General features: G+C 41.0%; 3 protein-coding genes across 3 annotated transcripts; 2 read left to right on the forward strand and 1 right to left on the reverse strand.

Moving 5' to 3' along the window:
- Positions 1–41555: 41555 nt before the first annotated feature.
- FAM180A (family with sequence similarity 180 member A) lies at positions 41556–67899 on the forward strand. Its single transcript, XM_083860139.1, has 3 exons — positions 41556–41849; positions 66350–66450; positions 66753–67899. Exons 1-3 carry the CDS (start codon positions 41774–41776, stop codon positions 67092–67094), a joined length of 519 nt encoding a protein of 172 aa, XP_083716265.1. The 5' UTR covers positions 41556–41773; the 3' UTR covers positions 67095–67899.
- A 3791-nt stretch (positions 67900–71690) lies between these two features.
- SLC13A4 (solute carrier family 13 member 4) lies at positions 71691–102636 on the forward strand (the record flags this gene model as incomplete). Its single annotated transcript, XM_083860290.1, has 16 exons — positions 71691–71855; positions 77646–77774; positions 80322–80458; positions 80661–80842; positions 81561–81615; positions 83239–83278; positions 83999–84076; positions 85368–85558; positions 86700–86819; positions 96028–96129; positions 97257–97358; positions 98399–98496; positions 99623–99753; positions 100100–100261; positions 101687–101824; positions 102499–102636. The coding sequence occupies 16 exons, from the start codon at positions 71691–71693 to the stop codon at positions 102634–102636; spliced, it is 1968 nt and encodes a 655-aa protein (XP_083716416.1).
- A 6910-nt stretch (positions 102637–109546) lies between these two features.
- Positions 109547–115867, reverse strand: STMP1 (short transmembrane mitochondrial protein 1). Its single transcript, XM_083858843.1, has 3 exons — positions 115603–115867; positions 112532–112585; positions 109547–110009 (listed from the first exon to the last, which is right to left on the reverse strand). Exons 1-3 carry the CDS (start codon positions 115615–115617, stop codon positions 109929–109931), a joined length of 150 nt encoding a protein of 49 aa, XP_083714969.1. The 5' UTR covers positions 115618–115867; the 3' UTR covers positions 109547–109928.
- Between the last annotated feature and the right edge of the window lie 10962 nt (positions 115868–126829).

The raw sequence follows: 126829 nt of genomic DNA on the forward strand, positions 1-126829 counted from the left end.
AACCAGCCAAACCAACAACAGTGGGGAAAGCTCTCTGCCTGCAACCTGCCTGTTGCCCAGGAGAATCAATCAGTCTCTAAATTGATTTCCAAAACAAGAGAAGAGGCTGAGAAGGGCCAGTGTCTTCAGTGTCTGAGCCATTCCTCAGTTCAGCTGTGCCTATGTTATTGTACATAACAATATATTATGATTTGCACTAAGGGAGAGCTAATTTATTATCCCAAAAAAAGTGTTGGAGAGCTTCATCACACAGACAAGAGATTCAGGCCTACTTTTTGTGAGGCAAGTTTTAAGAAAATCCTATTACTTCCTGTACTTTTGATGAAAATACATTTAGGCTGTTTTATCCCAACTTGGGTCTTATTTGATAGGTTCTATGTCCTAATGGTAGCATTTCAGTGCCCATAAAATTGTGCTCATGGAAGAGCTGCCACAAACATTGCATTGGAACAATCCCTGGCTCGCTCAGCGATTGGTTCAGTGCAGTCGCTTTCCTGATTGAGGCCTCCAAGCTCTATTACCATACAAATTATGTTAGAATGAGAACAGGAAATGGGAAAAGTGTTTCTTATTGATTATGAAGTTGAAGTTGTTTTATAAGCAATGTGGGATAGTTTACCTTGTGACTCATGCAGCTATACAATTCAATAACCCCTATCTTATCCATAATGCTATAATCGAGTCAGGCTGTTTTCCTTGAGGCTGCTGCATCTTTGTGTGCATCCACATTGCAGTGGAGACACTCATTTGCTAAAATAACCCTAGGTGTGTCATCCAGAGCTATGTCCTTGGCAGTCTCATGTTACTGTTGAAAGCTCTGAGTCCCTTCTGGCTGTCTTTGATTTCACTCTGTGTGTCCCTCAACTTCCAGGGAGGTTTCTGGCACAGCAGCTCCACCTGCACTGCCCCGACACCCCAGGCTGCACACACAGGGCTCTTCAGCTCTGCACACTGGGCCTTTGCCTGCCCACGTGAAAGCCACACAGGCCCCACTTGCTGGGAATTCTGCGATGTCCCCTTTTTCTCTTCTACACTTCTTAAAAGCAGCAAGACAGTGCAGAGATGGAGATTTTCTTCTGACCTCCTTTGGATATCAAGGCCAAGCCTCATTTCCTCAGGGAATAGACAAGTATGTGGGCTGAACATGCTGCTTGACACAATTTGTCTTAACAAAAACACTTGGCTCGTGAAAGTAAACACTTGCAAGAAACTGTGCCAGCTATAATTCCATCACTCTTCTGGCCCTATTAAGGACTTTACTAAAAAAAATTGTCTCCTGTCACTGCACACAGCCTCATTTTTATAACTTATGCTACTGTCCCAGAGCAGTCACAAACCCTGCAGTATTAGGACACCCAGCTCTCACTGTCTTGGGATAGGCCAGGCCAAGTAGGACTAGGCTGGGAGGGAACCACAAAGCCACTTGGATTGAGTTTGTAGTTTCTTTTGACTTGGAGCTTTGAGGGTTTCTATTTTCAGTATATTGGTAACTTGACACCTTTTTCTGTATTTAGAATGGTTTTTGGAAATGAAGATGAGATGCAAAGCTGAAATTGGAGGTTTGGTTCCTCTGACTAAGCATCAGATTTGTTTATTTGCTTGTGATTGCAGAGTCTCTTATTGTGGATGAGGTTGTCTATGTCAAAAAGATTGTGATTTAAATTTTATATCCCAGGGTAAATAGCAATTACTTTGGAGACAATAACCTCACAAAGCTGTGTTTTCATCACTCTGCAAGTGTAATTATGCCAGACTGATATGAGAAACAGGCACAAGAATTGGATCATTCAGAATTTAAGGTGATTGTTCCTCACCAAAATGGTGAAAAACACCACTGATTATGATAAAAAATGTTCAGTATTCGTGCTTTCAGAGTAGGGAAAATATTTACCAAGGAGATATTTCTGGGGCAATGATAATTTTTCCATCGATAATGCTTTGAATAATGCTTCTATACAGTTAATTGTGTCAAAGTTGTTTAAACATCTTACCTTATATTTCCATATGAAAATTTGTTAACTTGTAAAATACGGCTTACACACTAAATCTCCTGGGTCTAAGGAGAATGACAACAATAATACAATGATATATTTCTCAGCACAGGTACCAGCCCACACATTCAGTTCTAAATGAAGTGTTCTTCCTTTATTTTTTAAATATAAATTGTTCATATTTGAGCACCCAGAAAAACTCCATTAAGTAAGACTTAACTGTGTAAAGGATGTCAAAAGAGCCTATATACCAGACAACTTAGTGCTTTAAAAGCTTCAGTGCTCCTACTGTAGTTCTACCTTATGCAACCAAATACCAGTTACATGAAAAATTGTGATAACGTTGTAAAAGCTGCCAGAGCTCTGAGATGAACTTTTGTGCCAGTAACAATGAACAACACTGACAATGAGCAACACTTTTTTCCTGTTAGAGAAAAAAGAGCAACTCAGCACAGCTAACTTTGGAAAGAACAAGCTACCACTGTGCTCATCTTGGACCAATTTAAAGGTGCTTATGAGTTCGCTCTGCCCTGCTCTAGGACAAACTTGTAGGAAAGAAATTTAGGATCCTCATTTCTTAGGGTCTCCCTGGTTTTGTTCCACCTAGAAGACAGAGGGGAGACATGGTCTGAAAGGTCACCAATAGCAGAGTAGTGACCTAGAGAGGGATGGTGAAGTTTTGTTATGGAGAAATCTCAGCATAACTGGTTTATTAATAAATTGTTGTAGTCTTGCCTTCAGCCTCTGCAAGAGCTGAGAACAGGGCAGGATGAATCTGGAGATAGTCATCAGCATGAATCTGGAGATGGTAAGTCATCAGCATGCCTAACCCCTGGAGTGGTTGACTGTCACCTGGAAATTTTTCTGTTCAAATCTAGGGACTTTGAGTGAAAACTTTCAAGTTACTCCCAAGACTCTCCCTCCAGATTTCCCTCCATCAATGTCCATAGGACAAGTTTTTTCCTAATTTTCTGCTGTCTCACTCATCTGACATGCATTTTGTTGGACACTGAGTCCTGCTACAAACTTGGGAGGATAATTAAAAAAAAAAAAAAAGAAGCATTAAATAACAGAGTTTTATACTCCTTTTTAAACACTGTTTGACATGCAGAGGCCTCTGGTATATCTAAATCACAGAATAAATTCTGCAGAAATCCAGAGGCTTCACCCTGGAGCAGTCCAGCACAGACTGTCGCACCCAGAGCAGTCCAGCATAGACAGAGGCTCTGTCGCACAGAGCCTCACTGCATGCACACAGCTGTCTGGGTTTGTCTGCAGCTTCTCACCTCAGCAGACTCTGGGCTTGTTCACTGCAGAGCAGGATGGACAAATTGCTGGACTGAAATGTGGGACTGAAACATGAAGTAGCATCTCCTGACTACTCGTCTGCAAGGAGCAGGTATTGTAGCTAACAGTGAAATATCTCCTTGGTCTTCATGTTCTTCACCCTTTGTACTAGAAGAAGTTTATTTATCCAGACTTGGAAATGGCAAGTGCAATAAGGCAGTGCTCTTTCACCTCCCAAAAGTAAGAAAGAGAGAAGGAAAGGGTTGTGGTTGTATCTAGTGAGGGCTACCTAGATAAAAAAGAGACTGGCCAAAGAAACGCAGGTCCGATCAATGTGATTAACACTGCGCAACTCCTTTATTTTGAGAGAAATGGCGACTTTTATACACTTCTATATAGTTTACAGTTCAGATAGCTCAGTCATTGGCACACAGCAAGGGAAAGAATGAAAACACACACTATGTAACTTACAGTTAAGGTGGCTACACATGTGCCTACTAACTACTTTACTCAGTGACCTTCAAATCCCCATTATCTTTCCCAAACGCCTTAATATCTATTTCTAGCTGCACCACACGCCTGAAGGAATTGTAGCTGCGCAACAGGCTTCAAGGCCTCACCAAGGCCTCAGGTCAGAACTCAGTCACAGTAGTTCAAATTCCTGATATAAATCATGACCTCCTGATTTAAGAAAATCAGCAACAGTTGTGTATCCTTCTCTTCTAATTTAAGCCCATTTTGTGAAATTACCACAATGCCTTGGGTATGCTGGGCTGCATCTGCTAATCATTCTCAATTCTACTGCCTTTAACTGATGATGCCTTGGTCTGTGGCTTATCTGTTGTACCTTTATTAGGTGCCTTACTGGAATCTGTGGCACAATTCATACCTACATCAGCCTATTCACAATTTTCTCTGTGTTTCTCAGGGCTGCTAGTTTCATCTTTTGTTATATTAATACAGTAATGATTGCTGCAGTTCAAAGTCCTGTGGACTTTTTCTCTTCTGTCAGTCAGTCTAGTTTTTAGGTAGGACAGTAGCAGAGATGAAAATCAAATTATTTTTAAAGCTCACTGACAGAGCCAGGCTGTATCCTATGTCTTTTTGGAAGCAGAAGCATAGAGGTTATACAATGAAATACTCAAAAAACACATAGAAAAACTATTCCTTTGCTTTTTTAGTCCCTTTGTGTGATTTCTTCTCTCTTTCCAGTAGATTAATAACCTAAGCGGACACCCATAAAATCTCAGCTCCATGTCATGGGATGCTCTTTGTCTACAGCAACTGAGACCTCAATGAAGCTATTAATTCTCCCTTGTGGCTCTGTAGAGAGACATCACTCTCGGAGTCAGAAACCCTCATCTCTGTGAATAGCACCAGGTCAGATAACTCACATTTGATGTCCCCATTGTTACTTTGCTGCAGGCCCTTAGCCCAGCTGCTCCTCTGCTTGTACTTCCTTGGCAGTTCACCAGTTTGAGTTCATCAGCACAGAACTGGACATTACTGTCAGGCCAGGATGGACAGCTCTGAGTAATCATTCCACAGCACTCCTAAACGACTTCAAATCATGTGAAATGATGAAAAATAATTTCAAACCATGCCAGACTTTTTTTGGTTCTCCAAAAGTAGACTACCTAAAAAATTTACTTGTAGGCATGTTCCTAGTCTCAACAGAGGATGTCTCCAGCATCTGAGAGCATCGAGAGCACCTGCCTGTTCTCAGTGTCTGGATTTGTAAAAAGCTTTCTGGGAAGCAGGTCAGAAACTGCCAAAATAATCCATGCTTTCCAAAACCATACAGGAAGTTGCATATGTTAGAGAGCAATCAGGTCATTGGCTGGTGGCAGATGGGCTCCCAGATTCCTGGACCCACTGTGGGTGCTGTTTTATATGGTGCTCCCAGACACTGTGCTTGCTTCCCGTTCTCTTCCCTTTGTTTTTCCTTCCCTGGAGACTGCTGCTGACTGCAAAAGAGAAAATGTCTTGTGTGCAGAAACAAGAGGTTTGTTTCATGGAAACAGTGTCCATACTCAAGATAAGACTCCACTTAATGCTTTTGCCAGATCAAGACCAAAATATTGACCATCTTTAAGATTGTTATTGTCCTTGTAAAATCCATATGATTGCTGATTAAATCAAGGATATATTGCAATTAGAATAGAGATTAAAATCTCTGATTTGGCACAAGGAAAGGTGAGAGCTGAACAAACATATAATAAGCAATGAGGAGTCAGGAATTTCCCTTGGGACTAAGCATGAAGTTCTAAGAATATACTTGAAAATTCTGACTTTCCGTTCCAGGCTATACACCTCAAAGAAAGTGCAAGTGGTGCCTGTCAACACTACAGAGCCAGGAGAAATCCTGTTTTCCCTCCTATCCTGTTACTCAGAGTTAGTCATAACTGCCCAAAATAAATGTAACTTTGTAACAGAAGGCCTTCACCATGCCTTGCTATCCATCCCTCTGGATTATTTATTTCCTTCTCTACCTTACTTGTCCATTTTCCAGCTTATTGATTTAAAGGAGTGTCTAGGGCTACATATTCATGTAAATTAAAAGAAAATAAAACCCTTCAGGCTCTTCTGTTTTCAAGTAAAACAGGAAATGCACAATTATCTAATTTAAAATAATTATTGAAAGCAAAAATCCTCACCAAGACAAGAAAACCCCACCCAAACTCAAACACTGCATATTATCTCTTGCTAACATCAACATTAATAATATTTAACTGTATTGGCAGACGAAAGTAATTATAAAACCCTCCTCAAAGGACCAGAAAACAAAAAATAAAATCCTGGAAGTTAAACCTTGACTTTTCAAGAAGGATGACAAAGGTAAAGTGCAGTAGCTGGTCTCTTTGCTCTATTGAGTGCTCTCCAAGAAAGCGCAATGCCTGACTTTAATTCCATTAAAAAACAAACAAAAAAATATTGCTATTTCTCTGGAATTTAAATTATATTTCCTTTACCATAGGAAATACAAGAATGTATTTCTTTTTATATGGAGTTTTGTATGCTCAAAATTACCATTAAAGAAATATGGGGTTTTATCATTTATCATTTATATTAATGAAACTTAAAGGTTTTCATTGAACACAGAACTGACATGGGTTTCAAGAATGACAGATTTGCAGGCAGGACATTGATAGATTTTCATATCCCACTTTACAGCAGCAGAGAGAAAGAAATTTCTGCATTGTCCTGGATATTTCTAATATTACAAAGCAGAAGGAGCAAAAATTTCAAAGCCCAGAGCAATTTTGCCTTTTTCAGCACATGAGATATTCTCCCTTCCATAAGATTTTCACCACAGTTTCTGCAATATTGCTAAAGTTCCCCACTGGGACAGTACAAGCCTGGATTAGCATTTGGGCTGAGGTCTGGATTATTATATTAGGGATATTTCAATGCAAAGGATTTGCTACTACATCAACTCCTTTTTTTTTATTTTCTTTCTTTTCGACTGACTTGGTTCTGAAAAGTTAACTTGAAAATAACTTGACCAAACAAAACCCAACAGCTGGAATATATTCTCAAATACATAAATTTATCTTAGTTCCACTACAATCCTAGTTAGAGCAGCTCTGAGAGTGAGCATCTGATGGGAACAATAAGAGCTGTATGTTAATGAATATTCCTCAGTCTATAGAGGGACAGAGAAATCAGAAATGTGTACTCTTTAAAGGTAAAATCCACAGAGAGAAGCATTACCATTTACATTACTGAGGTGCCCTTTAGTTGAGATCCAAATTTATCATACTGAATTACAATCTTTAGGCAATCTATTCTCTCTACAGGTCGAAAAGTGCTGTTTTGTATGCCCAATATAATGTTGTTTAGTTATTAATATTCACAAATATGTCAGAAAGGGATGGCACTGTTATTATTACACGCAGTTTTAGTCTTCTTCCTGGCAAAGCTGGAGTCACACTGGAAAAACTGAGATGGCACCTGGGTGTGGTTTGTTTTACTCAGTATCCGAATGCCAAATAATAAACTTTGTATGATATCAGCTTTAGGCAGCTCAACTGAGCACAACTGGCTTTTGCAAAAAGGTTATTGAAGCTTCATATCAGCACATTTTCCTTCAAGATAAACACAGCATTAATAATAGCTAGCAACTATCAGTGATACAACACAGTGCTCTAAATGTGGATCAGTATTTCAGTGCTGCAATGACTTTGGGTTTGCCTCTGAGGTGACAAGTATGGAACCAGAGCTCTTCCCAGAGTTTCTGTGCTGTCTAGTGGCTGCCCATCCACTCATCCATCCCACATCCATTCATCTTTTGCTACAGCATTGCCCAAGTGTACCTATACATAATTTGTCTGAGTGAATGGTGTCTGCTCTTGAAAACTCAGGTAAAATGAGGTTATCCAGTGAGGCCTTCCCATTTGTAAAAATAAGTCATTAATTTAGTCACCACATTGGGTGATGTTTTGCACTCTCTGAAATCAAGTTTCTTACCATTTTCTGTCTCAAATATATTTAATTTAGTATGCTGGATGCTCCACCAAGTTGACAATGCCAATGCATCATTCATGCTCCACAAGATTCACTTGGGACTGCTTTATTTCCCCAGCTTGGCAAAGTCTATTTGTTTCACTAAGTGCCTTTCTAGTTGCTTCATTAAGTGACTTTCAGATCTCAGCATGGACCTAATTCTCCACCCTGCAAACTGGCCTGAGGTCAAGAAGCTGATCACTCTTCCTTGTGTTTCAGCATTTTGTCTCTAAAGTTCTATCTACAAAGAGATTTCCTCATTCTGTTATTAAAAGCAGTAAAGAGATCTGGAGGTTGGCTCCCACTAGCTGCAGGGAAGTTACCAGATCCAATGTCACACATCTAAGTGATGGCTGCAAGAACTGGAGTCCTTTTATTCAACACTGTTGGATGAAACCCTATTAACTCTATGCTTGGGATCCCTGATAATATGTTGAGTGGATAACATCCCTTCATATGATAATACGTCTTGCCAGGGCTACCAAGATAAAAGGGAGGACTGGACAGAGAAACGCAGATCCAATCAGTATGATTAAAACTGCACAACTCCTTTATTTCAACTGAAATGGCATCTTTTATACATTTCTATATAGTTTACACTTTGGATAGCTCAGTCATTGGCACACAGCAAGGGAAAGAATGCAAACATACATGAATTAACTTACAGTTAAGGTGGCTTAACACGTGCTTATTAACTACTCTATTCAGTGACCTTCAAACCCCGATACTTTTCCCAAACACCTTAATAGCTATTTCTAACTGGGCCACAAACCTAAAGGAATTTTAACTGTGTCATGGCTTCAAGGCCCTAACAAGGCCTCAGGTCAGGCCTCAGGTCAGGGTAGTTCAAAGTCCTGATATAAATCATGACCTACTGCCCTGAGGAAATCTGTAACAAATATGAAGTTCATTATTTGGCATTTGGATGCTGAGTAAAACAAAACAGAACAAAACAAAACAATATCTCCTTATCCTTCCCCACCCTGAAAAAAACAACCTTGCTCAGGAGGAAGCTCCCTTGTGCTTGAGATACAGGAGACAAAATCTTGCAATCACATTCATTCTTTTATCTCTCCATGACTTGAACACATTTAAATCCCAACTGATTAGAATGAAGACAAGCAGAAAGGAAAGATTGTTTAGGGTGACTGAAAAATTATCAAACCCCAACAGCATCTCTTAAAGTCTGTCTTAGAAATGGCATCTTATTCTCACAAACACTGTTCTTCCACAGAGCTTGCTGGTAAAGACCATGTAGTAGCAGAAAGGTAACTAAAGCCTTGCAACAGAAGACTGAAACTGAAACTAAGACAGACATGGAATCGCTCCGTTTTAGTTATCCAAACACTCAAGACTAAAATACCAACAGGAAAAGTCTATAAACCCCCAAGAAAATACAAGTAGTGAGATAGATGATGACAATTTAGCAAGTGCAAGGCTTTGAGTGTTCTGTGGAGCAATCAATGAAGGACAGAACTTCCCTGTTCCATTGGCCCCTGCCCTGACTGGCAGATTTGTGAGGGTGAGGGAGGGAAGTTGCATCACTCTTAGGCTGCTCAATCATAATCATTCACCTCAAACAAATATTTAGGAGGTTGTATAGTGGTGGCATGTAAGTGGCAGAGGCTATGAAACCTGCACTGCCTCTTATCTTATCATGGCCTTGTGAACAATCAATTGGTTCCTTGAGTGCTGTCTTCCAGATTTATCCTTCAGTAATGAAGGCCTTGAACAGCAAAGCTCTTTAACATTCCTTTCCTTGGTTTGGCCCAAAAGGTCCCTTTTTATCTCATTCACACACTGCTTCTCTTTGCCTAAGGACAGGCTAGAATTTCCATTCCAGAGGAACTGCTGCTATTTTATCATTATCCAAAATAACATCTTGGAAAGCTGATATATTTTGTTTTAGCATTTTTGACTGAAATGAACAATGCTGATGTTCCCAAATTAGAATGTTTGTCTTGCTGAACTTAGTTTTATTTGAAGTCAATTCAAAATGAACATACCTCTGCCAGTGGTGCTGCAGGCTTCTGGCTTACCCTTTGCTTTGGGATGAAGCTGCAGTGACCTAGGGGAAGTTCAGGGTGGGATAAAGGAGTCTGGCCTGTAATGGAGCATGAGAAATAAGTCATGTGAATTCTGACATAATAGGATTTGAAGGGTTCAAGTGGAACATATTTCTGAAAAGATGATTATGTCCTGCAGTCATTCTGTCTGGGAGAAGGGATGGACTGGCATGACAGAGGCACAGGAACAGGACATTCCTACCCAGAGAAAAACAGTCTCTAACACTGAAACTTGTTGCAGCAGGTGAGCATGTGTTTTGTTCCAAAAACAATCCACAGCAAATTTTAATGAAGAGAAGACACGTTCATGGTGTGCAAGAAAAAGGGAAAAGCACCAATCCTGAGCCTACTTTTCAGTGTCTGTTAGGTCTGAGGGGAAAAAAAAAAACTGCAGACAACAGGAGAGCAGCTGGTTAGCTGCCTGCTTCTCCCAGGTCCTTCTCCTTCAGCTGCTGAACAAATTGACTCAACATACTCAGGCACTGGGCAGGGTACTGAAATATTATCCCCCTCTTTCTCACTCTCCTTCTACTTAAAATAATTCCTTCTCACTTGATGTAATTGATTCTTTTTCCAGAGAAAATTAATTTTTATTGAGACTAAAGGAGGAGAAAAGTGGAATAAACTGTTAATGTCAGTAGAGGGGTAGGGGGATGTAGCAGCTCATTCTCTTGAGTACTGATGCTACTGTGGGGTTCTCTATTTTCTGTGACAGGGCTACTCAGCGTGTGTGACTTTGGTAAATAACTTGTCCAAAACAGTATGAAAGACCTAGTATCCTATGAAATATTGTATTTTTCTCCCATTCCAAATGGAAAAACAGCATCAGAGATTTCTCATAGACATTTTCATGCCACTTACACAATCCTGTGGGAAGCCCACCTTGTCATGGCATGGACATAGGTCCTCTTAGGACTTGGAGATGAAGCAACGACAGGAGAACAAGAAGTTGAGAGAGAAAGCAAAATGCCCCAAGACAACAGCTGAGGGTAAATCAACTAATTCTGAGCAAAATAAAGCACCTGACTTCTGCAGAGTACGTCAGTTCCTTGTATTACTGTCAGAGTGGAAAGCATTCCATGTGTCAGCATGCACTGTTCATAAGAAAATTGTGCCATCTTGTGGGAAAATGTAGAAAATATCAAACCATACCTTCACATACATTATGCAAAATGAAAGGCAGGGGCCTCCATGATCAGATATTTGAGGGAATACTCAGGAGGTCACCATGCAAAGGGAAATCCCTAGCTGAGCACTGAAGGACCAAAACCTTCAAAAGAGAAGTTCAGCTTCCTGATCTAAACACTTGTGTGGGCTTTGTAGTTCTAAGACAAGCTCAACCAGGTGATTTATTACTGAAAAGTGCCAGTCTAGCAGATTCTTCCCAGCCAGCTGTGAACTTCCACAGTGAGTTAATTCTTACCCCAAATAAATCAGCACAGGCTAGCTAACTCATACCATCCTAATTTGGAACCTTTTTAAGAAAAGAATATACAGGTTGATCAGAAGAGACATAAATGAAAATTAAGGGAAAAGAAGACTATCAGAACTGGCAAAAGAAAAGTTGTATCATCAGAGCATCAGTCTCTGTGATTTTTGGCACAGAGCAAGCCCACAGAACTTCATATCCAAAAGAATCCTGTTATATTAGCAGAAAAAAAAATAGATAATAGTAACAAATGTCTTGGTCAGAGTTCAAACACTCTACAGCAAATCCTTGGATTATTTATATAGCTTGGAACAGTGATGCTTTTAAAACAGACATGTAGACATGAATATTACTGAGCTGCTGTTGCTCAGGAATCCTGCTGCAAGAGACATCATGAAGTAGAAAAGATGAGAGAAAAGGGACTTGAATCTGTGGGGCCAGGGCATAGAGACAGAGAAAAAAAAAGGTGGGGAAAGCAGCTCACTATCTTAGAAAAGAAGAGGTAGTACAAATCTGTGGCAGAGGAGAGCTGTGCTGTATTCTTCCTTCTCCAGTGCCTGTAGTGCTTTCCCACTGTTGGAGCCTGGCCCTGATGCTGTGGAGGGAGCTCAAAGCCACCTCTGAGCCCCTCTGCTCACAGCTGCTTCAATAATTGTAGCACATTGCTTCTAAAGGGTGAGGTTAATGAGCTCTGTACAGCCCAAGCTGCTCAAGCTGCTCAAGCTTCACAGCTGGGCTTACCCTTTGACAGGAAAAAGCATCAGATGTGTCTTATTACCTGCACTGCTTTCCCAGAGCCATTTAAATAAGGCAAAGCATGGAAGAAAATTCTTGAGTGCAAAAGAAGAAAACAAACAAGAATGCAGGTCGGGACAAAATGCATTGCCATAAAATCATATTTGGGACACACATGCTTTAAATAAAAAAACAACTGATAGATGCTAGACAGTGGAAGGAAAAAGGATATTAAAAAATAGAAATAAAAGATTGTAGGAAGTCTTAATAAGCAACAAAAAAGGAAGTCTGTAAACTTATGTTTTTTGCTGCTTGGAAAGCTTCCCTTTTTATTAATAGTCCCTTGAGTTATAAGGGAGGGTTCAATGGCAGGGAGAAAACTTTTGGTCTGATTTGTTATTTTTACATTAAGAGTAAGACAGCACAAAATAAGGAGAAGGTCAAGCATCAAAACAAAAAGAAAGTTTATGTGATATGTCTAAAATGTTGACAGAGCCTATTTTAAGTGAGAGTAGGTCCATGGAGTAGGGCAAGGCTCAAGGCATTGAACTTTAAGCTAAGATGGAGATTCAGTGCATTCTGTTCCTTGGAGGTCAATATAGAGAGAGGGGTTCCAGGAGAAAAGTACAGGATTTCTCTTCAATGCTTGAAGTCTGGCAGATTGGATCAGGACTTTGCTGTGGCCACACTGACATTGAGGATGTTTGGTTCAGGACACCAGACTGATATGTGCTGGTTCTGGCTGGGCTAATAGTTAATGTTCTTCACAGTAGCTGGCGTGGGTGTTTTGGATTGGTGCTGGAAACAATGTTGATAACTCAGGGATGTTTTGGTTATTGCTGAGCAGAATTTACACAGAGTCAAGACCTTTCTACCACTTTCATCACCCCACCAGCAGCACTGGGCTGGGGGTGCAGGAGGAGATGAGAGGGGACACAGCCGGGGCAGCTGATCCCAGTTGGCCAAATTTGTCATGCTGATCATGCAAACTAGGGGGGGAAGCAGAAGGAAGAGGAGGAACATTCACTCCTACTCTTCCAAATTCTCTCCCCCAGCCCACCCAGAGGGAATGAGCAGTTGTGTGGTTGGTACTTAGTTGCTGGCTGGGGTTAAACCATGTCATTTTGTCTAGTCCAAATTAAAACTTCCCATGGTGTGTTTGTGCCCTCAGCAAAGTATTCTTCACCCTGTTGGTCTGTTCTGGTTGTGCCAAACGGTTGCTTATTGTGTTTGCTGAAGCAGCACTCCAGGAAAGGAGCCTGGACAGAGTGCTGAGTAGCCACTGTAATATTGTCCCCAGGCCTACTCTGACAGGGAAAGTTCTGAAGGTTTTGGAGTTTTTGCAGAGCATCTCCTTTACCTGGTGTTGCCAGGAAGGGCAGAGAATGGCAGAAATCAATCATACTGTCCTCTCAATTTGATCAAAGCTGTTGTCCAGCACCCTGTCTCGTGTCACACAGGATTACCCACTGGCATGCAGAAAAGCAGAGCCAGCCTTGGCAACAAGGCTCTTGGTACCTGCAGCCCTAATACTCAGGGCAACCATAAAGGCTGCTGGTTTTGCTGGTGCAGGAGGATGTCAGCCTGTACCAGCACCAAGTCCTTCCCAGCAAAGTGCAGCAGGGATTTGTTAAAGCAGACAGAACAGAAAATGAGCCACAAATTTAGGATCTGGCCCTGATACTGAGACGAAAGAGAGCAAGACAGAGAGAGAATTCACAAGGAGTCCGCTTCAGCACCATGCTGCAGTAGGCTCTTTTGCACGTGAAGACGGATTATGTAAACCTATCCTGAACACATCATGCATTGGTGAGCTTCACTTAGGAAGGCTGAGGCTTTTAGCTTTATTAATTGGGCCTTCCTCTGATGACAGCATCAACTCTGCTGAAGGAAATAGGAATGTATTTGAATAAAGACCTAATCAGGCCAGTAGCAACCATATTCCCACTGCTGAATGGTCTCTTTGTCAATTCAGCACAGATGTTTGATTGTATCTTGGTTGCTTGGCTTCCTTTTCATGCACAGCCTAACTAGTGTGATTTTAAAAAATTGCAATAACATTCCTCCACATTTGCTTTAAAATCCTCCACGTTGGTTTTTACTTTTCTAAAAATATAACTACATGTAGGTTTTGACTAATAAACATTTTTAATTCCTATAGTCTCTGACTAAAACAGGACATTGTGATCATTCATTGAGTTTAGGGAGCCCATGACAAGTGCTAGGGAGCAGACATAAAGGTCTTTGGAGGAAAAATAATATTTACAGGTTGAGAACCCACAGTGCATCCCTTAGGATATGCTCTCAAGGGCCAATAGTTGATGTTCACTGGGCACATTGTGTACCTCTCATTCTTTGTTTCTCCTGGCAATAGACATTCTACTGGCCCCTTTCCCAGTCCAAGCTATTCAGATTGAGACAGTGCCAAACCACGAAATTTGATCCAAAGTTAATCTCCAAAAGCTTGGGATAGGGTTTTATTCTCATACTTTGTTATAAGATTTCTTCTCATAACAAAATCACTTCTTTCATATAGTCAGAACACACAAATTGTTGCTGTCAAATCCACATAGTACATTATTTCAATTGTTTTCTTTAGTTTTTTAGTCTAGCCCATGAAGAATTGGCATATAATTCTGCTGATACTTGCCTCTTCTTACTTTCAGCTGGATTTTTTGATTTATTTCCTCCAGAGTCTTGAAAACCTCCAGCCATGTGATTTTTACCAGGCTCACTTCTAAGGCAGACCATCTCTTCTGCTGCCCTATCTCTCTAGGGAAACTTCTCTCTACTCTTCCTAGTGACAAGTTATACTTGAATACCAGGTTGTTTAGAAAACCCAACCAAACAAAAGAAAACAAACAAACAAAAACCCCAAGTGCAGCTGTTTTACATGGGATGGGCTGTTTTCCCCCTTGCACAGCCATGCACTGAGGTGAAGGAGGGAGGGTACAGTCCCATAGCCCATGGTCACAGCATGGGGGAGCCCATGAAGGTCCCAGAAAGTGGGTAAAGGTTTGTTACTGATCACCTTATCCAGTAACCACCAGCAAATGAAGGAAAGAAGTTATCATACAGTTTAAAACCAGTTCATTGAGGTTTTAAATCCAAACTCCAAAACCCCAATAAGCAATTTTTCATAATTTTTACTATCTTCCAGAAAGGAAAAGTAGGTGACCTTATTTCAGCTTGAAGAAGTTTTCACTAGCCCCAGCACATTGTGTAAGAGAGTTTCTCCCTGTTCTGCGCTGGTGATGGCATCTGCTTTCTGAAGCTGGATCCAGTTGGTGCTAGGTTGTTTTATGGGTGAATTGCACAGGCACTTTTCAGTCTGTGTCCTTTAAACCACATCATTTTTAAGAAGTAGACCACAGTATTTTCCTTGGCTGGAGTTTCCCAGATTGTCTTGAGAATTCAGCCTTGCCAGATATTGTTATCCTGATCAGTGAAATTTTTCACTGCACTGATTTCCCTCTGCAAAGCAAGCAAGCTGAGGCCTGTGTATTTCTAAACACTGAATGCTATGTAGGATTTGTGCTGAAAAATCTGTGCTGAATTTATGTGCCCTATGAACACTTTCATGATTTCGCATATGCATGCTGAAACCTTTGTGCTATGTAGTGCTGTTCTGTGCTGTTCCCCAGACATCTGCAGACACCATAGATTACAGTATTTCTTTTATGTTCTCACATCAGGAGATACACTCCATATCAATTTTCTTGTCTGCTGCTTAGACCTTTTAAAATTTGGAACCATGTTTCTTCCACATGGTCATTCTTTGAGCCAAATTCATCTACAGATGAGTAGAGGAAAGAAAAAGGGCTGCACAGCAGTGCTACAATTGCTCCCTTACAAGACCCTAGGGTTATTATGATGCTAAAGCAGTCTCCCTCTTTGTCTCAGCACTCAGTGAAAATAGATGCCCTTAAGTTTCATTTTTCTCCTTCCATGGCCTTTGTTCCCCTCACAGGCCCTGATAAAAATTATTTTGTTTATACAGAGATGACATTATATCTTCTGACCCTTAAGCAAGTCTCCTGAATTTATAAATGTTCCTTAATGTTCTCATACATGCAACCCCTAATTTCAGCTGCAATGCCAATGCTATGGATGTTCAGTCTGCAGGATCAAAGACTGAGGCAGTCAGTGAGGCAGTGAGTGTCAAAACTGTTTACACTACTTCAGGCTGAACTTTAAAGTTATTTAGATATGTAAACGTGCAGGGGAAGACCAAAAATAATTTTTGAAAGACCTTCTCTTGTTCAGGAACAAGAACACAAGATTTTAAAAGTCCAAGACTGCAAAAGGACACAGATGTGTAAAGTGATGTTTAGGTAAGTACCAATCTTACAGCCTGGTAATCTGCTGCTGGTTTGAAGAAACTCCAGCAGTGTTTCCCAACACAAAATTGTTAAGGCACATCCTGCACAGGAGGTTTAGTCAGATTTCTGATGTAGTCGTGACTTTGCTTGGACTCACTGATCCATTCCAGGACTAAAGAAAGGTGGCAAACATCATTCCCCCACTGAGTTAAAGGGGGCAAAGTGAATCAGTTGAGGAAATGAAAGAATTTCTTGACTGAATCCTTTGGGGTACTTTATAAAAAAATAACTATCTCATCAAATTTGCCTTAGGACCTGTGTGAAAATATAAGGCTTCACTTAGAAGAGACAGGTCTCCAGTTCCTAACTCCAGGATTGGGTCTTTTTAGCAGATTAAAATCATGATTCTCATCATTTGGTATTTGGCTGAGTGAGCCAGAACAAGGCTTTTCTGCCTGCCTAAGAGGAAGGACACATGCCATCGTTCTGCCTGTGTCACTGCACTGCCTGGAACATGATGGATTTTGCACCCAGTCCCACAGTAAATGCCCAGCTCATACACAATAAACCTGACTCTTCCCAGGAGTGTTGCTCTTTGACATGCTTTCAAAAAATCATCAAAAAACTATGAGGGTTTATTTATTACACATTAGCAAGCATATTTTTATTGGGTTTGCAATTAATTATTGGTTTTCTATTTAGTTCCTGAGGGGTTGAAGTTTTTATTTTATCATGGCTTAGTATCACTGAGCAACTGCTATTGTTGAAAACCTTATTAAAAGTATTTTCATCTCTTTCTGCCTTCATTAATAACAATACCAATTGGAGTAGTTAATAAGCCAATATCTACTTACTGCTAAGACCTGCTTTTCATTGTTGCTTTTTGAACTGAGGCCAGGTTCGTGATTCACATTCAATATCTATTCTTTGGTGTCTTGCTCTCAGTAGGTAGGGAGTGTGAGAAACACCTGCCTCAGAGAACTCAGATCTTTCACATTATTTGCAGACTAACACAGCCTTGGCAATGAACAGTTGTAGCAGTAAGGGGAAGCTACGGTGGTTTGGGGTAACAAGGGAGCCAGAGGTTGTTATCACTGAGCATTCACAAGGCAAGCTGCTGAGAAATGTGTGTGGGTTGAGGATTCTTTTTTGGTTCTTCATTTGTAAGAAGAAGCAGATGTAAAGTTCAAATATTAATTTCCAGCCTAATTTATGCCTGGCAGAGAGGTTTCAGGCTCCTTGCCTGTTTCATTGCTCTGCCCAATGACACCTTACTGTGGCTGCTATTCCTGGGAGAAGCGGGGAGAGTCACCCTAATGCTTCCCTAGCAGGTTGGAGCTGCTGTCCTGCAATGGTGCAGTAGCTGGCACCAAGTGTGACATCTTCAGAATGAGGAACTCTTGGGACAGCAATCCTTGGAGGTGGCACATTAAATCCTGTCAACACTGCTTCTTGAGGAGCAGAGTGAGCTCAGATCCCCTCTGCTGGTGCTGCAGTTTAGACCATCACTTTTATGCTGCAAGTGGGAGGGATGCTTTTGTGATCATGTGAAGTCCCAACAGTAGGAGGGAAAAATGTGACAAAGAATAATCCTCTGCTAAGGAGCTTGCAATTTAAATACAAGCCCATTGTTTCAGGATTTAAAGAGATTAGTGCCACATAACCTGGACACTGGGAAGGCTAACTCTGGCCTGCCTGGTCACCCTTCCCTGCCATCACCTCACTTAAATGACCTGGTGTGGAGGGGAGGCACCACGGCTGTTTTTTGCTCTCTGGCATGTCTGTGCATTGCAATCCTTTTACTATCAGCTCAAGTTATCTCAGCAGGTCCAGCACAGGCTGAACAGTGTAGCCCTGGTTTCATGCCTGAGATATTTTGGTTTTCTGAAATTCTTTTCCCAGGGAATTTTCTGTAAAGAGACATGTTTTTGTAAACTGTACCTATGTTTTCATTCCTTTCCCCAGGAGGGACTTCTTCTTGATGTTCCTCTGGTCTGACCAATGTGATTGAAGAGATTTGTCTTTCTTTCACCAATCAAATTGGTCTGTGTAAAATAGTATAAAAGGGAGACACATCCCAAAAACAAAGGAGTCATTTTCAGCCTTCTGAAGTCAGAGTCTGTTGCTGTGGTATAAAACAGTGTCAGAACAGTGCATTTCTCCTCCCTCCAACTGCACTGAGATTTTCAGTAGGAAAATTGCTCCCCAGACTCCATCCTCAGCTGACACTCCAGGCCTTGCAATTTGCTGATTTTTGGAGAGCCCAGCTCCTTCAGGCTGCCTTTGGGTCACAATAGATCTCTGCATAAACTGTGTCCTCCACACCCTCTCAACAAGATTCTCCAGCTTCAGGGCTTTTTGAGGACTGATCTCAGTACTTGCAGAGCAGATGTCTAGCTGGAGTTTGGTACCTGAAAATAGACTATCACCCTACAATTATCCACACACACTGATACAGACAAGTTGGTTCCAGGGAACTTTTCCATAACACCACATTTTTCCAGCTTATTCCTTCCTCATCCCCCATTAAGGCACATTCTCACTTCTCTTTTTCAGTCTTTTATAACTTTATCAACCAAAACTGATGCAGAGCACTAAAAATTGTCACACTTGAGTTATTCCATGTTTATCATGGTAAAAGTTGATATATTTCCTTTTATAAATAAAACACATCACTCTGTTGACTACTACTATTATCCTGTTTAGAAGATGGCTATGCTTAAGTAAGAGTTTCTGTCACTCATGGTTGCCCAAAAACTATTCTTATATAAAACATCAAGCACCATTTTCATACAAAGCTTAGAAGTATTGCTTTCTGGATGTGAAAAGAAGAATATTTTTCTGTTCCAGCATTTTTTTTTAATCCAGACACCGGGCTTTTAGGGTTTGTTTACTCTATAACAGGTAGAGTCAGTACTCTGTAGTTACCTTCCCATGAAATTACTTCATTTGAGCTGGGGTGATCACCCAGGAATATGCAACAAGTGAAATAACAGTGCTTCAATTAAAAGAGTGCCTAGGTTCACTGCTTTATGAGGTTTTGTAACTTAATTACCAGCATGTATATATATCAACACTGCTTCAATGTTCTAGGTGAACCTGCTTTAACAAGAGGGTTGGACTAGATGATCTCTAGGTGTCTCTTCAACCCCAACCATTAATGATTCTGATACAGCAATATAACAATTTATGTAACAATTAATTCAGTGAATTATTTCTATACCTATAAAATAAATTACTAAGCACTTCAGCTCTTCCATGCATAGAATAGAGATATTATATTTGGTTTCACATAAAAGATTCACTTTCAACTTCCCAGTATAAAAGTCCAAAGGTAACTGGAGAATAGCATTGTGGGTATGTTTAAATAATTACTTGAAATCAAAGCCCTGTAAAAAATGTGTTAATTTCCAACATTGAATCACTTCCACTTGATTTTCAGTGCTGTTTGAAGAGGACAAGCACAACAATAAACATTTTGATAGCCACTGCAAGATCACAAGAGGTGCCCAATATTATTATTGCAGTGGTCTTACAGATGCTTAAAAGCACACAGCGGATATTAATGTCTTCTTCCATTTTATTGCTGCATTTACTGAAGCAAGAGTTTTATGTGAATTTGGTATTGTTGTCACTGACCTTTCATCCTGAAAACATTTACTACCATATTCACCACCACTCTTCCTTTCCATCTGTTTAGAGGAAAACAAATCTTTTATGTATTCTCTTTATAGCCTAATCTCTTTTTTTTTTCCCCATTATTATTTTGACTTAATAAAAGGCTTTTTAAAATGATCAGTAACCATGCCTGTGAAATGTACCATCTGGGAGCAGAAACAACCCAGAATGCAGATGAGTCTTGAAAAAAAAAAAAAAAAAAAAAAAAAAAAAAAAAGGAGATTTTTCATTTTTATTTTTTTCATTCTTCCCCATCAAATATGGTTTCCACTGTGTAATTTATGCTTGGAGTTACAATGCAGAAAATATTTAAGCCTGCTGTGATTCAAGGTGCATATGAAAACAAGAAAGTCTTCTGATTTAAAAGGAAATAAATCTCTTCAGTTTTGGGTTATCAACTGTGGCAGTGATGGGAATGTTCTCTCCTTATGTTTGCATTTATTATATTTCTTTTACACCACTAGAAAGAGATGTTCAACTATCAGCATGAGAGTATGTGGCAGGCAACAGAAATAATCTTGGAACTCAGAAGGATTATAGGGAAAAAACAGCCTCGCATGAAACCGGCTATTACATCCCAGATTTCCATCCAATTCTTCAGCATCTGAGACTCCCCTTAAGAAGGTCCACATTTAATGCATTATCATAACCTAGTCCTATTACAGTCTGAGAGCTCTGAAAATGCTCTTCACCTCTGCATTCAGCAATTATTGATATTGCTAAAAAAGCATCCATCCCTGATATGAAACACCCAAGGCCATTTTGTGCCATAAAATAGCACATCTGTGGATTGGTTGGGAAGGATGGTGCAGACTCGCTGTCATGGAACAGTTCCACACAGTGCAGTTGGCCTAGGAATGACTGTAATCAAAAGCAACTGATTTACCTTGTTGAAAATAATTAAAATCTTTTATGCTTGCTATTGATCTTATGAATGCTGTCATGCACTGTCATGAGAAGAGTGCCTTTAAATAGCTCATGACATTTCCTGTGTTAGGGCTATTTCCAGAATCCATGCTTCCCATATTTCAGAAGGATCCTTCTCAGAAACATAGATGTGATTCATTAGCTGTTTGAGGTGGATAATGAAAAAAGGCCACTTCCCATGCGGGGAATACTCATCTAGGAAACATATTTGTTCTTCTTTGTGCTACTACAATATATGTTGGATGTAGCGTGTATTTGTATGTAAACTTTCTATCAAGCTTTAAAATTCTCTATAAATCCATTTTCCATATTTGTACAATCAAAATTTTACCAACTACATAAACAACTAAAAAGAAAAAAAAAAAAAAAAAAAAAAAAAAAAAAAAAAAAAAAAAAAAATTGGACATGTAACCTGACACTTTAGACCCTCTAAGTTCCATCTCTTCCCACCATTCTGTGAGGTCATAGAATTATAGAAAAATTCAGTCCAGAAGGGACTCTGAGAGATAATCTGGTCTATTCTCTTCCCCAAAACAGGGACACTTTCAAAGTCCAAGGAATACAGGAAGCATTAAACATCTCAGGTATAACTACTGGAGCTAGAAACAAGAAATATCTGCTGTTGTAGGTGCCTTAAAAAGGAAAACCAAGGAGCATCTCAGGAGGAAAGCGAAGTTCTGTGGGGTGTGAAAGGAAGCACTCAACTACTGGGTGTGCCATTTGATTCAAATCAGGATTCTCCACTAGGATGCCAGCCAAGTGTTCCATGTGGGTGTGAGTTTCTGGATCCTGACACAAACTCTCTTGCTGTTAAATCAAAGAGACCCTACATGTCAAAATTTCTCTTCACCCATTCTTTGCCCCATAAGTGATGTTTCCTATACTGAGAACTGTGTCAGACTGTCAGTACTCACCCAGAAGGATGACCTAACAATGGAAATAGTTACATGAGGCTGGGTCTTCAGCTCAGCATGGCAAAAGCTTTTCTCATCAATATAATGTCCTTTTTTTACTAGCTCAGAACTAAACCATACACAGGTGGGTTTTATTGTTCCTTACAAAGGTTTTTGGAGCCTTGAAGGCAGCAATAACACAGCTTCACCATGATTCTTATATAGGTATGAAACATCTTGAGGCATAAAAAACTAAATTACCAATCTTACTTTGTCAGAAATACATAATCAATTATCTGCCTGCTTCAATGGTGTTAGTAATTTCAAAGCTGTGAGTAAAGAGAAAATGCAGGCTCTTTGTGTGTACACTGCCCAATTATAAAATGAGCTAATGATCCTGAGAGATTAAACATAAGACATTTACAAATGAACATAAGAACCAGAAGGTGCAATTCTTGCTGCCATTTCTCTGCTGAACCATTTCTAAGCTTAATTTGCCTGTATTTGAGTCAGCAATCAAAGCAAACATTAAAACACCTGAGAGCTAAGTAATCTAATAAGTCAACACAAATTCAGCCCTTTGCTCACCTACAGAAGCTTGTCTTTAAGACAAACCCATAACAGTTTCTTCCTGGAATAGGCCTAGGAGTCTTCACTTAGACATCTTTTTACTAGAAACCCTTGGCAACCTTGGGTTAAAGATAATGGGCAAAAAGTGAGAATGCTCTTTTTTTAAAAAAAAAGAGTGCAATTTTTTATCATTTTGTTCTTTCCTTTGTGGCTTCAGATTAAAATACTAATATCTTGATAATGAGGCACTACTTTATGAGATACATTAATCTTAGCTACACCTTTTGAAAGTGCAGTCACTGTGCTCAAAGCTTGGTGTGCTTTGCACAGACATAAAAACAAAGCTGGTGTGAGGTGTTTTACAAATGTAGTGGCAGAGCCAAAGGCCCAGAGTATTAATTCCTGTGAACTCAGCAGGTTTTGTGGCACTCAGTACATTCTTTCACTGTACTACTGTGAAGGGTACCTTACCTGTGCCCATTTACTCACATAACTGTGCTCTGAGTCTTGGAGATCTCTTTACCTTTTCATTTCAAACACCCATAGGGCTATGGAAGTTTCATTTATGCGGTGATTTTCCTCATTTTCAAAAAGGTTGAAAGCCTTTTCATGGTGACACATATTTAGCATGCATGAGTTTAGGTATGGTCAGAGATTTTGAGGTAGATTATATGTTCCTGTTATCTTCAGAATTATAGAATCACAGAATGATTTGCTTTGGAAGGGACTTTAAATATCATCCAATTCCCTCCATGGGAATGGACACCTGCCACTAGATCAGGTTTCTCAAAGCCCCATCCATTCTGGCCTTCAGCCCTTCCAGAGATGGGGCATCCACAGCTTCTCTGGGAGACCTGTTCCACTGCCTCTCACCACTCTCACAATGAAGAAATGCTTTAATGCTGTTTCATTTTGTCAAGAACTTCAGGTTACTGGAGGATGCGTAGAGAAGCGGTAACAACACGGCTATGAATTTTGGAACAAATTTAGAAAATATTTGTCAAATTCACCATAAATTTGCATCATTTACCAAGATGGGACATCTTCCCAAATGTGTAAGTCAACCACATCAATAAGATGCTCATTGGAGCAAACATGGAATTGATTGGATCCAAATTTCTGACTGATGCTTTGTCATAGATCACCTTGTATGACTTTCACAGTTCTTTTTGATGTTTGATAGGATGGTTAAATTGTAAGCATGAAGATGGCCCAACCCAAAAAGTGCCTTCTCCTGGCACCAAGCAGATTGTCAGGATGTGTGGAGAGGTGCCAGGAGCAATGGGGAACACAGCAGGGATGTTGTATGGCTGTCCCAGCAGTGGTCACACACTGATATTTTGTACACCTAATACCTGGTGGCAGTGTGGAAAGCATCCTAAGATATGGGATGTTCCAGCAATAAATGTGTGATCCAACTGCAAAGCACCATGAGCCAGCTGGAAATGGAATATTAGTCAATTAAGAATGGAAGCTTTTTAGTATTATTTAAAGTTCAGTCTTTCTAATTACTTGTTTTTTAGCTATTTTCTGGATGATTATTTTCTTTTATTTCAGAACAGATTTAGCCTTCTAAAGCCTTAAAAAATTAGATCTATATCCAAATCTACATTTTTCTTTCAGTATTCATCCAGCCACAAGGAATGTAAGTAATTTCTTGTTTCCTTTAAACGTTTATAGAATAAATCATATGAATCTGCAAATTTAGCAGAATAGATTTCTTGTGGTTAAAATGTCCAGCATATGGATCATGTTTCATGATAGAGAAAATACTTGCTAATACCATTTTAAATATGGTATTTTTTGAAATATTTTTAAAAGATTTATTGTATTTTGAAAAACTATGCTTGTGGTAGTGTTCAAAATAATAATTCAAATAGCATTTCTAATTTTTTTTTCCTCATGCATTTTTTTCCTCACAAGCTCATGTTTTTAATCTTACCTCAGCTTTGAAATAGGAGAAATACAACTTGTGCCCCCTCTTTCATAAAGAAATTAGAAAAGTCTTGGTATAAAAATTGAAACAACGTTTAAGAAAGTCTGGAGCTATCAGAAAGTGGGAAATGCAGCTTTCAAATTAAATGTGAACATCTCAGTTTGAAGTCAAACTTATTTCTTCAATTTCATCAGGATTTGGGCCTAGTCACATGCCCTGTGGAATTCTTTCACCCTCTTTTGGCAGCACCCACCCACAACAGATACAATCCCAGCACAGTGCTTGCTCATTTGAGTTACAGTATTTTCTTTCCACCTCACAATTTGAGATTTGTTTTACAAATTTTTCACACTGTACATTATAGTCTTATTTCTCAAACTTTCCAGTGGTTCTGCATATTCTGATCTGTACTCAGCAGATATTTTCTTTCTTTTGACCATATGTAGCCCTCACATAGTTACAGACACTGTTAGAAGGGCTTTTACCCTGTAGAATTTTAGTCTTGCAATCAGTCATACATTGAATTTTCCCTTTCAGGAAAAATAGGAATTTCATGCAATTGTGAAACAAGACATCTTAAATACAAAAGTAGCTCCAGGCCCAGGCAAGTGGTCATAAAGCTGTAAAGAATATGACATCAATTTTCTTATGACAATTTAAAACAAATGCAACAAGCACACAACAAACAACGACATACCTTCCTAGCTAGCACAGACACAAATAAGAATGGTGTCATTTTCTCACCACAAACAGCTTATTAAAAAAATACAAATCTATGTAATGCTCCCTTGTAAAGAACAGCAGTTCATTTAAATACAATTCACAACTTTTGTGCCAAGTTTGAGAACCTGGAAAATTAATCTCTGTGTGGGTGAAGAAGGGTGCTTCTTTCCTTCACTAAACACAACTTTCCTTTTTTAAAAAAGAGCCCTCCAAACCACAGAGGAACTTCTTTCCTGTGGTCTCCCAGGTGACCTGCCATGGTGACAGGGGGAGCACATTCCATGAGTTTCCTTCTCAGGTGTTGGTGAGGCTGCAGAGCACCTGCGCACAGAGAGCTCCTGTTCATCCTGCACAGCCTGTTTCTGCAACTGCAGGGTTCCACCTCTCCTCCCACCGTTGTATATCCCAGTGGCACAAGCTGGGATGGGCCATGGAGTGCCAGGACACAGCAGGCACTGATTAGCTTGGTTTGGCTCCAGGGTGTGCATCCCATGTTATTCTGCTCCAGCTGTCAGCACGCACCAGCACCGCCCATGGTCTCAGCTCCATGGCTCTGACAGGGTGTGGTCTACAGGGCTTTCCCACCTGAATTCAGGCAAGTTATTCTGCCCTTTGTGGGGCTGGGAATGGAACAGGAGCTGTTGGGAAAAGGCCTGAGGGCCTGGAGATGTCCTTCTGGACTCATATAGGTTGGTCTGTCCCCTCAGAGAAAGGAGAGAGGATACCAGACAAATCCTAAGCAGATCCCAAGGAACAACATTCAGGTATGGAAATCTGCTAATCTGAGTCAGAGGCTGCTCCACATAGGATCTTGCTTTAACTGTGCAGAGAAGATTCAGACTGACACAGCCACAAGCTATATAAAACTCATTTTTCCATTCCCTGTCACAGTGGTGACAACTTATTTTAAAAATATGTGCTCTTTATGAGCCTGACTAATAGCCCTTTGGGCATCTTTCTAATTACTTCAATAGCCTTGGGTGGAGCTCTTGAACGTTTTAGTTACCTTTTGTGCCAATGGGGTCAGCTGCTTCTCTGGTAGTGTGTGTCCACAAGGGAGAGAGGAACAACATGGGGAAGGTTTTGGCACATATATCTGCTCTCCTGGAATTCAGTAAATGCCTCAGCAGACTAATTAACAGGCCACAAGGAACCATAGAGAAATGGCATTTGTTATAATTAGAAGTAAACTGTAAAGAGCATTTGGGCAAAGGGAGTCAGGGTAAACCACCACAGGTAAAATGCAAAGCCACAAACTTGGCATGCAGTGCTTGGCTCCCTGCCCACCTCTGCTCCTGCCATTCCTCCAGCCCCAGAGCTGGATACCAGGAGGAGGCAGGACACCGGGTCACTGCTAGAGGAGACTGTGGGACATGGAGACAGAGAGAGGTAAGGACAGCTGCTGGAGAGAATGTAAATCCGCCCTAATTTACAGCTGCTATGGGTCACTGGGTTAGAGTGGGAGAGACAGTCTTTGCTTCACCATCTGAATGTCCTGTCTCCTTTCTGCCAGTCAAATAGCAAAGTTCTGCCCCATTCAGCTATTGATGAAGACCTAGCATCCCTGTTGCAAATAATATTCTGTGATTAAAATAGGGCTCCTGAAATATGTTTGGGCCCCTTGCCCAAGAGAGTGTTTCAGGACCAAGCCCTAGTTTATTAGGAAAAATTAGAATACATCAGGACTATTATCTCCCTGGGACACATGCTTGAAACCAGTTATCTGCTCAGTGTTTTTCTGCTCTCCAACTAAAGACAGTAGGCTATGCACATCCCCAGAGGGAGGTGGTGGAGGGAATAAAAGAGGTTATTGTCACAGAGGCAGTAACCTATAAGATCTGCAAAGCTGCCTTCATCTTTTCCCTTTGTTGTCCAATGTTTCACCAACTTAGCTCAGCTGTTTTCTAATAAGCTTACTGTCAAAATAAAAATAAAAAAAGAAAGATGGTGGCTGAAAGAGAGAGGGAAAAGAGAAAGGATCAGCCATCTTCTTTTTATAATTTCATAAAGGATTATGTTAAATTTCTCTTTTATTCCCTGCATCCCAAGTTTGTTAACATTTACAATTAATCTCTCTTTAATACTTCCCAGAATCTGTTTCCACTTAATTTGTCGCCTTCCCTTATTCTCCTATTTTACCTCAAATGTGGCATAATCATTAGATCCAGCTCTTAAGAATAAAGGGTCAATTTTGCTTTCCCTCATTTCTGCTGTCAACAGCCAGCACCATGTGAGGACACAGAGGGACCTGTTAGAAGTGAAATGTGCATCATTTTTAAACCCTCCATTTGTTAAACACTTTATTTTAATTTAATGATCAAAAATTTTCATAGGTTGCAGAAGGAGGTTATCTGATAGTGCCCTTAATAGTGACATAGATCTACATTTAGAGATCACTAGGATGTAGAAGTGGTAACAAGAGGACTGTTATCTGAGCAATTATTCCAACTCTTTTTTCAAGTCTTCTCTGGTTCCTTAACAACTTGCCAGCACGCACTGTGCACAGCACTGTTGTTGTCACTGTTACTTGGGCCTGCCTGTGTTCAGATAAAAATTTGCCGCATGTGTTTTCTGTACCCAACCAGCCTGGCATCCCTTTGCTAACACAAGGCACAAGATCTGACCTGGATGGGCAGCTCCAGGCCAGTGAGGCCAAGCAGTTCCCAATTGCACCAGCCTGACCAGCAAATTGGCCGAGAGGGGCCCCAGAGTTGTAAAGAGGCCACAGGAGTGAATGAAGCTGTGCTGGCTGGGGAGACTGTCCTCATCCCCCAACACCAAGCACAGGCTTCTCCTGGTGTGCAGGAGGAATAGGGGTACTCATGGTGCAGTGAGGACCTTGGTGAATGAGCTTCCTTGGAGACAGCAAGCTGGAAATGCCCAGTGTGGCCAGTATGGCCCTGAGGCCATAAAACTCCAGAGTGGTGTTTTGACTAAATCCTCAGAGCATTGTGCTAAAATTGATTTTCTGTACTTTTTCCTTATCTCCAGCCCTTCTCTGCAGTTTGACTCAAACCTTTGCCTCCATGCTGCAATTGCACATGCATTGCACAGGAGTTTACCTCTTCCACATTTCTTCTCCTCTGCTGTTTTCCTCCCTTTACTGCCTGTCTTGCAGCATTACCCCAGTGGGATTATTCCTTATCTCCCATTACACCTCTGTATGCTCTTGCCCACTGTGAGAGCTTTCCAGTGTCAGCTGTCTCAGAGAATCTCTCCATGCCTGTGGTGCTGCAGAGTCATCCTCCCATGGAGTGGGGATGTTTTATGAACAGTGGGACATGTCTTGGTGTGGTTGTACCCAGCTCCCATCACATCTTCCTCTGACTCTGTTGATGCTTTTGTGTTTCCAGCACTCTGAACAGTGACACTGATGCACCCCCCCACCTTGATGCTGAGCTCTTTAAGATCCACATTATTAGAGATATGAATTCTGCTTGAGGAAACCTCATATCTGAAGCTTGGTAAGATGTCTCAGTCATGTGAACACAGATGTATGGAAGACAGGGATCTTGTTTTGCACTAGGCATTTTAATATTTCTACAAAGGGGATAGTCATAAAACCAGTGTCTATAGATAAAAACCTACCACTGCTTTCTGTGGAGACTGGACATTATTTGCCTCCAAGGGAAGACAAACTTCTTCGTTTCTTCAACTGTTTGCATTGTTGCTTCGTGTATCTGTCTCTCAGGCCAGCCCAGCGTTCGGCTGGACCACCCTGCTAGCTCTGATATGCCCAACAGTACCTTTGCGTGGGTCTTGGCTCCGCAGTACCTTTGCCTTGGCTGTCACGGCCGTGGTTCAAAAGAGGGGACACTCTTTAAGGCTCAGGAAGAAGGTTTTATTCGGGAAACACAGGGGCAGTCTCTGGTTTCAGGCCTGTGCCTCTGGAGAGTGACCCCAGGCCTGGTTTGCGAGGGGTTTTTGTTCCCCAGAAATCTCAGGGGTGGTTACAAGTTACAAGACCAATGAAACAAAGCAAGGTGGGTAAGGCCAAATGCAATACACAACATTAACAAATCAGGTTGATTAAGGTGGGGTCCTCGGAGATCCACCAATCACTGTCCGACACCTCTCCGAAGGTTTTGGGCCTGGGGGATGATGGGCATGGGGAGGAGAATATACATTGTGATGGGGGAAAAGACAATGGAATGACCGAAACTCTGGGCAGAGGATTAGGTTGCCTTGGAAACTCTTATCAACTTCTGATAAGAACACTCCAAGCCAAGAACTTTACCTGGCTGGGGTTAAAGTCCAAATCACATCAAACCTACAACTAAAAAAACCTATGAAACAATTTCAGCACCCCCACATTGCATAATCCTTTTGAGTTTTGAAAGCTCAATTAAAAAAAAAATTAAATCCTAGCCATTACTGATTTGTGTTTTGGTGCCCAAACTCACTTAATGAGGTATATTAAACCTTGTTCAGCTTATCATATGTCCTGTTACTGGGGCATAATTAATGCTGAGTGTAAACCACATTTCCTGCCCTGCAAAAGATTTTCCATTGTCAAAAATGTTGAAACAAATCCAACACTTTTCAGACAAAGAGGGATTTGACTTCACTCCTTTTGTTAAAGTGGTTTCACTTTGTATAAGGAAATATTCATTAGAAAGAAGAGTGAGGAAGGTGCTCATTAGGTTTATAAAAGGCTGATGGGATGTGAAGGAGACAAGTCAGAATATTTTCTTTCTTTTGACCATATGTAGCCCTCACATAGTTACAGACACTGTTAGAAGGGCTTTTACCCTGTAGAATTTTAGTCTTGCAATCAGTCATACATTGAATTTTCCCTTTCAGGAAAAATAGGAATTTCATGCAATTGTGAAACAAGACATCTTAAATACAAAAGTAGCTCCAGGCCCAGGCAAGTGGTCATAAAGCTGTAAAGAATATGACATCAATTTTCTTATGACAATTTAAAACAAATGCAACAAGCACACAACAAACAACGACATACCTTCCTAGCTAGCACAGACACCAAATCCGTTAATACTGATCTTCTTGAAGGAAATGGAGTCCTTGTTAGGGAGGAGCCTGAAGGATTCTCTCCACATGTAGGCAAGTGACAGTAAGGTTCCTCCCTCAAAGCTGGGTGTCACACTTTGAATCCAAGTTTTCCATGTTTTCTACCGATACACTACAAGATTTCATTCATTCATTGAGGACTGAATGCTCTCTTAAATTGGACCAACAGTTCCCTCTGTGGTTTAGAAACATTTCCTGCCAGAAATGGTACACATATTTTCCCCAACTCAGAAAATTTTGGTTTCATTAAGTTGACATTTTCCAATGTCGTGGTTTGAAAGCAAAACGAGTGAGAGGCTCCAAGTCAGAAATACAATTTAATAAGAAGCAAGGTAAAAAGATAAAAATAAAATAAAATAAATGCAATAACACAAAGGACCACTGACAGAGTCAGAATACAACCTGAGCAGGATGGTGGAAGCAGTCCAGATGAGGTGGTCTTCCTGAAGCAGTGATCCTGTAGAAAGGTCTGGTAGCTCTGGTCCTCTGGGAATCCAGTAGGTAAGGGCTGCTTGTACTGTCCCAAATCCCAGCTTATATCCAGGTGAGAATGCTTGGCTCCTCCCCCTAGGCGGAGCATCTCACAATGGGATGATGAGTGTGAAGTGGGTCCTTGATGGCCCATTAAACAGAGATAACTCCTGGAGGGAGTTACCTGTGAGTCATGGGCAAGGCATTGATGGGCCATTAGCAGAAGACAGCGCAAAGGCAGGGGGCCTGGGAAGAACACTGCCCCACTTGGTTTAACAGTTCATGAAGATGGTGATAGAATAAATACCTTGTGTTCATCCTACATTGCAACCCAGGACATCCAAGAAGAAACATACTAACCGTACAGGAACAACCAGTCCCTTTGCACCTCTAGGTTTAACTGAATCTCATTGAATTTACTGTTTAGAAAAGGGAGATAGTACTTTCCCTTCTGCAGCATGCCTACTGTATTCTGTAAACACTTCTCTTTTTTTAGAGAAGGAAGGAAGGAAGGAAGGAAGGAAGGAAGGAAGGAAGGAAGGAAGGAAGGAAGGAAGGAAGGAAGGAAGGAAGGAAGGAAGGAAGGAAGGAAGGAAGGAAGGAAGGAAGGAAGGAAGGAAGGAAGGAATAAGAAACACAGCGGTCTGGCCCCCATGACAGTTTTTGCTATTGTGTAAGACAGAAAGACTTGGGAACAAAAGTAATGGTTCAAGTCCAACTGGATTAAAGTAACTTAGCAATAGGGAATTGTTCAGCTCACAGATAGGATAGAGATCTCAGTGTTCAGTGGATCCTCAGTTCACTGGAGGCTGGGTGTGAATCAAGATAATTAGTGTTCTCCTGGTGTCTTGGCACTTGATACAGCCCAGAATGCAAAGGAGCAGCTGATATAACCTCTGATGAGTGACAACCATCAGAGAGGGAAGCTTGCTGTGGTGCAGTAGATTCTCTACTGCTGGGATTCACAGCCAATGAAAGACAACTTGTCCCCTTGGTGACAGAGCTGCTGTCAGCAGTGAGCTCTCTCCTGCTGTGTGATTACACACAGACATGTGTACGTACCTCCATGGATAGCTCTTCAAGCAAAACAGAGGAAGTGAGAATTTCCTGGTTTTTCCATTACATTTGCCCTCAAGCTTTTGTGCCAAGCTGAAGAAGAAAGTGAGAGCACATCAGAGAAGAACCAGCCCACACCCTTCTCAGCAACAAGAGAGGTATTTGGTTGTGTTGTCACTCCTGCACTGTGACGTACATGATCAAGAAATCTTGACAGATAATAAGAATGCTATGGCTGTAAATTTTTGGGGTTTGTGGGTGCTAGCACAGCAGGGGCAGCCTATTCTGGAAGTGATCAGAGGAATGGAGCAGGCAGCAGCAGTAGCAAAAGCTCAGTTTGCCCTGTTCCTGGGGCAATATGTCTGACACAATTGGCAGCTCATTTCTCCTGCCCTTGGATGTGAACTGCCTCTGAATGCCTCCCTTGTGCTAGGGCTGGTACTGAGCTAAATGTGGGCCTGGTGCCAATGATTACAGTTCCCATTAGCTGGAATATACATTAACTTCAGAGGTTCCAGACCTCTCCAGCGAGGGAATTGCCTGCTGTATGCATCCATTATTTTTCTGGAAGAGAAAGAACTCTGTTTGGTGCCTGTTATTCACTCACACAATCTGTTTGTTTTGGTTTATTCTGGGGGTTTTTAGGAAGCTGGCACTGTTAGGAACATTTATAAAGGCCCCGAGGCAGTTTTGTCACCTAAGTGTATTTTATGCTGTCAGGCAATGTGGCACTGGGTGGCTGCAGCTGCTGGGGATGAGGACATGCCCCAGCCACAGGCAGCTCTGGGAGCCTGGTGGGATGGCTGGAGGGTTGCAGCTACCTCTGCTCCACCACCTGTATGAACAAAAGGTGAGAGGATGCCCTATGAGCCTGAGCAGAGAGCCAGGGATCACAGATGGGAAGAGGCGCTTGAAAGCTGCAGTGATTTAAAGCAGCTGTGAAAGCTCTTTGAAAGCCAGGGCATTACCTGTGCTTTCCACTCACCTTTGCTTCTTTATCCTTGATCAAATCTCACATCCTGGATAGATTTTAGCTATAAGTCTGAGTTGTTACATCAATGACCTCACTCCTTTCCTGAAGCCTAAGATACAGTCTAGGGCTTTAAGATGGTATTCACTTTACAGTTGTTTATCAAGAAAAATCCTGGTTCACAAGTCTGAAAAATGTGTTTTGATCAAAAATCCAACACTTAATGTGTTCAGGTTATTGATTTTTACTTTAGTCTGTGCAGCCTAGGAGATTTAATTGGTTCTGACCTCCTTTTCCTCTCCAACTTGTGTGTTATTTTCTGTGCTGTCAGTAAAACTGTGCCTCAACTCTTATCACTGATATAGTTGCTGTTTCACTAAAGGCAGCCAAAGAAAGTCCTGGAGAAATGAGTTGATCTGCTGCCACTCTTGTGTCCTTACGCCTCCCTACACCTGAAATAGGTGCCTTGATTTTTAATCTGAAGAATCTGGTAACTTTTTTCATCTCCTAAGGCTTCTAAACAAAGCTGTGTGCTAAATATCACTGTTGGTTATGTCAGCTGGGAACCCTTCAGGATGTGACCTGTTTGAATAAAATAAAGTGAATATTCCTTTCTCCCTTCATCCTGGTGGTTCACTGCAGTCATAGGCACAGTGGGGGATTGGTCAGACACCTAAAGCACCCCAGGGCATCAGCAGGGGTGAGGACTTTGTGTGCTTGGTGTGGCACAGACAGGCTCTGGCTTTTTAGAGGATTTAGAAGGATTTTAGAGTCTAAAGAGAGAGACAAAAAACAAGAACAGTGTTGTCCTTCCTTTTCTGCTCACAGGTAAACAAGGCAGAAAAAATGTCAGTGTTTTACTCAAAGTTTGCCTTTTACCTGAAGCAAATATTTGCCTGCATCACATAAAGAAAGAAATGGAAGTACCCTTTGAATTACTCTTGAAGACCTTTGCCACAACATTGCTCTCATATTTGAAAACTTTGCTGCTTTAGGAAATGATAGATTGGTCCCCTGGAGGTGTGACAGCCAAGTGTACTGGTAGCAAGGAAAAGTAACTCTTGCCTCTCTAAAGATCTGCACATTCTCAGTGGATCTGAAGGTCAGGCCTCCCTTTTTTGAGGATGTTTTAACTTCCCTCATCCTACCTAACTGCAAACTGGTTTAAGGGGCTTATTTAGGAAACTAGGAACTGTCAATTTTTGTTCTGCAGGGAAAATGCCATTGGTCTGTGATTCCTCAGTGTAAAAAGGCTTGATGTGGAAGGGAATGTTCATTTTCCAGAGGGCAGTGTTTGGGTATCTGATGGGTCAGGCTTTGCTTTGTAGGCCACCTGCTGCATCTCTCATTGCTTGGTTCACACGGCTGCCCAAGAAGGGAAGGACTGAACCATCCTTCTGCTTCTGCCTGAAGGGAACAGTTTGAGTTGTCCTCTCATCTCTCTCCTGTATTTAGTCCCCCACCCTTCCCTGAAGAGGGCCACCAGTGTTCCACTGGAGTAAACAAGTGGCAATATCAGTGTGTTAAAAGGTAGAAGCAGTAGATGAAAGCTTTCAGATCATGAGCCAAACTTTCACATTCCACTTCCCTTTGACTCTGATTTCATCTCAAGGTTTTTGCACAAGATCCCAGCTCTGTCCAGCTCCTGTGTCTATTTGCTGATGTTATAACCTCACCTGCATCTGGTACCCGCTCTTAACCCTGCCCTTCTTCTGTCATCCTCTTTGCATGGTCCAATCTCATCCCACTCCAGTCTCAGCCTTCGTGCAATGCTACTTCATTACACCCCACCTCTAATACTACCACCACATAATCCATCCTTTTTCTGTCTCAAATGTCTTAATTTTATAATTATTACCCAGAGTCTTTGCCTCCCTCTTTACCCCAGAACAATGTTATCCACAATTTCTATAGCTGATGAATCTTATACTCTGAACTAAAATGTAAAATCTCTAGAAAGCTCTGGTCTGGCTATTCTTGATAATGAGTGGAAATGAGCCTTTGTTCAGCATTTGGTGTTTCACTCTGCTCCTGAGATAGCACCAGTTATTCCTGTATTTGTATTGTCAAGCTCTGGTTTTGTTTTGCTTCGGATTTAGCATTTCATAACATTTACTGAGGAGACTTCTTTTTCCCTGCAGTTCTGAGGATTTAATCATGAAACTCCCCCTGTGAATGTTCACTGCTGTCATTACTGGCTTTGCAGGCTGAAAAGCAGGAAATGCTCTGCATAGCTGACCTTCCTTTATGATATTAGCAGTGATTTGTGGCAGATATTTCTTGCCTGCTGCATTTCGGACCCCGTTTTACAGTAGCACTGCTTACAGCCTGTTTTCTGTTGCTTAACTGTAAGTCATGGCCCTGGTGTTTCCATTGGCTTTGTGCCACTGGAGCTTACACTGGCAGCCAACAGGTTGCAACAAAGCAGAACTGATGGGATCTTTGGAAAGTTAAACTACCCAAAAGGGTCATGCTGCATATACTCACCAAGGTCTACATGCTTTTAGGCCAGTATCAAACCTCAGAGAGTCTCTCAGGGAGGTGTAGCTGTAGGGATTTACATCAGCAATGCCCAAGCAGCCACAAGAAAAGTTAGCAGTCTGCATTTTACAAGGGACAGCAAGAGAAAGAAATCAGCCTCCCATCAGAGAATTTCTGTTGCTAGCTCCTGCTGGCTGCTGTCTCCGATCTCAACGCTCCTTCCACTGTGGATTGCTGTGAGCAACAGCACCCTGACTGATGCTTGAGGGACTGAATAAAAAAAAGCCCTTGCATTTGCATCATGAGGTGGCATCACTAATTTCTACGTAGTCTCACACACGTTTGACCAAAGCTGTGTTACTGACACATCATTTTTTATGAAGTCTTTGATTAGGGGAAGACTCTGGCTCATTGTTGCTGGGCTGAAACTGTGAGCATCACTCTGAGCTGTATTCACAGCTCCAGTTTCAGTATCTGGGCTATCTGTGCAGTGCCTGGGGAGAAAGCCTAATTTCTGAGAATGTTTCACATAATCCAGACTGAAATGCAGAGACTCTCTAAGCTAGTCAAAAGGAAATACCAAGAAGAAAGGGGCATATTAAATTTTGTGTCTCTTTGGAGCTTAAAGCTAGTAGGAGTTATTTGTCTCTGCTCAAGTTTTCATTGCAAATATGAGTCCTCTCCCTATTTCTTGTATCTGAAGCAGGAGAGAGATCTCTTCTTAGACACTTAACATACTCAAGTAAGAAACAAGAACTAGGATTCAAATACCTCTTCTATTTGAGGCAACTTGAACTTTCCTCTTTTATATGAGCTTGGTGAGTAATGCAACATCGATGGAATGTATCTTGCTTCCAAATAATAATAAAAAAAAGGCTAGGCAGTAAAACCTGCATCTGACATGTGAGTGCTGCCATCATGGCAAAAAGCACCACCCTCCTTTTCCTTCTCTCTGACACAATAAATATTTAATTACCTCCCACAGATAGTAAGAGATTCAGCAGCTGAGTTGAAAAGCTCCATCCCAGCAGATCCTGTAATTCAGGTCTTAGGGTAATTCTTATGGTGTATATCTACATCTCCTCAGGAAGAGAATGGGCTGAGCCAGGACACGTTATAAAGCAGACAACTTCTCAAACACACAACTCACAGAGTAAAATATGTTCCCCATCTGCTTCCTGAATATGTGGAAAAAACTGAAATGTGCAACAGGGACTTGAGAGGAGCCTTTGCAGTCGTATGTTTTTGTGAGTAGCAAGACAAGTCTCAAGATTTTGTTTGAAATATGAGGATGTAAGAAACTCTGGTTTTTAAGGTAGATACAGTAATACAAGCATTTAAGAAGCCTCACAGGGGAAGCTCAGGTGCACAAGGAAATCAGATCTCTGCAAAGCTGCATGTGCAGAATTTAAATTTCAGTTATTTAAATGTAAATCTGTAAAATATCAGCTCAGCATCTAAGTGCTCCTATGAATGGGAGCTCAGGCAGCTAGATGAAGGCAATGAGGGAGCTCTAAGGGCACAAGGACAATTAAAAGGTGCCCTAAAGTGCCTTCCAGCTTCCAACTCATGGCACTGTGTGGCCATGTAATGTGGCCACGTCCTGGCTGTGGCTGCTCTGAGATTCTGATATCCAAATTATTATGCAGGAAGCTGCAAGCTCAGCTGAGTAATAGTCATTATGGACTATGGGGTTCAAATGCCAGTAGTCTAGTTTCAAGAGATCTTTTCTTCTCCTAGGAGCTCGTGCACAGTTGGTTTTTTCCCCTCTCTTTATTCTCCTGGTTAAGAGGGCATTTCTTTTTTCTTGCAGAAGCCACTTTCTCTTTTTGGTAAATGGCAATGGTGCTGTGTGAGCTCCTGCAGTGTCAGAGCAGTCCCTTATAGTTTGGGTCTGCCTTCAGTGTCTGCCCCCAGCTCTACCGTCAGTTCATTCAGTGAATGAGTCACTTTGTGCGCATGTCTCCATTTCTCCAGCCCTGTGGTGGGCAGGACATCAGTATCTGTGCAAGGCACATTGTTCCACTGTGCTGGCAAACTGGCAGGCAGATCCTGCAGTGCCTATGGCACAGGGCAGGGCTCTGGCTGCAGAGCAGAAATTCCTTCTCAGAAGAACTTTCCATAAGCACTCTGTTTCCCTATTGAAACAGGGTACATCTAAAAAAAAAAAAAAAAATTCTGTCTGTTTGACAGAAGATTTGCAAGGGACACTCACAGTGTCTGGGGTGTCAGGGCAGACTGCAATCTTGCCTTGGGTTTGGGAGAAGTTAATCAGAGCCAGAGCTGAGCTGACATCATGAGCTGGTATTCCCCAGCGAAACAGAAATTATTTTCCTTGGAACACCCACAGAGGTTCCTGATCACCCATTGCCTTGCTTCCACTTCCAGTCACTTTTTAGATTATGTTATTTCACACCATGAGCTACTAAAAAGACCACAAGGGACACCTTGCTTGATACACCGGTCACTCCAGAGCATCTTCTGGGAAATTCAGAATTTTGTGATAAATGTGACATTGGGTAAAAATTCGTGATAAAAGAATATAGCAAGATATGTTAGATTAGTGTTAATATAAAAAGGTATGGTCTGTAGAAACTATTCCCCCACCAGGTTTCCACGGTCCTCAGTCCTGAGACAAAGAGAACAGGACAAGGACCATTACGAGAAACAAAGACACTAGCCAACCCAGATAAGAATTGGCATCGCACCCAGACAGAGAAATTCCTCTCCGAACAAAAAAGAAAATTCTCCACCGAGGAATATACGTTGAAATAAACATGGGCCGTGAGCTCCATCCGCATGTGAAAGGATCTTCCCGAAATACGGTCTGCAGAGTCCCAAATCTGGGAAGCCCATCCAAAAATTATTTGGACTATTTGGACTATCCTGGGCACCTGTTCCGCCTCGGGGCATGAAAACCCCTATAAAACCCCGAGCTGCGACCTGCTCCGTGTGGATTTGGGAAAACTGTGCCTTAGAGTGTGGTCTTCTCTTCTACCCGGCACTGCGCTGTGAATCCTTTTGTGGTTTTTTCTTTTTATCGGTGATTGGGATCATTTTATTAATAAATTGTTTCTTTGTTAATCCGATTTTTGCCGTTGTGTTTATAACAATTTCTATGTATCCAGCTGGCTGAAGTTGTCTTTCCACGATGAAAACATCTGTGATGGGAAGAAATACAGCTTTGGAGTACCACTACAAGCCCTGCTCTCATCCTGCCTGCACAGCAAAAATGTCAGCTGGCAGCTTCCCTGTTGGGGAGGGTCTTCATGCACTTCTTTCCACCCTGTCCTATTTCCAGGTTCCTCAAAAGGACTGTGTGGGAATAGCAGTGACAGACAGCATTAGGATGGAGGACTCAAATGGAAAAGTTGATAGTTAGTATCTAGTCATTGGAATTGCATAGATGTCCATTTTCACCTCAAAAAGCCTGCCAGAGGCAGCAGTCACACCTTCCCTGTGCCTGACATGTCTCACAGGTACTGGGAGGACTTGCAGCTCCAACACCTACATTCTTGAGACTTGGTAAAACATAAATATTCATCCTAACATAACTGTGAAACTTAAGTCTAGCACTGCTCTGATTAAGACCTGAATCTTGACCAGCCAGCAGCCTTCAGCCACCTGGCTTCAGCAGCATGGCACTCTCTACTTCTGGATGCATCTTCAGGAGGAATTCTTAACTACAAAGGTCCCCTGCTGTATACTTCCAAAGCCATGTAGGCATGGTTAATATTTGTAAACAATGAGGATTTCTACCCTGCTTCAGCATTCATTATATTTGCAGTGATTCAAACCTATACCATAGACAGGAACTGCCTTGAGCTGAAACTGAGGAACTATTTAATAGATCAGTTGAAATGCCTTGAAAGATTTGTTTCCTGGCTTCCTCTGGAGGGCTTTTTAATAGAGAGGATTTGACTCTGTGTGTGTGTGTATATATCCATATAAGAGAGAAAAATATTTTAAAGTTTTAGGGGGGAAAGAGACATTACACTGCTTGAGGAGGTGCTACAGAGAAAGCATTCTTTATTTTCCATGGACCTGTTATATTTACAGCTGCTGAATTTCCTGTAAGAAAACAGATGTGAGTGCACCATTCACAGTCTTACAGGCAAATTTGCCACGCAGTTGTGATACATGCAGGGAGACACTCAAAGCTGTACTGCCTGAAGACTGCGCTGTGGAGTGGGATGTGGGTAGAGATTGTATTTGAGCTCAGATGGGGAAGAGGCTGCCTGAGAAGATTCTGTAGCCAGACTCAGATTAAGGAGAAATAAATTACAATGAAAAAATTTATTGCGTAACTGCAGGGTAACATCTCCAGGGTCTGAAAAAGGACAGCTCAGTAATCATTTCATGGTCTCATATCCCTTTGATCTGTATGCCTGTCTTACCACACATCTCTTCTGTCTCAGATGCAACTCCTCTGTTGCTCCTAGGATTCTTGCTCCAGAAGCTGGAAGTAAAGGGGAAATTAGGCAAGGAAATTCCTAGGACTCTTCTCCTCAACCTTTCAAGGCTGCATATATAAAGCAGTGACAATTAAAAAGCAGAGGAAGGATCCCATTGTTGCCAGCCAGAAGAGAGAGCCATTCCAAAGGGCTCCCTCTAGAACGCGCTTCTGATTCTGGCTTAGGGGGGATAAAGCATGTCTGAACTCTTTAATCCTCTTTTATCAGCTGTGATTACCTTAAATGCAAGGAATTACACAGTACAGCACCTCAGAAGTTTCCATTCACGCTCTCCAAATAACACTGTAAAGATATTCCTTTATCACCCCACAGGATTTTAGGTTCTCTCATAATTTTCTTCTATTTCTCAAGCCTGCAATGTGTGTCCCGAGTAACGCTTCTCCCTTGTTTACCTGACTTTGAAACACCTAGTTCACAGACCCTGCTGACATTAAGATCATCCGTTTTGATGCACATCACCTCAGAAATGGCCAGGCTGATGACTGAATCTACCTCCTTTAAAAACAACTCGTCCTATCCTAAGTGGCCCAAGCAATGTAGGAATAATCCTCTCTCTTTCTCTCCACTCCTCTCTAGGGAAGAGAGAACTCAGTTTCCTCCAGCTCTGTAATTTCTGGACAGACACAGGAGTGAGCCCACACATAAATTTAACCCTGCATTCAGACCCACCCCTAATATGCTACAGTAACAGGAGTGTGTATAGAGAGAGTTGGTGAGCCACCCTCCACTTGAATTGCACCTTTTGTCCTCTCCTTGGCATGTAAAATACTGGTCTGCATTCATGTGCTGTTCATGTGGGAGTAACCTGGGGCAGTCTGAGCATAGGAAAATCTGTACATGTAGGAAAAGAAGTTGAGTTGCCTTCAGCACGACAACCTTACTTGACCCTCCTCCTTCCTTTACAGTTAGTGTTTCAGCTGGGACAGAGAAGAATGAGGGGACTGAGGCTAAGGCCAGATGTTGGCATCAGGCACACAGGAGTTGAACAGGTTTTCTCCATTGCCTTCCTGCCAATGCACATTAATCCTGAGCCACAGTGCCCTCTGTCATTCCAGCTCTTGATCCTTTCCCTTAATCCTTCTATTTATACCTTCTGAGCTGGAGTCTCCTTTCTTATTGTGCCAGTTTTACACCAGTATAAATTTGTGGATGTCTGTGGGTTTATTACTGGCTTACCCATAAAAGAAGACAATTAGACCCATCACTTCTAGGTACCAAGTGGAGTATCCCCTATCCCTTGGATTTGTAAATACTCCTTGTATTCCTGTTTTTCATCAGTCTGTTCCAACACATATCAGCCTGCTGTTATTTTGGTGCTAAATTCCCAAAAGTCACCCCACAATGCTGCTGCTGAAGCTGTGTCAGGGACAGTAGATACCTGCAGCTTCCTCCATGCTGACTCAGTCTGGAATAGACTCTTCCAGGGTTGTGTTTCTCAGCACCAGCATCAGCCAGGAGATGTCTATCAGTAGCCTTTTATTTTTCTCAGCTTCACCCCTCCACATTCAGCCTGGCTAATGTAGACCGTCCTTAGGATTGTTTAGCGTTCTTCATGGTTCCATTGAGGAGAGCCAGTTAAAGATCTTGACCTTCCATACTGGCCAAATAGAGGAAAAGGCCAGGACGCATGTTGCCTAGAGCTGAAACCTAAAGGCAGCATGATGTGTTCTTTACAAAGGAGCGATTATATGAATCACAGTAGCAAAATGTTCTTGCAGAGCACATGCCCCACTCCCTGACCTAAGCATCCAAGGATGACTGTCCATCATTCCAGAGGAGGGATTCGCCTTGGACAGGGGTTAGTTAGTGGGTAGCCCCCTGTGTTACAGAGGAGTAGCTGCAATTCCAGAATCTCTTTTAATGAAGTTACTTGTGGCTGTTTATTGGACGGAAACAAATTCCAACTGGCCCATATAACAAATGAAACTCAACTACAAAAATGTAATGATATTTATCCACCCAGCTGCCAGCAAACTCACATGCACTATGAGTCATTCCAGATGTGGATAAAAACAGTCTGTCTGTGAAAGTAAGTTTCCTATCCTGAGGAGACTCGATTTGGGAGAGGAGCTGCGCACTGACTTCAGCTCTACTCAGAAGAACAGACAGGTTCTTCTGCAAAGGGGGAGGGGGAGAGGAAAAGCCATTATTTATTCCTGAAAAGAAAGGAGCTGGGAAAATAAAAAAGCTACTGTACAACTAGACATACATATTTTAAAGAGAAGGATGCTTTGGAAGACTTTGGTGCTGCTGCTGTTCTATTACAGTGCTCATGCCACTGTGACCCACAGATGGAGCAGAGGTAAGATTTCAACCTGAAAAACTGTTTAAGAGAAAAAATGTGAGTTGCAGATTTGGTCTGAAATCATATTGCATTATACATGTGTGTGCATATACATAAATATATATATATATATATGCACAATTCTTATTTTTTTCCCTCCCAACTCTGGAATTCTTTTTCTCCGTTCAACAGGTCAGCTAAAAATATATATGTATAAATAAAAAATACACTTAAATAAATGCAAAAAGGTAAAATTATTTATGTATTCTATTAGAATAAAAATATTTAAAATAGTCCAAGAACCAGAATTACATTCCTGCACTTTTCCCCTTCTTATTTCTAATTTTTCTCCTGCACTAACAAAAAAATACAGCTTATAAAACCTTAAAGGGAAAGCCTGTGCAGTTACAGGTGACATAATCTGCTCTAGCAGGAAGATACTTGGCAATAGTAAAGCAAAGAATGCCTAGGTTGTGAAAGGTACCTGGGAATGCTGACAGAGGAGCACAGATAACACAGAGAAGGTGACCAGGTGTGTTACCAGGCTTTGGCTGCCAATGTGACAATACACAGTCGTGACACATTTGTAATTTTTTTAAGCATGACAGTGGCATATGGAATATTTGGGAACTACTGGATTGCATAGCTAGTGATATTGGATATCACATATTGGATTCAAAGCTAGTGATGATGTTCTTTCCCTTTTTTGGTTTTATTCTCTCCTCTGGTATTTGGCACTAGTTCAGTAGCTGCTGGAAGTGGAGAAAGGAAACACCTCCCAAAAGATTTCTATGGTTCTGATATAGAGAGTCACAGATATTTAAAGGAACCAAAGTCTGCTGAAAAAATAGAACATTCAAATGCCTCCCTCCCTACTCCAATCACCCATGTCTTCCTCATCATAGCTGGTACCATTCCAGTCTGCCATTTGGGTTTGGTTTTGATTTTGTAGGAGAGGGAATGGTTGAGGGAATTAATGAAGAGCTACACAGTTCAGCTCAGGCTATACAAATGCTTAATTTTTCTTTACAATGCTTAATTTTTCCTTTCAAAAATCCCTGTTAGTGGGAGCTCACTGGCAGGACATTGACCTGGGACTGACCATGGAAAGTTATTTCCACAAATTTTTCATCACTCTCTTAGCTGATATTGCATGTATTTGTACCTGCATGTACCTTACTTTTCTCTTCTGGTATAAGACAGGAAATAGCACAAATATTTGTCATAATATCCTGTAATTCTGTAGGTAAGAATTTGTTGTGAACAGGGGTGTTCCAGTTTTTTTTGACAAAAAAAAAAGGTGAGAAAATCAGAACTAGATCTGTATACATTAATTTAAAAAACCCCAGCCCTACCCTTTGGAAGAAAGATGTCACTTTGCCTAAGAAATGGAAAAAAACCTTTAAATAAGGGAGTTCAATTTCATGTAATAATCACTATGTGATTTCAAGATGTCCTTCACTTTTGCTAACATGCTTATTTTAATTAAACAACATTACAACCCTAAAAAGGATTCATGCAACTAATAAAGTTCAATTTTAATCACCATGAATATTTAAAAAAAAAACATCAGAACTCTATTGTGGCTTTTGGGAAAGCAGATATTTTTTTCAAGCTGGAAGCTCTAGTGTTTATTTTTGGAGACCTCAGAGGGAAGAGAAGATTCATTCCCTGTTGTGATAAGGAGTTCAGTTGTCAAAAATATTGTGTGCAGGCATTTTCTGAGAAGGAAACCAGATTTCTTTTCCACATCTACTGGGATTATTCTGTTCTAAAGATGTTTTAGAGGCACAACTCCTTCAGCAATAACTACTTCAGTGAACCTCCACTCCCTTGAACTGTGTGTCAACCCAACCAAATCTGCAGCATCTTTAGAGGGTCCAAGCACTGTCTTAATTTTAGAATTGCTTAGAAGACGAAATTTGAGTACTGAGAAATGACACATTCTTCTGTACACTCAGAGCTCTTCCCTCCCTCCACAAATGACAACTGAGTCTTGTTTAGGTTAAACCTCAGTCATTTAAGTCTTAGTCAAGTCCCAAATTGAGTTTTGCAATGAAAAGGCAAAGACAGATCTGCATCTGGTCTGATGGAAATGAAAGACCTGTGTATCATCTCCATGTTGACCTGTCATCTAGGTTGTTTACAAAACAGTAGGGAAAAGGTCTTGCCTTAACTGCCAGCAGTTGTTGTTTGCAGTAGAAATGGGCAGTCAATATTGTATATAACAATGTCTGGCTTTGACCATTTTCCTGCTGGGAAGCACTGGGGCAGCCTGGGATCCCCAACCTTTGCAACCAATCATTCAATCTTTGGCTCAAGAAAAACTCAGACACGAGAAAAGATGAACACACTCGTGCTGACTGGTGACTAGGAACTCCCAACTGCCACCTCCCTTTTCCCTTTGCTTGGAAGCATCAATAAGTGGGGGGAAAAAAACCAAAAGCATTTCTGGCAGGAAAAGAGAGGGCTTTATTCATTCTTTTTTCTTTTTAAACTGCCTCACCCTTTTGCATTAAAAATCTCACACGCACTCCTCAGCCTGCCTTAAATGAGCTGTGGACACGGGTCCAGAAGTCACAGGCAAAACTTAGTCCTTAGGATGGGTGTGTTTAAAATAACTAAGAAAAGATCCTGAGTTATGATGAAATAATTTTCTTGTCATCACTTCAAGTTTCCTTGAGCCTTTTTTAGGCTTAGCTGCATGGAAGTATCCTCTCAGATTCTGTGAAGCTTCTGTCTAAGGAAAAGGTAATGAAAAAATATTATTAGAAGTCTTTACTGACTAAGTATTATTCCCTATGAAATGGCAGAGGTGAGATCATATAAATCCTTCAAGTTCCAAATAAGAATTCCAGATCTTAAGAGATGTTTCTTCTGAAGAAACCAAGGAATAAGTCCTGGGTTTTAACAACAAAAATAAGCAAAAAACCCTCTTCCATGCAGCTATGGCAACAAGTGTCACTACTTGCCAGTTGCTTCCATCAGATTTTAAGGAGTACCAATCCACTGGAGAGCATAAGCCAGACCTATGAGCATTACAAGAGTTGTCTGTTTCCTGAGGAGAAACCCCAAGCAATCTTTATTAGCACTTCTCAGCTGGCTCAAGTTTATTTGCTGTAAAGGCTGCCTGATTCTAATAAATGGGGCACACAAACAGCAGCATTCTTGCTGTGTGTTTACTCAGGGAGGGAAGATGCAGATTTCTTATGGTTGTGGCTTTTGGTCAGTGCAAAAGCAGCTGCAAGGGTAAGTTCACCCCTCAGTGAAGGCTGGAAAAGGAGATGTTAGACACAAAATAAGAAGGTAGAATGTTTTTCACTCATCAGTCTCAAAAGGATATATCAGCATCACAGAGGTTTCATGCTTTTGGGGAGTTTTTATGCTGTTCCTTCTGTAGCTCAAAGGCAGAATTATGATTCCATCCAGATCTATCTGGTCCATGAGCATTATTTTCTACCCAGTCTCTAGTGGTTGGTGAAAGTCAAATGGTTGTTTGAAAACACCAGGAGAACAGTCTGCTCTCCTTACAGGTTTTCTGCAGAGGGAACTCCTTGAAAGAACAGAAAGTCCCTCCTCGATTTCCTCACAACATTGTTAACTCTTACTATTTGCTCTGGTGTGGTGGGAGCCCAGTTTGTGGGTTTGATGGAGGAGCTGCTGCCTGAGCAACTTTTGCCTGCTACTTCTGCTTGTGGACTTGGCTGTAGCAAGCTGGCAGCTCTCCAGTGCCAAGAGAGGGAAGACTGTATGGAAGAGAAAGAGAGACTGGCTATTGCTAGAAAGACAGCCAGTATTTTCATAAGGAAGCACTGTTTAACATATCCTGATCTCTGCAGTCATTTGGTTGCTGGTGATCTCTGCTGTGTGTCCAAAGACTGGGTGCCTCAGAAATTAGAGCATGCCCTTATCCCCACTCCTTTTCATCTTATTTCCCTCTCTTCCCTGCTGCATCTCACATTGCATCCCTACAGCCAGGCACTCCCTGCCTGAGCAACTTCTGGGATTCTACCACTGACAGTGACTCTTGTGTGACATTTTTGGCTTGGAGACCATGAGCAAAGGGAATGTGGCCTGAACACTGCCTGTAACTGCAACACAAATAGTTAAACGCATACACATTTATGTAGCCAGTGGTCCTTCAGTAAACCAGGTTATGGTCTGTGTTATTTGATATGTGACAAGGTTCCCAGAGATCTGATCCAAGTGTAAAAAGAAGTTACATCAGCTGGACCAGCTACCAGAAATTTTTAAATTGTAACGTCTATCCAAACTTCTTTTAATTTCTATAAAGACATCATTATCCAATTCTTAAAATGTGCAGTGCAAATGAAAGATATGAAATGAAATATGGAGCAGTGCCAATTCTGTCTAAGCCTGGCTGTGTAAAGAACGTAACTTCTTATGAGTAAAATGCAATATTTCCTTTTTCTCTGGCTCTCATGTGATCACTTGGAAAACTGTGTCAATTGCCCTAAAATCCCTGTTTGTTGGGCCCATTCCAACAATCTCATTGGAGCTCCAAAATGGGTGATTGATCTGCAGCAGAAGTTCTTCCCACCTACCTGGAGTCTGTTCCATGAGTCTACCCAGTTCCTGGGAATGCAAGTTTGTGGTCTGGAGTCCCCCGATGCAAATTATTTCTGCACCAAATATTGTAACTCTGTCTGTAAGGAGGTGAAGGCATTTCCTAAAGAAGGTCTGGAAAGGGATTAGTTATTAGTAAAACCGCTTGGTGTTGCAAGGGTAGCTGGAATATCACAATCTCTGAATGGATTTTAACCATGGTAGGATAAATATCCAGTAAGGTAGGGATTTGACTGTAATCAAAATCCATTCCAGCATGTCCTGATTCCCCAAATGCTCCGTTAGGACCAGACTTAATTAATTTAACCTGCATGGAGGATGATCCTTAAATCAGAATTCACAGTGGATACCTGAACCTGAAAGAAATGCAAAGGATGCTTAAAAAAAATAAATAAAAAAATCAAAGTTTCTAATCTTTTCTAGGGCAAAGATGCTAAACTCTGATGAGATCAGAGGGAAGATAGATTATGGAATTTTTCGCATTTTAGTTTAAATCATAGATGGTTTTGTACTCTATAAAAGCAGTCATGCTGTTAGGAAAGAAAGATCTAAGTGATTCTGAGACTTTATTCACCACAGGAAACATCTAAAAAGTGGCTAAAACTTACAGCTCACACAATAAAAGTTAAAAAAGAGAGGAACTAGACAATTTTGAAGAAACCTGAGTAATCAACAAGAGGAAAACACATGGATTAAAGCTGTTTTCTCTTTGATAGGTCCTAGACCAAATGAGATCTATTTGCTGAGGGGAGTGACTGTAGAATCCTCCTGGTGATCCCAGTTCCATCCCAGTACTGAGGACTGGCAAGTCAGTTAGACATTTGCTGCCATTTTGTTCATCTTTTTCAGAATTCCTGCATGCTGTAGTGTCACATCTATTTGCCCCAGTCCCAGGAATGGAGCTGTCCTGGGATCGGGATCAGTTTGCACAAAGGTCCTCCTGCCCCAGCCAAAGCTCATCTGGGAAGCACCTCCTGCCATTTCAGCCCCTCCTTCCACTTTCACCTGGAAATAGGTCCCTTCACCTCATGTCCAACAACCATCACACTGCCCTTAGTGCCTGTTGATCAGCCAGTGTTCTCTTCCACAGGTGAGGCAGCTCTGTGATGGATGAAATAACACATGCAAAGACTGTAAAACACTGTCAGTCCATTCCTGGTTACCTTATACTCGGCTGCTGGGCCCAGACACCTCAATGGTACCCAGCATTATGCAAACACACAGAATAAAAAATAAGCTGCCCTTCTCCAGAGAACTTTCAGATTAATTAAGGAGAGAAAATATTAGCATTCTTTTTTGTTGTGAGGCACAGAGTCATTAAATCCCCTCCCCAAATCTCTTCAGGATGGCTCTGTGTGTGTTTAGTCCTGTGTATTGTTAATAGCTGTGATTTTTTTTTTTTCTTTTTTTAAATTCTGTTTCTGAAGCAGAAAGTGCTTTTTCTTGTTTTCCCGGGGTAGATCATGCCATATTCAGCAGGAGTGTAATGACTCCTCATGCAGAAAGGAATCCTGTCAGAAGCACTGAATAGTGCAATCTAGTTGAAAGGGAAGTCAGCAGGCCTTAATGAACATCATCAGGCTGCAGAGGCTCTGATTATTCAGATGGTGACAGGCAAGATGTAAATTGCTGAGGTAAAGAACTGAGTGGGGCAGCAATTAACTTTGCACACAGTGCCTGTGCCTGGGTTCACGGCAGGGCAGGACCTACAGGGCAAGCCCTGGGTGCTGGAGGAGAAACAGATTGCCCATAGACAGAGCCAGGGCTCTGTGCATGTCCCTGCCACACGGTGGCTCTGCTGAGGGGAGCTGATTCCATCCAAGATGCACAGAAGTCAGCTGGGCGCATGGAGTGTCTTGGTTTGAAGGGGACAAACCTGGCCCTTGCTTTAACTTCAAAAGCACTTCAGTGTGCAAACCAACGTGACAAAAGTCAACAGGAGTGAGATCACAATTCATTATCTTATTCATTATCTTGAATTTTGTGTCCTTTTTTTTTTTTTTAAATCTTCCAGCCCAAATCAGTTATTTGTTAAAAAAGGCCACTTGAGAATAAGCTGCAAATGACACTTGTTATTTAACACAAACAAAAAAAACCCCAAGGGGACCGTAGTCTATGGGGTTTTCTCCCTAAATGGAGGGAGAGAAAATCAAGGCAGGGATCCTGTATGTCTCTATGGTACCCGTCTCTCATTACACCCAAATCCTGCTTAATTTGGGAGTTGCTATGGCAGCTTTATGATATATCCCTGACCTGCTCATTCAGAGACATTAAACCAGCTCAAATATGCACTACAGGCTGTGGTGTTCCCATGCCTGCTCAGTGGCCAAGCCTCAGCCAGGAACTCCTTTTGCCCTCCTTAAGATGCTCCAGGCTGCAGCAATAACCTGTCTCCACTTCTCTTGCTGTCACAGTGCTTTTTACAGCACAGCCTCAGTGTCGGGCTGGAGGGTGAGAATGTGAGGAGGAGAGAGGCAAAGTTAAATAAGCTCCACTACTCCCAGTTTCCACAAACATTCCTTTCCTCTGCTGAAAGCATATGTGAGGCCTTTCCTGGCCCAGTTTGCTGGTTAGGTTTGGGAGCCCCTCAGTTCCCCTGAGAGTAGCCTGCATACCACTTGTCCTCTGGAAACTCCTCCCTGGCCAGAGGGAAACAGATCACCAGCCAGGAGCCAGGCTCCAAACCACTGAGTCACCCTCTGCTCAGGAGGAGCCAGGTGGGTAGCTGAAAAAGATGCTGAGAATGTAAAAAATAAGTTGTTCAGTGCTCAGAGGTTATTTGGGAGGAGAGTGCTGTGCTTTCGGACTCATATTGGTGACCCAAACTCACAAGGTCTTCTGAAAGGTCTGCTTGGCTCCCTCATCCCCTGGCAGGGCACAGGGGAAGCAGAGCACTTCAAATGGTTCTGCCTAATTGTAAAGAGAGTAAACTGCACTGGACTGGATGTGGATATCTGCTGCAAGCCAGAAAATCAGGATTTAATCATCTCTGTCCATTTGGCAGGTGGTGGTGTGCCACGAAAGGACTTGATGCTTCTAATCCCTTCTCAGCCTTGGGAAGAGTAGAGACTTTCCAGTCTGGCAGGGAGAATTTGAGCCACAAAGAGGGACACAGTGACAAAGGACAGATATGCTGAGAAAGAACAAGAAAAAAGCGGGAGGTAGAAATGAAAATGGTATGAAGGAGAGGAAAAATGAAGATAAAGGAAAAGTGCACAGAGAGAGAAAACCTATAAATATGGATGGAAAGTATTAAAGTGCACCACATCAAGATTAGAGCAACATTGCCTCGCTTGTCAGCACAGTAGGCACCCATTTGAACCCACACTTCAGCAGATGCTCATCTGACCCAGCTGGTCTTCATCCTACCCATCTGCTTCTCAGGCTCTTGGAATGGTTGCTTTTCTTTGGAGCTGGCTCTGCCTTTTTCTTGTGTAAGCAGGTCTCAAGTTTATTTCTAGTCCCCAACAGTCTCTCATCCTACCAGAATACTGAGAGCTTCTAGTCTGGGCAATTGACCTCTAGTCACAGTATAAAAATTAAAATTACTGCTACTGAATCATCAGTGTGTCAGGATTTCTTCACTTTTTTTAACCCCTCCCTTTGATCTTCTACACTACATAGGTATACAAAAAAACTCTTGCCACTGCCCAAGAAACAGACCATTTTATTCCACAGAAGCTGCAGGAATCTTGCAGTTTTATAGGACTATGGAGTGAAAGCATTTCCCATTAACATCAGTCATAAGAAACAGCACCACAACTGCACAAGTCCCTGATTCTCCCTATCAGTCCCTGGAGGAATGGATCAAGTTTTGAAAGCCCTCAGTTTCCTGCCTGGTTTTCATAATGCTAACAGCCATGACATTAGTCTTTTGTTTATGCTTGGCTCTAAAGAAAAATAAAGTGTTTATTGAATTTATTTATTAAGCACAGATTTTATGTCTCAGGGAACTGTTCATGTTTTAAGCCCCCTTTTAAAATAAAAGACATTTAAAACATGCTTCATTTTTTATTTACTGTAATTATTCATGGCTTGGCACTAAACAAACTCCATTTCCAGTCAAACACTACTTGTGGACCTCCTAATATAGTACAGCATGTGTTGAGTGAAACCATCCATTTTTCATAGTAGCAGCAACTTCTGTTTTCAGGGATTACTATGCCAGTTTGGCAGAAAGTTTTGGAAGGTAATAGTCTAATGATAAAAATGTACACACTACTTGTTCTGTTGCTTTCTACTGCCAGGTTTTTTAACAAACAGGACTCAAAGGGACTGTCCTACCCTGACTTGTACTTAGTAAAACATAAAGCTCAGTTGGGTCCTCACAAAGAAATGAGGATAGAAAAGTATCCAAAGATTTTTCCACACTGGGCTGTCCAGGAATAGCAGGAATCAAATGCAATCAGCAAAAATCAGACCTATCAGCCCCAGTTAGGCCCAAGTGGCAAGGGACACTGTGTGTCTGCCCTGTTGGGCTCTCCAGCAGAAGGAGGATGATGATGTGGTCATGGAAAAAGGACACCTGGGAAAACCCAGGGGGAAATGAATGGGCAGCACAACATCTGATCTCTCCCTGAAATCATCCTGCTCTGAGGGAAGACAGCAGCCACTTGGCTGAGGCCTGGACTGCTGCATATTAGGAATGGAGGGAATCCTGCAGGAGGGCAGAGAGCAGGATGGAGATGTTTAGCAGTGGGACTGAGAGATACGGGGCTGTCACACAGATTGGGGAGTAGTGTTGCCGAGGTGCTGTATTTTCCACGTTCACAGCAGGTAAGTGCTGTAGGCTTCAGCTGATGAAGTATGGTTTTGAAGAATCTGTCTGGTAAATACCTAAGTGTTAGGGATACTGTAACAAATTGTACTTCCCTAGAAAGACACTCCTTTCCTAGCCAGAAGCTGTGTTTTGGGAGCAAGCTGCTGGACACTTGCTGGGAATTTCTGGATACCCTTCAAACCTTGAATGACTAACTGCATGTGCCATAGCCCATCAATCCATCATGCATCCAGTTATGTCCGCCCCACTCCCTGTGCATGCTGCTCACAGCCAGTGTGGTCCAGCCAAAGTGAATACCAGAGCTGAAAAACATGTGCACTTAGATCCTCCAAAGGAACACAGAGGGACTCTGAAGTAAAATATCACCATCAAGGTAAAGAGATCAGTTTCTGCTTGCACAAATTTGGCAGTGTGACCAACTTGTAATGTGTCTTAAATACCCCCTCTCTATTTTCATGGTCAAAGATGGAAATGTGCATCATGCCCAGCTGGCTTTTCACACCTATCTGTGATGTTCCCCCAGGAGCTTTTCCCTCCTGGTTAAATTCATGCTACCAACCAAGATGCAAGCTGTCAGAGAAGTAGATATATCATCCCTGATTCCTCTGCACGTGAATGCTGCTGGACCTGTATGGTTACTTCTGAGCTGTTCCCCAGCCAGCCCTGCTCTTCAGATAACCATACAAACAAGTTATATCTCTGGGTCCAAACCTTAGACAAAAATGTGGTAGACGACTTGGAAGAAGGAGGGCTTGAACTTGAGAAGGAAAATCTTTATTCTGGGCTCATGCCCATCTGTCCAGTTGTAATAAATGGGCGGAGATAATATTTTTCTCCTTAAAATGCCTTTATTAATCAGCTCTTACAATGGTTGCTCAAGGGGTTTTGGCAGCCCGTTGCGCCGTGGAGGGTCTTTGTCAGCTCTGCAGCAGGAAGTTCAGCAGGGCTGGAGAACTCTTCCCTCGCTGGGAGTGTTCCAAAAGTTCTGAATTCCCTTTGTTTGCCTCGGGGTCTCACTCCTGGTTTGGTACTTTTAAGTCACAGTGAGTCACAGAAACTGGAAAAATCAGTTCCCCTGATACTCTAGGGTTTACGCGGCCTAGTATTGGTTTTTGTGTGTTTTAATTTTACTTAGGTTTATTTTTATAAGGGTTTTTTTGTGTTAAAAGGGTCCCGAGATGCACCTGGGATTTCTAATTTGCATGTACAGGGTCGCCCCGGGAAGCAGGGGCTGCAGGCTCTAACGAACTCATGGCAGTTTCACAATCAGTTATGGCGTCTCGGAGGTCTCAATGGTGGGCAGCACCGGGGCTGTGAGGTGGGGACGGAGCGTGGAGGGGGCAGGTTCTTTTTTTGGAGCGGGGCGGCGGTCTGGGCGCGCCACATGGTGGTTTTGCGGGCTTTGGGGTTTTCCGCACTGGGCTCGGGCCGGGGCCGGCTGTGCCGCACTGGGAAGCCCGAGGCAGACTCTTGATGGCAGCAGCTGCGGGTGGGGGTTGGGGCCAGTTGGCCCCGCTCACTTCTCGGCTTTCTCGGCGGCGCCTGGCTGCCCGTGGTGGGCACGGAGGAGTGGCCGGCTTTTCTTCCCCCGGCCCCAGCAGCGGCAGCGCCGGGCCCCAGCGGCGGTCCGGCGGGAGCGCCCAGCGTCGGGGGTGGGGGTAGGGGCCGGGAGCGCGGCCGCTGAGGACAGGGGCCGTGAGAGTGCCGGGAGCAGACCCCGCGGCGGCGGGGAGCTCGCAGACAGCCGCCCGCACGGGCGGGGAGACCAAGGGCGAGGCCCGCGCCTCGCCTCCCTTCGAAGCCCTCTTTCTCGGTTCTCAGCATTCACTTCAGGGGGGCATCAGGGGGGCTGCAGTTTTTAAAGAGCTCTCTCCTTTTGCTTACCAAGGTGGCTTCTTGTTGTTACATTACAAAATAAACATTCAAGATATTAATACACTTATTACATAACAATCAGGGGTTTCAATTCTCCAAATTTCATTTTTTTCACAATCACCTCTGTCCTGTCCCCCCGGGGCTCCAGGCTTCCCCTTTTTCCCCAGGAGGGTTCCCCAGGGAGGGGAGAACTCAGGGCCAATAGAAGGGGCAAAGGGGTGTGACCCAGAACAGGAGGGCCATCTATGGGGGGGACCTGGTGCCTGGCTGAGTCACTTGCTTTTGCCAGAGCACTCAAGCCTTAGAGTGTGGCAATGGGTATTATCAGGGAAGGATTGCAATGAACTGGGAGTGGGCTATTGTAGGGGGAAAACAACAGGGATTTGGGAAAGGGGGGTTTGTTGGGATGAACCACTACAGAAATTTAATAACAAAAACATACAGAACTTTACAAAACTCAAAATGCACATTGCAACAGACCTGAGGCTGGAGCTCATCTCCCCTTGGATGTCTGCCCACTGAGGTGGGAAAGAGTGCCAGTCCTTCTCATTGCAATTCCAGCTGGGAGCAACTGCTGGAACATTGTGTGGTTTACTGAGCTGTTTTCAAAGCCCAATGCATTTCCCTATGGGTGCTTTTGCTGACAAATTAACACGTGTTATTTAAACAAAGTTATAAATCACCTTCTGAGAGTTCCTTTTGCAACAGATCAGCGCCCATGGCAGCCTGTCTCTGCAATCCAACTCAATGGTTAACAGCTACTAATCCAAGGAGCTCAGCCAAGACGAGTTAGTTTTCATTCTCCTTCATCCATCCTTAATCCTTGGCACTCAGAGGTCAAAGCAGAATTTAAAGATTACTGGGGCTAGCATTTGGAATTATAAATAAGGAGACAAGTAGTCCCTGTCTTATTTTGTGGCCATACTAAATGTCAGTCTACCCCTACAAATGACTATTGTATTCTAGTACCTCGGACAATGATTACCGTAACTTGACCAAAGGAAATCATATGAAAATGATGTAAGATGGGTATCAATCACATATTCATAACCAGGTGGTGTCTATAAGCTTACCTGGGAGATCATCACCACTAGCAAACTGAGGAAGATCTGTCATGCAGATAAATCACATTCTGATGTCCAGCTTTGGCACGGAGTAATTGTGTAGGCCAAAGCAACAGACAGCAGACAGACCAGAAGATTTTTCTCTAGCAGGATGTAACCCATATGCCAGCAAAACCTTTATAAGTAAGCTCATTTCATTATGCAAGCTTCAGAGTCTCTGAACTAGTAAGAAATCCCAAATGTAGGAAACAACTGGATGAGATTTATGATGATTATCACAGCATCTTATTTAAGTGCTTCTCCACAGTAATAATGCCTTCAACACACACAGTTAAACCAAAGAACCAACTCCCAGCTGGTTTCAGTCAGCAGCATGCTAGAGGGTTTTACTTGAAATCAGGCCTTCCTCCCTTTCTCTAAATTTATTCATCCTAAATTTAGAAGATGAGGTAATTTTTTCCTTAAATATTGTTATAAATGAGACAGTCAGATTTGAAAAATAAAATAAAAAAACAGAATTTATTTTTCGCATAGTAGCGAACACGGAAAGCCATGATAAAAAGACAGCCCCGACCCCAGGATCAGCACTGGTGAGTGTATGGACAAGCCACTACCGCACTTATCCTTCCCCATTCGCGAATCCCATCACCAAGAGTCCAGTTTTTTTACTCTTTATTTCCCTCAAGGCTATATTCTTTGTCCACTTTTGCTTGGATGATGTATTCTTGAGTTTTCTTTTGAGGCAGTTTTCCTTTGAATAGTTTTCTGGGAAGAGCCTGATGAATTTGATGAACTTTCTGGGAAGGTTGCATCAGGTGTGCCCAGTCCTTGAGGCTTATCTGATTCGGGGGTATCTTTGATTAATCACTGTCAATGGCCCATCTCCAGGGCCGGGACCTTCTTTTCAAGTGTTGATTCCTATTATCCTTCTGCCAGAGCCACCCATCCTGGAATGCAAACCTAGTTTTCCCAGAATCGGTGTTTGTTCATTACTTTTATTTATATTTTATTTTAGCAAGAATTATTTACTGCAGTATGTTCCTCATAACACATTTACTTACATTATTTTCCCATAAGCCAAAATCTATTTTACAAGTGGCTCCAGAAGAGACTGTATGTTAAGGAAGAGGAGCACTGAATCAAATACATGTGACAAATTGGCAGGGTCCTCCTGGGCTGGGAGCCACTGGGAGATGGCACCTGTAGGAGCAAGAACTGCAGCAGTGAAAGAGAAGTTTTAAATTTCCATCAACCTCAGGCATAGCTGTCATCATTTTGTGCCTTTCAGGTCTCTCTCCTCAGGAAGGAATATTTGGGTTATTCTGTTGGCTGTAAGATTTCTGTAACACTGACTCTACCTTTCTCGTCTCCTCTGTTATTCCAGGTGGGTCTTTCACAGCACAGGGTTCTTTGTGAGCTGGCTGCCAGGAGAGCTGCATCACAGAGCTGGTGGTGTTAAAAATGGGCAGGAGACAATGTTTTCTCTTTAAAATGCCTTTATTGATCACCTCTCAAAGGCGTAGCTCGAGGGATGGTCAGCTCTTCCTGGTTCACCCTTGAGGAGGAGGGTCTGTTTGGCTTTGCAGCCTTAGGTCACTGCAGAGACGGGAGCCCCGCCCTTGCAGGTGTGCCTGGAGCTCACCCAGACCAGCCCGCTCCAGGGGCATCCCCTCCCCCTCGGGCACTTTTTAAGTTACAGCGAGATACAAAAAAACTGTTTATCAATACTTTAGGGCATAGCCAGTTCAGTACTGTCTTTTGTGGGTCCAGATTTACATCAGTTTGTTTTGGCGGGGGACTTTTGTTGCTGAATATGTCTTGGTTTACAGCGGGGCTTTATGGGTGTTCTACTAATTTCCATGCCAGCAGGAAATGCTAATGGGACGCACGCGGGCAGACATGCTGATGGGGCGCACATGGTGGCTGTGCTTGGGAACTCGCGCAGCAAAAGGGCGCGCAGCAGGCAGTGGCGGTTGAGTTGCGGGAGACCCAGCAGCAGCTCCGGGGGGTTGGCGCAGGGCTGCCGGCAGGGGCTCCGGTGGCAGTGGCAGCTGTGGGGGCGCACGGCCCCGACGGCAGGCAGCGGGCGGCAGCAGCGACGGCCCGGGGTCCCGAGGTTTTTAAAGAGTAAATTTGTTCCCTGCCTTTGGAGGGAGACTACGGAGGTGGCTCTTCACTGCTACACCACAGGGACTTACAATTACAAATTATTTAGACCATTAATACACTTGTTACACAACAATTCAGAGGATTTAAACACTTTAAACTTTTAACATATAACCAGGAGTCTTTTAAACTTCATTTCATTCAGTGAGGCCAGCTCAGGTCATCTGAGAATCTCACCTACAGTGTCCAGCAGCCTATAACAATTTGCAACATTCCAAGTTTTGGCAAGGCTTTCTGTATTTAATGGTGAATGCAGTTGTATATCAGTCTCAGCTTTATTTCAGCAGACTCTGAAACCTGAAAGATCTAGAAATAGCCAGGTTTTAGGAGCATTTGGAATAAAAATGAAGATTGGGAAAATATCAGCTTTGTAAAATGGAAATCCCATATGTGTTTATGAAATGGGGGATGCAGCTATAAACTCAACCAATTTTATATTCATTCTTTATATTTCTGTGCCTATGTTTATGTCAATATCACAAAGACTGTCTTGGCCCAATATCATATCTGCACACATTGAAATCTACTGATCAGATTTAGTGAAGGATTATATTTGAGCTTCACTAATATTTTAATATTATTTCCACAGAGATGCAGACATTAACTTAACAGGGCCCAGACATGCTTTCAGGTGTGTACTTGACAGAATAGATGGTTTCCCGTGTTGATCCTCACTCACTTCTCCAGCAGAAACATGTGCTTGCCCTGACTCTCACCCAGGGATACAGCCCAGCTTTCTATCCTTCATGGTCTGCCCACGTAGCAAAGCAGCTGTACCAGTCCAGTTCAGAGAAAAACCCAAATCCATCTTCAGGTCTTGAGTCCCTTTCTCAGACTTCTTACCTTTATTGACACTGCTAGAAATCATATAATGATTTGAAAAGGCACGGCCTCCAAAAATAACACATTTCTTTACAAAAAGAACCCACTATCCCCGTTTTTTTTTGTTTACTGGGCAAGGCTGGTTTATATTCCTTCTCATCCAGGACATATTCATGTCATTAAGAAAACCTCAGCAGGTGCACTGACATTTGGAGCTCAGTGAACAGCTGGAAAGGCAGCTGGGGTTTCCCTGCTTTTGAAGAGCAAGTGAAATCCCAGAGCAGAGGAAGCAGAAAACTGGTATTTATGTACTCACTTCCTAACAATTTATTTCAATTTGGATGGGGATCTGAAGGAGAAGGGAAGACGTTTCTGGTTGTTTCTAATTGGAGTGAGAAGAAATGGACAATCTAATGTTTATTCCTCCTCAGTTCTGAGCTGTGATATTCATACTTAGTGAGGATAAATTGTTGTTTCATGTGTGTGAGAAGTTCATACATGAATAAAATATTAAGAGTTGGCAATCAGATCAGAGACTGCTCCTAGACCCACTGTCAGACACTTGAATTTATTTGCCAGTTGAAACCATTCACAGATGGCTTAAGTTGTTGCTGATTTTCTTAAAGCAGGAGGTCATGATTTATATCAGAACTTTGAACTACTGTGACTGAGGCCTGACCTGAGGCCTCGGTGAGGCCTTGAAGCCTGTTGCGCACTTGAAATTCCTTCAGGCATGTGGCACAGTTAGAAATAGATATTAAGGTGTTTGGGAAGACAATGGGGATTTGAAGGTCACTGAGTAAAGTAGTTAGTAGGCACATGTGTAGCCACCTTAACTGTAAGTTAAATAATGTATGTTTTCATTCTTTCCCTTGCTGTGTGCCAATGACTGAGCTATCCAAAGTGTAAACTATATAGAAATGTATAAAAGACGCCGTTTCTCTCAAAATAAAGGAGTTGCGCAGTGTTAATCATATTGATCAGATTTGCGTTTCTCTGGCCAGTCTCTTTATCTAGGTAGCCCTCGCTAGATTAAGTGAATAATTCCAGGGTCTCTGGCATTTCTGAGCTGTCATGCAATCATGAAATAAAATTTCATACTACTCCCTGCTAGGTCTGTGGTTCAAACTGGACCTTTGATTATTTTCTCTTTGTCTGGTCTGGGGAAAAAAATTTACATATTCTTTCTACCAGTTGAATTTCTTTCTGCCACTGAGTTAAAAGCTCAGTGGGTTGTAAGCATAGATGGGGCAGAAGTGCTTGGCAGCTAATGGCCCTGCAGCCAACCCTCACCTCTATCAGGAGCAATGACTACCCTTGTTGAGTTGGCCATCAACAATCAAAAAACAAAGGGATCTTATCCATCTAGTGGTTAGATCAGGGGTGTGAAGGCCTGAGGAAGGGCTTCTGCTTTTCCTCCCAGGGCTGATTTCCATCCTTAGGTCATTTGAGGACTTGAATCACCACCAGATAAGCTAAGAACAGTTGGAGCACAACTGCACAGGGAGTTTCTCACTTGTAGAAATGCTGCTGGCGTAGCAGATGTGTTATGAAGTGAGATAGCTAAAAATTACCAAGGGGTCGGGGGGCGGGGGGGGGGGTGTTTGTTTTTCCCCTTCATCCATGCCTCCATGGCCACACAAAGCGGTGTTGGCACAAAGGGAAGGAGGCAGTGCCGGGCAGGAGCTGCCCCTCACAGCTGCAGCTTGGTGAGTGAGGTCAGGCTCGGCAAAACCCTGGCCAAGCAGTCACCTCTGCCTGCCAGGACGCAAAGGAAACCCAGCCGTCCTGAACTACTGAGTGAATACCTTTTCTCTGTGCCCAGGGACTCAGCTTTGAGGAAACACATACCTGGGAGGGTGGTGCAAGGCTTGAGCCCACCGCTTTGGGCTCTGTGATGTCGGTATAAAAAGGCAGAGAACTGCTGAGAGGGATTTGGTGTTGCAGGGCTTTCCTTCCAGGGCAGCAATAGCACCATGCAGGAAGCTCTTGGAGCTGCTGCAGTTCTGTCATTTCCTGTCAAGCAGAGCTCTGGTTTCCTTTGCTCTCTCTCCACTGCTCAACAGCAGAGGCAGCTGCTTCATTCTTCTTCATCCTGCTCCATTCTGCTTCATTCTACTCCTCGGCTGTTCCCCCACAGCTCAGCAGTAAAACACAAGCACCCTGCTGTGTTTCTTCCTTCCTTCTCTCACTCACTCCCTTCCCTCCTGCTTCCAGGGAGAAATGGAAGTAGATTGGATCATTGTTGTATCCCTTCACTTGTTCATCTGTAAGAAACTATTTCAAATATGTTTAATTAGGACTGCTTGGTGTCTTTCCCGTGGACCAGGACCGTTGTGAGCCACACAGATAGGGAAGGAGAGGTGGCTCTGCAGTGAACACAGGAATACAAAGTACTGCTCCATTTCCCGACTCTGCCTGAAATTAACTGTGTTACCACAATTATTTATTGACTCTACATTAAACATGTGCAACAGGGTTGCTATTTCTTTCCTTTATTGCTGCCCTTTACTTGTACAGTTTTGCTATAGTTTATCCCCAGTTTGTGGTAATACAGCAGCAAACTGAAGGATAAGAAAACAATATAGTTCACGTCCTCTTTCCTTCAGTTTCTCTGTGTGCATTTTTCCTGTTCACATGTTTTGCAGCGACTTTCCTCCAGCATATTAAAGGACTCTTCTGGCTGGCTGGAATGTTTTATTATGAGCATAAATAATTCCAGGTGAGGACCTCTCCTTATCACACCAAGGGAAGAATAAATAACACAGTATACATTGTTTCAGCCTGGGAACAGGTGAAAATGCTGCATAATGGAAATTCCATATGAGGGAATAAATTCTCAGACCATTTTCATTGGTCGGTGCTAGTGATATCTTTGAAACCATTTCACTTAAGTCATAAATGTAAATATCCTCCACCTCTCACAAACACAGACTCGGCTGACCATTTTCTTCCCTACCTATATCAATTTCTGCAAGCATAATGGTTTTTTAGTCTTTCTAACACACCTTTACATTTCTTATTCATACCAAGTAGCTAGACAAGCTATTACCACTCTAGTGTTTGTATGGGAACTCTGTTGCACATTGTTCTAATCTCACACATCTCAGGCCATTTATGAAGTGCAGAAGTTTATGTAGGAATGGGTTCTGTTTTATGCAACTGAGACACCCTTTTGGAATGTGTTTGTCCCTGAAAAAGGAGATAAATTAGTAAAAACTAACTTTGAAAAAAACTAATAATATGTTGCACTATGGAATTGAATACAATCTGCTATTAATTTAAAGTGTTTTAAACTGATTTTTCTCATAAGAGCAGTGATGATGCCTGTTAACAACTTTTGTAGGGAGATCTACTTCCTACATCCTTTTTCACAAAACTTTTCAAGACAAAGCATTTCTTTTCCTTTTAACCATTTTTTAATAACTAGAAATTATGTTAATGTCCATTTTCACTTTAGTCAATGGCCAGGAATTACATTTAGCCTTAGGAGCTGATAGCCAGGATATGAACTGAGAGCAAACAGAGCACATTCTCTTGGTAGCTGCTTTTAAACATGTGGTAATTCATGTTGTTTTGTAATGAAAATGTTTTCTCCAACTCACTACTGTGCTCTCCTAAGGAGCTTTGGGATTTAATCTCCCAATGATGGAGATTTAAATGTATCAAAGTTGGAATGCAAAATAGGAGCTATTTATGTGAATAACTGCAAATCCAGACAAGTTTCAGATGCTAATCATGCAAGACAGACAAGTTTCAGATGCTGTAGCATTGCAGCATTATTTTATTGTCTTTTTGAATTTTGTGTGTGTTTCTCTTATTTGATTGCCCTTATTCTTCCTCCAGATCCCCAGTCTGTCAATTTTTCCTGCACTGGGACAGTGTTCAATTATTTCTAATATTTCTAATGTTTTGATACAGAAAAGCAAAAAGTCAGGGAATGTAGCCAAAGCTCACATTCTGCCCTGACAACAGCCACAGGCCCAGGACAGTACAAACACCTTGCAGATGGTGAAGATGCATCCTTCTGGAGATGAGCCAAGTACAGGACAAGGAGTAAAATGCATAAAACACATTAATCCTTTAATAATCTTGCCCTTTTTGTGATTTACATTTCCAATTTCACTGCCTGACACACCTGTCATCCCCCCACCCTGATGTAAGTGATGCTGTTGGCACCACTGCAGAATGGTAAAGACAGGTATTTTCAAGGGTATTTCCCTGTTAGCCTGAGGCAGTAAATAGAGAATAGGAAATTGTTACTCCAGCAATGAAGCTATGAACCTACCAAAGTGTCATTAGACAGAAATAAAATTCTTTATGTATAAGAGATACTTCTGGTCTGTGTGCAAGCCCTCAGAATTAAGTCTATCAAAGAGAAACATGAAACAAAAGCTTTTTTCAAGTGTATGCAAACTTTGACACTCGTATCCTCTTCTCTTCTGCACAGCATGGTCAAGGAGAGTTCAAACCTATGCTTCCCACAAACAGGTGTAGAATCACCCAGACAGAATGGGCCAGGTTGGAAGGGAGCACTGTGGATCACCTGCTCCCACCTCCCTGCTCAGGCAGGGTCATCCCAGAGCACATGGCACAGGATTGTGTTCAGACAATTCTTAAATATCTCCAGTGTAGGAGATTCCACAGCCCCTCTGGACAATCTGCTCCAGTGTGCAGTCACCCACAGAGTAAAGAATCCTCTTGTGAGCATTTCAGGCATTTGCCCTAAAATCCAAAATAACAGCTTCTAGGAACTGCCCAGCAATCTCTGCAACAAAACAGATTCAGTCAGCCTGGATCACTTATCAGTTTTTGCATGGCAAAGATTACAATGGCTAATGTATCTGCCCATACAATCATTTTGTGGACAGTGCTGATTTTGTTCTCTTTGGCAAAAACTTGAATCCCTCTTGAAGAATCAAATCCTTCTTGTTCCTCTGCTCCTCCTGTCCTTCATAGAAGGTGTCCTTCTGAAGCAATGAGATAACTCTTTTCCATGCCTCTGATGACAATCAAAATAATTCCTTTTGAGTCATAACCCAAATTAAACTGTTCATGTGCTAGGGCCCCAGGGAGCTGCACTTGCTCTGGAGCAATGGTCTGCACGGGGCCCAAGTCATGCTTCATACCTTTTCACAGGGGAAGAAAAGGGCATTGATGATGCACAAATAACTGAGAACTCCTGCAGCTATGCTCTGTGCTTATTGAGCAAACACATCACAGGAAGCAGCTGGGAAATAATGAACAGATGCATGAACTGGAAAGCAAAACTAAACATCTGTACCCTCACCAATCAAACTGCAGGGAAAACCTGGGAGAGGATCACAAATATTTACCACATGGCTAATGAAGTGCAGAAGATTCTCTTAAGAGAGATGGAAACATCTTTAAATGAGGCTATTGTCAGCCTCAAATGTGATGTTATGTTTAAATCATAAAGATGCACCAGCTAAGTAGATAGAAGCAGGTCAATGAGTTGGCAAACATGGCTTTCTTTTTGTTTAAGAGCCTGGGTAGTCTTGAAGAAGAGTGGAATTGACACTCTTCTTGGAAGAGACATAGGAGACTGGATGGGCTCCTGCAGCAAGCAGAAAATAGAGATTTCTGTGCCAATTTTGATGAGTACTTTTAACCACCCCAAGCAGGAGAAGTGTGGGCTGCCTGCAGCCTTGAGGCAGAGGGAGTGGTGCACTCCAGGGCACAGGATAAGTCTGTGCAGGGTCAGGCTTGGGGGCAGCTGTGCTCAGATACTTTGCTCTCTCTGATCCACCCCAGCCCTGAGCCCTGAGCAGATAGCAAGGCAGAACTCTCCGGGCCCTCTGGAGAAGGGATTTGGAAGAAGGTGAGTGTGGCAGTACACAGATATATAATAGAAAATGTTTTCAGTACAGATAATGAAAAGCTTTTTTTTCCTAACTTGTTCCTGCAAATTATAAGCTTTTTGTTACATAACTGACCAGCCCTTAGGACAGAAGTACCTGTATCCACACTGGAGATGCCTTAACCCATATGTAAGAGAAATAAAACCAATAAATCAATAGGAGACTCTTCACTGACTTCAGAGATCACTGGGCTGAGCTTTCTCTGTCAGTACTAATTGGGGATCTCTGCTGCTTAGATGTTCATGGCTACTGCCATTGAAATGAATTGGCTGCCACATCAATATAAAATCATGCACATCACTCTGCATCTCCAGTTGCTTGATAGCTTTATAGAGAAGTCCCTTGGGAAAGAAATTAGTAAAAAGTTCTAAACTCTTCTACTTTTCTTTGATGTCCACAGACAACTCATGTCAGAGATGTAAGTAAATGCAGGAAGAAGTAAAAGTCAGCAAAAATCTCAAATGGAATTCACAATCATTAAATGCAGAAGCTGACTGAAAATCTTTCTATATCTCAGCTTTTGTGCTTAAATGTGTTAAGTAAATACAATGAAAATCACAGTGCTTGCGCCAAATGTTCATACAGACTTGGAGGAACTTGTGAATTCATGGAGAGGACTGTGTAGGGAGTGATGGTGGAAGGATTTGACTACTGAGCAGGAAGAAAGAGAAAGGGAAGGACTGGATAAAATGACGATCAGGAAAATCAGATAACCATGACAAATACAAACGAGCTCTGAAAGACTTTATGAGCAGAGTCTCTAAGAACTGTAACAAATTTTAATGTTTTGGGAACGAGATTATGAGACAAGGGAGTCAGTGCTACTGGCATGCTGCTGATACGCATAAAAATCCCTTCTCAGGACAGAGCAGCTCAAGCCCTTGTGCCTTTGAATCTCTTAACAAACCCCTTCTTTCTGAGGTATTACCTGGGACTCAGCAAGTGGGCTAGTACTGAATCGGTGGTATGGCATTCATTTTTGTGTGAGTCCTTTGCTGAGGCTTTTCTGGATGAGTGGTGATGGGCTGAAGCTGGTGGCTCCCAGCTCAGCTCCACAATGGGAATCTCTGCTTGGATTGAAAGTTAAAAGCAATCACTATGATGACAAGAAGCATGACAGCACTGAAGCAAAATGCCACAGACACTTTTCCATGGCTCAGGGGATATTTGAGATGTAAACCATCTGTATATGTAGAGGTACTCCATGCTCTGAGGCTGTTTTCACCAAAAGGGCATCTAAAAGCTAAAAGAGAGAAAAATGAATAGTCATCATTACAGACTGGATTTCTTCCAGCTGCTAAGTAATTAGAGTTTTAATTGCCCAGTAATAACAGTTTTAATTATTCAGCAATTAGTGCTTGAAGTTTCAAGTGCTTCACACGCACTCAGTTGCATTTTCAAATTGTCGACTGAAAAATGGAGTAGCTCCAGTGTGCCTCAGCAAAACTCTGAGCAAGAGTGGGAAATATCAGGGAAGGAGCGGCTCTGCCTGAAACCCATCCTAACTGCTGTACAGTACATTTACTGCAATGCAACAAAGTATTTTACCTATTCCCCAGCTAATTTATTAATACCCTTTGTTGTGTCAAGCATTAATTGCTTCATACCTAGCATTATTGTGATTCATTTTTTCATAAACTGGATAGTAAAGGTCCTGAGGCTCTGGTTTTTCTCTTCTTGCTTTACTAGAATTTAAATATCATTAACAAGCCAAACTATAACAACGTCATCGGTTGCAAATGGTGCAGGAAGCATGGCTGCATTTAGGGTACAGAGCCTGGAAGAAACTGCATATTTATAATCTGCTTGGGTAGCCCCAAAGAGTCAAATTGTCTGATGAACCATGTAGTCAGAGAGTTGGGACAACTCCGTAAAATAATTACAGTTGCTCCAACTTGTTTGGTTTTGGTTTTGGTTTTGTTTCATGCCTAGAAGAGAGAACTTTAAATGATGTTCAGGTTATTTACAGGAAGCATGCAAAATTCATTGCCAGAACTTTGGCAAAACCAGACAAAATTGATTTTGTAAAAATATTTCATGGGAAAATAATCTGGTAGAGGAAGGGTGGGTTGAAACTTTCCAGAAATTCAAAGTAAGCTGCATGTTCTGTTACGTGTTGCTCATAACTCTAAAAAACCTTGATTTTGACAGAGGAATCATAATATCTTTCAAAATGTGGGGGACTTGTTTCCTTTTTTTCTTGGTTTCCAAATTTGTGTATTGGTAAAGAGAGTTAAAATTGAGGAGTGAAGTTTATGGAAAACATATCAACAGCCACATAAGCAAAAGTTAAAAAAAACTCCTTTGTAGTCCTGAATATTAAAAAAAAAATCCAGCAAATTCAAATTATTATGACCTAAACATCAATATCTAAATAATATTTAAATAATAATATAAAAATAAAACACTAAAGAGAGGTTTTCCCTTCTGCTTTGAAAGTAATTTAGACTTTTTAAAAGTACATGGATGTTTAGGAACCTGGTTAATAACTCAAAGCATTTAGGTCTTCTCTAAAGCAGCATCAGATGTTTTCTATACCCTGGACTGTCTAGGTCATTGATTCCACAAATGCTCTATTTCACTGGGGTGCTGAGACTGTATATATGTTTTCTGTCTCGTTTCCCTGAGACAATGTCTGTACTGCACTTCACAGTGGTGAACAGATACCTGATGGTAGCAGGCTCTGTTTTTTCCAGTTATGACCTGCAAAGTATTAAAGCCACACTAAGCTGGGATTCACCTCACTGGATGTAGCTGTCTTGTCTAAGCTGGTAACAGGCTCAGTGAAGAGACACAGACATCTGGAGTGACTCACTCCTTCCAAGTGTAAATACCCAGGACACATGAGCTGATTACTCTCTGGTGAATCTATCTCTAATAAATAAGGGGAGATCAACTTTTAGATAATTGAAACTCAGAGAAATGTAGACTCTCAGAAGCATGACAGCAGAAGAATGGACCAGAAAAAGTAGGTTTTGTTGAGTATCAGTACTGATTTCCCCTTTCAGATCCAGCAAAAGGACCTGTATTTCAGACAATGTTAATGCTGTAATTATCATTATTCCTTTCCGCTGAGGCTGCAACTCAGAGTTCCAGGCTTGGATGACAAACAACTCAATGCTAGGCACCCTATGGATCTAGGACAAACAGCTAACCTCCATCCCTGGGAGATGAGGATCAAAGCAGTCCCTGCCACAGATTTCATTTACAGTGAAAGGCCATGCTGTACAGTAAGACTTTACAAGAGGCAGTTTTTTACTTGACTCTACTATTGAAAAGTGCTTCTTCTTGTCAATGTTTGGTACCTTATAGAACTTCTCTTTTCCCATTACTGTTTTCCAGCTGTGCTTTTCCCAGCTGCTCACCGATTCAAGAGGTCCTCAGCTGCCTTCCTCAACCCAGTGTTACAAAACTCACTGGAAGATGTGGTCCTGCTTTATGAGGTTCAGTATATCAACCTTACTCCTTATCTGGGATTGGGAGTACTGTCCATACTGGGGTCATCCACTATCTGGCTTTGTGCCACTGTTATTCATCCCAGCAGTAAACCCATGGCTGTGTGATAGTTCACCAGAAGGGTGGGAACACATAGAAACTTTCTGGTCTTCCTCCACCTCCAGACAGTGCAACTGTCTCCATTTCACAAAAAATTAAAGACCTGAGGGCATATTGTTAATTCACATGTACTCTGTCTGGAATCTCTTGGAGAAAATAAATAGCTTTCTGTCTTCTCATTTTGCACCAGTTTCTTTTAGCTGAGCTTGACATTGACAAAGGTCAGAAGATCTCCATCAAGGATGAGGAGCTGGCTTCCCTGAGGAAGGCTGCTGAGTTCAACACCATCTGCAATGAGATTATCCCCAAGAGCATCACAGAGATCCGCAGGCTGAGCAGCAGGCTGTCTTCCTACCCAAGAGTCCTCAAGAAAGAAGACTTTGAAAGGACAGTGCTGACCATGGTCTACACAGCCTACAGAGCTGCCCAGTCCCAGGGACACCAGAAAGACACTTGGGCTGAATCCTTTGTCAATCTCTACAAAGCCCTGAAGAACGACTTGATGCTCCCCTACAACAAGCAACCCTCATAGTGGAAGAGGAGCAGCAGCTCAGCCACCTGCTCTGGCTGATGAAGGACACAATGTAGCACGACCTCCACTTTATTCTGTAAGAGTTCAATAGCCTGCTTCAAGGAAGATTGTTCGTTTTCTGGCTCCCTCTTGTGGAATCCGCTTTCTAGTTCCATGCTAAACGGCGAAAAACGTCTTCACTCCTGAGAATTCGATTTTTGTGCTGGCTTGAGAGCACATTCTGTGACAGGAAAAGAAAGGAGTTTGGTGTACACCCAGGCAGACCCTTGTTTCGTTCTTCAGGTTTCCTATAAGCAATACATAAATATTCTGTGCTTATGCTTACATGCCGATGTGCAAGTGCTGGAGAGTGCTGCTTTTCTAGCTGGGGAAACAAGTTCATGTTTTGGCTGGCCAGTAGGAGAATATTACACAGAGATGAAGGCCTGCTGTAAAAGGAAGAGGTTTCATAACTGTCAGCCTTTAGAAATTATGCCACATATTATTCATTCCAAATGTTCTCATAAATAAGCACTCTCTGATTCACGTAATTTGGCTGAGCCAAATTGTTAATTGCAATAACATTTGCAGAAGACAAAGGGCATTGTGGAGACCAGCAGCAAACAATGCCTATGAACGTATTCCCTGCTTCCTGGAGCTGTCCTCCCAAACAGTCTGAATGATTCTTTCATTATTTGCACACGACTTTGCTTCTGCTGCTTGTTGTTTTGTTTGTTTGTTTTTTGTTGTTTTTTTTTTTTTTTTTTTTTAAGGAACGTGTATTTGTCCTCAGTGTAATCCAAGGAAAGACAAAGCCCCTATTTAATTTAATAATGCCACATTTTTCCTGGTTCTATCACTTGAACATAGGTCATCTAAACCCATGCTTCAGAACCCCTCTGAGGCTAGGGAGGAAGGTGCATTAAAACATATCTGGTGCGGAATTTGGCACTGTCTCTCTTTTCTTAACAGTAAATTGCATATTCATTAGAGTATATGTGTGTGTTTGTGTGTGTGTCTGTTTTCATGCATGTGTGTGCACATAAGTGCTGAGCACATAGAAGGATCCCAAATTGTTCAGTCAATGAACAACTGCATCTGACCACTTAGCAGAAAAGGCTATTTACCAATTCAGTGGTGCAAATTATGACTTTGGGAGCAGCAAAGGAAAAACTGTAGAAATGCTGCAACCAATTATAATAAACTCTGAAAAAATCATGAACAGAAAACAGATGGAAAAAGGAGATCTATTTTATCAGAAACATGACTAGCTATTAAAAATCCAAATTGTTCTAAATCAAACCCCCTAATTTTTGTGCTCAAGAGACAAAGACTATGTTTTTTTTATTGATACTAGAGGTGCTTCTACTTCCAAACAATGGGAAAATAGCTGAACATTTATTTCATCTTTTCATATCGTCATTCTCCATTTTTCTATTGTGTAATATGTTCAAGATGCAGGCCCAAATCACAAATCCCCAAAACTAAAACAGACCTAAGGATTCCAGCCCAAGTTCTGAATCATATTTAACTGCTTCTGCATCACCTGAACAAAAGGAATTAATTCTTCTGTGTCCCTTAAAAAGGGTACCTCAAGGAGCTGAAAAATCCATCCATAAGCACAGCAAAGAGCACAGTGCAAGCAGTTAGAGCACGCTGGGTTTGGCAAAGACCTGTGGGAACATGGAATCACAGCACCCTTAGGGGGGCAGTCTGGCCATGGCATTAGCAGCTGGACAAAGGGCTTATAAAAGACAGAGTCAGTCTTGTTTCCCCCAGGAGTTTCTGGATTTGTGTGTACTGGTGTGCACATTCATTTAGACACACATATGTGTAGGTGCACTTTTATACCTAAGGAATTTTTTTGCCCATCTTCAAAGCCTGTCTGGAAGATGACAAAGGAAACTGCAAATCTCAGCCACAAAGCTGTGGGTCACAAACATCTCTGTCTCCTCTGCTTGCACACACACAGAGCTCAGCATCCCCAAAGCAGCCTTACACTCCTGCCCACATGCCTTTTGAGCCCTCAGCTTTAACACTGATGATCTGCTTGGGATTTCTTCCTCCACCATGCTTTATAAACACAAGAAGGGGAAATGCCACAGAGTGCAATACTGCCTTTTCAGCTCTGCTTCTTGGCTCCCTGAAACACCACCTGCTGGAAGAGCCTGGAACTGGGGCAACTCATAAATGCCTCATAGCCACCTACTCCAAGTCTGCAAAAATAGCAAGAAAGGGAACTAGAGCAAATATTAGTTGCTAGCAGTCATCAATCAGAGAAATACCTCCCAGCCATGCTCCTCACCCCACAACAGGACTGCCCAGCAGAGGTTACTAATCAAAAAATATCCCTTAAAAAAGAATTACAGATAATTTCTAATATCTTATAATTCCTTATGGCATACATATCTTACTGTACTTACAAATTGGTAGCTGAAGCATTTATCTCCTCAACAGAAAATAAAGGTTTTATGAGTTTGTTTCCCTCCTCTTTTTTACTGTATGTAATGTAAGAAAAAGATTTATTCCTTGAGAAAGTGCTTGGACTGCCCAGGTTAATTTAACAGAGACTCTCAATGTAATAATGAAAACATTCTACATAAAGCTCCTCGCCTTTGCATTGTATTGATTTCAGCAGCAGATTTATTATTTTGCAATTTTGGCTTAAGTAATTGCTTTATCTCAGACTGTGAAACTCTTCATGGGAGCAACATACAGGTGAGAAGAGGGAACAGCCCTTCCCTCTGAAGGAGACAACAAATAGAAATGGGAGTGCCTCCCTTTTCCAGAGTTCAGGTGGAAAGGAGCACTTTGCCTTCAGGGAAGTTCTTTGGATTTAGGACATTTCCCTCCCTCAGTATTGCTTAAGATGCAGGTGTAAGTTGCCTTCTCCCTATCTCAGTTTTCATCTTATCACTTTGGATTGAATTTCCTTTATGGGCAGTTCTTATCTCAAAGGTTAGAAAACCATTACCTTTAAATGGCACATTTTATCCACTCTTTGACCTTATACATCAGAAAAATATGAAATAAGATTATATTTTTCCATTTTAAATAAACCAGTTTTTCATTTTATGAACATTTTAGACCTTTTGTGTATTATTTACTTAGTTTCTCTGAAACAATTGAAAAAAGAGATCCTGAGCTGTATTGGCCAACCCAAAATCTTCACATTAACTATAGCTTTTCTTCCAGAACTAGTTGTTAAATTTACCTGAAAAGTCTCAAGGTTCTGTTGCTTGATGGAAGTTTCAAGGTATAGAAGTCTGAGATACAATTAGTAATTTCAGGAAGAATTCACCCTGCACATCAAACTCCTCTGCATGTCTGCATTTGCCAGTTTCCCAGCACTCATGGTCACAGAGGCACCACAGGCCATTCTGGGGAGCTCAGTTTGTCACTGACTAGAAGAAGGTGGGCAGAGGACAGGCAAACAAGTTTAGAGAGCATGGAAAATCCTAGATGTGTTCTTCCCATGAGAAACAGGGCAAATATACATTTATCTGTCTACAAATCATGCACGTAACCAGCCAATGGATTCAATCCTTGAGTTCCAGTGCTTTCTGCCCCACAAAAAGCATTAATAACAGAAGAGTTGGAGAAATGTTTGGTTGTGTTTTTTTTCCCCTGGAAGACAGGAGTGGAAGTCTAAAAATTCTCGATTGGTTACTCAGGGCACACAAGTCAGTACAGAGATCAGCCCATGCCTCATGAATTAATGACATTCACGGGTCATGATGGAAGAAACATGAATACAAAAGATACTGTGCAGAAAACAACGATTATTTATTTATCATCAGTACAGGGGCCTTGAAATAATAACCAACTGTTCAGCCACCTCAAAAAGGTCTTTTTATATATCTGTGGGAATGTCAGAAGGCTATTGATTTTCTCAAATGTTCTGACTGGGTTTGGGACAATGGGTGGGGCAACTTCTACCTTCTGCAGTCCTCATTGGTGAATTAGAGTTGCCTGTAGCTTTTTAACAATTTTTTGTCTTGAGATCAAGTATAATCCATGTTGGAATTACTGCCCTGTGAATTCCAAGCTCAGGGCAAAAGTAGGGTAAAGGTAGATACAAAATAGAAGCAAAGAAATAAAATCCAAAGGAGCTGCAAATGAAGGAGGGGGTTGGTCTTTTCTTTAAAGAAGTACCTGAAAAATTTCTTCTATGCACTGAAAAATAGTTTGGTTTAGTAATTTTCCAGCAGAAAAGAAACTGTATTTGCAGAGGAAAAGCAGCACCTCAACTCATATCTTGCCTGGTTAATGAAAACAGAAATTACACCACTAGATGATGGAAGAAAAAACCTTTATACAGCATGGGAATAAGGATACAACACATCTACAGCTGTGAGTCTGAATTAAAAAGAAAATTTTTCAAAAGATCACTATGCTCCAAATTGCAAATCTCTGCATGTTATGGTATGATAATAGTTCAGATGTGCTGGTGAGCCCTACATAAACTGAATGATTTTTTAATCAAAAAACCTTTCCAAAACAACAGATTGAAGAATAAATAAACTAAGAAAGATATTTTTGGTGACTGTGGGGTAAGAGATGAGGTTATGAGAGATCTTTGAGGGAAATCCAGGCACAGGTGAAGGAAAACGTGGCATGAAAATTGGCATATCTGAAGAACCAGAGAAGAATCTGAAGGAGAAGAAAGCCACCAGAAGGATTATGGCAGTGATGAAGGAGATTCTCCAATCCAGAAATCTCTTGCTTGTTGTTCTCATTCCACTTCTACTGCTTCCTCTGCCACTCGTATACCCCAGCAATGTAAGTACATTTTCATTTTCTTTTTAACAAAGCCTCCAAGTGCAGCAGTTAGTCCTGCTGATTAAGTTTGCAGTGTGCAAAAAGTCACAAAAAGACATCAAGAAGCACAGGTCTTAGAAAAATCAAAGACTCATATTTGAAGGACTGTGGGGGTCACTGAGAAATCATCACCAAGAGCTAGAAGTACCTTAAGTCATGTTACAAGAAGACCTGAAGAGCCAGGTGAAGCTAGAAAATCACTGATTTAAAGCAGAAATGATGGCTCTCTTTCTAGAATAATATCTGTGTGAAAGGGGAAACACACATCCATGAAATTTTATTTAGTGAGAGGTCTTTAAAAGGAATCCTTATAAGAGTCTTTAGTTTTTTTATTAATAAGTATGCATGGAAGGACTTTCAGTTTATTGTGGGTTTATAAAGACAGCAACTCAGGTGAGGCACGAACTAGGACTCAGTGACAATGATGGCATTGGCTACTCCAGAGCAGGTGTAGGCACCTCTGCTGGAACATTGCAGCTCTGACGTTGGCTCAGAAATGCTGGCACGGAGACATACACAGAAATGCAAAGGAAGGAATATCCTCTGCTTAACACACAGACCAGGGAAAGGAGTGAAAACAGCTGTGTTCCTGACACTGCTTTGGAGATATTGAATATATTGATCACATGGTAAAGTCCTCTCTTTGCACATCTCTGCAGTTGTAACCCATAAAATTGCAATGTTTTCCTAACTTAGACATGTGGTGATATTTAACTTATCAAAATCTGCAATGTATTAAAAATCTGCAACTTCTCCTTCCCCATAGATCTAGACATAAATCTGTCCAAAAGGTGCAGCAATATCTGTCCCATCCTCTACCCTGCTAAAGATTAATTCTTCCTTAAAATATCAGGGGATTTATGAATACTAGTACTTTATTGAATAGAAATGTAAAGGATTAGAAATTGCATAGCTGGTTTCAAAAACAAATCAGTAACATTTTGTTTGGAAAATAAACCAGGATTCATGGAAAGGAAATGTTCCAGCACCACTGAACTGTATGTTGCACTATGAGTTTTCCTGCTTTGAACTTCAATGTGTCTTGGCTGTTCCCTTACAGCACTTTTTCATCTCTTTTATCTCAAGAGAGGGAATGAATAGCAGACAGTTGTGCTCTTCAGGGAACAGAAAGGCTCACCCTTTCACAGAGCCTTGTTTTACAGAAGGATTTAATTTCCCCGGATGCCACTGGAAGAGTGACATGAAAAGGGGTGCTCCCTGGCATGCTCAGCCATGAGGATTGTAAAGCACCTTTTGGGTGCTGAAGCAGGAGTTTACTGATTTGATTGCTGCAAGAATTGCTATTGTACACTACAGTCCTCTCTGCACTATTACTCTGTACCCTGTGGTGCTGCTTTACTGCAAAGTGGTGTGAAAATCCATCCAGTGGAGATTTCCATCCACACTGTACATATGTGAGTGACCACAAAGGGTAAAGTACAGCTGACAATCTGCTCAAGAACTGGACAAATGTTTGTAGTGCTATTAAGAAAACACCTACACTAAGTAAACTCAGATGGCAATACACTATTCAAGTGTTTTTGTGTAGATTTTACTTTGTTACAACCCAATGACTATGATTACTTTTTAAATATGAAGACAGAATTTGATGCCTGCTCACATGCTTGTATTTTTACAATTATATTAGTCTTTTGCCTTTTATAGAGATTGAAATTACCAGGTCATTTATAGTTGCATTTCTGAAGGGAATCAGCTTGCAGTTTCTTTGATGATACCAGTACATCTCTGGAAATGTCAAAGAAATATTACATGTGTACTGACAAGAAAGATCAAAAGGAGCACAAGGACTCAGAATTGTTTGCAGATGCTGCTAATGGGAATAAAGTCCACAGCTTCTTTTATATTATTTTGTGAAAAAAAAAAAAAAAGGTTGGCTGAAAAATACATTTGAGAAAATTTGCTTGAATTCTTTTTCCCCGTCCGAAGTTATAACTGAATTTGTAACACAGGTTTGGACATAGACAAATGCCTTTCAGGTAAAAAAAAAGTGTGTGCTTTACAAACTGAGGGTCTTTTTCATTCTGTCCTTACTTCCTTCATTGTTTACAGTGACATGTGAGCATTTTTGCCTCTTTTTTGTAATCTTTATCAACATTTTTTTTTTTTTTTTTTCATAAAGCCAGCAGAGATACCATAAGGCACACCACATTATTTCAGTCACTTGGGGACATGCTTTCTGTGACCACTGTTCCTGTGGCCACACTGCACCCAGTCAAGGGCATTTGGATGACTCCTGAGAGTCAGCTGTTGGCAGAGATGTGAGACCTGCAGTGTCAGGGGATGTTGGCGTCTTGATATGCCCAATCAGCAGAATGGACCCTAAAGCAGAGAACATGCTCTGAAGAGCGACAGTTGACATATTTTTATTCACCTTTGGTTTTCTTTACACAAGCTGAAGGGTGGAATTTCAGTATGATCCCATAAAATCAAGGATGTTATTCCAGAGGCTGGACTACCTCTTTACAGAGCTTAACCCCACGTCTGCATGCAAGATATGCAGAGGGCAAATAAGTGGGCAAATTTCCAACATAGACTTTGTTCTTCCTTTTTATCATTCTGAGATCCCTGGATATTTTAGTTACACAAGTTTTATGCATGACCCTTTATGTGCAGTTTTTAGCCCTGGCTTCCTTTCAGTTCCTCTTTTCTTTTCACCTAAGGGACTGAATGAAGGCAGATAATTAGATGATATCCCTTCAGCCATCATATGTTTTCCTATTCCCTGCTTCAAGCTCTGAAGTAGGTTTAACAGAAATTTTCAGCTGTAAAACAACAGGTGAGGAGGGTGAAACAGCTAAAATTACATTGCCACTGCTTCAGTGTAACACTTAGTAGCTCTGGTAACCATTATTAAATATATAAACTCAGTTCAATTAAACAGAAGAGATTAATATGGTTTCTCATGGAAACAAACTGAGAAAATAAATAAAGTTGCCAGACAAGCCGATTAAGTTTTTTACTGGAGATTAGCAGGCTTGGCTTTCCCAGCACTTGCTTACAGTTTTGTACCATTTAAAAACGGGGTTTATTTGGGATTTGTTTTTGTTTTGCTTTTGTAAAATGATTACAGCCTAATGTATAGGAAACACAAAGACTTAGTGCCCATCCCAGTAAGATTTTGGTAGAGATGCAACTTCCCTTTGTCATATTCCATTTTCACTACCAGCCTACTTTATGCCACACACAGAGTAATCAAATATAAGAATCACTCAAAGAAATCAAAGAGAAGTACATTTATGGAGTGAGGAAAAGAGTTGGATTCAGGTTAGGATGAAATTAATTTTATTAATTTTGGCCATACATACCCCTTGGATCTTACATTTGGACTGCTTTAAAATAAAAATCATTGATTCATCTTTTATTAGAAGATATTTTTCTCCTCAGACAACTTCTGGACCTCATACAGAGCCCATGAAAACACAGTAGTTTGTTAGCAGAAACTAATCAAAAATTTAAAATGTGTCAGAGTCATAAGGTCACAAAAAAGGCCAAATGATCTGCTCTCTGTGGAGTATCAACCCTGAGGTATAATGTAGTTAAAGGTGACTGAGCAGCAAGTTGGTTAATCCAGAGCTAAATTTCTCCAGCAGCCTTTCAGATACTCTTTATAACCTCTCAAGTAACTGGCATTTATCTGCTCAAAGGAAGTTAGGTTTTCTTATAAATTTATTTGAGCTATTTTAGTGGCCCTGATTAATAAAATCACAGTGTCATAGAATAACTAATGTTGGAAAAGACTCCTAAGATCACAAGGTTCAACTGCTAACCCAGCACTGCCATGTTCACCACTAAACCATATTCCCAAGGGCCACATCCACATGTCCTTTGAAAGCTTCTAGGGATGGTGGATCCACCACCTCTCTGGACAATCTATTCTAATCCCTGACCACCCTACCACTGAAGAAATATTCCCCAATATCCCATATAAACCTAACTTGGATTTGTTGAATTATAACTGTTTAATGTTACACTTTTCTGAAACAGGAGTCAGAGCAAGATCTGGCAACTAATTTAAATCCAAGCTTCTGTGCAACTTCAGCTTCAATTCTTACACAAGTAAAGGAAATGGTGTACATATCAGTCTATCCTGTTTTCCTCTCTGGGTTGTGTTCTGCCTGTTGTTACTATAAGCTGTACTTCAAAAACCAAGATGAACATCTGATCGTGGCTCTTTTTTAGAGGTAATGTAGAAATGGCATCTATAAAGATGAATTTAAATAAAAGCTATTGATTCATTCCATTGAACCCACATCCCTGTATAATTTCACCCGGCTTTACAGCACCTTGTTCACAAACTGATTGAAAACAATGAAATGTAAAACATGCTCTTCGATTTGCACAACGATCTGTGAGACTTGCTTGTGTGACCTCTTGAAAGCTGCTTTATTTAGAAGTCATCCAGCCAGGATGGATGTATAATATATAAAATTATTTTTTAAGAGACTCAAATAGCATTTTTGAACAGTGAATTTTCTAAACAATAGCCATTGACTCCATATGCTCAATAAGTTCATATGGAACATCTGGTGCATAATGAAGAACAGATACATTTATGGCTGAAGAAAATCAATGCAGACCTACCATCTGCCCAGGAACAGCAGGTTAAGGCCAACACAGGACTTGGCTTCAGATTTGAGAAAGGAAATTCTAATTCTCTGAGAAGTGATGGTAATGCTTGGTAAATATTGGATTATGAAATCAAACAAATTTATAAATGCATTTGAAGGAAAAACCTTTTCTTGAGGATAGTTCCTGTAATTATTATCAGCAGATATCCCCAGGTTTCTAGATATTCAAACTATTGCTAAGTATAGCAAACTGAGCATAAGGAGAACTTCATTGAGTGCCATAAATAAAGACATATCTTAGAAATGGACCAGAAGACTTCCATTCACTAGCTGTGTTTTCCTGTAAGAATATTCAGCAGATACCACTTTTCTTCATCATATCCCAGCTCCCCATGACTGTGCACCATGATGCTCTCATGCCTTTTTCTACCAGAACCTTGGACAGCAGCAGATTTGTTTTATTAACTCTAATCATCCATTGCCTCCAACCCCGCAGGCTTGTGGTCTTCTTCCAAAGATCTGTAGAAATTACCTGAACAAATAAAACCAGCTAACAAAAGTGTTTGCACACTGTTTAAAAAAAAAAAAAAAAAAAAAAAAAAAAAAAAAAAAAAAAAAAAAAAAAAAAAAAAAAAAAAAAAAAAAAAAAAAAAAAAACCACCACCAAGTTTCCAGAGCATTTCCCAAAATAACTACTAGGCAGTTTTATAGAAAATGTGGGTACTCTAATCTGGTCCTGAAAACTAACATTTCCTGTCTTTGTCCAGGACTGGAGACAAAAACATGCAGAGATAACAGGTCAACAGCTCAAATCTGAGGAATGGCGATTGAATGCTTGGTAAATATTGGATTATAAAATCAAACAAATTTATAAATGCATTTGAAGCCATTATTTTGCTGATTAATTGTCTTATACCAACACTTTGCCCTGTCTTATATGTGAAAACTTTCATTAGCATCATCTTCTGACACGGTCTTTTCAGATGGTAGCCAAGGCTTCACAACCAAAGCTCCACCTTTTGATGTCCCAATGAAGGCCTTTTTTGTTGTTTTTTTTAAACCCAGGCACCCAAAGTCTGAAGAATCCTACGGGTGAGTTCAGAGGGCTCCCACAGCACGTGGTGGGGCAGCAACACTCATCCTCTGTGCTTTGTCCCTGCAGGAAGCTTCATGTGCCTACGTGCTTATCGTGACTGCTGTGTACTGGGTCTCTGAAGCAGTGCCTCTTGGGGCAGCAGCCTTGGTTCCTGCTTTTCTGTACCCTCTCTTTGGGGTCATGAAGTCCAGTGAGGTCAGATACTTGTGTGTTTTTGTCATCTAATGTTCTCACTCTCAGTTAATTGTTTGAATGAGGCATATCTCAGTGCAGTAGCAAGATTTAGAGGTGTGGGAGGTAGAAGTGGACATCTTGCAATGTGTAACTGGGTCCCACTCTCTCTTTCTTCATCTGAAGATAGATATAGGATACAGCACAGGCTCTATTAGCCAGGAGAGATGTCCATTCTTTCAATGATTACCAAAACCTACTGCACCAAAGGATTCCACCTTTGCCCTCCTCAAATCCATGAAAACAGCAGTTGTAGGATACACTGTAAAGTTTCCTTCCAATTTGATTTTTTTTGGATGTCATATAAGGCAAGAGGCTACATATGCTAAATGGGAGTTACCATTTAATGAAAAAGACTAGATAATTTTGTTATCCAGGTGAATGTCTAGTCCTTTTTCAAAGCTGTAACTCCTGCTGCACTATAGCCATGAGTTCTCAGGCAAAAGAGTAACTGTATAAAAAGGCCTCAATGATCAGTCCTGAATTTGCTTACTTGAAGTTTTTTGAATGTTAATTTCTGTCATTATATGCCAGGAATTTCTTTTATTTTCTCTACAACTTTTTTCTCCTACCATTTTCCATCTTTTTGGGGGGCATGAGGGGACAGCACATTTGATTTAAGAACAAGTAATACAGATAAGAATGCAGAGGAATATGTAGCAAACATAAAATTGTTGGATTTCTTTCACAATCTAGCACTGGGAATACCCATAAATGGATAGAGACAAGCATAAGCTGAGAGTTTTATGACTGCTTATTCCCCCAAGTTTTGTAATAAAATGAGATACATTTTCATACCAACACAATTCAGTATTTTCACAATCTTTTTTTCATAACATAAAGGTAAAGTAGTTGGGAATTTTCATTAAAAATTTGGCAGCACATTGGAGAAGGAAATTTAATGTTGGCCTGAGAGGAATTCAGCACAATAGCATATAAAGTGACAGTAAGACTACTACAAAGAAGGGATTATTTTCCTTACGAACTGAAATAAATCCCTGCATTCAAAAATAAACAAGTCTGAAGATGTTGCAGTATTTCAAATCTGCAGTTCTAGAGTGACTCTTGCCTAGAAAATTACTACTTAAGCTACAAATTACTCACATGGCCTTAAAAACACGAACCAGTGTGTCATATATATGTATGTTGGGATTAATATGACTATTAGCATTTACTTATTTCTCTAAAATGGCTATGAGAGAAATAAAGGGAAAAAAACCACAGATTCTTCATGCTGCTGGATTGATGGATTTCTTTCATTCACCTCATTATTTTTTGAAAAGGTATCAGGAAAATAAAGAAAGTTAATGGGAAAGAAACAAGCGCAAGAAAGCCAAAAGATGATATTTAAAAGTTCTGGCACACAACTAGGATGGCCAAGTCTATTTAGTCATCATAGAGATTTATTAAATAAATGTCAATAATTATATAACTTGTTGCAGATTTCACAAAATAACATTATTGTCATTCTTGCACTTTATGGAGGAGCATCAGTATAACTGAGAACAAAGGAAAAAATATTGCTTCCTTTGATATTAATGATTTTAAAATGTTGGCACCTACATTTGGTTAGAGAAATAGTTTTAAACTGAAGAAATTATGTTTCTTGGAAAATATTCCAGCAACAGCCTAGGAAGGATCGCATCAAAATGATATGAAAAATTTTGATAGACCCCAAGCATCTATCTGTAATTTTTATTTTCTCCCATTTTATTTGTTTTTACAGAAGTATGTGTGTATTTTTGTGTAAGAATTTTATGGTTTCCTTAATTTATCATTTTTGCAATTGCTTCACAGAATATCTTTTCATATTTTAGCAAGACACACATTCACAATTCCTGCTTTGGAGGTGGTCTCTGAATGTTTTCCTGAGCAAGTGATGGGTTTTGCTCATTGTCTTTAAATTAAAGTTCTTTTATTTGAAACTTTTCTCTCTTCTCCTGATAAAATGGAAATGGATTTCCAATGTGACAAGTTTTGGCACAGGATTTGTGGACCACTGCAGCAATATACCAACCTTTTTTTTATTGCATTCAAAGAGCAACTCCCAAAGGACTTTTTTTCTGACACTGTAGGCTCTAGGGATGTCACATTTTGCCCAAAAGCTGAACAAGACACAATAAATATAGGCAAGATAGACAACAATACCTCCAGAATGAAAAAGCAGATGAAGCACATGAACAAACTGCCTTCAGTTTTGTCTGTGCTTGTTTCCATCTGAGCCTAGCTGAGTGTGACTGACTTACTGCAGGAACTGAACATCCTGCCTGCAAACACAACATTTCTCTTGATCTCTTCAAAACTGAGGAGCTTATAAACAATAGGGGATAGAGCCTTATTTGTAAACACAACAAGAAAGAGATTAAAGAGAATATTTTGATTTATGAATTCTTCATTTTCTCCAGCACCCTGTCATTCTTACTCTAAGGAGGAATGCTATATTTCTTCTCATTCTGCATGCTTTCTGTGTGCTTTTTTTAACTGACTGCTTTCCCCTGGCCCTTAACACAGGTGGCTGCTGAATATTTCAAGAACACAACTTTGCTCCTCATGGGTGTGATTTGTGTGGCAGCTTCTGTAGAAAAGTGGAATCTCCACAAGCGAATTGCCCTGCGCATGGTGATGATGGCTGGAGCCAAGCCAGGCATGTGAGTGAACCTTGGGCTTTGGGGTAGTCTGAGGCTGAGAGCAGCAGCTTGAAACCACTCTGATCTTCCCATCCTTGGGCAAAAGCTACCTTGGTTTGGGGCATTTTTATACCTATCTTTCCTTAGGTTTGAAAGCCTGAAAATTTTCCCCTCCTTTTTCTGCCACTCCTGACTCCCTGTTTTTCTATATGTGGCACTCCAGGTTGCTCCTATGCTTTATGTGCTGCACCACAGTGCTCTCCATGTGGCTTTCCAACACCTCCAGCACAGCCATGGTGATGCCGATTGTGGAGGCAGTGCTCCAGGAGCTGGTGAATGCTGAGGAGGAGTGTGAGGTCATCACCACTGCAGGCAGCACCACTGCTGAAGAAAACAAGCCAATAGGTATTTGTATAAATAATACATAAATTGTATTGGCCACTCTTTTCTCCCTTGTTTATTAGTGACCAGACTTGATAAATACTATTCAAATTTTATCAAAGTCAGAGCTGTCTGACTTATACTGCCAAAAACACTGATATATACTCTTTTTTTTTTTATTTTTTTGTACTCTGATATTCCTTTCAAAAATGAAAGTGATGGAAGATTAGGACCTGGGAAACTATTTATACTGAATTAAGGCATCTGCTGTAGCTGTGTGTCATAAACTCTTGGTCGTAGGATTTTACAGAAATCTTTGGGAAGGAAAGGAAAGGAAAGAAAGGAAATCTTTGGGAATAAAGTCTAGGAAATTTAGAAGAGGCTCAGAATTTTTCCCTTGACAATCCAATAATAAAAAATTGGTAAGAGCTCTAAGGTACATTTTGTTTATTCCTTCCCAGAAGGAAAAGGTTTAGGAAGAAAAGAATCTCTTTTTTTCTCTCACTTTACAGTTTCCAGGCTGAAAGTTATTTCATCCAACCTTGTCTATTACATGCAGGTATTATAGTCTTTTAATTACTGGATGCATATGATTGGTACAATACAAAATAATAATATGCCACATCAAGAGAGCACCTGAGACTGTTTGGACAAGTTTTGTTTGCAGCAGTGCCTCCAGGTGTGATGCAGGGGCTCAGCTCAGCTCTTACTCCAAGGGCTGCTCTCTGTTCCTCTGTTGCAGGTCTCGGTGAAAAGCATGGCCGACCTTCACTGGAGCTTATCTTCATCAATGAGGAGTAAGAATGAACCCTGTACACCAGGACTGGACATTTTTTCATCACAACCTACACAGGTTGCCATGAGATGAACCCAGGAGTTAGAGCCAGGAAGGGCAAGCAAAACCTTACAAGTTAATGTTTCACATATGACTGACAAGGAAGGCTTACATGATAAATGAGAGTAATGCAATGGTCTGGATCTCACTAAAAATTTGCAGTATCTATGTATTTTTTAACACTATGGATATTTTAGGGAGAAGGAAAATAATTCTGGGGGTTTGAAAGCTCTTTTGAAGAGAGAGTTTGTGCTGTGTAAGAAAGTGCTGTCCACAGATTTTTATTTCTGTTCCCCTGAAGGAACAGTGATGGAGAAGATCCAAGTACAGGATGGACTGCCCACAGGACATATCCAGAGGGACATCACTTACAGAGCATTCCTGAAGAAAGTCTGAACTGCCTGCATTTAAGAAAGAGATGAGAGTAGAGGGGAGGGGACATGGGAGGAGAGAAAACCCACAAAAAAACACCCTCCTCTACAAAATTTGTAGAAGGTTTCTTTAAATATAGACAAATTTCTTCAGAGGTTTGAAACACTAGTTTCTATTTAGGGTAGAATCTAGTAAGGGGAAAGGGTAAATCAAGTGAAGGACTAATTTCTTTGTTAAATTATCTAATTAACCATCAGCTCAAGACATACAAGAAAGTATACAAAACTAATGTCCTAAACATTTATTATAAGCCAGTTCTGAGGAGCATCTTATGAAGTGTGAGAACAAAATTGCACAGTCCCTTTTTGAGCTCCTTCTGCATTATTCGCAACTGTTCAAAATAAAAGAGAAACAAATTTCTTTTACTTTAAATTTTAATTTACTTTAAAACAAATATTATAATTCAAAGAGTACAGGTTGAGGACTTTAAGTTAATTTGCACGATCTAAATAGTTTTCCTATTAGTCTAGAGAATATTGGGGTTTTCTAATATTCTCTCTGTTATTTCTTTTTATCTCAGCCATATTTTCTATGCAATATAGAATAAAATCTTCAGATTGGCATTGTGCCATTTATATCTTTAAACCTCATTGAAGGGTATGTGTGGGATATTTCATACACATTTATTATTAAAATAGGATTACTTGAAAAAGAGCTTTGAATTGGCAGGAAAAGTAGCACATCTGGAAATGAGTTCAGCAGATTGTTTGCATGATCCACATGCCACACAGGGCAGGTTTTAGGGAAGCCATTAATGTGGTACCGGTAGGTACTCAAAACAGCACTGGAAAAGTTGGCAGAGAAAGAACTTGGCTAGAACAGACAGCGGTGATGCTGGATTGCCTGGTGATTCACTCCACAGGGAATGGAGTCCTCTCCTAAAATGGGGTAAATACTACCAAGAAACAAATTTTTTCTTGCATGGAGGTGGAACTCCACTGTTACACGGCTAGAGATTGAACTATGAAACATAATAATGACTCTTATTATTTGGCCAAGAGCCCACATAAGAGGTTCTAATAAGTGGTATTCAGCATTTCAGTAAGCACTAGTTCTCCTGCAAATGTTGCCCCTCCTACTCATGATGTGTGCCTCTTTCAGGAGCTGGATGAACAGACATTTTTAAAGTATCTTTTCCTTTCTTTGTTTTTAGTGCTACTACTACTGACTTCAGCTCCTTGATGCACTCAAAGGTATTGTCATTGGTGGTATCTTCTGTGCTACAATGTCTTCTAATGCAGGAACCCACAGAGCAAAATGCACCCAGCTCTGAAAAAAAACTCTGATCCTTTTATTTCAAATGTGTGGTGGTTGTTGGCAGAAAGTAGATATTGCAGAATGTCCTGCTTTGCATTTAACCTGTCAGCCTGCTTGCACAAATCAGTTGGGGAACATTAGCTCTGTAACAGCAACAATGTAAGTACAAAACAACATAAGTCTCTTCAACTCCTTGTTGGAGATCTGAGATCCAGTCAGCGAACTAACAATTCCAAATGGTTTCTAGCAAATTCAGATATGATCTTTTGTTGTTCCAGTATTGCCAGCTTCTGAAGCTGAGAATTCTCAGTTGCTACAGCAGCCTGCACATATCACAAAGTCACAGGCTCAAGGGATCTGTTAGAGTCTCCTATATGGCAGAGGAAGAAAACCTTATCTCATAATCTGATTTTAAAATCACTTTAAAATAAAAAAAAAAAAACAGGGGGTTTAAAACTTTTTTTTTCCTTAGCATAAAATTAACATCTGATTTTTTGTTGGTTGGATTTTCTTTTAGTTTTGGATACTTTTTTTCTTTTTCCTTTTTTGTCCCCAAAGCCTACCACTCAATACCTTTACAAAGCCTCACAAATTCTATTCCAAGTGTCCCGAGGAACACAATAAAAGCTAATCCAAAGGCATTTTCCTCCTTGCAGAGTATGAACGGTGTGCACATGATAGCCAACCCTATTGGAACAATGAATTCTACAAGCAATGGGCAGCACCTACCTCAGGTAAGGAAATGTTAGACCTGAGACAAAAGACAGATGTGAATATCACCTGCTCCCCACTGTTTCACATTTGTTCCTTGAAAGGAATCATTCTCCATCATCTCACTACAGCCACAGCTTGACTCTTTGCCAGTTCTTGCTCCCATTTAGGTGCAACCAGCACAGGTATGTTCAGAAGACCCTTCCCCAGTGGCTGGGACAGTTTATTTAGCTCTACATCCAGTAATGTGATCACGAGTTTCCTTTATTATTTGACTGTAATAGCTACTTTGTTTCTGCAAATCCTCCTTGGAAAATAGCCCAACTCAAAAATAACAACCCCTGGCACACAAAACCCTACTCAGAACAAAAAAGCAGCAGGCACAGACCATGAATCTGTTCAGCCACTTTGTTAGATACTCTTAGTATCCACTTTCTTTTTGTCTTTCAAAATATCCATCCGCAAAATCCTCCATTAAATCAATTCATTCTGGTATTTCTACTTCTCTTGAGTGAATCCAAGAAGAAATTGCTTGTTTGGGTGACAATTTTTTAGTATCCTAATGGCATAAGTTTATGTCCACAAAAGAATAGGCTAATATCAACCCATGAATTTGCATTCACAGTTAAAAAAATAATAATAATACAAATTAGTAAATGTAAGAAGCCTTTCTGAATCACTTGCTGCCTTTTTCGTCATTCTTAAATTATGGGCTGCATGAGAAGTTCCTTGAAATATTGTACCATTTTTCCCAGTACAAGGACTTGATCTACCAACATAGGCAGTTTCCTGTTGTTGATAAGAAAGCTTCTTTTGGAGAAAAATTTTCTGGCATCTTCTCCTTCCATATTCCCATTGCTCGGCCTTTTCCATGCCGTTTTGAGATCCCCAGCACTCCATCCCTAGTTAGAGGCCCTGAGCCAATAAAAGTGCAAAAAGTTCACCAAACCTTTGTGTGGTGGCTGCTCCTAAGCCCCAAGGATTATGGATTCCTTCTGCTCAGTGCTGGCACCCTGTCCCTGCAGCCCTCAAAGGCTTTTGGTATCCCACTGATATTCCAGTCAGACTTGGAGCTGACCCAGATCTGAGCCAGAAGTCCGATTACTGCTTGTCCTACATTTTTGTCACAGACTAGGGAATTTCAGGCCCTGGGACAAATTTCCAGTACTGATCCCAGTTAATCTCTGTGAAGAAAAACCTGGCCTCTCTTACACAAACCTGTTGCTCCTCTGGGCCCCGAATCACTCTGGCATTAGAGCAAACTGGGCTGCTGTTCTGATCACCTGCTTTGCTTGTGGATGTGTCCCCTCACAGGCTCAGCTCCTGGTCCTGCCCCCTGAGCCCTCAGATCTCAGCCTGGGCAGCAAGTACCGGTACCAGAGCAGGCATGACCACATGGTCTGCAAATGCCTCTCCCTGAGCATCTCCTACGCAGCCACCATCGGGGGGCTTACCACCATCATAGGCACCTCCACCAGCCTCATATTCCTTGAGCACTTCAACAAGTAAGTGACACTGGGACTTGGTGAGAACGGTGGGTGAGCCATCACCATCCTTGTGGGTCATTTCCTACCTCAAGGAACCCTGGTAAGAACACTCTCTCTGAAGGAAAATTTGCTTCTTCGTCTGCTCTATTGTTATTACCAATGGGTAATGTTTGAAAGCTAATACATATCCATGTCTTTCTCTCATGAAAAGTAAAAACTCCTCAGGGTGTGGTAACATTGAAGTTTCTCCAGCGACTTCTTTTGATTTGACATACTGATTATCTTGAAGGCAGCAGGCACTCTGGAAAAGTATACACTAAAGCTATGAAGATAGAACAAGGAAGACAAAACAAGAAATGTCATAAAAACAGCTGTTCAACATGTAATTGCAAAAAAAACCACCCCAAAACAACTTAGATATGTGGCCTTATACATTTGCTTCAGAGAAGATGAGAAGCTCTCTGATCCCCTAAGTATTTCCCTTATCATAGGAGCTCTCAAAGACATGAATGTTTCAATGTCAGAAACATGATTGTCAGAAGACTTGTGGTACTTCTCATACACAGAAACACATCCAAGTTTAGATCTGATTCTGACCATCTACTGCTGTCACTAACGCCTTGACATCTCTCATTTCTCCCTCTTAGGTGGTAGCAAAGAAGACTAAGTTCAGAAGTCATGTTTAATTCAAGGATTTAGATTATACAGAATTTTCCAAGACCTTGCTTTTATGACAGTTGCATCAAACACACACATCCAACATCCTTGTCAAAGCACAAAATAATGTAATCAATATTTGTGTGGCCCATGAGAAAGCATAGAAAGAGGTTCTGGTGAAGTCATTCTGAAGCCGGACAACACTAAAAGAAGCTTTAATATAAACCACAGGTAGAGATGGTGTTTCACTGCAGCTATTCCAAGTGTTTTTGGAGCTGGTCAGACAATCCAGACTATCTGGTTTTAAATGTTTGGAAAGTTATAGCATTTGTTGGTTTCACTCTGTACGTGTAATGCAGCTGTTGCAAATGCAAACTGATGGAATTTTTTTATCACCCCATGACATAAATGTGCCTACAGATGTGTGTGCAACTAAGACTCTTGCAGGTTCTTGTTCCTTTAATGTTTTAATTTCTCATGCATCCTCTTTTTTAATTTACAGCCAGTACCCAAAAGCTGAAGTGGTGAATTTTGGAACCTGGTTTCTGTTCAGTTTCCCCATCTCCCTCATCATGTTGGTGCTGACTTGGTTCTGGCTGCACTGGCTGTTCTTGGGCTGCAAGTGAGTGAAAGTTGTTCAAGATATATGGATTACAAAAGCAGGGCATCTGCACCTCCTCTCAAACATGTCTCATAAAGAAGTTTTGACTGGCAAATGACAGAATTTGAGGCATAATTTCCTTCTTCTTGCCAGATCAATTACCAGAGGAAATCTCACTGCTTAACTGCCCTGTATAGACAGCAATGTAGGGTATTACTGCTTGAGACTGAAGTGCCCAGGTATTGCTCATAGAAATCTGTACTGGTTTGGGCTTTTTTCATTCTTATAACGATGAGGATTCCCTTGTGGATCAAAAAATCTTGTTATAAATCCTTTTTAAAAAGTACAGTTTAAAAGATGAAGAGAAAAATAACTGCAAGTGAACAAGCTACTTTTCAGATCTCCCTCCAAAGAAATTAAATTAACATAAAGCCAGTTAAAATTAAGGTAAATAGACTCCATACATATTTCTCTTTAAAGTGGAAGGGACTCACAGCTTAAGAGACAAACACATTAAATACCAGTAAGTTCCTAAGCTCCAAAATAAGAAAAAAGTTTCAGTCTTCTAGTTCATTTGTTTCACATATTGTCTTTACGAAGTTAATGAAAACTGCCTAAATGTGTGCATTTAGAATGGATTCATTAATCTGCATTAAATTGCCATGCAGACACATTTCCTCAGAATTAAATTGGCCTCTAATTTGATTTAGTTTACTCATAAAAGTAAACTGAAGTGACATCACCATTTCACCCAGGACAATGAATAAATTGATAATGAGTTCTGCTTGCTGCTGACCTTGACTAGATTTGAAGAAGTAATTTACAGATGAGTGGCTCCATGCCCCTCTCAGTCAGTCTCTGAGTCTTGTAGCTCCAAATTAAAAGGCTAATATAAATTCCCTCTGCCATTTTTTTAATCTTGAGAAGAAACAGGTCCTAACATGAACCTCAATTAATTTGGTTTAAAAAAAATAAAATTGAAATTCCAAGTTGCATCCAAGACTTCATGCTGATTAATGTTGTTCTAAATAATACCAGAGAGTGCAGCATTATTGACTTTTTGAGAAGTACTAGTTGATTCCAAGGCACCTTAATCTCTGACTTTTATTCACTGCACTTCATTAAAGAACATATTGTGTTGGAAGCTAGGCTTCAGTACTCTGCCTTCACATCCTCCTGAGCCTGGAAGCACTTAGAATATGTTGAAACAGCTGCTTAATGCTTGTGCATAAATGCTTAATGAATCCCCATCATGTTGTTTTCCTAGGATGCCCTGTGCCATCTGTCTGTTCTTACTTCGCTTAGCTGGAGCAGCATTTCAGACTTTAAGGCCCTAGACCAGGTCAAGGGTCAAAGAGAATGGGCCCATCAAAAGATCTTTGCCAGCAAAGAGCTAAGGGTAGAAGTTACTACAGAACTGTCCTTTATAAACCATATAGCCCTTCTATATCAGCCTAGAAGGTTCTTCCAGCCTCATCTCTCCCTGCTGGTAGATTTTACTAAAGTCTAACAGCAAGATTTGCAAGGAAATTTAAAACACCTATAGAAGAAAGGCAGTGCTAAGTGAGCTAAAAAAAAAAGTTACATATTTGCCCATGTGAAATGAAAATCCTGGTTAAGTCCTTTTGTTGACCAGTCAGGGCCTGTCTGGATCTTGAGCAATGCAAATTCCTTTGTTAGTCTGGCCTTCAGCAGATACAAGGGAGAGCACTGTTTTGGCCAGTGCTACAGCTTGGGTGCTTAGTGAGGTACTGTTATGAATAAAAATGGGCAGAGAAAATATTAATCTCCATAAAACGCCTTTATTGATCAGCTCTTTTAATATTTGCTCGAGGGGTTTTTGGCTGCCCGTGCGTCGTGAAGGAGGAGGGTTTTTTTCAGCTCTGCTGCAGGGAATTGAGCAGAGCTGGAGAACCTGCCCTCGCTGGGAGCATTCCCAGGGTTCTGAGAGTTCTTTGTTTTCTTTGGGGGTCTCACCTCTGGTTTGGTCTTTTTAACTTACAGCTAGTAAGCAAAACTGGAGAAATTAGCTCTTTTGATCCTTCAGGGTCCACACGGCTTAGCATTAGTTCTTATGCGTTTCAATTTTACTTGGTTTTTATTTTATAAGGGTTTTTTGGTGTTAAACGTTATCCCGAGATGCACCTGGAGTCCTTTATTTGCATGCAGGATCAGCCGGGGCGGGCGGTTGGAGGCTCTTATGGCCGCGTGGCAGTTTTGCCGCAGTCATGGCGTTTCGGTCTCACGCTGCCTCACAGTGGCGGCAACGTTTGCGGGGGTTCGGGCCAGAGCTTGTGAGGTGGGGGGTGGAACGTGGTGGGCGTGGATTTCCTTCTTTTGGAACGGGGCGGCGGTTCGGCCCGGGGCGGGTGGCATGGCGGCTGCGGGCGGCCGGGGCTTTTCTTCTCGGCTCCGGCACGGGGGAACGGCTGGGGGCTGGGGCTGCTCTTCCCCGCGGCTGCGGGCAGCCGGGGCTTCTCCGTGCTGAACCTGGGGGGCGGCCGGCTCCTCTCTCTTTCTTGCTCCGGCGGCGGCTGGCTGCGGGGGTCGGGATTTCCCCGTGCCAGACGGCCGACTGCTTTGCGGCTGGAGCCGCGTTGAGGCGGGCGGCTCCGCTGCAGCTCCCTCGCCCCGTCGTTAGGGGTGGGGGGGAGGAGCCGCGGCGCCGAGCGTCTTTGAAGGGAACGGGTTCTTTTTGTTTTTAAGGTTGTCTGGGAGGAAGGTGCCACGGAGGTGGCTTTTCACTGTTACATTACAGGATAAACATTTTAAATTTCATTTTTATCAATTCCCTCCTCTTTTCTTTTGATCAGGTTTTTTAACCTGCATCAACTTATTTATGGTAATAATTTTTGATTGTTTTTGGGGTTTAACTTTATTTGTTCAAGTTTGGACTTTGCTCATATTAATCACAGCTTGGTTTTGTTTTGTCATTTTTTGTTTAATTTTGGGGGCTTTCTTTGAGGTGCTTTTGGTGTTAAAAGGAATCCGAATTTGGGCTACATTTTTGACTACTAGGGACTTTTTGTAGCTTTTTTTTTTTTTTTTTTTTTTTTTTTAATCAAACTAATAACCAAATTCTTACTAAGAGGTTTTCCTAGCTAAAACCATTCTCTTATAGAGCACTCTCCAGTTAGGCTTTGCTCAAAGGTGGCAGTATTTTTTATGACTAATTGTTTTTTTCTCATCCTGACAGGTTGAGAGTTGCAGATCAGCAAAGCAAGTGTGGTTTGGGTTGATATAAACTCCTATTGAGGACTTTGAGTTCTTCTCATCATTGATGAGGGAATGCCTCTCTGAACCAGCTCCTCTCATGGGTTTACTCATTATTCAGACTATCATGAGTCTTTCCAAGAGTCCAGTGTGAACCTGTCTCATTTTTTTTTTTTTGGTCTCACCTGGGCTTGCCTCTTGGTTCTAGGAGCTCTCCGGGTTCAGTTTCTAGAGTTTTTCTCTTGCACTTTCACACTTGGCTGTTAACTTTTAGGTAGCCTTTTTGGGTTGTGCTCTATGAGAGATTTTTAAATTTTGTAGTAATTTTCTTAATAATTTATACTAATTTAAAACAACAAACAATCCCACAGCTTTTGTGATTGATATGCGCTTTCAGTCACAACATTACAACAATAACAACAACAAACTTTTAACAACAATATCACAACCACTAATATAAACAGTAAAAAAACTTCTTGTATGCAATATGTAGGGTTTTTTTCACTGAGTTTCTGGGTGTTTTTTGAAAGTCATTTTTGAAGAGTTTGAATATGAAACAACAGTCTATGGGGGATGATGTTTTGAAAGGTCTGTGCTGGACAGGATGTTTGGAGGTGGTGTTGCTGGTCCTTTCACTCTGGTCTTTAGCAGCACCTGGAAAGGACTTATATTTTGGGTTTAATGGAGTGATATTTGAATTAAGGGGAGAAGTTTGGGGATTTTTGGATTTTGGTTTTTCTTTCTTGGTAACCTCCTAGGTTAGGGGGTTAACAAGAATGGAAGTCTAAACATTTTTTAAGGGAAAGCTCTTCTGTTAGATTGGGGCCAGGTTTTAATTCACAGAAGAGCAAGAGGCAAACAAACAGCTGAGCCAATTTAGCTGTGTTCCCTCAATTTGGTTTATACAATTTTGAAAGTCATACATTTTATGACTTTTCAAGTTTCATCATCTTTTTCATTTAATATACTTTCTAATATATCTTTTTCTCTCTTGATTGCCTCATCAAATGATACTTTTTGGCAATCTTTTTTGAGGTGCCCTATTCCTTCACAATAGAAACACTTCCAAGTTTCCCCTTGTCTTTTTGGGGTCACCCAAGGTAGTAGATTATTTCTTTGCCCTCTGACTGGCTTCCTATCCTCTCGGTGGGGTAAACTCTGGTTAGATACACTTTCTCTAGCCACAGCTACCATGATTTTTCCCTTTGTTATGGTTTTTTCTTCTTCCCTTCTTAAATAGACTTTTAAGGCTTCCCTTAACAAGTCATTTATTCCTCTATCTTGCCAGTCTTCCATCTTTTCTAATTTTCTTCTAATATCTGGCCAGGACTTTGTAACAAACTGTGTTTTAAGTAACACCTGGCCTTCAGGGCTTTCTGGGTCAATCTTAGAATATATTCGGAAATTTTGCTTTATTCTGCTCAGCCAAGTGGCTGGGGTCTCATCCTTTCCTTGCATACTATCAAATGCAAGTTTTGAGTTATTGCTTCTGGGGACTGACTCTTTAATTCCTTTGATTATCAAATTTCGATAATCATCCATATTTCTCCTGTCTTCTTCCCTATTTGGATTCCACTTTGGATCACTTACTGGCAGTTTATGTTCACCTGAGGGCCCTATTCTATTCTCCCTTTCCCAAATCCGTATCCCTGCTGTTTGAATCATTCTTATCTCCTCGGGGCTAAATAAAATTCTGAATATAGAATTCATTTCCCCCCACGTGAAGGTATTGGGACCCAGGAACTGATCTACCTGTTCAGCCACCCCCACTGGATCTTCTACTAAGTTTCTTAGTTCCTTTTTGAAGTTCCTGACCTCTGAGGCTGTCAGAGGGGCATTTACAAATCCCACCCCTCCAGCAACTCCGCCCGTTGGAACCTCTCTCAAGGGAAAAAGCTTAGCTTTTGATCTTGTGTTATAAGAATGTCCCTCTGCATTATTTTCAGGGGGACGCTCTATGCTTGGGGTGGGCAAATTTGGTTCCCAGTTTGCAGGTGGGGCTGGAACCATGGATGGCAAGGGAGAAAAAACATAGCTACTGTTAGGGGAAACTGGGGGTATTTCTGTTGTATAGAAGGGGTTAGTACTGGATGGGGGGAGACTCACCAGAGGGCTGGTTAGGGAGGGGGCAAAGGTATTGGTAGAGGGAGGAATAGGGGAATTAGTTTGAGGGATTTGAGGGTGGCTTGGGGCTGAAGGTAGGAGGGAAACAGGGGTTACAGTTTGGGGAAGTCGGAAGGGGTTTCCAGGGGGAACCTGGGGCATATCTGGATATGCGGGAGGGGGAGGTAAGTAACTAAGTGGATCCCAGATGGGGCCATTCTCTTCTTTATCACTTTTTTCTTTTTTCCCCTGTAACTTCCAAATCTTTATGTTTTCTCTATTTCTGCTTTGTTCTTCCCAACAAGCAGCATACTGCACTTGTTCTGATTTTTTGTCACCTTGGGCTCTCAGATGCTGATTTAACTGAGCACACATCCAAGGGTCTGTTGTTCCGTGCCATGGCCATTCTCCAGGTAAACCCAGAGTAGGCCATACCTCTATACAATAATGGATCATCTTGATCCTATCTAAATTTCTAGTACTTTCCTCCCTGTCCCACTGTTCTAACATCTTTCCTAGTGGGCTCCCTGGAGGGATGTGTGGTATTTTCTCTTTTTGTACTTCAGCCTCTCTAGGCCTACTTATCCAAGTACCCATTCTTACTTGGTAAAATTTATTCAAAATTTTTTGAAAGCTCTTTCACTCACACTCACTCACTCACACTCACTCGTGAGCTCTGGAAGCAGTTCGTATGACCCGCCCTTAGGGCCCCGACCACTGCCACAGCCAGCCCCCGGTACCCGTCAATGGCCTCAGCACTCCTGGTGCTTTCGTCACCACCCCAGCCGGTACCCTCTTTCACTCTTGCGCGTCCGGCGTATCCCCGTAAGCAGCCAGTCAACCTGGGCTCAGAGTTCCAGACGCTACTTCTGCCAGGATACACACACACAGTATGCGACTCACTCACTCGCCCTATCGTCAAGTTCCTCGCACGTTGGAACTCCCCTAACTTTCACTCACTGCACCCGGTAGCACCGGCCTTAAGTACCCCTGACCAGCTTTACCACTCCGTGTCCGGTAGCATGGCACTCCTGGCCACCCCCGCTTTACACGACACACTCAAGCCCGGTAGCGTATCTAATCCGACCCCCAACCAATGCACTCTTCACACCCGGTAGCGTGCTCCCTTTTAGCACCCCCGTCCAATGTGACCGTCCTGTACCCCGTCAGTTACCTCAGCCTGGCCACCCCTCCCCTGGGAGCAGCCCCTGGTAACCTCGGCCAGTACCTCTTGCTCTCCCCACACCCCTGCAGGTCCCTGGGAGCAGCCCCTAGCCACCCTTTCTCCTGCGTCGGTGTGGTGCGTGCCTCACACACTTGTCCCTGGCCTCCCCGCACACTTGAGGTGACCTGGGTGGTTTGCCCCTACAGGTTTAGGGGAAACCCACAGTACCACTTACTCTATGACGTGCCACTCACACTCTATCTAGCCTCCGCACGTCCGGAGGGGGGTCCCCTACACCCCTGGAGACGCCTCTCTCACTCTGTTTCCTTTCGCTTCCTCCTGGTCCTGACCACTCCTCTCGCAAAGAGGTGGAAATGCAGTACTGAGGAGTCCTCACTCGCTTCGGGGGTCCGTGCTAACGGCCCCCGTCTCACACACACACACAATCGTCCGCCTCCTGCTCCCGCCACCGAGTTTATACTTACCCGGTGCTCCTCAATGGCGCCCCCTTGTGGCTGCCGTGTGTCCCTCGAGGCTGGCGTGCATTGTCCTCGCTGGTTGTCCCTCGAGGCTGGCATGCGTTGTCCTCTTTGGTCCAGGAGGCCAGCTGTCCAGGAGGTCCAAGGTGGGCGGCGCCTTCCCGTCTCGGTCCTCTTCTGGGCGTTGCCAATCCCGGACGAGTCCCCAGTTGTTATGAATAAAAATGGGCAGAGAAAATATTAATCTCCATAAAACGCCTTTATTGATCAGCTCTTTTAATATTTGCTCGAGGGGTTTTTGGCTGCCCGTGGTCGCCGTGAAGGAGGAGGGTCCTTTTCAGCTCTGCTGCAGGCAATTCAACAGAGTTGGAGAACTCGCCCTCGCTGGGAGCAACCTCAGAGTCCTGAGTTCCCTTTGTTTTCTCTTGTGGTCTCACCTCTGGTTTGGTCTTTTTAACTTACAGCTAGTAAGCAAAACTGGAGAAATTAGCTCTTTTGATCCTTCAGGGTCCACACGGCTTAGCATTAGTTCTTATGCGTTTCAATTTTACTTGGTTTTTATTTTATAAGGGTTTTTTGGTGTTAAACGTTATCCCGAGATGCACCTGGAGTCCTTTATTTGCATGCAGGATCAGCCAGGACGGGCGGTTGGAGGCTCTTACAGCCGCGTGGCAGTTTTGCCGCAGTCATGGCGTTTCGGTCTCACGCTGCCTCACAGTGGCGGCAACGTTTGCGGGGGTTCGGGCCAGGGCTTGTGAGGTGGGGGGTGGAACGTGGCGGGCGTGGATTTCTTTCTTTTGGAACAGGGCAGTGGTTTGGCCCGGGGCGGGCAGCAGGGCGGCTGCGGGCGGACGGGGCTTTTCTTTTCGGCTCCAGCACGGGGGAACAGCTGGGGGCTGGGGCTGCTCTTCCCCGCGGCTGCGGGCGGCCAGGGTTTCTCTGCGCCGAACCTGGTGGGGGGGTGGCCGGCTCTTTCCTCTCCCTCCGTCGGCGGCAGAGCCGGCGGCTCCGCTGGTTCCTCCCGCTCCGTCGTTGGGGTGGGGGGGGCGCGGTGCCGGGCGTCTTTGAAGAGAACGGGTTCTTTTTGTTTTTAAGGTGGTCTGGGAGGAAGGTGCCATGGAGGTGGCTTTTCACTGTTACATTACAGGATAAACATTTTAATTTTCATTTTTATCAGGTACCAACTGAGATATTAAAATAACAGGAATCATAGAAGTACCTATTATCACCTAAAAGAACTGTAAAAGTTGTGCTGCCATGGCACCTGAGTCACTGCTGCTGCCTCTTTTAGAATGGCTTAGATGCTGTTACACCTCTGTGTGACAGAGGGCACAGCTGGAGTGAAAAAGCAGGGATCTGTGGCTCAAAGCACAGCAAGATAACCTTTCTGGAAAAAAGAAAAGGAGAGGGTTAAAGTGGGCTTGAAAGCATCTTAATTTGAATTAAGAATGTCCATGCTTTCTTATAGAATGAAGGCAAACTAAATAAACTAAGGAACTCAACATCCATACAAATGTAGAAGAGGATCAATACATCCAGCTAGGAAATATGCTCATGTTTTCATGTCCCTGGCAGAAGTATAGGCATTTTTCACCTGGACAGAACCCCAGACTGACTCCCCTGGCCTCTGTGGTGCTTTTCTGGCTGTGCCTGGTTTAGAAATTATAAAATTAGAAATTATTCAGCTATTATTATGGCAGTATAAGCAGAAGCAGACAGGTTGTGGCAGCTAATGGGATCCCAAGCACAGCTTTTCTTCATTATGAATCCTGAATATTCAAGGCAAATATGGTCTCAAAAGCCAGAGCAGGCCCCAAATATGTTGGATAACCAAGATCCAACCGGAAAGGATAGTTAGTCCATGAACAATTACTATTGATAGCTGACCTCTGTCCCAGTCTTTCCCTGTGATGACAGACACTAGTCATAGCTTTTGGAAGTTTCTGGCAGCTCTTTGAGGAAGCTCACACAGAGGGAGCCCAGCCATAGCTCAAGATGGCTTGGAGATACCACTCAGTATGAGTCAGAGCACTCTGGGGACCTTCCAGCTACGTCTACAGTTGAATTTTAAAAGAACTTGAAACCAGATTAATCAAATATCACACGCAGTTATTTCCTTTCCCATTGCCATCAGGCCTTGCCCCAATCACATCTTCTCCCAACAGTCCCTGATACCAGAATTTTCGGTCTACCTAATTGCTGGGGGTTTTTTAAACTACTTTTTCCCTCTCTCTTTATGCCCTTTCCTTATTTTATTGTGCTATCTCAGTTTTAAAGAGACTTGTTCTGTGAGCAAGAAGAAGAAGACCAAACGGGAAGAAATGTCAGAGAGAAGAATTCAAGAGGAATATAAGAAACTGGGAAATGTTAGGTAAACCAGACCTGTCTTCCTTGGGATTTTGCCTCTCTAGGCTGAACCATTGTTTCCTATTGCCCTCCATGCTGCCTTGGGCTCATGTAGCTTATTCTAAAACTCTCAGCTCTTTTTCCTCCCTTCCAGGATAGAAATAGAACTAAATGCAGAAATGAACTAAAATCAAAGACTTTGTTACAAGCATGAGTGTTAACATGTAACTCACTTATCTATTTCTGAAGAAAAAGCAAAAAAAGGGAAAGATTTGAATGTATTTGAATTTGAACTCTGAATTCCAGAGTTCAAAGACAAACCTTGACTCAGATGACCTTTGAACCCTAAAGGAACCCTTCTCCTAATTCAGGCACATACTTATTTTAGTGGATGGAAGTTCAACAAGGCTTTTTCCCATGCCATGAGTTGTTCAGCCTTCCAAGTTGCCCATAATATTTATGCGTTATGGCAACAAATGTCTCTTGAAAAAATTATTTGGTGAGATTTTCATGTTCAAGAGGGCTGATATGGCACAGAACTCTTCCTTCACAAAACATCTTTGTGCTGTTTAACTGAAATGTTGAGAGATCAACTGCCTGAATACAATAAACTCTGAAATTAAACTTTTGTTCAGGTTGTGCCTAAATATGAAATCACTCTTAATTTAAATCTATGCTAAATTAAAAATCCTCAAGCCACCTCAAGTATCCTCAAGTCACCTTGTGTGCACCATCTATGCTAATTTACATTGTCATTTGCTCTTAGGCTTTCTACCCTTCTAAAAAATGCAAGAGAATGTGTTTACAGTGGAATGCTAATATGAACTTCACTTTGTTAACACATTTAATCAGATAATAATGCAAATACTAAACAGGCATTTAGAAATATTTTCCTTCAGGTCTTGCCCATGAATGATTAAATTGCAAATACAGATGGATATTTTTAGCCTATTTCTTACTGGATTTAGATGGTTCCCAGCTGGGAGCCAAATCTAGAATTCTTTAATTCAAACTAATCTTCCTTGCTATTTTTCATATGAGTTTTATCCTTTTTTTAAGCCAGTCTCTACTTTCTTACTTCTGGAACTAGCTCTTGAGTTTTCAGACAGACCTTGGAATTACTTCCTAGCTTCTCTGGTTTTTTATTTCCAGCTATCCTGAGATGGTGACTGGATTTTTCTTCATCCTGATGACCTTGCTCTGGTTCACTCGTGAGCCTGGCTTTGTACCAGGATGGTCATCTTTTTTTGAGAAGTGAGTAAAATCCCCTAAACAACTGTACAGGGATACAACTTTGTTTCTTATGACTTTCTACAATATTTTTTCCCCTAAGACATTATCAGCCACATTTATTGAAGCAGTGAAAAATTGAGTCTTTATTCAAAAATTAAGATTTTTTTTCTTAAATTCCATTCTTTTTCAGTATTCAAAGTGAGTTAAGTAGAAAAAAGTTAATTAAACAATTTCAAATGTAAAAGAATAGGAGGGTTAGATTTTGAACTTAAAATATTTCAGTGCATTCATAAAGAAGTTTACACTAGAATATATTGCAACTATAATTGAAATTAAAATTTTTGACATAAAATTTTTGACAAATTTTTTTATCAAGAAAATGTCTGTTGAATTAAATATTGCTGAGAATGGCAATTGAAGCACATAATTTTCCTCTTATTTTAAATTATATTGAAACAAATTACATTAAAACTTAGTATAACACACTTTGTACATCAAAAATATAACTTTGTAAGTTTTCTTTATATTGCTACTGTATAAAATTTCTTTAATTTTTCATTCCAATTTTGACAGAAAAACAATTTCTAATACTGTTTTTCAGCTGAAAATCACAGTACAGTTTGGTACTCCTCAAAATACTTTTACAGAAACAGTTTTAAACATTTAATTTAAAATCAATCTACAGTTCAATTCTAAAGGATCATTTGGGTTTGGCTTTTTCCCAGAATATATTTCTTGTTTCTTACACTACAGTAAACAATCTATTTTTCTGTACCTCCAAGTTAATAGATTTCTAAACCAAAAGGGATTATTTTTTCAATCAGAATGATAAAAAATGTTGAGCTGTGATTGAAGTTGGCTACCACAGTCAGTTTAATAAATGGGAAAAAAATTCTATTTGTATCCTTGATATGCAGGCATGTTTTTCTAGTGGGCTGTTAGTATGACTTCAGATGTGGGAATACAACTGCACCTGCAGAAATGTGCTTGAAGCTATGTACCTGGTTTAGAAATGCTTCTCTTAATTTGTTTTTATGAAAATGTTGCTGTTTCTTTCCTAGGAAAGGTTACCGGACTGATGCCACTGTCTCTGTATTTCTTGGGTTTCTCCTTTTCCTCATTCCAGCAAAAAAACCATGTTTTGGAAAAAGGAGAAAAGGTGAGGAGAATGCAGTAAGAAAGAGAACTGGTATCTTTTTCAATGTCTAATGATGTGGGGTTTTTTTGTCTGTAAAAAGTTACAAGATACTTTTATGTTGGTAAATTAAGGTTCAGTTTCTCCTCTGATAGCAGCCCCTCCTATATCAGATCCCCTTTTATTTTTGCTATAATTCACATTGTCTCATTCAGTGGATGACAAACAGATCTTGAATCTGTGACTGCCACGTCTTCTGTGCTAGCCGAGTTATTAGACTTTAGGACTGAGGACTGAGCTTCAGGAAATGTTTAGATGGAGTTCCATATTAAAAAAACTATAATGCAAAATCAGCTCAACAGAAACTCTAGAAAAAAAATTAGTCATTACTTATACCCTGGAAATCACTGTAATGTCTTAAGGTAAACATAAAAGAGGTTATAAAGTGCCAGATAATGCTCCAATTTTGTGCAATGCTTCTCTCACATTCTTCTTGATAATGAGATTATTTCACATTTGTGTTTAGGTAGCACTCAGTGCTTTGATCGGCTTGCTGTGCCAGTCTTTTAGCAATGCTGTATCAAAGTAGAATTGTCTGCACAGCCTTAGGTAGAGATTATAAAGCCTTAGGTAGAGATTATAAATGTATATAAACATATATTTTTATACTGTCATATATTGTACAGGTTTTAGGAAAGTATGACCCTCTAACTCCTTCAAGAAAATACTCAGGCACTTAAAAAACCTGATGTCTTCAGATAAAATCTAGGGGCCTAAATGCACTTTGTCAAGCATCCTGGCCTACTTCATAGTCCTTCTTTGATAATATAATCCCATTGTAACACCACCTCAGTGGTCTACAGATACATGCACATCACAAAACAGCCCATAGTCCCTCAAAGAGCTGTAACATGAAAACACAGGGGCTTACAACTATTTACATTGACAGAGCAGCCAAGGGAAAGTCAGGATGTTTGGAATTAATACGCTGCATTTTCTGTGGCCAGGCTATCCAGAGAAAGAGGCTATGCACTGCCTCTTTGCCTCTCTCTGGTAGTCCCATGCATATTCAATCATTTCTATTAGTGAAAAGTGTGAAGGTCTGCAAAAAGGGCAGTATAATTCTGGTCACACACTTTATTTGATATAGGAGATGGTGAAAAGTCAACCGATACTAACACACTGGAGCCCATCATTACCTGGAAGGACTTTCAGAAGACCATGCCCTGGGAGATTGTTGTGTTGGTTGGAGGAGGTTATGCCTTAGCAGCTGGATGCAAGGTACTAGTGTAGATTTTTTTTTTATCCTCCTTCCTAAACATATTATCAACCTGCTATTTTATTCCTTTGTATTCTCCCCAATTTGGATTTATGATGTAGATACTTACAAGTTTGTACATAATGTAGTGGGCAGCGCTCCCTGCACTCAATAAATGTCTTTCTTGCTATTTATTAAACACTGCAGTGAAATCTAGTTTACTGAGCAAAAGGAAATGCAGAAAGCATTGACCTAAACTTAGCTTATTTGCTGGCAGGATTCTCTGATGTAAACTGCCACAGAAAGAAGAATCTGTTTTACAAACATACCAAGTATTTAGTAATTCTTGTGCTTCTGTCTTTTCCTCAGACCTCTGGCCTCTCTACGTGGATTGGACGTCAAATGCTCTCACTCAGCAGCCTTCCCTACTGGGCTGTAACTCTGCTGGCTTGCATTTTGGTGTCCATTGTAACAGAATTTGTTAGCAATCCAGCAACCATAACCATCTTTCTGCCTATTTTATGCTGCATGGTGAGTTAAAATTGTGACATTTTTAGTCTGTTGTTTCCTGCAGGCTTGCGGGAATTTTTCAGGATGTCAGGGTCTTGGCACTCTGTTCACATGAAACGCAGCCTCAGCTCCCAAGCTACTGTTCTGTAATCTTAAAACTAGGAAAAATAATATAATTGGGCAGCCAAAAGCGTATTTTAGCATGAAGGAATTTATAATCCCTCTCAGACAAAGTGCACTGAGGAATTCATATGTCAGGTACAAGAAAAGATGAATATGGAATCAACAAGTTAGGTGAACTTCACATAAAGCTTGAGATGCTTTTTTCAATGTTATTTTAAATGTGTGGTTCATTACTTAGTAGTCACCTGCTCTCTACTTGTGAGAAAAGACCGGAGTGCTGAATCTTATTTCAATTGTTCAAGGGGTTGATTTGGCAAGCATACTGTCTTCCAACATGGAAAGCAGAGATGTTTGTAAGGAACAGAAAAAAATCAGGATGCTATTGGCAAGGGTAGAAAAGAGATAGTAATTTAATTTTATATTGGAATAGCAGTTACAGAACATTTCCCTTTCTTAAATGTATTGTGAAACATTAGTTTTCATATCCTATTATAACTATTTTATGGGATTATCCAAAAGCATATTGTGTGAACAGTTCTAAGTTAAGACATAGCCAGATCAAAATATATGTTTCTGTGGCTTAGGAGTTCAGATTTACTTCTGCTCCATGTAGAAAGAGATTCTTCTGAAAAATTATTTAGAGCAGTAATATACTTGCAGCACGAACTGCCATCTTAAGGCAGACTGTCTTTTTAGATTGCAAAAGTAACCTGGAGACACTTCCCAAAATAATTTAGCCTTGTTTATCCTTCCTTTTCCCTCTCATATAAAACTGGGCCAAAGCAATGTAAATGAAAATGGTAAATTTTATCACCACTCAAAACTCTATTCTTTTGCCCATTGTAAAGAATACTCCACCATCCCTGCCTTCTCACCATGCAAGTTTGGATCATAACCAGCTGGTTCTCTTAACCACATAATCATCTCATCATATTCAGCAAGTGGAAGAAGCAAGTTATTTGTGTTAACCTGTTGTGACTTCTCGTGGATGAAGACTGAAGCAGCAGTCAGTGTTAAGGTCCAGGAGACACAACACAGAATGGCACAGAGAACAAGCGGGAGAAAGAGCAAAGGTGTCCTATTCGTAGCAAACTCCACCCTCCCTCAGTGTGAAATGTCTCAAGAGAGATCCCTGGAGCTGGACCAGCTTAAAATTATGCCATTGCTCTAAAAAAACACAACCAGCCAAAAAATACTTCCACACTTAAGTTTAGAAATTAGGCAGGTGTGATTCACAGCAAACAGACAGGGTCCTTTCATAGTAATTGTCAGCCCTGACTTTTACTGACTAGGGGAAACATCTCCCTCCCTCTGTTCTTCCAGTCAGAAACCTTGCTGATCAACCCTTTATACACCCTGATTCCTGTAACCATGTGCATCTCATTTGCGGTGATGCTGCCTGTGGGTAACCCTCCAAATGCCATTGTCTTCAGTTATGGGCACTGCCAGATCAAAGATATGGTGAGTCTTGGCACTGGGTATATCCTCCCATGCTTCATGCAACTCTAAAACCTACTCCTATATTCAGCAGATAATAGTAATAATAATAACAATAATAACAATAACTATAATAATAATAGCATTGGTGCAAATAATAATGATTATATTGGTGCTAATATTAAGTAGTGATATCTGCACTGCTCTTACACAATAGAGCTGTCAGGTTAAGAACAACCACAGATCTATTGTAGGATGCACACATTTCTTATCTGGGTTTTTTTATGAATGTAATGGTCTAAAGAGCTTTAGGACTATGCAATCCTTTGCACTGACTTACTAAGACTTACTAAGAGAGCATAAGAAATTAGATTTATCACACAGCTCCACCATACAGTAAGTCCTGTATCACCCTGTTATGTGTGGTTTAACTCGCCATTCTGATAACCTGACTGAGAAGTCCAAGTGACAAACTGAGCAACTCACAATGAACTGCATCACTCTAGTCATCATTCCTGAATACTCTAACATACCCCCTAACATGTACACTCTCATTTATGCTTTTTCTCTTTGCTCTAGAATCATTATACATAAATTGTCATACTATGTAAGAGTCAGTATAGATCTTACTGCTATTTTTTTTCCCCCTACGTTAACGGGTTTTGATTAAGTTGCTCTCATGTATTTTGCTTTTGCAGGTGAAAGCTGGCCTGGGTGTAAATCTGATTGGCCTGGCTGTTGTCATGGTGGCCATCAACACATGGGGAATTAGGCTCTTCCACCTGAACACCTTTCCAGAATGGGCAGCAGTCAGCAACATCACAAGCCAAACATAATCTTCAATGGACAAAAAAGCAAAAGTGCAAGACCAAAGCAAGTTGGAACAAAATATTGCACCTACATTTCAAATACAAAAGAAAGAAGGAAACTTGTGTATACATAGAACCAGGATCCATTGTAAAACCATGAAGAAAATCCACTGGGAGGTGTTCTGCAACAGCTTTTCAGTTCTGAAAATCAGCATGAGTTAAAAGGAGAAATTAGCTTTGCTCTATTGTTGCTTTCTCTGGGATACCGTAACTCAGAAAAAATCCACTCCTCGAGATTATCTGCCTATAGCTTTTTCATACCTTAGAGCAATTATGTAGGACTTTCATGTAGGACTCCAGTGGCAGAAAACAAGTACACATACACTGGTGTACTCAGCAGTAGCAGATTTGGTCCTTCTATTGACCTCTACACTGAATGTAGGCTGAGCCTTATCCCCATATCCAGAGGAGTTTTATAAGCCTACTTCTTTTGAAGGCAGATTATTCTTTTTTTGAGATGACTCATCACTATTTTGCAAAAACCACTTTTCCACCTAACTCATATGACCTGGACAGAAATCCAGCTGCCAACTATCAGCTTCAAAGGGATAATAGAAACCACAGAGAGGAAGGAGAAATCTCCTTGGAAGAAGAATATGGGGGCGGTTTCACACAGCACTAGTATAAATTTCCAATATTGTATATTTGCAGTCTCGGCTTTGGAAGGAAGAGTTTCAGGAACAGAAACTTTTGTTCAAGACCTTTTTTTATCATTACTGCAGTGGGAGTTTTTTCAGCAGGGGAAGCTGTGACCAGCAATACCTTACCAGGCCAACACGCCCCATACCTCTCCTGTCTCTTTGGCTGCTGTTTAGTTATGCACTTATGATTCTCCTGAGAGAGAAAGTCTCATCCCCGATGGCACTCAGTGCTGCTCCATGAGTAAGAAGGGAGAGGGCTGAAGTGGAGTGGTGCATTCACTTGAACATCACACCCCTGCTCTCTAGCAGCCCAGAGAGCAGGAACTTCAAATGTAGGAAACTGTGGCAGAGAATAAATAACTATCAAGCCAAAAGGACAATCTCTTTATCTCTCATCAACAAAGTGAATGCCCTTCTTTCCTCACTGGGTCCCTGTGACACACATTAAGTCTCCTCATGTATTATGTCCAGTTTTTAATAATTTCCTTACTGTCAATACGGTTAAGTTGTATTAGAATAATTGAATCTTATGTAATTACACTTTAATGAATTTTTATGCTTTCCACTTCCAATTTAGGCTCTCTAGCTGATAGTGTGAACATCTATTCTGCAAAAATAAAATGTCAATAAAATAAATTATTCACTACTGCACATTCTGGTGCTCCATGAGAATACAAATTGGATGTATTTCGCCCATAACCCACCAAACCCTTAGAGAAGCAGTGTTGAGACAGCAGGAGGTGTTGGCTTACGGCTTGTGTCAAAACAGAGGGATCCCACAGACTCATCTTGGAAATAACCAGGTACAATAAAAGGCCTTCGGCTGGCAGAGAGGAGAAATATGGGGGGAAAAGCATGTCTTAGCTCTTGTTCTAAAAGCAGGAAGTGGCATACTTTAGCAAAACAATTGCTATTCCTGGTAGTTCCTGTAAATTTCATTTTGAACAGCAAAGTGTTTCTGTGGATCAGTCACTTAAAGCATCCCCATGACCCCCAACGCATAAAACAAGACATCAGCCTCACTTTTTCACCTCTTCTCCCATCCCACCTGTTGCTGTGTTCCCCCACCCCGAGCCTGCTGCTGTGCTGCACTCCAGCATACAAAGCTCACAGCAGCCTTTGCCATGCAGATCCTCCACACCCTTCCTGCTCCCTTCCATGCGCGTTTCCCTGCTCCCCAGCAGGAGACTGCTGCTGAACACGGACCCCAAAATGGTGCTCAAAGCAGAGGCACTCTGGCCTCCCCAGGAGCAGGAGAGGAAGGGGCTGCAATGCTGCAATATTCACCAACATGGGCAGCTTCCTACAGGACAAGCACTACAGGTTGAGGGGGGGGGGGGGGTGGTGGTGTCTAGAATACCAACAGTTTTGTCCCTTCACACAGCAAGCGGAACAGCTCTTTGTTCACAGTGCCTAAAGTTATTTTTGACCATTCCCACCTTGCCAAGAAACTTTCTGGTTTGCTTTCTTCCCAGGGCTTTAGCTGCTCTGCACCTTTTACTTGCACTCATCTTCTAATCCTTTTCACTTCACGTTTCATCCACCAGCACCATCCAATTGCTTTGCTGCCCAGCAACAAATCACTCTCTGCCCTCCTAATACTGATTTCTCAGCTCTGCTCACCTCCCATCACACCTTGCTATCCCAGAGATTTCCCAGGGGATATTCTCATTTGTGAGAGGAACCAGCTGGCATTCCAGCCAGCCTTAGGGAGACCTGGGGTTGCTCACAAATCAAACAGGACATCCAGGAACACTCTTCAGTAAGAACAGCAGTAGCATGAATTGGCTTGTTACTATTGCACATCTCAAATGATATTTCTTCAGAAAGATTTCCAGGAGGCTCTGGCATGGCTTGTGTCTCACAATATTGGTGTAGAGACATTTGGAGTGGACTCAAGCAAAGAATTTCCCCAACATACTATTTCTCCTGTTTTGGTGCTCTTGGCACTCTTCCATATTCACGGCTGCTGGCACTTGTCACTGTCATGTCCCACCAGGTAGATGCAGAAAGGCAGTGTACTGTTCTGGCCTTTTTTCCACATCAGATCAGTTAGTGCATGCCCCACTGGCAGATTCTGTTCTTCATTGTTGCTTTTTAGTAGTAGTAGTACTAGTAGTACTAGTAGTGGCAAGTGGAAAAAGAAGTCAGAAATTTTCACTCATAAGATACAGTGTACTGTCACTCAACTTCAAATTTGTCTCTACCAACCACCAAGGTAGAAGTATTTTTTTCAGAGGGCAAATAAGCCTGATTTCAAATTAAGTGATTTCAAGGTGCGTTCAAGATTCAGCACATACATCAAGCCTTAAAAACAAAAATTATGCTTTCAGCTCAGTATTTATCCTAAGAGTAGAACTGCATTAACTAATAGAAGTATAATATTTTATCTTACATTTTTATATTATCTTTTACTAAAATCCTATTAGGGCTTTATAAATGTACTTTTTTAGGTATATAAGGTATATACCTGATTTAAAATCTGAAAAATTTAACTGAAGCAAATTGAGGTGATTTATACTGAGCAATTACCCATCCCACAGCTGATAATGTTTTATTTCTCAGGGAAAAAAACAGAGCATGATAGCTGTACATAATACTTGTACATGGCTGTTCAAGTCTCTCTTGTTCGGAGAAAATTTGAATGATAAATTAAAGCACGTCTTTTTGTTGTTGTTGTTTGGTTTTTGTTTTTTTCCCCCATACATTGATTAGTAGCTTATTAGATTTCATCCTTGGGCCCAAAAAGTGCAGTGGTCAGAAACAGGTTCTAATCAGTGGAATCCTGTTGCAGAATCCATGTTTCCACACAGAAAACAAAAAGTGTGTTCCACTCCAGCATTTGGGCTTACAGCACATGAAAGTTACTATGTAGTTATGGTTTGAGTGAATTTCAGTGTGTTACAGGATTGGGGTATTAATTTTTTTTTTCCAGGTGCATTAAAGACTAAAGCCAGAATTGACTTTGGCAGGAGCACCTATTCTGAGGACAACTTATGAAATTCATTTTTTCAGAAAGCAAAACTCATCATCTGTGAATAATGTATGTTTCAGGTGAAAAAGCAAACAACCTGCAGAGTTATTTTATCTCAGTAAAAATTCAATAAAAAATACCTCAGTTTAGGACTTTGCAAAATAAATGTTAATATGTACCACCAAGAAGTCTAACAAACAAAACTACATCTCTCTTTTTTGTTCTCTTGAGGCAAAAATAAAAATAACCATACAGGAGACTTTCCTCTGGATTTTAGCAGCAACTTACACTCTGATGTCCACCTAATGTCCAAAATAATTCTGCATCTCATATAGAATATTGATATTTTTTCATTTGAATATCAATGCACAACCTTGTTTCTGCAAACACAGATTTAACCCAGGCTTATGAAAGTAACACATTGTTATTTCCAAAAATTCCAGTTTCTTGCTTTGCAATGTTTTTGTTTCACCAGGGATGGAGCACACATCATGAGGCAGCAGGCTGTGGTTCTGGGATGTAAAACCACAGAACATTTATGTTAGTGAAATTCTGTGAGGTGCATCCACCATTATTTGAGTTCTGGTGCCAAGTAAGCTAATAATTAGCTTTGCTGTCTTTTTTATTATTTTGGTTATTAATCCTTGACTGTTTAATGGCAGAAGAGCCTTAGGGCAGTATTTTCCATTTTAACACTCTCAATCCACAGTAAATATCTTAGAAGTCTGTTAGCAGCTCATATATTCCTTTCCTTCCATTTTACCTTGAACCTTCAGCTCCAGAACAAGTCTCAAAAGAATCAATATATGAACACAACTGTTTCCGGCAAAGGAAGGAAGTCTACCTATTTTAGCTGTCAATTTTAGCTATCCACATAGCATTTGAATGGGCAGATATTCACAGAGCCCATGTTAAGTGGGAAGCTTGCTCCTAGTTGACTTCATCCATCTTTTGTGCCCTGCTATGACACCAGGGCGTCCAAAGCACTCTGAGTGGATATCAGTGTTTAAGCTGCTGCTAAAATCCAGAGGGAAGTCTCCTGCGCATTTCTTTTTATTTTTGCCTCAGAAGGACAAAAAAGAGAGATGTAGTTGTGTTTGTTAGACTTCTTGGAGGTATATGTTAATATTAATTTTACAAATTCCTAAATCAAGGTAATTTTATTGAATTTGTAGTGAGATAAAAATAACTGCATCAAGCAATCATTATCTGTGCTCACCCTCTGCCCTCTAAAAGGTAAGGTTTAATGTTAGTATCACCTTGGATAACCTCAGGCTAGGTAAAAGGTGTTATACAGTAGTTGCAAAGTCCACATCAGCTGTGTTATGATACTATCCAAATTTACAGATGTATGGGAGGAAAAAGCCCAGACTGAGCTAAACCAGAAAGTGTTGCAAACAGTGTGAAACACCTCAGAAATCCTGTCTTCAATACTAATGAGCATATATTGTTTCTACAGTATTATAGCTGCAGCTTTTCACTTCCAAATATGATAGGAAAAAATAAATCCTAACATCTGCTTGGAATGCTTAGCTGAAAAAGTCAGCTCCAAAAACACTTCTGGAGTAACTGGCCTGTTTGGCAAGAAATACAGAGATCTAGAACATTATTTCACTTCTCATCCCCATGTAAAGAAAGGGAAGAATATAAAGCATGTTTGAGGAAAGAATTAATCCAATTTTAAACACTAATGTAATTTTATATGATGATCAAAGGAAAATGAATGGGTTAGAGACAGTATTTTTCAATGCTCAAGAATAGGAAAGGGAAGGGAGGGAGAGGAAGTTGAGGGAACTTAAGTTCATCATGTTCATAAAAGCATCAAAACAGCTGTACAGTGCTACAACTCTGTGGAAATATTTTTGGGCATGGAAGAAAATTCCCTCAGTCAGATCTGAAGTCTGTGAAGGGTAATGGAAAGCTCTCACAAGAACATAAAGTATTAACTCAGTAAAAGCTAGGCATAATTAATTGTACTTCAGTTGAGAACTCCTTTCACCAAGCATTTTGTGGGTGTCTTCCACACATGCTGCTACCACAGGGTTTCTGATAATCTGGGATTAGGCGGTGCAACCATTCCTCCCTGTTGGAGTTTCTTGGAGTGTTTACTGTAGAGAAAATTGGTTGTATCACTACTAAGACTGTCTGACTTGAGCTAGCTTTTAAACTTGACAAATAAAACCTTTGCAAAGACTGAAAGCTTTTAGTCAGCTACACATTTCAGGGCAGAGGTGAAAGGAAGGATTTAAAACGACATGTGAAATATTCCTTATATATATTTATAGTGTTTAAGAAGGAAAAATCTTTGCATGAGGAAGAGTTTCCTCTGTTTCAGGAATGCACTGTGGAAGAACTTTGTCACCACAAAACTTTGGCAAAGGATGCAAGTGTTTGGTGTATGGTACTCTGTAAATGTGTCTTTACTGATCCAGTGAGAACTCCTGAACCAGGAGTCCACTCAGATATATCCAAAATAAAGGCTTTGGTGTAGAGGGTGAAAATTACAACGGGTATATAGAGAGTTCTGTACTTTAAAGCTTTGATGCTATGTTTATATCAAACAGCATAGTTCACTGACAAAGCCAGACAATTAGTGCTCAGAGCTTGGGTTCTTTTCCTTCTGAGTGTCTTTAGACCTGTCTAATGGACTAAACACCCATTAGAGATCAAAGCACATCTTCTGATTTAGTCTCTTTTGAGAGGAACACAGACCATGTGCTCTACAGTTTTCCTATGATGAGAATGCAAACATAGTAAAAGGACAAACAACTTTGAAGGCACAATCCTCACTCTAATTAGAACAATAATGGAGAAGCACTCTAGGTATGCTTTAATCTAGAGCCTGAGCAAATGGAGGTCATTCTGTGCTTGTCTGCAGCAGTCCATCACCAAGAATCCTCAATAAAAGCAAGAATATCTTCCTGGCACTTTTCTTTGTTCTTCACATCTTCCAAAAGACTGTCAAGGACACTCTGTCATTTAGGCCATGTTACAGAGTTGATAGAACTCTTCCATTTTAAGGGAAAAAATATTTGAGAAATCCTAGAATTAATAAAATTGACATCTATTCAAATCATTGCAACTTTTTTTTCAGAATTTATAACAGGAGTTTTTCAGAATTATGGTTTCAAGCAGAAGACATGAGTTCTACAATAGGATGTCTGTTTTCTCATACATTAGGGGTTTTAATGGCTGCTTTTATTGCTTTGCTTGTGTGTCTGGAGTACCACTGTTCACAACAAATGACAAGAAACTCTGAAAGTTACTTCTTGATGCATTTAATTTCCTTTGTGCTGTTCTAAGAGCTAGGGTATTATCAAGTGTGAGGTACACATTGTAACAAGACCAAAAAGCACTCCAGCTGGATCAGGTAAAAACAGGTTACAAAATATTAGGAATAGAAATAATGAAAAGTACAAATTATATCATCCAGTCATGTATCAGCTGCAAATCCAAATTCTGAAACCCTTGAAAATCAGTCCCAGGAAAAGTTCACAGCCACCCTTTCAAAAGAAGGATATTCCAGTCCTAGAAGACTAAGAGTGGAGGAACCTCCCATGCCAACCCTCTGCTTGACCTTTGCTGCCTGAAAGGTAAATTGCATCCTTGGTGCACACAGAGTTGACCTGGGGAACAATGCTCTTTCAGGACTTGTCATTAGGAGGTTTCTTCTTGGCTTCCACATCCTTCTTAAAATCTTCCAGCTTCTTGGCGATGTTAGGAATCTTTAAAGACAAAACCAAACAATCAAACTCCACACAACAAAAAATCCTACATGAGTTTCATCGGGAAAGACAATACCATACACACAGCAGGAAATTCTATAATGTTTAAACTGCTTTTTAAAAGATATTTCCAGTATGTGTTACCTTGCACAGAGATTAAATCTAAGCAGTATCAGGCAAACAGCAGATGAGAGCCTCTCACATGAGGCTTCCTGAAATACTTAGATTATTAAGGCTATAAGTCAGCCAGTGGTGATGAGAACAGGAGGAAGGAAAAAAGATCACTTTACAGGAAATTTAGCATGACCAGTCTGGCTTCCTGACTGAGAGAAGACAAACTGCCAAGAATAAGCAGATTCAAACACTGATGCACAGGCTTTCAAAGGGGAAATTAGACTGCACTGTAACCCAAGAGAAAACAGATGTTCAGGAGCACCAAATATGTTCTCAAGAAATTTATTAAGAAATATTTCTCCTGGTTCATCTGGTGGGAAACAAAATTCCTCACCGGGAAATTCTACTCCATTGCAAATTAGCACCCTTTTCAAGTTTCACACTTGAATGAAAACTCAATTTACTGCTTGTGAGTTTCAAAACTTCAGCTTTCTCTTACAAATAAAAGAATTTTGATAAAATAATCCAACAGTAAATTTTGATAACTTGAAATGGGAAAAACCTGAAGCTCTTAAGGGCACAGATTATGACTAGCTAAAACCAGAAAGTGATAATGTATGATTTTACAGGCTAACTGATTCAAACGAAATTAAAGAATATTTTCCACTCTTAGCTGTGGAAAAAAAAAATCCTGGATTTTTACTTCATAGGTAACCTGACCACAAAGCAGAAATTAATCCAAACAGGATGCAGTTCTCTCATTGAATGGTGTGAGGCTCACAGAACTAGTAACGTAAATTCCTTTTACCTTCCTTTTCAGAATTAAGCTCTGTTTGAGCAAATGAAATTAAGAGCCCAGCCTCTAACATGCCAGACATTTAAACTAAACCAAGAGAACTCCACCACTGTCAGCAGAACCCTCCATGTACTTATTATTAAGCACATTGTGTGTACAGCTGCAGAATTAGGACCTTATTATAACAAGCTTATATTAAATGTCATCTCAAACCAATCATCTTCAACACCAGCAATAAAATTTCCATGTCCATCCTGCAAGTCAGCGTTGGATTTCCAGGGAATCACTTCCAGCAAATCAAAAGCCTGACTCCCCCTCTTGTGGCAATACTTTATCAGTGCTGCCAGAAAAGCACCATACAATGATGGTAATACATATTGATACATCCAAATATATTCTTATGACTACATTTTTGTAACACTGTAAAACATTGCACAGAAACACCAGCCTTTGATTAGTCCTTTTTCTGGAGTGGCTGACAGGAAAAATCACCAAAGTTTGTACATAAACAAAGAGCAAAATGTAAGATTTTTTTCTTAAGCCAAGATGACTTCAATAGTAAGTCAATAACACTTCAATACTGAAGATGAGAGGAAAGCAAAACATAAATGTCACCAAAGCCTCAACAACTTGGTTTGTTTTTTTGTTAAGGCTAATACAGATTGCGTAAGATTTTAAAAAAATTTTACATGTTAAATGTTATTAACTCCTCTAACCAGAAAGTAAAGCAGCACTGCTCTTACAAGGGATTCCGTTGACTTGCCAGAAATTAAAAGCACGTTTTGAAGGCTCAGCTTGAAACCTTCTTCCTCTGCCCTCTCACATTAAAAACTCTGTTAACTAAAAAAAGAGAAAGCTAAAAAAAGAGAAAGCTCTCTTTCTTTTCTCACTGTGAGAAAAGAAGGAAAGAAAGATTTCAGGTCAATACACTTTTTGAAATAGGACGAAGTATTGCATTTTCAAAAAAAAAGCTGGCAAAACTTATTTTCATTATAGATCCAGAAGAAAGATATTTCACGTGAGCTTAGGATTATTTTTAACAGTTATACTCAGTGGAAAACACTGTAAGAAGACAGGCTACCCAAGACAGGAAACCAGTATTTTAATTCTGGTAAAATCCACAAGCAATTGAAAAACCTTTTCTGTTTCTCCTGTCTTTGCCTGTAGTTGTCTGGGCTCTAGAACTGAACGGAAGTTTAGGCTTTATGTATTACACCACCACAGAGAAGATGATGTTTTGGTTACACTTTTGTTTGCAATTAAGGTTGGAAAAGACCTATAAGATCACAAAGTCCAACCTTTGACCAATCACCACTTTGTCAACCAGATCACAGCATTATGTGCCATGTCCAGTGATTCCCTGAACATCTGTAGGGGTGACGACTCCATCACTTCCCTGTGCAGCCCATTCCAATGCCTGACCACTCTTTCAGTGAGGTAATTTTTCCTGAAGAAGTCTGAGTTCTCCGGTAACTAAAGTCAGCATGATATGCATTCTGTTTAAATAATATAAACCATGAAAATAAAGACTGATTCAATTCTAACTGAGGGAAAATAGCTGTCCATTTTCAGTTCAGAACAAGTTTGCCTCTGAGAATACCAAGATACTCACATCATAGTTCTGAGCCAGATACATCCCAACCACGTTGCCAAGAGTAAAACCAAGCTAAGAGGAACAAAAGGAGAAGAGTTAACATCCTTCCCATCATAAGCCCATTGGCTAAAATAAAGAAAAAGGGATATTGCAAGGTACTTAATGAGTTTCAACTCCACCTCTACTTAATTTCCCATCTTTCATCCAGAGAGATGCAATTTTATCCATCTTCCTCACCAGAAACACCTTGTTATCATTTCCAAAATACCACAAGACTTTTTGGATTAAGCTGCGTTCTTCCTTGTAAGGTTCTCTGCACATGCACAAAGGCAGTAACTCCTAGAGAAATGGGGGAGACAGCAGAAGGAACCCACATATCACAGAGCTCTTGATCTATGCTGGGAAAGCCTAAAGCAACACCTCACCAGAACAATGCTCAGTGTTGGAAAGGGACATACATGTCCTAGTATGAAGTAAAACAAAACAAAACAAAACAAAACAAAAAAAAAAAAAAAACCACACACACAAAAAAAACCCCAACAAAAACCAACTTAAACAACTTCACAACATGAACTTAAACTGATGTAAACCTGCTTCTTCTCTTCTGCAGCAACAGCTGTGCATCTTCCAGACAAACCCTTCTGACCTCAAGAGATTAGTTCTCAGCCAAATCCACTCTGATCGAGGGGCTCCCCCAAGGCAGTACACTTGGCTGGAAACTGGGCATAAACTCTTTTGACAACTGTGCAAACTTATAGTTGATGAAGGATGTCCATAAAAATGTACTCTGGCAGCAGAGCAAGAGCAAAACAGAAGCACAGTTTCTGGCCCAAACTCAGTTTGCCAGCTGAGGAAAATCCTCAAGCATATTTCATACTTCACTGGAGTGAAAGAAACTCCTCTCTTCAAAGACGCATTACCAGATTCTCATCCAGCAGCTCCTCAGTATTCTGCATTTTATTTTTGTTGTTACACTTCAAAATAAGCTTGCCCTATACCATGAAAGTTATTTAACAATTTTGAAAGGAGACACTACTAATATTGTGCTTTCATTCATCATTAGTAGACAAATCACTCTTTGTGACACCTGAGGCCAGTTCTCAAAAAAAATTGTTATTGCTCATGGTTACTGCTGTCAAAATAAGACTATATTAAGAAAAATAAAACCACTGTCCACAAAACAACTTTGCCATCACTTACTGACCAGACATCTTTTCCAGGCCCAAAGTGGCACAGAGCACAGCTCAACTTTTCTGTGATTCAGACTCCCTAAGCAGCACTGGTGAAAATCTATCTATAGAAAACTAAAATTGGATGAGAGCTGCCAGATGAACTCTGACTGCAAGTTACGTCAGTATTTTCTTGAACAGATTTTTGGTCTTATTCTTGTTTTTAATATTTTTTTTTAACTTAGCTTTAACAATTTAAGAATTATTCTTGTGTGTACTGCCCTGATTAGCATATGCTCTTGTAGTTTCAATTACCAGCTAAGTAGGTACTCTAGGAGATACTAACAAATAATGCACTGATGAATACCAGACCTGTGATTCCTTTTAACCCAGAGCATCACTCTAAGCAGAGGAGAATTTCCTGTATCTTTAGCAGTGTCTGGAAAGCCACCTGGAAACACAAACCAGATCCTTGTTTATTAGCAGTGTTCTAGGCTTTTACCCTAGAACCTCTCCAATGTATGTGGGATAACCCTTACTCAGCAGAGATAGTACTGAGATCAGTACTCCCTTAAAGTGTACTCCTTTATTGGAAAGGCCAGTACTGCATCCACCCAATTACATTTATTTTTAGAGCTGACAATTTAAGAAATAATAATTTTTAAAAATTACTACCTAAGACTTCAATTATATGTAAAGTAAAACATATAGCCAATGAAAATGTGCATATTCACTAAAAACAATAGTACTGATGAGGGTGCAGGGTCTTCCAATTTCCACCCAGCATTTCAAGATGCATTGTAAACAAATGGCTTTTTTAAAGCTTAACTCTGGATTGCAAAACCACAAGGTTTGTGAGATTATTCCTTTATCTCTGCTACAGCCCTAACCAAGCATAGCAAGTCCAATCTACATCCAAAGCAGGGAAGAAACCCAGAATTAGTATATCCTTTATCTAATTTTCATGCACTAATGAGAAGTCATAAATAAAAAGTATTTTTATCTAGCAACACCAACAAAAATAGCAGAAAGCAGTGGAGCTGATAAACACAGAGACTTTGAGAGAGGCTAACCATATTTAGCCTTAATGAAGATTTCCATTGGAGTGCAGAGGGGATTATAAACAGATACAGACTGAGGCTTTCATACTTCTTATTATGAAGTTGAGATGAGAAATAGGCCTTATTTATTTACTATATCAAAACATGCAAGACTCTTCCAACTTACAATAGGCCATCATTTCTTGCTCGGTATCAACACCTGCTATGAAACTCATTAGCCAGCTATATTATCTCGCCCTAACGAAAGAAAAAGTCTAATATTCAGTCAAATAATTCTGCTCTTCTTCGGGGCAGTAATGAAACGCGATCCTTTGCATTTATTTCCTATATAAAAATCCACATCTGAAGCGGTAGACTTTTAAGGGTGTACAAAACGGCAAGGGCTGACGCCCCTGCTCTCTCACTAAAGGAGAGAGGTTTTTATGCTTACACAAAGAAATTTGAGCAGCAAGGGGAGCACCATCGTGAGCAAGCAGAATCTCCAGGGCAAATTAAGAGCACGACTCGGAAGAAAAACAAGCCGTGGAACTTCATTTTCAGAGCGGCTTTAAGGCACCGTTCTGCGGAGAACAAGGGGGACGGGTGGGAAGGAGCGGGAGAAGGGAAGCCGCCCGAGGAGGAAGCTGCCCAAGAGTGAGGCGCTGCCGAGGATCCAACACCGGGCGCTGACAGGGCCCGCGGGGTGGCCGGACACGGACACGGGGCCACAGGGGGGCCGGACACGGACACAGACACGGGGCCGAGGGGTGGCTGGACACTGTGCCCTTCCTCCCTCCGTCTGGCAGCGGCCCCGCCGTGCCCTGCCCCGCCCCTGCCGTACCATGGCGGCGTCGCCGCGCCTCAGAGCCCGGAGCCTTACCAAGAACTGCAGCATGGCGCCCGCTGCCCGCGCTACCGCCCCGCCCGACAGCCGAGGATGTCAGGCGGGCGGTGGCTGCTCCCCTTCCGGGCCCGCCTTCGCCGCCATGGCCGGGGGAAGGCTCCGGCCCGGCTCCCAGCCCGGGGGAGGGGGAGCCGCGACCGCGCCGCCCCTGAGGGGCTGCGCGGCCATCCCGAGCGGTGGTTGTTATTTTGGGTGGTTTGGTTTGGTTTGTTTTCTTGGGTTTTTTTTTTGTTTTGGTTTTTCGTTTTGTTTTTGGGGGGTTTTTTGGGGGGATTTTTTGGGGGCTTTTTTGGGGGTTTTTTGGGGGGTTTGGTTTGGTTTTATTGTTGTTGTTGTCTTTGGGGTTTTGGGGGGGGGTTTAGGTTGCATGAGTAGCTGTTCTTGGTGAATCACTTTGGGTTCGGCTTTTTTTAATGGCTACACTTAATTCATTGAGATTTGGGCAGTAAATATCAGTTAGGAAGATTTCTCCTGCTGCAAGTCACTAAGAGATTGCAGGCTTCATTGCAATTTATTTCAAAACTCTTCTCCCCTCCACACCAGAGTTGCAGACAACCCCTCCCCCCAACAAACAAACAAACAGACAAATAAACACCAAACACAACAACAAGAGATATGTATATTTTTGAACTATCGAGAAATTCTACCCTGAAAGCAAGTTAACTCACAGTTACTTTCAGTTCCCAGAAAGCTCAAATGTTCCATATAATAGAAAACATGTAGCTTCTGCTTTTCCGAGGAAGGTACCTTGGTGAAGTAAAGAAGTATCTCCTACCCACTTTAAAAAAAAAAAAAAAAAAAAAAAAAAAAAAAAAAAAAAAAAAAAAAGGCACGGAAAGATACTAAGTAACTAAGAAACTTTTTTTTGTTCTGGTGATACTCTGGTAAGGACACAGGCTTGAGACCACTTCTCCTGAATTTCAGGGGGTCCCAAAGCTCCTGTGTTGTTCTTCCCTCCCTGAGCAAGAGTTGATACCTGGAAATGACACAAAGATCTGAACAGATGAGCCACAAGAGCCAGGGCCAGGGCTGGGCTTCCTTGTCCGCTGGAATGACTGACTCTTCCAGGGGTCTCACAAATAAGCTTCATTCCGCAAAGAAGAACAAATGAGCAAATAACTATTTTCCTAATACTGAAGCCTTCTCCATGTGTGCAGGATCAGAGTACTGAGATAATAGTAGACTCCAGCCTGAGCACATGTCAGAAAGCAGATGAGACAAACAAGGCTTTTAGTAGTTATAATGCCTCCACAGTATCATCACAGGGAGATAAAGTTCATTAAAAATGTTGTTATTATGCTTAGGATATAATGAATACAACATGTGTTTGACAGTCTTGGCTCGACATTACTCTACACAGTTATTTTTCTACATGCCATGAGTTTCTTCTGTGACATTTAGCGGACTGCCAATTCTATTTTTTTTTCCTTTAAAGTAAAACTATTCCATTTACATCAGGCAATGCTGAATCATTTTGGGTCAAAGACTGTAGAGGGTGGGTGCTGTGGATGGCATATGTTAGTGGAAGGAAGAGCTCAGTCTGGTAGTTTTAAATGCAGCTATTATGCTGTTATAAATGAGGGTGGGGGGGGAGAAGCTAAACAAAACAAAACAAAACAAAAAAAAAACAAAACAAAAAAAAAACCAAAAAAAACAAAACAAAACAAAACAAAACAAAACAAAACAAAAAAAAAAAAACAAAAACAAAAAAAAAAAAAAAAAACAAAAAAAAAAAAACAAAAAAAAAAAAAAAAAAAAAAACAACTACTTTTTTGCTGCTAGGGAAGACTTTCTCAATGTTATGTACTGCACTCTGATGTTCTGCGAGTACATTCAAGCCCTGAGGCATGCAGAAAGCTTGTTTCTCAGGAAGTACTGGCTACTTAACATTATTCTCAATTGCTAAATCATATTTGAAGATGCATTCATGTTGATTAATGCTGTTTTTACAGTGCTTGTGCAGTATATATGTACTCCACTCTATGGAAAGTGAGAATACCTTTTTTAAAGGATAACATTTAATTTACACTGCTTTTACAATAAGTTTTCTGAGTTATGAGCGTACTAGGACAAGGATGTTTTATATGTTAGGCCCAGTAGAAAAAGAAGGATATTCTGTCATGATATTGTGAGAATTGCTAACAAAGAAGAGTTTATATTCTGATATTCACATGACTCTATGTGCCTGGACAAAATTTGCCCCAGTGTGAGAGAAATGGCTGACATTGCTGCAGGGTCACATTTATAATTAGAAGTTATGGAGATCAGAGGATATCTTTAATGGCTGGAAGAGGGCAAATGTCAGACATATCTACCAGGAAGGCCCAAAAGAAGGCCCAGGAAACTAAAGACACATTAGTGTTTCTTCAAACCCTGGGACAGGGATAGACCAGCTCCTCCTAGAAATATTACAAATCAAGTGAACCAGGTGATTTTTCTGTAGAGGCAATAAATATGTTATTGTCAGATCTGAAAGCAACATCAATAAAATATTTGATGTGAAAACTTGTGATAACTGTGTTGCAAATATCTGAGAATTTATTTGAATAAAGCAATAGTATTGATTTAGCATCATGAGGATGCAAGCAAAGCAAGATTAGTAGGGAGGAATAGTATTTTGGCATTCTAACCAGTATCCTAAGAAGAGAATATAAGTTTGCCATAGAAGCCCTTTCTCAGAGATGAAAATTATTTAAGTCACAAGATATAAAAACTAATTTTAAAAAGTACTTTTCTTGTACTTTCACAATAAATAATATACAACTTTGAATATAAGTCCTCAGGATACATACTTTTAACTGTCTTTTTAATACTCTCTTCATTTCTCGTGTGTAGCTAGAAAGGGAAGTGGAAATTATACTTCCTTGAGCTAAAAATTTTGTAAAATAAACACCAGATGGAGCCAGAAAACCATCTAGTAAAATTTCTGTGAAAGTTTTGTTATGTTTAATCCATACATTTTTGTTTTAGTTCTGCCCATTTTCTTTGCTTTGCTTAAGTAAAGTGTCTTGTATAATCTGCGATGTAGTTTCAAGGTTTTTGAGACGTTGTAATTAACCAGGACATTTTTATCTTGCCATGGAGGCATACACTATTATAGTACACAATAGATACAGAATGTATTATGCACTTGACATGTATTGAACAATTATAATTCTAATAAGAAGTGAACAATATATAATAATATTGCAATAATATGTAACAATATGTAATAAGAGATCAGAACTTCAGTGCAGTCAGCTTGTCAAAAATTTAGTAGAACTTAAGACCTTTCAATATACCAAGTGTAATTGCCTACCTCAAAAAGATAGGTAGCCTTTCATCTCAAATCTTTCCTGGTGGAGGTGCAGTTTATTGTTAATTAAGTTTTTGAAAACATATTTTCCATAATAACTTCCAGTGCCTTCCACCTCCTCTTGGTGGCTGTATTCCAAAGGCCTTCTGGAGTTTTCAGATCAATAGCCTACTGCATTTCAGACAGAAAAACAGAAGCCATCCCTGATCTCACCATGTGAGTCAAATTATTTAAGGCCACATTTTCAAACAGGGTTATGACTAGAAGAGGTAGTTGGTTTATGGTGATTAATATTGACCCTGTCAAAGTCAATTTTGACACAGAGCATTCTGGGAGCCAAAGCTGATTCTGTGCTCTGGAGTCTGCCTGGCTTTGTGTGAGTGCTTTGTCAAAGGCAGAGAGAGCAGCTTAGCCCTTCATGCCAGCCCTCAGCCAGCCTCCAGTGTGTGCTCCCCTCTGCTGCCCTGGAGAAAACAATCCTCAGCACCTGCTGGAACAGGGAGATGTCAGCCTGTGCTGGGCCCAGAGTGCACTCCAGAGCACTCCCTCCTCCTAGAAGTCCTCCATACCAGAAAGAAGAAACTAGAGAATGAGCAACACAAGCCCCAGGAGAACCAGAAGAGACAAACCTATGGAAGCTCTCTGAGCAGCAGGGCTGAAGGATAGCATGAGTCATAAGCTGGAGTTGAGGGGTCTGTCCCACTCCTGGGGTGACACAACAATGCAAAACCCTGGCGTCACTTCAGTGAAGATTGTTTCTGCATTTCCAAGAAAATGAGAAAGTGGCCCTTATTCTCATGGCATGGTCTGATAATGGATGTTCTAATTCAATCCATGAATCTAAATATCCATGCCTCGCTCCTCTTGAGTAACTCCACAAGTCCCTTGGCACACGGGGAGGGAATCAGAAGGACTTGAAAAGTAGCTAGAAAACACAAAATACAAGCAAAATTTTCTTTATGTGTAAACAACCAAGTAACCATGAGAATTTGAAATACTTTAAATGAAAAAAAAAAAAAATCATTCAACCACACTGTTTTGTTGCTTGTAGATGCATGAAACTGCATTTCCGGACCCATTTAGCCATTCATTCCATCCTAGCATTGCAACTTAATTCTGCATTTCAACAAAAGGCCATCTGCAAACCCTACCTATGAATTTATCATGTACCTCTAAATTATCTTATATAGTGATATATATAGGCCTACAGATGGCAGTAATTTATCTGCTTAATATTTGACCACACACCTGTGGGAGTTTGAGATAAGTTCTGGTTGTTGGCAATGTTTCCAGTAAGTTCTATTTCCAGTGGTTTATCCCTTGCACCCCCCTTCCTGTTACTTCATGTTGGTTTCTTCCCTCTATCTGTTATATTCCAATCATATGTTATATAACCTGCCAGTCCTGCCAGTCATCCTGGGGCCTCACCCCACACCTGGAAAGTTCCAGGAGAGGCTTCAGGTGATTGGTCAGGGTCTGGGGGTTCCCCTCCCAGTTCTGCCCTTATTCGTTGTTTTTATGATTGTCACCCCCAGAGCCACTCCCTGGTTTGTTCCCATTGATTACATGTTCTACCCTACCCTGAGATCCACCCCGCCTTTATAAGTTTCTGCACCCAGTGGTTCAGGGTCTCACGCGAGGCACCACCCTGGGAGCAGGTCCCCTGCAGTAAACCCAGTTTGGTTGACTGTCAAGAGAGTCCTGTCTCTCCTTTATTCTGCGCCATCGCTGCGATCCTGCTCTGTGCATCAAGAGCCCCAGTGTTGCCACAGTGTCAGGGCTGGCCGTGGCGAGCAGCACAAGGAGACACTGCGACACACACCTTGGTGCCTCTGATTTTACCCATGTAAATGGCTCTTTTTCTCCACTCCATCAGTATAATTATATGTTGCTTCACGTATCTGTCTCTCAGGCCAGCCCAGCGTTCAGCTGGACCACCCTGCTAGCCCTGGTACGCCTCAACAGGGCCTTTGCGTGGGTCTTGGCTCCGCAGTACCTTTGCCTTGGCTGTCACGGCCGTGGTTTGAAAGAGGGGACACTCGAGGCTCAGGCAAGAAAGGTTTTATTCGGGGATCACAGGGGCAGTCCCTGGTCCCAGGCCTGTGCCTCAGGAGAGTGACCCAGGGCCTGGTCAGCAGAGAGTTTTTGTTCACCAGAAGTCTCAGGGGTGGGCACAAGTTACAAAACCAATGAAACAAAGCAAGGTGGCTAATGCCAACTGCAATGCACAAACATCAACAAATCAGGTAAATTGGGGTGGGGTCTCTGGGGGATCCACCAACCACTGTCCGACACCTCTCAGAAGGTCTCGGGCCTGGTAGATTGATGGACAGGAAGGGGAAGAATATACATTGGGATGGAGGAAAAGACAATGGGATGACCAAACTCCAGGCAGAGGCTTAAGTTGTCTTGGAAACTCTTATCAACTTCTGATAAGAACATTCTAAGACAGGGGCTCTTATTTAGCTAGGGTTAAAGTCCAAACCACACTAAACTTCTAACTAAAAACCTACAAACAATTCCATCACCCCCACAGTTATATATATAGGCAACTTATATCTGTCTTGGGCTCAGCTTTCAACTGTTTCATCATGAGGTCAGTCAGATGACAGTGCAGGTTGCTCAGAGAGGCTGTGCCATATCCATTTTTCATGTTTCTTTTTCTTTTAATGGAGGAAAAAGATTTTTCAGTCTTTGGATACAAAAATAAAGAAATAACCATCTACCCTGCCAGGAGAAATAGAAACCTGTTCAATATAAGTTCCAGTGTATAACAAAAAAATCCCTCAAACTCAAAGACTGATAATTTTATTTATAGGCAGGGTAGCAGAGTATCTTGAATGCAAATGAGTCCTGATTTTAAGTTTTTACCCTGGAGCTACAACATCTAGAAATGTTCTTTAAACAATTCCTCCCCCAGCCAGTTGAGATGTTCCCATGAACACATGTCCCTGGGACTAGGAATTCAAAAATTGGAGGCTGAGTCAAGCAATAAATTACTGAGTAATGATACCTTTCAGCTCTAGCTGCTAGGCTGTGGCCTGACAAAGGCAATACATGAAAAGTAGACAATATATGAGGAATATATAATTCTCCAGTGACTCAAGGAGAGGCATAATTGCATGAGCAGAAAATAGATATGTAATGAATTCCACTCTGTGCCAGACCCACAGAGGGCCTGGGTGCCAGTCATGCAGATTTAACTGGCATTTCAAGCTGTAGCTGTTCATGCAGCTGTGGAAGCTCCTGGCTCAACTCCTCACTCTAGTTTAAAGACAATCATCGCAATCACATCAAGTGTGAGACTTTGGGGAAATGGTCCCATCACTCTTAGGATGACAGCAATCACCAGCACACTAGTTTTCTGAAATTGTTCCTCAGAACACCACTAGAGTTTTTTAAGAACTCAGATCTTATCGAAAGTGCAGAAAAATGAGCAAAGAAAACCTATTTATAGCTAAGATTTCTCGCTGCAGTTAAGGCCCTGAGTGCACCCCAGACTCTACAGCCTTGACTACCATCCCTGGGCTGTGAGACAGAGCTGGGAGAAGCCTCACTGGGGCCCTCTGTGCCTTGGATCTGATCTTGCTTCCTGCTGCTAAGGCGTTGCTGGCTACTAAAACAAGAAAACGTCACAGTGGTATCAGCTGATGGCTGAAGGTACACAAGTTTTCTTTCACATGTGTTCAAGAGTCATCCAAAACTTCTGGAGTTGCACATGAGTAAAACACATTCAGGGGAAACACTACACAGGAATTTCAGAGTGATGATCAGTAGATGGTGCTCTTTTCCCAAGTAAGAAATATTTTTAAATTATCAAAAATATTATCAACATCTTTCAATTTTTTTATTCCAGAATTAGATAATATTTATTAAAAATTGTATAATATACTTTTTTTCCTTCCAAAAGTCACTCCAGATTTTCACTAGATAGATTTTCATAAGAGACAGAGAGACACTGGTTTAACTGACCCACTTCATTAAACTTGGTGGAATAATCTAATTGTGGTGTTGCACTTTAAAAAGCAGCCCTTCAAAAATAATAAGATTATCTGTCCAGATTTTAATTAGTTCTCCTCTTTCTATTATGAGATTGCTTGTTCTGTTTTTTATGAAAACAAAACAAACCAAAACAAATCTGTCGCCCCAAAAATCCCAAGCCCCTTGTACTGTCTGGTGTTATTTTCTTAGACATCATTTCTTCAGTTAATTAAAATAATCTGAATAAATATAGAGATCAACTAAATGGTGTCCTGTTCTCCTTATAGTAGTAATTTCAAAAAGAAGATATTAAAAAAAAAGCAAAAAGCTCCAGTCTCTCTCGAAGAGACTTCCAGGTATGAAGTGAGAAGTTCAGTTGACAAGTCACAAATGTCATGCCTTGGCAGGACCGTGGCTCTAAATATTCAGTTAATCTTTGACACAAGAAAATCCACACTGGTGCTTTCTGCTGAGCCCATATTTCATATGGGCTCATATTTCATATTTCATATTTATTTCTTTTTAGTCTTCAGTGCAAATAATAACCTGCATACATCACATAGAATTGAGAAACCCCACTTACTTGATTACAGTTATTTGGTATTCACTCACTTTCTGTTTTTCTTCGATGACTGTCACTGGCAAGCAGAGTTCATATGCTCCCAGCTACCAAGTTAACAAGAAATTTTGTGCTGTCACTTCACAAGTTTCCACCACTGTACCAGACAAGCCATTAAAGCAAATCTGGGAAGCACAACTTCTATGAATGCTCTTTGGCAGCCCTGTCCCTGCCTGCTGTGGCTGTGAGTGCTTCTATTGAGAAATTGCAGCTCCAGAGCATCTCAATCCTTCTGCTGGCTTTGGGCTAAGTAATTTAAAGAGCCCAAGAAGGATTTAGAGTTTACAATGCTACTAAAACCCATGCTTCACTTTATAGCTGTCTTTACAGAATGGAATATTTACAAGAATTTAATAAAAGCAAATGAAAATTCTGGAACTCATGCTATGTACATAATTTTTCCTGCAATGGCTTTTTGAACTGTTTGAATGATTCTTCTGTTTAGGCCAATGTGGTGTTAGAGGGAGCATACAAATCACTGTGATTTCTTACAGCTAAAGTCAAGGATATTGTAAGATGTGAGATTTTAGCTTAAGCAAAATACATATATATATATATTAATAAGATTGGTGAATCTGTGCTTTGTACTTGTCTGTAATATGTAATTCAGAACAGGCAATTTCCTTCTGTCGTAGTAACTGAGTGCTCCCTCTTTCATAGGCTCATTTAGATGAAGACAATGAGATCTTTTACTTCAATAGCACCATTCTTTTAGATGGATGATAGATATGTCTCTATTATACTTGGAAACACTGAGGCTGCAAAGGTGTGAATTCTGTGGATGAAGAAATGTGATAGACTTGGAAGTTTACCTCCAAATTATGAAAGACATTGGGGATTTAAGGCCTAATTTACAAAAGGACTAACGTAATGCCTTGCTTTCTGAAAGGTTACTGAAGTAGAAAACTGAGATTATCCAGCTGATCCTAAGTTCTTCCTGGTAGTGTGTCAAGAAACAGCAAGACAAGTTCATGCTTTCCATGAACTGACATTGTTAATTGCACTGTCAAATTTATATGCTATAAAATAAAACTGTGTTCATGTTTGTAATATACATTTTGTATAATATCACATATTTATATTAAGGTGGTTTAAAAGTCTAAATTAAATGAAATGACACAATCTGATGATTATGAAGAGAAAGAATTTTCACTCTCAAGGAAGCATTTTAAAAGCATATGTATTTTTTGTTCAAGTTAAAACATCCATTTCTGTTGACATTTAATTTCTGAATGGGAGAGTTTTGAGTAAGCTTAGGGATTAATTGCTATGTGTATTTAATTCTATGATTTTGTCCTAAGAGCTTTATGAAGTGCTATTGAATTGTAAAATATGTACTAGATCTTGCAAGTTCTTGTCATGATATTCCTGACCCCTATAACTACTATAGACCAAAACTAGCATATACGTTCTCATTCTGATAATATATTCTCAAAATGAATGTATTATTCTCATTTAACATGGGAGAAAAATGTAGAGAGACACAAGTGCTCCACTTTCACCTCAAACATTTAATATTGCTCATGGTCTTCAACAACACGTACAGCCAGATGCTCTTAATCTTCTGCTGGCAGTTCTGACCTGCCAATTCTCAGTATCTACTAAGGAGAAGGGGACATTTCAGTCCTTTCTTGTTTTGCTAATTTGAAAGTTTTTTTCAGGAAATCACAATATGTCCTGTTGTTTTACAGTTCAGAATGCCTTCAGAATTGTGTTTGCAAATGCTTTTTCGATATTTCTTATTCCATGGAAGCAAAAGTTGTTCTTCAGATAAAAAGATTCTACTTCTCAAGAAGTATCCTAATATGCTGATAGTAATTGCAAGTTCTTTTCACATTAGTTCATGTCTTGCTACTTAGGTCGAAGTAAGGTGGTTCTGCCAACATCCATTTTAGTGAATATTAAAAAACAATGTGATAGGTAATGAGCATGAGGTTACAGACTTGAATAACAGGTATCAAATGCATGCTCCTGTTGCCTTAGTAACCATTCCTTCCCCACTGAGAATTTAATTTAACCCCTATGAAATATAAATTTAACCCACAATATTTCCCTGTTACAGTCAAGGGAAATATTTCTGAGGGCCTGAATGAAATTGCTGGAAGAAACAGTGGCTATTTTGTGACAATATAGCAAATCTTTGGCTCAACTCCCTGTTATCTTACATAACCTAAGTACAGGACAGTTTCCCATGCCCTTTTTGTTTAATATGCACATAAGGGTCAAAAGCTTCATAAAAATTCACTGTACATCTAAGGATGACTTTGTGTGGAAGTCCACAGGTAGCCAAACATTGTTTAGAAGTTACAGATTCTGTTTAGCAAAGTGTTTAATGAAATCAGAAAGATTATATTCTTTTCTCTCTCTTGTGCCTTATTTCACAAGTGCCTAGGCAGTTATCCTTGCAGCTCATTCCCGAAGCTGCCTCTAATTGTTATAGTTACATCTGCTGAGGCATGAAAAGAATTATGTCAAAGCTTAAAGTAAAAAAGCCAAAGAACTAAAGTGTTAACCTATAGCTGGAGCTGGTTCTGGACTCAGGGAATTTTGCACAATGCACTGTCAAACCTTAAAGATATAAAAGTAGAAAAGGAATCAAACTGCTCCCCTTCATGTCTTCCTGAACAGGCCTCTGAAAGACCTGATATCAGATGAGATCTTACAGTAAAAATTTGTGCTGGCATTGATCAGGGATATGAGGAGGTGTGATCCCTGAGCAACATACCTGTGCTAGCAGAGAAACCTTGGTAAGAAGCAGTTATAAAAAGGAAAAACACACTTCAATGTGTTGCAAGATGCACTCTATGAAATGCATCTTCTGAACTCTTTTAGCAATCACAGGCCTTTTGCATTATACCCTGAAGTCAATGAGGCCTCAATAGACACTCTCCTTTTGTTTAGATTTTACTAGATGTGTATCCTTTCCTTTCCTTTCCTTTCCTTTCCTTTCCTTTCCTTTCCTTTCCTTTCCTTTCCTTTCCTTTCCTTTCCTTTCCTTTCCTTTCCTTTCCTTTCCTTTCCTTTCCTTTCCTTTCCTTTCCTTTCCTTTCCTTTCCTTTCCTTTCCTCTCCTTTCCTTTCCTCTCCTCTCCTCTCCTTTTCCTTTCCTCTCCTCTCCTCTCCTCTCCTCTCCCTCTCCTCTCCTCTCCTCTCCTCTCCTTTCCTCTCCTCTCCTCTCCTCTCCTCTCCTCTCCTCTCCTCTCCTCTCCTCTCCTCTCCTCTCCTCTCCTCTCCTCTCCTCTCCTCTCCTCTTCCTTTCCTCTCCTTTCCTTTCCTTTCCTTTCCTTTCCTTTCCTTTCCTTTCCTTTC

This window comes from Zosterops lateralis (assembly GCF_965231275.1).
Source record: "Zosterops lateralis genome assembly, chromosome: 4".
In the NCBI taxonomy this organism is placed as follows: domain Eukaryota; kingdom Metazoa; phylum Chordata; class Aves; order Passeriformes; family Zosteropidae; genus Zosterops; species Zosterops lateralis.

Bases quoted from the DNA above. Each gene is read 5' to 3' on its own strand.
- FAM180A (XM_083860139.1), top strand. From the start codon at position 41,774: ATGCTTTGGAAGACTTTGGTGCTGCTGCTGTTCTATTACAGTGCTCAT. The intron at 41,850-66,349 runs GTAAGATTTCAA...ACTGTTTTCCAG, and splicing joins GACCCACAGATGGAGCAGAG to CTGTGCTTTTCCCAGCTGCT. The intron at 66,451-66,752 runs GTTCAGTATATC...ATTTTGCACCAG, and splicing joins ATGTGGTCCTGCTTTATGAG to TTTCTTTTAGCTGAGCTTGA.
- STMP1 (XM_083858843.1), bottom strand. The intron at 110,010-112,531 runs GTGAGTATCTTG...TTGTCTTTAAAG, and splicing joins ATCTGGCTCAGAACTATGAT to ATTCCTAACATCGCCAAGAA.